The sequence below is a fragment of the Chiloscyllium punctatum genome, chromosome 20, assembly GCF_047496795.1.
Source record: "Chiloscyllium punctatum isolate Juve2018m chromosome 20, sChiPun1.3, whole genome shotgun sequence".
NCBI classification, from domain to species: Eukaryota; Metazoa; Chordata; class Chondrichthyes; order Orectolobiformes; family Hemiscylliidae; genus Chiloscyllium; species Chiloscyllium punctatum.
Genome location: NC_092758.1, coordinates 92,397,509 through 92,514,009, shown reverse-complemented (window position 1 = coordinate 92,514,009; position 116,501 = coordinate 92,397,509). Strand labels below are relative to the sequence as shown.

General features: G+C 42.0%; 1 protein-coding gene across 1 annotated transcript; it reads right to left on the bottom strand.

The window, feature by feature from the left end:
• Positions 1-37,823: 37,823 nt before the first annotated feature.
• Positions 37,824-107,786, bottom strand: LOC140491819 (hepatitis A virus cellular receptor 2 homolog). Its single transcript, XM_072590213.1, has 7 exons — positions 107,714-107,786; positions 103,571-103,918; positions 71,411-71,467; positions 68,567-68,646; positions 58,676-58,784; positions 58,370-58,455; positions 37,824-38,252 (listed from the first exon to the last, which is right to left on the bottom strand). The coding sequence occupies exons 1-7, from the start codon at positions 107,763-107,765 to the stop codon at positions 38,220-38,222; spliced, it is 765 nt and encodes a 254-aa protein (XP_072446314.1). The 5' UTR covers positions 107,766-107,786; the 3' UTR covers positions 37,824-38,219.
• Positions 107,787-116,501: the final 8,715 nt, after the last annotated feature.

The window sequence follows — 116,501 nt, the reverse complement described above, 5'->3', positions numbered from 1 at the left end:
GGATAGCTGCTTGAGAGTGTACAGATTTTCAAAAGGCCAACTTTCACTGAAGAGTACAACAGTAAATTGGGGAGAATTGGTAATGAAACAATTGTTGAACAGAGCGAGTTATCTGTCAGGTAATTCCCAAAGGGGAAGACCAATGTGCAATACCATATCTCCAATTTGAAACCCTTTGAAAAACAAGTGAGTCCCTCAAGCACCTCCCCTGGTTGCATTAGTGGTCTCCAATACACTCGTCATCTGCATGGTTCTGCTCAGGATGCAGGCATCACCAGTGCTCTCCAATTCCACCCAGCTATCCCAGGATAGGACAGATCAACAGTGTGTGCTTAGCCCTTCTTGCCCTACTTTTGTGTATGTAGTTGGGAGTGTGGTGCCCCTTTAAGAGACGTCAGGTGACCTGGAAGCAGTAGCTAGAGGTAATGTATAACAGTGTGTGCTTAGCCCTTCTTGCCCTACTTTTGTGTATGTAGTTGGGAGTGTGGTGCCCCTTTAAGAGAGGTCAGGTGACCTGGAAGCAGTAGCTAGAGGTGCAGACTAAAACGGACCATGGAGTTGAAAGGATGCACAATAAAGTATTCCCTGTTCAAGTTTACTTTTCATCAATCTTGTGTTTTATTTATGATTGTAATGGACCACAAACACACTAACTGGTAACAAAAGTGGGATCTGGCCCATTAACTGTGCAAACACCTTTTTTTATTGTTGAGAAGAAGGGCATCATCTGGACTTTGAAAATGGCATGGGATTGCAGATGTATGTCAAGGAAAGTTGTTGCGAGGGGACTTGGGCAGTAATGATGCCATGGAAGAATGATGTACATCAGAGAGAGGTCCAAGAGCAGCAGTCGTGAGGGGACTCAGGCCACAGTCCATGGCTCAAGAGGGGTGTACTCAGCTGGGAGCTTACCAAAGTCAGTGTGGTGAGTGGTCATGATGAGACTCAGGCTGCACTCGATTCCAGAGAAGAACGATACACTAACACAGTCCAAGAGGGAACAGCCAGCATAGAGAATGTTTACTGAGGGAATTCTGGCTGTGAAAAATTACTAGATTTGAGTGGCAGGAAAAGTTTGGTTTGTGACCTCCACCAAAAGTCATCCAATGGAACCTGGATTTTAAGGGATCATTTAAAATTGCTCGCTCAATGGAGTTGGCTGCCAGTGAAGCAACACAGTTGAGTGACAACATGTGGGTGCATAAAATGGAAAATCAGTGGAGGGTGGTACCAACCATAGGATGCCACCGATGTGGCAAGAGTGTCTACAAGGTGTCAACATGTTGTACTTGGAAGCCCAGTGCCACAGGTGTAAGCTAGTGGGGCCATAGAGCCTCAAATTGCCAAGTACAACTCAAGCAAAAGAAGGGGTATGTAAAGGACCCAATTCACAAGACAAGACATTAGGTCCATGCTGCCAGTCAGGGAGTAACCCTGGAGTCAGCCAGGTCTGTGGGAGAAGCAGATGGCCCAGAGGCAGCAGAGTTTCAGTGAAATATCTTGTCAGTACAGTGTGAAGCTGATTGTTTCTGTATTCTTCCCAAATTAAAAGGTCTCAGCAAAGATGGAAATGAATATGGGTGCAGCAGTGTCTCTGATTCTGGAAACAATATGTTGGAAAAAGTTAAAGGAACTTCCATTGAAGCGTGCCAAGATTATACTACAGACATTCACAGAATAAGTCATGCCACTGAAGGGGTTTTGGTTTCCGTCAGTTTTACCTCCGACTTCTCAGGAATTCAAATTGTTTCTAGCCTCTGGTTCAAGACACTGGACTTATTAATCAGGATGCATGAGAAGGATGTTTGAGAGCCAAGGAATCGCTGTATTTAGTCACATAAAATAAAAGATAAAATACAATAAACCACTATGAGGCCTTACAATACATCGATATTACCTGCTTCTCATTACTAACTAACTTACAAGATAATGCATGGCTTAGAAAGGGTGGACGCTGGGAAGTTGTTTCCATTAGACGGGGAGACTAGGACCTGTGAATCCATCCTTAGAATTAGAGGAGGTCAACTTAGAACGGAAATGAGGAGACATTTCTTCAGCCAGAGAGTGGTGGGCCTGTGTAGCACACGGAGCATAGTGGAGGCTGGGACGCTAAATGTCTTCAAGGCAGAGATTGATAAGTTCTTGATCTCACAAGGAATTAAGGTTTCCAGGGAGAATAAGTGGAGTTGAAATGCCCATCACCCGTGATTAAATGGCAGAGTGGACTCAATGGGCTGAATGGCCTTACTTCCACTCCTATGTCTTATGATCTTATGAACTCTGGTGTCTTGGGATTATGCTCAGTGTGGTTTCAAGGTTCACTGGATGACTGCATTGGCATCACCTCGTGCTCCCGTGAGGAGGTTGAGCAATTCATCAACTTCACCAACACATTCCATCCGACCTTAAATTCACCTGGATCATCTGTGACATCTCCCTCCCCTTCCTGGACCTCTCCATCTCCATCAATGACGACCGACTTGACACCGACATTTCTTACAAACCCACCGACTCCCACAGCTACCTGGATTACACCTCTTCCCACCCTACCTCCTGCAAAAATGCCATCCTGTATTCCCAATTACTCCGCCTCCACCGTATCTGCTCCCAGGAGGACCAGTTCCACCACAGAACACACCAGATGGCCTCCTTCTTTAGAGACCGCAATTTCCCTTCCCACGTGGTTAAAGATGCCCTCCAACACATCTCATCCACATCCCGCACCTCCGCCCTCAGACCCCACCCCTCCAACCATAACAAGGACAGAACGCCCCTGGTGCTCACCTTCCACCCTACCAACCTTCACATAAACCAAATCATCCGCCGACATTTCCGCCACATCCAAACAGAACCCACCACCAGAGATATATTTCCCTCCCCACCCCTTTCCACCTTCCGCAAAGACTGTTCCCTCCGTGACTACCTGGTCAGGTCCACGCCCCCCCAACAAACCACCCTCCCGTCCTGGCACCTTCCCCTGCCACCGCAGGAACTGTAAAACCTGCGCCCACGCCTCCTCCCTCACCTCTATCCAAGGCCCTAAAGGAGCCTTCCACATCCATCAAAGTTTTACCTGCACATCCACCAATATCATTTATTGTATCCGTTGCTCCCGATGCGGTCTCCTCTACATTGGGGAGACTGGACGCCTCTTAGCAGAGCACTTTAGGGAACATCTCCAGGACACCCGCACCAATCAACCACACCGCTTGTGGCCCAACATTTCAACTCCCTCTCCCTCTCTGCTGAGGACATGGAGGTCCCGGGCCTCCTTCACCGCCGCTCCCTCACTACCAGACGCCTGGAGGAAAAACGCCTCATCTTCCACCTCGGAACACTTCAACCCCAGGGCACCAATGTGAACTTCAACAGTTTCCTCATTTCCCCTTTCCCCACCTCACCCCAGTTCCAAACTTCCAGCTCAGCACTGTCCCCATGACTTGTCCTACCTGCCCATTTTCTTTTCCACCTATCCACTCCACCCTCCTCTCTGACCTATCACCTTCATCCCACCCCCATCCACCCACTGTACTCTTTGCTACCTTCCCACCCTCCTCCCTGACCTATCACCTTCATTCCCTCCCCACTCACCTATTGTACTCTATGCTACTTTCTCCCCACCCCTACCCTCCTCTCATTTATCTCTCCACCCTTCAGGCACTCTGCCTCTATTCCTGATGAAGGGCTTTTGCCCGAAACTTCAATTTTACTGCTCCTCAGATGCTGCCTGAACTGCTGTGCTTTTCCAGCACCCTCTAATCCAGAATCGGGGATTTGTACATTACTGTGGCAAGTTTGTGTTTGATCTGACAACTGTGCCAAAACCCCTGCATCAGTTGCTGGGAAAAGGGAAGCCGTGGAAACTGATCCAGGAATAAGGAGGGAGAAGCAAGCCCTGAAAAAGTCGAAGTGTGACTCATTTCAATCTGCAGTTGTCATGTGATGCCTCACTTTATGGGATTGGTACTACACTGTCACACATCTTACCGAATAGAGAGGAAAGACCCATTGTGTTCACATCCAGGTCACTAACAAAGCCAGAGGAGAAATATATCCAACTGGAAAGGGAAGGATTAGGCATTGTGTTTGGTGTTGAGAAGTTCACCCATTTCTTTACAGCAACCATTTTGTGTTGCTGGCAGACCACAGGTTGCTCACCTCCATTTTCCGTATGGGGGTGCTGTCAATGGTGGCAGCACACTGGCAGTGATAGGCACTGACTCTGTCAGCTTACCCATATGAAATCAGATACTGACAGGTGGAGAAACGCAGCAATACAGATGCTCTGTCAAGGTGCTGCTACCAGGGAATAAAGATATTCCCAACTGGAACTATAAGACCATTAAACATAGGAGCAGAAATTGCGCCATTCAGCCTATCGAGTCTACTCCACCATTCAATCATGGCTGATACTTTTCTCAACCCCTTTTTCCTTCCTTTTCCCTGAAATATTTCATCCCCTTAGCCATCAAGAACTTTTCTGTCTCTGTCTTAAATATATTTAATGACCTGGCCTCCACAGCCCTCTGTGGCAATTAATTCCGTAGATTCACCACTGTCTCAGTGAAGAAGTTTCTCAGAATCCCCATTCTAAAGAGTCTTCCCTTTACTCTTGGGCTATGCCCTCAGGTCCTAGTCTCTTCTGCTAATGGAAACATCTTCCCACTCTATTGAGGCCTTTCAGTATTCTATAAGTTTCAAATAGATCCCCCCACCCCATCCTTCCAATATCCATCCCCAAAATCCTCAAACATTTCTCATATATTAAGTCTTTCATTTCTGGGATCATGCTTGTGATCCTCCTTTGAACCTGTTCCAGGGCCAGTCCATCCTCCGGAGATATGAGCCCCAATATTGCTCACAATATTCTAAATGTTGTCTGACCAGAGCCTTATAAAGCATCAGAAGTACATCCCCATTTTTATATTCTAGTCCTCTCAAAATAAATGCCATCATTACATTTGCCTTCCTAACTACTGACTCTACCTATCTTTATATCATCTGCAAAAGTAGCCAGAATGCCTTCGGTTCCTTCATCTAGATCGTTAATGTATAAAGTGAAATGTTGTACTCCCAACGCTGACTTTTGTGGAACACCACTTGTCACCAGCTGCCATTTTGAGAAAGACACTTTTGTACCCACTCTCGGCTTTCTGCCAGACAGCCAACCTTGCCTCTAACACCATAGGCCCTTATCTTAGTCAGATGCCTCCTGTGTGGCAGCTTGTCAAAGGCCTTCTTTAAGTCCAAGTAGATAACATCCATTGGCTGTCTTTGGTCTAACCTGCTCATTACCTCCTCTACGAATTCTAACAGATTTGACAGGCATGACCTCCCCTTGATAGAACCATCAAGTTGCCCTAGTTTACCATACACTTCCAAGTATTCAGAAATCTCATCCTTCACAATGGATTCCAAAATCTTACCAACAACCAAGATCAAGCTAATTGGCCTGTAATTTCCCATTTTTTGGGAAGGGGAGGGATTACATTAGCAATTTTTCTCTGAGACCCTCCCTGATTCTAGTGATTCCTGAAAGATCACCAGCAACACCTCCACTATCTCTTCGGATATTGCCTTTTGAACTCTGGGGTATAGTCCATCTAGTCCAGGTGATTTATCCACATTCAGACCTTTCAGTTTTTCTAGCACTTTTTCCTTGGCGATGGCCACCACACTCACATCAGCCCGCCAACTCACTTGAATTTTTGGAATATTACTTGTGTCTTCCACCATGAAGCCTGACACAAAGTACTTTTTCAGTTCCTCTCCCATTTCTTTGTTCCCCATTACTATCTCTACAGCGTTGTTTTCCAGCGGACCAATGTCCACTTCTGCCTCTCTTTTAGCCTTTATATACCTAAACAAACTCTTGCAATCTTCTTTTATTTTAGTGGCTAGCTTACCCTCATATTTAATCTTCTCCCTCCGTATTTATCTTTTAGTTGATCTTTGTAAGCTTCCCAATCCTCTTGCTTCCCACCTCCTTTCTCTGTTTTATATGCTTTCTCTTTTACTTTTATGTTCTCCGTGACTTCCTTTATCACCCATGGTTGCCTCATCATCCCTTGAGTATGTTTCTCTTGCCTTGGGGTGAGTTTTTGCTATGTCTCCCGAATTATTCCTGAAAACTCCTGCCATTGCTGTCCACTGTCTTTACTGCTAGGTTTGTCTGCCAGTCAATGATGGCCAGCTCCTTCCTGATGTCTCTGTAGTTGCCTTCATTCAGTTGTAATACTGTTACATCCAATTCCAGCTTCTCTCTCTCAAATTGTAGAGTGAATTCTGTCACCTTATGGTCACTGCCTCCTAATGGTTCATTTACCTTAAGTTCCCTGATGAAGTCTGCCTCATTGCACAGTGGTCTCCACCACAAGATGCCCCAAACAGCCATCTTGTAGACATTCTACAAATTCCTTTTCTTGTGATCCACTACCAAATTGATTTTCCCAGTCTACCTCCTGAATCCATTTAACAAAACCACCTTCTGGGATAGTGGGACTGCATGGGATTCAAGGTGACATGGCTTTCCTATAGAAGACATAGGGTAGTGATGAAAGGGTGTTTTTTTTCTGGCGGGAGGTCAGTGATGTTCCACAAGGATCCATTCAGGGACCTCCGCTGTTTGTGATATACAAAAATATCTTGGATGAAAATGTAGGTGGATGGTTTCATAAGTTTGCAGATGATACAAAGATCAGTGGAGTTGTGGATAGTGTAGAAAATTGTCAAAGGATACAACTGGGATACAGATCAGTTGCAAATATGGGCAGATAAATGGCAGACGGGGTTTAATCTGGGCAAGTGTGAGATGCTACACTTTGGGAGATCAAATGTTCAGGAAAAGTATACAGTTAATGGCGGGACCCTGAACAACACTGATGTGCAGAGGGATCTTGGGGTTCAAGTCCATAGCTCCCTGAAAGTGGCCACGTAAGTAGATGGGGTGGTAAAGAAGAGATATGGCATGCTTGCCTTTATTGGTTGGGGAATTGAGTACTAGAGTCAGGATATCATGTTGCAGCTTTATAAAACTTTGGTTAGGTCACATAGTATTGCATTATGGTTGATACATTTCAGGAAGGATGTGGAGGCTTTGGAGAGGGTGCAGAAGAGGTTTACAAGGATGCTGTCTGGATTAGAGGGTATGAGCTATAAAGAAAGGCTAGGAAACTGGTGATTTTCTCTGGAGCAGCAAAGACTGAGGGGAGACTTAATAGAAGTCTATAAAATTATGAGATGCATCGATAGGGTTGACAGTCAGAATCTTCTTCCCAGAGTTGAAATGCTTAATACTAGGGCATGCATTTAAGGTGAGAGGGGAAAAATTCAAAGGAGGTGTGAGGGGCAAGTTTTTTTACACAGAGTGTGGTAGGAGTCTGGAACACGCTGCCAGGGGAAATGGGGGATGGATGCAGATATGACACAGGCATTTAAGAGACTTTTAGATAATCACATGAATTTGCAAGGAATGGAGGAATTTGGATCAAGGGCAGGCAGAAGGGATCAGTATACTTTGGTTTCATGTCTGACACAACATTGTAGGCCGAAGGGCCCATCCCAGTGCTGTGGTGTTCTATGTTCTAAGTATGGGGTTGCCAGAAGACTGGAGAAATGTAAGAGATAGTGTCTTACAACAAAAGGAGAAAAGATGTGTCCAGCAAATACAGACAAGTTAGTTTAACCTCAGTGTTGGAGAAATATGTAGGGACAATACGGTGGAATAAAATGAACAATTCACTGGAGTAGTAGGGAAAGACAGCACAGACTTGGATGTGGCAAAATGGCATTGTTTGTAACTTACTGGAAATTCCAATTAAAAAGATTTAAACTCTAAGATTTATAATGGTCTCTTTCCCCTGTGGAGTTCAATGCAGCTACAACCAACATCAAGGCAAAATTACCTTGAGTTCATGCAACCAGACTTTAAAATTTATTTAAATTCACAGATACATGAAATAGCCAATCACTGAGCAGTAAAAGTACCTGTTGACCACCCAGAATGAGAGTTGGATGGAATTTCAAATTTGAACTTTCTGTGGAGTAGACGGTAGTGCCTAAAGTTGAGGACCTTGGGACTATTTATATATTTTTCCAAAGACAGAAATTAAGCATTTTCTCTGTTGAAGTAGCTTTATGCTACACCTAGCAATCCCGTATTAATACATATATATTCACTTTCATCCATCTTGTGGATAATTCTTGTCAAATCTTATTTCTCAATTATTTCTTCATTGTTTCAACACAAAAAAAACTGGTTTAGTTTTAATTCCACTGGCCATTGCCATCTTAATTGTCTTCAACTCTGTTTCTCTCAAATGCTTTCTTATTCTTCAAGCTGTAACCATTTTTCATTCCATTTCCTGAAGCTGACATTATGCAACAGCATGAACAAATAATGGTACAGCTTTGGTGATTTCCTCTAAGAATTACCATTTCCTTTACAACAGAGCAGAGAAAAAAAATTGACTGATGCACCAACGTTTACTTCAAAACCACAGTCTGCATTTTGATGTATAAGTATACCCAGTTAGCTGAATGAAAATTACTTCTTGAATAGTGGTTTCCAAACAAAGAACAATACAGCATAGGAACAGGCCCTTTAGCCCACTAAGCCTGCACCAACATCTTTTGCCATTCGTACTAAAACTAAAATATCTTCACTTTGCTGAATATAAAACAAAGAACTGCTATGCTAGAGATTTGAAACAATCAAAAACAGAAGTTGCTGGAGAAACTCAGCTGGTTGGAAGCATCTGTCGAGAGAGAGAGAGAGAAAAACAGAGTTAACATTTCCAAAATACTTCAGAAGGCTGGAGAGAAAGCAGCCGTTTCCCCTAGTTGAAAGGTCAATGACAAGGGAGCATACATCTAAGGTGCGAGGCAGGAGGTTTAGAGGAGACTTGAGGAAAAATGTTTTACCCAGAGGATGGTGGGAATCTGGAATCCATTGTCTGGGAGCATAATTGAGGTGGGAAATCTCAGGCTTTATAAAGTGCTTGGAAGAGCACTTGAAGTATCTTTGCATTTAAGGCTATGGGCCTTGAGTGGGACTTGAGTAGATATAACGTAATTTTGGCAGCATATACTCAGTGGGCCAAAGGGCCTCTTCTGTACTGTTTGCTTTTATATTCTCTATTTAAATGGACAAGGTCAGAAGTCACACGACACCAGGTTACAGTCCAACAGGTTAATTTGAAATAACAAGCTTTCAGAGTGCTGCTCCTTCATCAGGTGAAGTGAAGGGAGCCACCTGAAGAAGGAGAAGCACTTCCAGAAGGCTTGTGATTTCAAATAAACATGTTGGACTATAATCTGATGACTTGTGACTTCTGACTTTGTCCAGCCCAGTCTAACACTGGCACCTCCACACTCTGTCTCAATGGAGACACCGATTTTTAAACAGTGACCCTAGTTCTGGGTTCTCTCGTAAGAGGAAACATCCTCTCCATATCTACTATGTCTTGTTAGAACCCCTCATAATTTAATATGTTTCAATCAAACCACTCTCACTCTCTAAACTACCATGATTATTAGCTGTTCAGTCCTTTCTCATAATGTCAACGTACTCTCCCAGGTACTAGTTTGGTCATATTTCTCTGAACTGCCTCCAATGCATTTACATCCTTCCATAAATATGATAACTAATACTTTATACAATGGTACCTAGATTGATGCAAACTGATTCATCCTGTTTTATTTCTTCATTAAGACTTCATAATGATTAATCCAACAGAGTGGTTTGATGCACCATTTCAGAGAGCAGTTGAGAGTCAACTTCATCTTCACTTTCCTGCCTATTTGTCATAATCCCTTGAATTCCTCAAGAACTAAGAATCAGTTCACTTCAATCTTAAATATTTTGTGACTGTGCTGAGGCTTTCAAGAGGTTATTTTCTCCTGGCTATTTTGTAAGGCATAGATGCAGAGCCAGCTACTGAAGACCATGAGAGTAAACAGCTTGTGAGGCCTTGGGAATTTTTAAAATTTGGACTAATGGAAGCAGCCTGGGTGTGGCCAGCTCTCACAGACTAAGCTTTCTACTTTTATGTTGTAGATTTTAGGATTAGATTTAAGCAAAAGCCTTTGGGGTCTCAAAGAGTTGGAAGCTTCAGTAGATGTCTTGTAACTGCTACTTTTTCTGAAGTTTCTCTTGATGTTTTTTCCTCCTGGATTGGAGAAGTGCATGTGAGAATCTGTGTTGAAATTTGTCCTTTTTGTCAAAGGGTGTGTTAATGGGATGTTAATATATTGGAACATTCACAGAGTCATAGAGATTTACAGCATGGATAGTGACCCTTCTTGTCCAGATTGTCCATCCAACCAGATACCTAAATTAATCTAGTCCCATTTGCCAGCATTTGGCCCATATCTCTCTAAACCCTTCTTATTTATATACCCATCTAGATGTCTTTTAAATGTTGTAATTATACCAGCCTCCACTACATCTTCTGGCAGTTCATTCCATCCATGACTACTCTTTGCATGAAAAATTACCCCTTAGGTCTCTTTTAAATCTTTCCCCTCTCATCCTTATACCTATGCCCTCTAGTTTTGGACTTCCCACCCCAGGGAAAAGACTTTGTCTATTTGCCCTATCCATGCCCCTCATGATTTTATAAACCTCAATAAGGTCACCCCTCAGCCTCCAACGCTCCAGGTAAAACAGCCCCAGCCTATTCAGCCTGTCGCTATAGCTCAAACCATCCAACCCTGACAACATCCTTGTAAATCTTTTCTGAACCCTTTCAAGTTTCACAACATCCTTCTGATAGGAAGATCAGAATTTTATGCAGTATTCCAAAAGTGACCCAGTCAACGTCCTGTACATCTGTAACATGACCTCCCAACTCAATGCACTGACCAATAAAGGAAAGCATACCAAACGCCTTCTTCACTATCCTGTCTACCTGGGACTCCATTTTAAAGGAGCTATGAACCTGCACACCAAGGTCTCTTTGTTCAGCAACACATCCCAGGGCCTTGCCATTAAGTGTATAAATCAACGAGGTAAAAACAATGACTGCAGATGCTGGAAACCAGATTCTGGATTAGTAGTGATGGAAGAGCACAGCAGTTCAGGCAGCATCCAAGGAGCTTCGAAATCGACGTTTCGGGCAAAAGCCCTTCATCAGGAATAACGGCAGTGAGCCTGAAGCGTGGAGAGATAAGCTAGAGGAGGGTGGGGGTGGGGAGAAAGTAGCATAGAGTACAATGGGTGAGTGGGGGAGGGGATGAAGGTGATAGGTCAGGGAGGAGAAGGTGGAGTGGATAGGTGGAAAAGGAGATAGGCAGGTAGGACAAGTCCGGACAAGTCATGGGGACAGTTACTGAGCTGAAAGTTTAGAACTAGGGTGAGGTGGGGGAAGGGGAAATGAGGAAACTGTTTAAGTCCACATTGATGCCCTGGGGTTGAAGTGTTCCGAGGCGGAAGATGAGGCGTTCTTCCTCCAGGCGTCTGGTAGTGAGGGAGAGGCGGTGAAGGAGGCCCAGGACCTCCATGTCCTCGGCAGAGTGGGAGGGGGAGTTGAAATGTTGGGCCACGGGGCGGTTTGGTTGATTGGTGCGGGTGTCCCGGAGATGTTCCCTAAAGCGCTCTGCTAGGAGGTGCCCAGTCTCCCCAATGTAGAGGAGACCGCATCGGGAGCAACGGATACAATAAATGATATTGGTGGATGTGCAAGTAAAACTTTGATGAATGTGGAAGGCTCCTTTAGGGCCTTGGATAGAGGTGAGGGAGGAGGTGTGGGTGCAGGTTTTACAATTCCTGCGGTGGCAGGGGAAAGTGCCAGGATTGGAGGGTGGGTTGTTTGGGGGCGTGGACCTGACCAGGTAGTCGCGGAGGGAACGGTCTTTGCGGAAGGCGGAAAGGGGTGGGGTAAGTCCTGCCCTGACTTGCCTTTCCAAAATGCAGCACCTGACATTTATCTAAATTAAACTCTATTTGCCACTCCTTGGCCTAATGGCCCACCTGATCAAGGTCCCTTTTTAGTCTGAGGTAACCTTCTTCACTGTCCACTACACCTGCAATTTTGGTGTCATCTGCAAACTTACGAACCATACCCACTATTGTTGCATCCAAAAAATTTATATAAATGACAGAAAGTACTGGACACAGCACTGATCTTGTGGCACACCACTGTTCACAGGCCTCCAGTCTGCAAACCAACCCTTCCCCATCACTCTTTGTCTTCCAAACCAGTTCTGTATCCAAATGGCTAGTCCTCCTTGTATTCCATGTGATCTAACTTTGCTAACCAGTCTACCATAAGGAACCTTGCAATTATTAATTGTCACCATATCTATCATTCTGTTAAGTTTTCCAATGAAGTTAAGTTATTCTAAATTCCTCTTTCTTTAATTGTATTTTAATGAAAATGTTTAAATAAATTGTTTTGTTTAACCAGTTTGACCAGTTTCATTGCATTGGATACAGACTCTTTACATTTTTTTAAAAAAAGTAGTGTCCAGGCTACCTTCTAAACTATTTTGAGAGGGTCTGGTCTGGTCCATAACAATTTCAGCAATGAAGCATCTACAGTCCTCTAAGTTAGAGAATCCCAAGTATACTCGCCCGCCCTCCCAGACAATTGATCTTAATCAGATGGGCCAACAGGCTGAGGACTTAGATAAATGTGAGATGCTGCATTTTGGGAAAGCAAATATGAGCAGGACTTATACACTTAATGGTAAGGTCCTAGGGAGTGTTGCTGAACAGAGACCTTGGAGTGCGGGTTCATAGCTCCTAGAAAGTGGAGTCACGGGTAGATAGGATAGTGAAGAAGGCTTTTGCTATGCTTTCCTTTATTGGTCTGAGTATTGAGTACAGGAGTTGGGAGGTCATGTTGTGGCTGTACAGGACATTGGTTCGGCTACTTTTGGAATATTGCGTGCAATTCTGGTCTCCCTGCTATGGAAAGAATGTTGTGAAACTTGAAAGGGTTAAGAAAAGAATTCCAAGAATGTTGCCAGAGTTGGAGGATTTGAGCTATGGGGAGAGGCTGAATAGGCTGGGGTTGTTATCCCTGGAGCATCAGAGGCTTATAGAAGTTTATAAAATCATGAGGGACATGGATAAGATAAATTTTCCTTGGGGTGGGGGACGGCATAGTGAGAGGGGAAAGATATAAAAGAGACCGAAGGGGCAACGTTTTCACACAGGATGGTGCGTGTATGGAATGAGCTGCCAGTGGAAGTGATGGAGGCTAGTAAAATTGCAACATTTAAAAGGCATCTGGATGAGTATATGAACAAGAAGGGTTTAGAGGGTTATGGGCCAAGTGCTGGCAAATGGAACTAGATTAGGTTAGGATACCAGGTTGGCATGGACAAGTTGGACCGAAGGCTCTGTTTCTGAGCTGTACATCTTTATGACTGTATGACTCTTATTACATGCCTCCTCCATGCAAACCTATATCTCTCCTCCCATTCCCCAATTCCCTTTACAGCTTCATCGTTACCTATGACCCTCTGACCAACCCCATGGTCACTTATAGCCCATGTTAACATTTATAACTCCATCCACAACTCCAGCTGTTCTCAGCCGTTCATAGCCCCTGAGGCAATGTATGCTCGCTAACCCACACCAATGACCTCTCATAGGTTCATTCCATCCAATATAGTCCTTGTGTAATTTAGAACCAAATAATGCTATGCAATGCCACTCCAACCATTATCATTTGCTTTTAGATATACCTTTCCAACTCACATTACCTGCTATGGGCAAACCTCAGAACCAGGGCAAGAAGAGATAATAAGCAATTGCATAAAATAGCCTTTTTAGAGTCTACGGCAGATTTGTTTCATTGAAAAAAAAACTATCATTCATAAAACTTTACATGCCTTCAACACAATAAAGGTAAAAACAATGACTGCAGATGCTGGAAACCAGATTCTGGATTAGCTACTTGGATGCTGCCTGAACTGCTGTGCTCTTCCAGCACCACCAATCCACAATTCAACAACAAGCATTCAGAACAAATGCACAATCCTTTATAATAATCATTGGAATTCATTCATAATTCAAATCTATAATTGCTTGTAGCTGTCAGTCAGACTGAGAAATGGATATTAGGTGAATGTGAAATCAATCAAGCAGCAGTAATCAAATAATGGAAACCCACAGCCATATGTCAACAGATGGAGAATAGGTCATTCACAATCATTTTTTAACAATTCATGCATTAGTTTCAAAGGTTTAAAGGTAGGATTATAAATGATTTGACATCTTGACAACCCCTTTAATAGGTTGTTATGACAGTTCTGCCACATACTCTCAACTTGATGGGTCCTATTAATGGATACTTCTGTCAGATTTAACAGTTGGTTTGAAAGAGTCAAAAAGGTTGCTGCTGAAAAAGCACAGCAGGTCAGGCAGCATCTGAGGAGCAGGAGAGTCAACATCAACCTGCTGTGCTTTTCCACCATCACCCTTTTCGACTCTGACTTCTCCAGCATCTACAGTCCTCACTTTTTCCTAGTTGGTTTGACAGATCTATTAAAGAGTTCCAATGGGCTTGACCATCATGGCTTGTACATTTTCTATATATATTCATGTTTACTTTTAACAATTCCAAACCACACATTACCTTCCCACATGTTTACCTGGCCTCCACCAAAAGGCACTTTAACTCCACCGAGGTATACCTTAACTCGAACAAAGGTTCACCTGTTATGGAATAGACCAGACCGCTTCAAAATATTTTAAGAAGGTAGCTTTATTCTTATTTTAAAGGTAAATATGAGGTGCTGTGTTCAAGGTGCAACCTGATTGGTCAGGTTAGGCACTTGATGTTAGGCACAACATAATTTATTCAAGCACTATAGTTATAACAAAAAAAAGAAATTCACAACCTGGTCTTATCTGAACACTTTGGGTTTCATATCCAAAAATATAAAATCCCATGTCTGATATTTATTTATTTAGTGATTGTAAATGTCCAGATCAAGTGATCACTTCTTCATTTGCTCTGTTTCAGGCAATTTTTCAGCCAGTTAGTCTGATGGTGTGATACTCCTCAATCAGGTGCAGTATTGTGTGTGTCTTTCCACAAATGTATAATGGGTTTGTCCCCATTTGTGGAGGTTGGCTGTGCAGGGCCCCTGGCTTGTCTTGAATCTGTTTAGCAAGAAACTATACCTGCTGCTATTTGATAGATGATGTTTATAAACATTGTAGTGGAATTGGGGAGAGCGATTAATAGATTTGCAGATGATGCAAAAATTGATCGGGTAGTTAATATTGATGAAGATCTTAGGTTATAGAAAGATGGGTTGTCAGATGGGCAGATCAGTGGCAGATAGAACTTAACCCTGAAACGTATGAGGTGGTGCACACTGAAAGAAATAACAATGAAGTATTAAATTAAGTATGTAATTGCACTGAAGGGGGTGCAAAAGAAATTCACCAGAATGTTGCCTGGGATGGGACATTTTAGCTGTGAAGAGAGGCTGGATAATCACAAGGTTAATTTCTTTAGAGCAGAGAAGGTTGAGGGGGCACTGGATCGAATTGTGCAGGATTATGAGGGGCATAGACAGAATAGATTGCTCCTCTGAATAGAAGGGTCAATGACAAGGGTTCGGATTGTGGCATAATTTGAAGATGAAGAACAGGACCTTTGTGGGGGTGCATTTGAGGAAATTTCCTTTCAACCAGTGGATGGTGGGAAACTGCAATGCGCAGCCTGGGAAATTAGTAAAATCTGGAAACCGCACAACCTTTAAAAGGTTAAGTAGATGAGCAGTTGAAATGTCATAACATTCAATGGTTTGGGCCAAGGGCTGGACAGTGGGATTATTGTCAATAGGCCAATGGGCTGAACAGCCTCTTCTGTGCTGTATGACTCTGTGATCTATGATCCTACAGTTAAGCTTGTGAGCACTTAAATTGAGGTAATTTTTGATTGAAATGAGCAGTTGTCCCTCTGAAAGGCCTTTGCACAAAATCCCAATCCAGCACTGGAGGGAACTGAAAGGATACTTTTCAAATCAAGGTGATATTTCACAGGGAACCAAAGTAGGTTGGCGATCAGAAAGATATTGTTGTCGAATGGGATCTGGTGCAATTAAGGACACAGCAGCATTTTGGATGAAATATAGTTTATAAAAGGTAGAATGTAAATCTGTTGGTAACACATTCTTGAAAGCAAATGGAAATAGTATACATTAATAAGCGCCTAGGACACTACCCTGAGGAACATATAATAGACCAAAGGTTGTAAAATTAGTAATAATTGATTGAATCATAGTTCATTGTGGTCAGAATTATTCTGTTTGATTCATATCTACATTTTTAAAAACGTACACACATCTTTTCTGAACCACTTGAAACCTCAACTGTCACAGTTGCATCAGCCAGAAGCGGTGAACCTGTGGATCTCGACCACAGAAAGTGGGTGAGGCTAAAGAATTTGGAGAATTAATGTGAGGCAAGGCTTGAAAGCTGACTTCAAATATCATTTTGATTGAACAGATTAAAGCTTTTATTAAATGTTGTTAATGCCATACCACATTAACGTCAGAAGAGCCCGTGACTTTCAAGCCTTTCAAATTCAGATAGACACTGATGGTAGTATAAATCAGTCTGCTTTTTTTAGATACGATGGGTCATATTTTCTGAGAACCAGAAATGTCACACAAATTGCCACTTTGCCCTTATGTTTTTTACTGAAAGGAACTCCTGATCAGGGCTCCTTCAGAAGTGTTGACACTTACTTTCTTTCTGACAATGCCCTCGAAGTGTACAACTGTCAGGGGAATGTAAAACACAATCTCTTTCCACAGCAACCCAGTGCTAAATTCTAATACCAAACACCCAAAATCACAATCATTCCCTTGACAGTTGTTGTTAAACAACAAGAGTTGAGAGTGTGGATTCCTGATGAAGGGCTTATGCCAAAACATTGATTCTCCCGCTCCTCGGATGCTGCCTGACCTGCTGTGCTTTTCCAGCACCACATTCTCAACTCTAATCTCCAGCATCTGCAGTCCTCGCTTTCTCTTGTTAAACAACAAGTGCATCATGTAAGTATGGGGTCAGTGTGACAGGAGCTTAGGTGCCCATCTTGGTTGGTTGTTTGGGTGGAGGGGGTTAGTGGAACGGAGGGGGAGTGTAGGGTGCTAGAGGTTTGGGTCGCAGATGGGATAGGGTTTGTAGTTGGTATGGGGTAAGGTGTCAGGAGACAGATCAGAGGCAGATGGAGTCTGGAACAGAGGAAGGAAAGGGTGGCATGTCTGGAGATTGGGAAGGAAGGGTGAGGATCTGGAAAAGGAGAGGCAGATCAGGTCTGGAGTGAAAGGAAGGGTGTGTAATATGTCCAGAATAAGGAGTGGGTGGATGGTGTTATCCAGTCCCTTCTTAAATCAAGTTAGGTAACTCCAAACAGAAAGTTATGAATGAATTTGCCAGGTGCACAATACTGAAGCAGTCAATTTACTACAAACATAAGCTGGTATCAGCAAAAACATTCTCAACTTTCAATAGAAAACAATTTACAGTGGCCTTTAATATGAAACAGTGCTGTCTCTAATTGGAATCTTAAGCTTACAATACTTCCTGAGTCTCATGCAGATTTGCGCAGTCACACTCTCAAGGTCTGTCTCTGTGGGACTACAAAGCTGTTTTCTCTTTTCCTCTCTCTGTCTCTCTTTCTACAGGTGGTCAGCTGGTCTCTGCCTTTTGCCATGACTTCTCCTTGGAAGGTCTCCAGAAGGTCTATGCAGCCATACAGCATGGAAACAGACCCTTTGGCCCAGGTTGTTCATGCTGACCAGGTTTCCTAAACTGAACTAGTCCCATTTTCCTGGGTTTGCCCCATATCACTTGAAACCTTTCCTATCCATGTACCTGTCGAAACATCTTTTAAATGTTGCAATTGTATTTGTTCCAGATGTGCACCATGCTCTGGGTGCAGCGGTTGTCCCTCAGGCCCCTTTTAAATCTTTCTCCTCTCACCTTAAACCTATGACCTCTAGGTTTGGACTGCCCTATACTGAGGAAAGGATCTTGGCTAATCACCTTATCCATGTCTCTCATGATTTTATATACCTCTATAATGTCACCCCCTCAGCCACCGACACCCCAGGGAAAAAGTCCCAGTCTATTCAACCTCTTCTTATAAGAGTCAATAAGTGTGGTATTGGAAAAGCACAGCCAGTCAGGCAGTATCCAAAGAGCAGGAGAGTCAATGTTTCGAGCATAAGCCTTTCAACAGGAATGTGGAGGAGGCCCAAGGGCACTGAGAGATAAATCAGATGGCGGTAGCTGGGAATGCGATAGGTAGACAGAGGTGGGGTTGAAGGTAATAGGTCGGAGAGGATGTTGGAGCTGATAGGTGAGAAGAAAGGACAGTTCAAGAGGGTGGTGCCGAGTTAGAGGGTTGGACCTGGGATAAGGTGGGGGCAGGAGAGGTGAGGGAACTGGTGAACCCCACCCCTCCAATCACAAACAAGGACAGAAGCCCCCTTTTCCTCATTTTCTACCCATACAACATATTATCCTCCACCATTTCCACCACGTACAAACAGACCCCATCATCAGGGATAAATTTCCCTCTCCACCCCATCTGCAGAGACATTCCCTCCACAAGTCCCTTATTAGATTCCTGGCCCCCACCAATCCATCCTCCACTCCTGGCACCTTCTCTTGCCACTGCAAGAGATGCAAAACCTACACCTACACTTGCCTCCTCACCTCCATCCAAGGCCCCAAAGGATCCTTCCACATCTGACAGAGGTTATCCTGCACTTCCACACACGTCATCTACTGTATCCGTTGCTCCTGATGTGATCTTCTCTACATTGGGCAGATGGGACACCATTTTGCAAAACATTTCAGAGAATATCTCTGTGACACATGCACTAAACAAACCCCACCACCCTGTGACTGAACGCTTCAACTCCCCCTCCCATTCCGCCAAGAACATGCAGGTCTGGGCCTCCTGCATCTCCAGATTCTAACCACCCAACCCCTTGGAGGAAGAATGCCTCATCTTTCACCTTGGGACCCTCCAACCACATGGGATCAATGTTCTGGATGTAGGTTTGCTCACTGAGCTGGAAGGTTCATTTCCAAACATTTTGTCACCTTACTCGGTAACATCTTCAGTGGGCCTCAGGTGAAGCACTGTACATGATTCCTGCTTTCTATTTATATGTTTGAGTTTCTTTGGGTTGGTGATATCATTTCCTGTTCATTTTCTCAGGGAGTCATGTTACACCAGCTAACCACAAAATGACATGACTGTCTCTCACTAATATATTAAGAGGAAGGACACCACTTCGACTGGACCAACACATCCATCCTAGGATAAGCCAAACAGAGACATGCACAAGAATTCCTAGAAGCATGGCATTCCAACTGGAACTCTATCAACAAGCACATCGAGGTCGACCCCAGCTATCACCCCTTGAGAAAATGAACAGGAAATGGCATCACCACAGGAAATGACATCATCATGGGAAATGACATCACCAACCCAAACATATAAATAGAAAGCAGGCGTCATGTACATTGCTTCACCTGAGGCCCACTGTAGATGTTACCGAGTAAGGTGATGAAACCTCTGGAAATGAACCTTCCAGCTCAGCAAGCAAACCTACATCCAGAACCTCAACCTGAGCTACAAATCTTCTCAAAACTCACTAACAAGGGATCAATGTTGATATCACCAGTTTCCTCATCCTGCCACCTTATCCCAGATCCAACCCTCCAACCCAGCACCACCCTTTTGAACTGTACTACCTGTCCATCTTCCTTCCCACTATCTGCTCCACCCTCTGCTCCGACATATCACCTTCGCCCCCACCTTCATCTATCTATCACATTCCCAGCTACCTTCTCCTAAGCCCCACCTCCCTCCCATTTATCTCACAGCCCCATTGACCTCCCTCACATTCCCAATTAAGAGCGTATGCTCAAAACGCCAACTCTCCTGCTCCTTTGATGCTGCCTGACCAGCTGTGCTTTTCCAACACCACGCCTTTTGACTCTGATCTCCAGCATCTTCAGTCCTTACTTTCTCCCAGCCTCTTCTTATAACTCAAACCCGTCAGTTCCAGTGTTATCCTTATAAATATTTCCTGCACCCTTTCCAGTTTAATGACATTCTCCCTACAGCCTGGCAAGCAGAATTGTATGCAGTACTTCAAATGTGGCCTCATCAATGTCTTGCATAGCCGCAATATGACCTCCCAATTCCTGTACTTAATGTTCTTATTGATGGAGGCTTGTGTACCAAACACCTTCTTCCCTACCCTGTCTGCCTGCGACGCCAATCTCAAGGAACTATAACCTGCATCCCTAGGTCCCTTTGTTCGCATTTACTTGGAGTGTTCTCTATCAATGTCCCCTTTGTTTCTACAGCATAAGGGAGAGTACCATGATACTCCAGCCACATTCCTTTCTTTATAATGCCAATATTTTCAACCTCAAAAGTTCTCAACCTCAATTTGAGGTTGAACAAATTGAACAAACAAGAAATGATTGAGGTTCCTATCATCAAGCCTAGGGCCTCGCCAAGAGTGTCCTTCTAGCTGTTGATGAACCACACCTTGGTTAACTGCCTCAGTTGGCAGCTGCAAATGTTGACATGTCTTCTTTGCTGGACCAACTGTTTGAGCTGTTCGTTGCTAATCAAGGGCAGGACTTTCCTTTAGTTAGGCAAAAGTGAGGACTGCAGATGCTGGAAATCAGAGTTTAGATCAGAGTGGTACTGGAACCTGATGAAGGGCTTTTGCCCTAAACGTCGATTTTCCTGCTTGTTGGATGCTGCCTGACCTGCTGTGCCTTTCCCTTGGTTAGCCTGACTGAGGCCATTCCTCGGTTGTTCAAATATCCAGTTTCCATAAATACCACACAGGATGTGATTTTGTTGCCTGCTATCATCTATGATTTTTACCTTGGTTGCTCTGCATTTGCATAACTTTCAAGTATGGTCACTAGGTGATAGCCCATCAATAGTCGTGCTGTCTCCTGTCAGTTGTCTCCTTCAGTTCCTCTGAGGCCTGTTTGACTTGTCAGGTCAAGATCCTGAGTTATTATCCAAATGAGCCATGTCAAGGGTATTAACTGTTGACACTCTCATCCCATATGTTCTAGCTAAATCATTAAGGAATTCTCTTCTCTGATGCTTAGTTACTCGTCGTGGTTCACCCTCATATCTTCCTCATCCCATTATCCTCCAGATCAGATGTGAGTAGATTTGTTCTTCGGACCAGTCAAATTCTGCTAATTGGCTCCTGTGGTACTGTGGCCTGCTCCTGGGTGGGGAGGCCTGACAGGATACTAAGACAATCTTGCATTGGGCTGGTACCAGAATCCATCTCCCCGAGCATAGCATGAAAATGGTGGTAGTTATTTTGGCAAAATAGGACGTAATCTGATTTACATGGTACCAGCCCATTTCTGAAACTGTCCTCAGAAACTGGGGTAGAAATACATGAAGGTATGTGCATCCACTTTGACAATTCTTCGGATCATACCGACATATTGAAAGACCATCTCATATACTTGTATACATCTCAGGGCATCATGTAATACAATTGACTTTAGTTTCAAAGATCATCTTATTTGTCCAATAAGCAGAACTTTATAAATAGGCATTGAAATAGAGGTGCCACAGAACAGAGGCCAAGAGATCAATCAAGCAGTGAACAGAAATAGCACAGGAAGCCAAAAAGACTGCATTGTGTATCTTACTTCAGCTGTAAGAGCCATTCACTGTTGCTTTTCACATTGTACAACATTTTTTAATCAACTTTTTTTATCGTGGAAATATGATGAAAGCATGAAAACAAAAGCATCTTGCATTTACAGTAAACTTTGTGTTGTTGGATTCGCTACCAACAAGAATTCTATACTAATTGGAATTTTGACAGACATTTTTTAAAGACCAGTGACATTCAGTGTTCAGAAAACACATTCTTTTTTCAAAAGATAACTAACAGTAAATTGAAATCTGAAGAAGTTACTCACATTGAAATTATTAAATTGCAGTCATAGAGACGTACAGAACGGAAACAGACCTTTTGGTCCAATTTGTCCATGCTGAATAGATATCCCAACCTAATCTAGTCCCACCTGCCATATCCCCACAAACCCTTCCTATTGATATCCCCATCCAAATGCCTCTTAAATGTTGCAATTGTACCAGCCTCCACCACTTCTTCTGGCAGCTCATTCCAAACTCATACCACCTTCTGTGTGAAAAAGTTGCCCTTAGGTCTCTTTTATATCTTTCCCCTCTCAACCTAAACCTATGCCCTCTCATTCTGGACTCCCCCAACCCAGGGAAAAGACTTTGTTTATTTATCCTATCCATGCCCCTCATAATTTTATAACATCTGTAAGGTCACCCCTCAGCCTCCGACACTCCAGGGAAAACAGCCCCAGCCTATTTAACCTTTCCCTACAGCTTGAATCCTCCAACCCTGGCAACATCCTTGTAAATCTTTTCTGAGCTCTTTTAAGTTTTACAACATCCTTCCAATAGGAAGGAGACCAGAATTGCATGCACTATTCCAACAGTTGCCTAACCGATGTCCTGTACAGCCGCAACATGACCTCCAAACTCCTGTACTCAATACTCTGACCAATAAAGGAAAGCATACCAAATGCCTTCTTCACTGTCCTATCTCCACTTTCAAGGAGCTATGAACCTGCATTCCAAGGTGTCTCTGTTCAGCAACACTCCCTAGGACCTTACCATTAAGTGTATAAGTCCTGCTAAGATTTGCTTTCCCAAAATGCAGCACCTCACATTTATCTAAATTGAACTCCATCTGCCACTCCTCAGCCCATTGGCCCATCTGGTCAAGATCCCGTTGTAATCTGAGGTAACCCCCTTCGCTGTCCACTACACCTCTAATTTTGGTGTCATCTGCAAACTTACTAATTATTCCTCTTATTTTCACATCCAAAAGTATTAGATAAGTTCTGCTTATTGTGCCCAAACAAACATATAAGCACTCAGAGCAACTATTAATGAAATTGATAGCTCAATGTTTCTAAAATCCAGTCTGAAGATTATGATGTCAGTTGTATTTCAGTTTAATAAAACATAGAACGTCACAGCGCAGTACAGGCCTTTTGGCCCTCGATGTTGCGCGGACCTGTGAAATTAATCTGATGCCCATCTAACCTACACTGCTCTATTATTATCCATATGTATGTCCAATACCCATTTAAATGCCCTTAAAGTCAGAGAGTCTACTACCGTTGCAGGCGGGTCGTTCCATGCCCTTACTACTCTGAGTGAAGGAACTACCCATGATATCTGTCCTAAATCTATCACCTCTCAATTTAAAGCTATGTCCTCCCATGTTAGCCTTCACCATCCGAGGAAAAAGGCTCTCACTGTCCACTCTAACTGACCCTCTGATTATCTTATATATCTCGATTAAGTCAGCTCTCAACCTTCTTCTCTCCAACAAAAACAGCCTCCGTTCCATCAGCCTTTCCTCATAAGACCTTCACTCCATACCAGGCAACATCCCAGTAAATCTCCTCTGAACCCTTTCCAAAGCTTTCACATCCTTCCTATAATGTGGTGGCCGGAACTGTACGCAATACTCCAAGTGCGGCTTTACCAGTGTCTTGTACAGCTGAAGCATGACCTCGTGGCTCCAAAACTCAATCACCCACCAATAAACTAGGTAATAGTGAAGACTGCAGATGCTGGAAACCAGAGTTTAGATCAGAGTGATGCTGGAAAAGCACAGCAGGTCAGGCAGCATCCGAGGAGCAGAAAAATTGATGTTTCGGCCAAAAGCCCTTCATCAGGAATTGTTCCTGATGAAGAGCTTTTGCCCAAAACGTCAATTTTCCTGCTCCTTGGATGCTGCCTGACCTGCTGTGCTTTTCCAGCATCACTCTGACCTAAACCCCCCACCAGTAAACACCAACCCACTATATGCCTTCTTAACAATCCTATCAACCTGGTGGTAACTTTCAGGGATTTATGCACCTGGAAAACGAGATCTCTCTGTTCATCTACACTACCAAGAATTTTACCAATAGCCCGGTACTCTGCATTCCTGTTGCTTGTTCCGAAGTGAACTACCTCACACTTTTCCACATTAAACTCCATTTGCCACCTCTCAGCCCAGTTCTGCATCTTATCTATGTCCCTCTGTAACCCACAACATTCTTCACCCCTATCCACAACTCTGCCTACCTTTGTGCCATCTGCAAATTTACTAATGGGCTTATGTTTGTCCAAATTAATCTTTTTCCTTTTTACAAAGCTGAAGAAACTGAATGGATTGTTTAAGGTCTGAAAAAGGCACATGTGTTTCAAATGCTCATTGTTATGTACAACTAATCCCTAACAATCTGGTTCAGAGATATCATTGTTTAAGCCCCACATTATACATCTGATATTTTCAAAATAGATTATTGTAACCTTATACAAGCGTGTACATATTGCTCAATACTTGCAAATTGGTTGCATGTGTGATACAATTTACAGGAGAAAGTGAGGACTGCAGACGCTGGGGATCAGAGCTTAAAAATTTGTTGCTGGAAAAGCACAGCAGGTCAGGCAGCATCAAAGGAGCAGGAGAATCAACGTCGCTCTTCCTCCAGACGTTCTGCATCCGCTGTACCCAATGTGGCCTCCTATACATTGGGGAGACAGGCCGCCTACTTGCAGAACGTTTCAGAGAACACCTCTGGGACACCCACACCAACCAACCCAACCGCCCCATGGCTGAACACTTTAACTCCCCCTCCCACTCTGCCAAGGACATGTAGGTCCTTGGCCTCCTCCATCGCCAGACCATGGCAACACGACGCCTAGAGGAAAAGCGCTTCATCTTCCGCCTAGGAACCCTCCAACCACAGGGGATGAATACAGATTTCTCCAGTTTCCTCATTTCCCCTCCCCCCACCTTTTCTCAGTCCCAACCCTCTGACTCAGCACCGCCTTCTTGACCTGCAATCTTCTTCCTGACCTCTCCGCCCCCACCCCCTCTCTGGCCTATCACCCTCACGTTAACCTCCTTCCACCTATCGCATTCCCAACTCCCCCCGCTCCCCCCCCCCCCCCAAGTCCCTCCTCCCTACCTTTGATCTTAGCCTGCTTGGCACACCTTCCTCATTCCTGAAGAGGGGCTCATGCCCGAAACGTCGATTCCCCTTCTCCTTTGATGCTGCCTGACCAGCAGTGATACAACTTACAGGCTATTATACAGGTACATAAAACAAAACAATTAGCTGTTATTTAGGGCAATTGTTCATATATTACTATAATATTTAGAATTCACATCAGACAGAAAATGAAATTCCAATAATTCAATTATAAAGATTTTGCAATTTACCATCTGTCCAGGATCTTTCCTGAAACTAAATACAACACAGAGAATACAGTGCTTAAGGAACAAGTTATTCCATTTAGCTTAATTTCTTTTCTACAATGAGTTTCATACAGAATTCTACGAGGGAAATTTTCACCAAGCCCCTAAGGAACTAATTCCAAATATACAATCTGAGCAGGTTTTTCTTGCAGTCACCAATCATTCAAGCTTACCTTGAGCATCAGGGGCCTCCATTTTACAATGTGAGTGAGGACCAGAGGGCTGCTGGGAAGGTAAGTTAATTGTTTAAAGGCTTACTTCATGTTTAGGCAGAGTGCACACTGAGCAGGAGCAGACATGGGATGGCTGGGTAAGTAAGGTAATATATTTGGGTGGTTGCTTTACCCGAAGCAGTACTCAGGTAGTGTCTCCCACCCATCCTCCTTCTCTAACCAAAAAAAAAGGTTCTCTGCAGCAGCTTGGAAAATTACTAGTTTTTTTTTTCTCTCTCTCTAATAGTCTCTTTGGGAATTAGAATAGTGGGAATGGAAGTTAGAGCAGTTGTAGATAAGGGTCACCAGTCCCTGCTACAGGAAGTACACCCAACTCCTGCTCCTTGGAAGCTGTGCTAAGGAACTGGAGCAGGAGCTGGATGAACTTTGGATCATTATTGAGGAGGAGGGGGTTATTGAGAGGAGTTACAGGAAGGTAGTCACACCTCAAGTACAGGAAGGAAGCAGACGGGTTGCAGTCAGGGGACGGAAAGGGAACTGGCAGACAGTGCGGGCATCCCCTGTGGCCATTCCCCTCAATAACAAGTATCCCCTTTTGGATACTGTTGGGGGAGTGGTGACATACCAGGGGTAAGCCATGGGGTACAGGTCTCTGGCACAGCGTCTGTCTCTGTTGCTCAAAAGTGAAGAGGGAAGAGGAGTAGAGAATTAATCATTGGGGACTCCATAGTTAGGGGGACAGATAGGAGGTTCTGTGGGGACGAGAGAAACTCATGGTTGGTGTGTTGTCTCCCAGGTGCCAGGGTTCATGATGTCTCGAATCGTGTTTTTGGGATCCTTGGAGGGGAGGGAGACCAGCTCCAAGTCGTGGTGCACAGAGGCACCAACAATGTAGGTAGGAGAAGGGATGGAGATTTAAGGCAGAAATTCAGGGGACTAAGATGGAAACTTAATGCCAGAACGAAGAGTTGTTATCTCTAGTTTATGACTATGTTACATGCTAACAAGGCAAGGAATAGGGAAAGAGAGGAGTTGAACACATGGCTGTGGGGATGGTACAGATGGGAGGGTTTTGGATACTTGGATAATTGGGGTTCATTCTGAGGTAGGAGGGACCTCTACAAACTGGATGGTCCAGTTGAACCAGAGGGGTACCAATATCCTGGGGGGGAGGGGGGGGGAATTTGGTAATGCTATTTAGGAGGGGTTTCAACTAATTTAACAGGGAGAGGGGAACCTGAATTGCAGCTCCAGTATACAGGAGGTTGAGAGCAATAAGGTCATAGATAAGGTTTCAAGGTTGCAGGAGTGCACCAGCAGGAAGGTAATTTAAAGTGTGTTTACCTCAACACCAGGAGCATCCGGAATAAGGTGGCTAAACTTTCAGCATGAGTTGGTATCTGGGACTTCGATGTTGTGGCCCTTTCAGAAACATGGATAGGGCAGGGATGGAAATGGCTGTTCTGGGGTTTAGATGTTTCAGTAAGAACAGGGAAGGTGGCAAAAGAGGGGAGGAGTGGCATTGTTAGTCAAGGACAATATTATGGTGGCAGAAAGGACATTTAATGAGGACTTGTCTACTCAAGTAGTGTGAGCTGAGGTTAGATACAGGAAAAGAGAGGTCACCCTGTAGGGATTTTTCTATAGGCCTCCAAAAAGTTCCAGGGACATAGAGGATAGGATAACCAAAATGATTATGGATAGAAATAAAAACAACCGGTAGTTATTATGGGGGAGTTTAACTTTCCAAATATTAACTGGAAGTGCTGTAGTTCAAGTAATTTGGATGGCATTCTTGTAAGCCATCTCTTTTGATTGAATGCAATCTTTCATTTAGCCATTTCTCATTTTACATTATCCTCTTCTCAAGTCCTATCAAGTAATTTGGATGGGTCAGTTTTTGTCCAATGTGTACAGGAGGGTTTCCTGAGACAGTAGTTAGGTAGGCCAACAAGGGGCGAGGCCACATTAGATTTGGTACTGGGTAATGAACCAGGCCAGATGTTAGATTTGGAGATAGGTGAGCACTTTGGTGACTGTGACCACAATTCAGTTTTTGGATACTTTGGATACATGGCAATGGGCAGGGATAAGTATATACTGCAGGACAAGAGTTATAGCTGGGGGAAAGGCAATTATGATGGGATTAGGCAAGATTTAGGATGCATTGGATGGGGAAGGAAACTGCAGGGGATGGACACAATTGAAATGTGGAGCTTGTTCAAGGAACAGCTACTGCATGTTGTTGATAAGTGTGTACCTGTCAGACAGGGAGGAAGTGGTCGAGCGAGGGAACTGTGGTTTACTAAGGAAGTTGAATCTCTTGTCAAGAGGAAGAAGAAGACATATTTTAGGGTGAGATGTGAAGGTCAGTTAGGGCACTTGAGAGCAACAAGATAAGACCTAAAGAGAGAGCTAAGAAGAGCTAGGAGGGGCATCTCCTGTTGGCAGATAGTATCAAAGAAAACCCTAAAGCTTTCTACAGGTATATCAAGAATAAAAGAATGACTAGAGATAGATTAGGATCATAGTGAGAAGTTGTGTATGGAGTCAACGAAGACAGGAGAGGTGCTAAATGAATATTTTTCATCAGTATTCACATAAGAAAAAGGCAATGTTATCAAGGAGAATACAGAGATACAGACTATTAGACTAGATAGGATTGAGGTTGACAAGGAGGAGGTGTTAGCAGTTCTGGAGAGCAGAAAAATAGATAAGTCCCCTGGACTGGATGGAATGTATCCTAGGGAAGCCAGAGAGGAGATTGCAGAGACTTTGGCTTTGATCTTTATATTGTCATTGTCTACAGGAATAATTCCAGAAGACTGGAGGATAGCAAATGTTGTTCCCTTGTTCAAGAAGGGGAGTAGAGACATCCCTGGTAATTATAGACCAGTGACCCTTATCTGATTATGGGTAAAGTGCTGGAAAAGGATATAAGAGAGAGGATTTGTAATCATCTGAAAAGGAATAGGTTGATTAGGGATAGTCAACACAGTTTTGTGGAGGATATGTTGTCCCTCAAAACATTATTGAGTTCTTTTAGAAGGTGACCAAACAGATGGATGAGGGTAAAATGGTCGATGTGGTGTATATAGATTTCAGTAAAGCATTTGTGGTGAATTTGTACTTGCAGAGTTACATTGCACTTTGCTCAAAAACTACATACATTCATGTAGAACTCTGAGCTCAAAAACTGCACAAATTTATGTAAAACTCCGTTATCTCACTTTTTAGATTAGAATCAATCTAAACATCAGGTCATAGACAGAGAACACAGGGGGTTAACACCTTCAACATATTGTCTAGCTATCACCATTGTTAACAGCCAACCTGAGAATGCAACTTTTAAAAAAAGGGTTTTGTGATTTACACATGAAAGAAGTGAAACTATCACTGTATTCTGACAGATGAAAGGCTTAACAGACAATCAATTTTTCAATGTATAATTTCAGTTACATCACAGTGCAAATTTTTGCTATAAATTCTGTGTTACAATCGATCCCTCCACAATCACCTGATGAAGGAGCATCGCTCCGAAAACTAGTGTGCTTCGAATTAAACCTGTTGGACTATAACCTGGTGTTGTGTGATTTTTAACTTTGTACACCCCAGTCCAACACCGGCATCTCCAAATCATATGAGGAAAGGCTGAGGAACTTGAAGCTGTTTTCGTTATAAAGAAGAAGGTTGAGAGGTGACTTAATAGAGACATATAAGATGATCAGAGGGTTAAACAGGGTGGGCAGTGAGAGTCTTTTTCCTCAGATAGTGATGGCTAGCACAAGGGGACATAACTTTAAATTAAGGGTTGATAGATATAGAACAGAGGTCTGAGGTGGTTTTTTTACTCAGAGAGTAGTAAGGTTGTGGAGCACCCTACCTGCTGCAGTAGTGGACTCGCCAACTTTGTGTGCATTTAAATAGTCATTTGATAACTATATGGATGATAATAGAATAGTGTAGGTTAGATGGGCTTCAGATTGGTTTCACAGGTTGGCACAACATCAAGGGCTGAAGGACCTGTACTGCGCTGTAATGTTCTATGTTCTATGTTCTATGTTCTATGTGTATTATAGACCATCCAATAGTCAGAGGGAAATTGAGAAACAAACTTGTAAGGAGATCTCGGCTATCTGTAAGAATAATAGGGTAGTTATGGTAGAGGATTTTAACTTTCCAAACATAGACTGGGACTAGAACACCCCTGGTGCTCACCTTCCACCCTACCAACCTTATTATAAACCAAATCATCTGCCGACATTTCCGCCACCTCCAAACAGACCCCACCCCTTTCCGCCTTCTGCAAAGACCGTTCCCTCCATGACTACCTGGTCAGGTCCACGCCCCCTACAGCCCACCCTCCCATCCTGGCACTTTCCCCTGCCACCGCAAGAACTGTAAAACCTGCGCCCGCACCTCCTCCCTCACCTCTATCCAAGGCCCAAAAGGAGCCTTCCACATCCATCAAAGTTTTACCTGCACATTCACTAATATCATTTATTGTATCCGTTGCTCCCGGCGTGGTCTTCTCTACATTGGGCAGACTGGGCGCCTCCTAGCAGACCGCTTTAGGGAACATCTCCGGGACACCGGCACCAATCAACCACACCGCCCCGTGGCCCAACATTCCAACTCCCCCTCCCACTCTGCCAAGGACGTAGAGGTCCTGGGCCTCCTTCACCGCCACTCCCTCACCACCAGACGCCTGGAGGAAGAACGCCTCATCTTCCGCCTCGGAACACTTCAACCCCAAGGCATCAATGTGGACTTCAACAGTTTCCTCATTTCCCCTTCCCCCACCTCACCCTATTCCAAACTTCCAGCTCAGCACTGTCCTCATGACTTGTCCGGACTTGTCCTACCTGCCTATCTCCTTTTCCACCTATACACTCCACCCTCTCCTCCCTGACCTATCACCTTCATCCCCTCCCCCACTCACCCATTGTACTCTATACTACTTTCTCCCCACCCCCACTCTCCTCTAGCTTATCTCTCCACGCTTCAGGCTCACTGCCTTTATTCCTGATGAAGGGCTTTTGCCCGAAACGTCAATTTCGAAGCTCCTTGGATGCTGTCTGAACTGCTGTGCTCTTCCAGCACCACTAATCCAGAATCTGGTTTCCAGCATTTGCAGTCATTGTTTTTACCTCGGACTGCCATAGTGTTAAAGGTTTAGATGGAGAGGAATTTCTTAAGTTTATACAAGACAATTTTCTGATTCAGTATGTGGATGTACCTACTAGAGAAGGTGCAAAACTTGATCTACTCTTGGGAAATAAGGCAGGGCAGATGACTGAGGTGTCAGTGGGGGAGCACTTTGGGGCCAGCAACACTAATTTTATTCATTTTAAAATAGTGATGGAAAAGGATAGATCAGATCTAAAAGGTGGAATTCTATATTGGAGGAAGGCTAATTTTGATAGTATTAGGCAAAAACTTTCGAAAGCTGATTGGAGACAGATGTTCGCGTATAAAGGAACAGCTGGAAAACAGCTGGAACAGCCTTCAGAAATGAGATGACGAGAGTCCAGAGACAATATATTCCTGTGAGGTTGAAAAGAAAGGCTGGTAGGTGTAGGGAATGCTGGATGACTACTTTCTTTATACTCTTCTAAGGATTCACTCGATCTATCCTGTCTATACCTGAGAAAAGCTTCCTTATTTTTCTTAAGCGGGAAGTCAGGATGACAAAACGGGGACATGAGATAGCTTTGGCAAATAGAATTAAGGAGAATCCAAAGGGTTAGATCTCATGGAAGACAGGGAGAACTAGCCATTTGGATACAGAACTGGCTCAAAGGTAGAAGACAGAGGGTGGTGGTGGAGGCTTGCTTTTCAGACTGGAGACCTGTGACCACAAGGATCGGTGCTGGGCCCTCTACTTTTTGTCATTTATATAAATGATTTAGATGTGAGTATAAGACGTACAGTTAGTAATTTTGCAGATGACACCAAAATTGAAGGTGTAGTGGACAGCGAAGAGGGTTACCTCAGATTACAACAGGATCTGGACCATTTGGGCCAATGGGCTGAGAAGTGGCAGATGGAGTTTAATTCAGATAAATGAGAGGTGCTGCATTTTGGGAAAGCAAATCTTAGCAGGACTTATACACTTAATGGTAAGGTCCTAGGGAGTGTTGCTGAACAAAGAGACCTTGGAGTGCAGGTTCATAGCTCCTTGAAAGTGGAGTCACCGGTAGATAGGATAGTGAAGAAGGCGTTTGGTATGCTTTCCTTTATTGGTCAGAGTATTGAGTACAGGAGTTGGGAGGTCATGTTGCGGCTGTACAGGACATTGGTTAGGCCACTATTGGAATATTGCATGAAATTCTGGTCTCCATCCTATCGGAAAGATGTTATGAAACTTGAAAGGGTTCAGAAAAGATTTATAAGGATGTTGCCAGGGTTGGAGGATCTGAGCTACAGGGAGAGGCTGAACAGGCTGGGGCTGTTTTCCTTGGAGCGTCAGAGGCTGAGGGGTGACCTTATAGAGGTTTTCAAAATTAAGAGGGGCATGGATAGGATAAATAGACAAAGTCTTTTCCCTGGGGTAGGGGAGTCCAGAACTTGAAGGCATAGGTTTAGGGTGAGAGGGGAAAGATATAAAAGAGACCTACAGGGCAACTTTTTCACACAGAGGGTGGTACGTGTATGGAATGAGCTGCCAGAGGATGTGGTGGAGGCTGGTACAATTGCAACATTTAAGAGGCATTTGGATGGGTATATGAATAGGAAGGGTTTGGAGGGATATGGGCCGGGTGCTGGCAGGTGGGACTAGATTGGGTTGGGATATCTGGTCGGCATGGACGGGTTGGACTAAAGGGTCTGTTTCCATGCTGTAAACCTCTATGACTCTATGACTCTATGAACATCAAGGCTGTTTGCCACATGTTAAAAAAGGAACCCATGATGGGGGGATGAGAAGCAAAAACTGTCAGGTGTTTTTTTTCTGAAATAAAAAAGGACATCTTAGTATTGGTGTTTAACAAAAGCACTGGGAAGACAGATATGGTAAAACAAGACAAATCAGAGGAGTTTATTAAAATGGCAAAGGAGACCCCAATGGAGGATAAAAAGCTCCAAAAGTCTAGTCAGGGATTAATTAATAAAACAATAGTAGATCTCATCAAAGAACTTACCTGAGTAGGTAAGGTTTACTCATGTATTCCAGGAGGAGTAGGTGAAGAAGTTACTTTTAGAAGCTTTGGGAGCATGTCAATCTTCATTGGGAAAAATGAGGAGATAGGTAACTTCGAAAGAGTTCAGCATGGACTTGTTGGACCAAGGGATCTGTTTCCATGCTGTATGACTGTATGGAATTCATAGTGAGAAGAGTAGTATTCATTGTGTCAGGTGAGGTTGGAGAATCTAATGAAAAGTGGTGATGTGGTGGTAGGAGTAATAGAAAAGTTCTCGGGTTCAGAAATATAATTTATCCTCTTTAATGATAAAGCTGAATTACAAGTGGAAGTGAAGCCTGTAGTAGTGGTACAGGGAGTATATTCTGGGGTTTTTCTTGACTGTGTAATAACAAAGTCACAAAGCCACAGGTTGAAATAGGAGGAGAAATCAGAAAGTAAAGATAAGGAAGTTGAAGTCCAATCAACAGAAACTATGTTTGATCAAATGGTTAAGAAAAGAAATAAAAACAGGTGTAAGACAAGTTGATATCTTTAGTTCGGAGAAATAAGCTGAATTACATCAGAAAGATGAAAAAGTAAAGTGTTAAAGAGGAAGAATCTCAGTCTATCCCAGAATGTTACTCTTTCAAAACTGAAGTCCTGATGAGAAAATGGAGGCCATCACATATTCAGGCAGATGAAAAATTCAGGCAGATGTTCATCAAGCTGTATAACCAGTGGGTTATAGGACGGAGGTGTTGCAGGTAGCACATGATTTACCAGTAGGAGGTAACTTGGGAGTAAGGAAAACTCAAGCCAAACCACAAAACTGCTTCAAGTGGCTTGGACTGCATAAAGTTGTGGTTGAATCTTTCTGGACATATCACATGTGTCAGGTAATTGGAAAAACTCAGGCAGTGATAAAACTAGAACTGTTAATACCTATTCCAGTATTTGAGGAACTTTTAACAAGAACCTTAATTAATTGCGTAGGAGCCCATTCTACAGCAAAAAAAAAGAGGATTTTTTTTGTTGACCATAATGGATACATCTTCTAGATTTCCAGAGGCTATTCCATTATACAGTGTCAGAATTGTTACAACATGGTGGTGAACCCTTCTGCTAATTAAACCAAATCCCCAAAAAAGCTCACCTCACCTCATAATCTGTTAAAAGTATGAGTGACAAAAAGCTCCCAAATTCCAGTATTTAAAGAAAAAAATAGCAATTTATTCATTAACTCTAAAAGTGAACATTAAACAACAACTAGTTACAACTCTAAGTCTCCTTTCTCTTAAATGCTTGGTATCTGCCTTCAACTCTATAACTTCATACTATTCCAATAACCACCCAAATTAAAATTACATCAACTTAATTTTAAAACCAAACAGCAGCTGTCCTCTCCATTGTCCTCCTCCTTTCGGCTAACAATCTCCCTGGGTCGTCTTCTGTCTTTTACTGTAAAGATGTTTCATATGAAAAAGTGACCTTTGATAGAGAGTGCTTTGAATGGCAGTTACTCTCTCAATGGCAGTTGCTCTCTGTCTAACTTTCTAAATGTCTGCTTTTTTCATACCCCAAACATCGGATCATCTCATTGGTTCAAGGTTGGCAAACAATAAATTTAAACTCAGTTGGGTTTTAGTATCCTGGTGTATGATTTAAATTGATTGGTTGGATTCAAATTGCAGTCAAATCACCTGAGGTATCTAGTTTACAGCCAAATTTTACATGTTTTCAACTTTCCAGTACACTCTAAAGCTACTAGCTAGTCATATGACAGGTGTCTGAAAGCTCTCAGTGCAAAACAGTTTTCACTCTCTCTTTAAGGTACAATACATGCCATTAACTTCATTACACAGCTAAAAGAATTGTAGAAGAGGTATTCAATTTCTTTACTACTTAGGGACTATCTACAGATAGACAATTGGATCAAGGGTCAAATGTAATATCAAAATTATTCTAGGAAGTTATGGATAGCTTAGGAGTAAAACCATTCAAACCCAGTGTGTGCCATGCAGCTTATTGAGAATCAAGATTATCCAAAGGACCAGGATAAAGAAATTCCATTTGTATTTTTTACAATTTTTTCCTTACTCCCAAGTTACCTCCTACTGGTAAATCATGTGCTACCTGCAACACCTCCGTCCTATAACCCACTGGTTATACAGCTTGATGAACATCTAATAAATCAACCAAATACAGTCCATTTGAATTCGTTTTAGGGCATGTGGTGAGAGGACCACTGAAATTAATTAGTCAGAGTTCAGAGACCACATATTTCAACTCTGTTAAATTGTAGGAAAAGATTAAACAGAGCAGGGGAGTTGACTAGACAGCTGCTCGTTGGATGCTGCCTGGATTTCGCTGCTCTTTGGATGCTGCCTGGATTTCGCTGCTCGTTAGATGCTGCCTGAACTGCTGTGCTCTTCCAGCACCACTAATCCAGCATCTAAAAATAGCACAGCACGTGATGAAACAGGAAATAGACAAGAGATTAAAAATTTGTGATTTTGCTAGTAGAGATAAAGTGTTAGTGTTACTACCAGTGGTAGGTGAACACTTAATATTAGGTTTAATGAGCCTAACAAATTGAAAAAAAAATGAGTGAGGTGAATTATTTGGTGAGAACACTAGATAGAAGGAAAACTCATAGAGTGCATCATATGATGATGCTCAAATGGTTTTTTGATATGGAATGAAAATAAAATGAGAATGTGGTACTCGTTACAACTCAGAGTGAAGAACCAAATCCAAATATATTTGAACTTGATATTCCTCAAATTATATTGGACAATGAGTAAATTCTCAAAAAAATTGAATAACTTATTGAGTTACCTCCCAGAGGAAAATCAAAATAATCTGAAAGAGTTATTATAATCACTCTTATGTGTGGACTATTGCAAAATTAATTCAGTTGAAAAATATTCATATCGTATTCCAAGTTTAGAAGATTGTATTGAGAAGGTTGGATAAAAAACTTATATTTCTAAGTTACTCAGAGGACACTGGCAGGTACCTTTAACTGAAAGTGCCAAGGTGATTTTGGCTTTTGTCACAGCCAATGGACATTACCATTGTAAAGTCATGTCATTTGGAATGAAAAATGTGCCAGCCACATTTCAAAGACTAATCAATAAAGTCATTTTGGGATTGCCCTATAGCATACATAAATGAATTTTAATCACACACAGAACAAACATTTGAAGCATCTAGCAGAATAATTTGAATGAATTCAGGGGGGCAGACTTCATGCTCAGCCTAGCTAACAGTGGGTTCACAAAAGCCCAAGATACATTACTAGGCCGTATCATTGGATATGGGCATATGGCCCCATGGGATACAAAAACAAAGTTGGGGAGTTTCCCGTAACATCGGGGACTGAGTGGTTCATTGACTGAGCTGTTGAAGAAGTACAAAAAATCTCAGTGTCAGAGGAGTGCCAGAATGCATTTGACAACCTGAAAACTGTGTTAACCACTGCTCTGGTCTTAGTAGCACTTAACTTTGCAAAGTCAATCAAGGTGGCTATTGATGCAAATGCTGTAGGTGTCAGTGCTTTACTCTTCCAAGATGAGGTGAGGTTGGAAAGACCTATTGTGTAATTGTCCTAAAAGTTGAATATTCATCAAAAGAAATATTCCACCATTGAGAAAGAGATCTTGAGTTTGGTGTTGATGTTACAGCATTTCAACATTTATGTTCCTAGTAATGTAACTGAGGCAATTGTATGTGCTGATCATAATCCCTTAACAATTTTGCAGAAATGTAAGGATAGAAAAAACAGATTTGTTTAGATAAGTTCATTGTTGCTATTCAATTTGAAAATTATACACGTGGCAAGTCAAGAGAACATAATTGCCAACACATTGCCATGACTTTGATGGAAAAAGATGGGGGTGTTTGGTGGGGGAAGAAATGGATTGAGATGGGACTGTAGTGTTGAATGCTAGCATGCTTATATTTGATGTAATGTATATATAATGTAGAGATACTAATAGGGTGAGACGAAAGGTTTTGTAAATGAAGCTATCTTGGTATATTGATGGTTCATTGTATTTTAGAGGGGAGACCTTGTCTTTAAGAAGGATTTGTCTGTCCCAGTTCTCCTGAAGGTAGGTGTTGTAATCCTAGTCCCAAGGTGTCTGCTCCATGGGAAGCAGAGAAAATAGCTTTGGGTTTTTGTTTAAAGTAGACAAAAGAAGCATGTGTGAGTGGAATAAGGCTCCCATAGTCCAGGGTTTTAGTTTATGCTTTCAGTTGTTGAAGCTGCTAGATAATGCTCTCTGTCTGCTGCTGCTGCAAAAGTTTGAGTTCTCTCTCTGCATCTAGATTCATACTGTCAGTGTTCCTTCTTATGGACTGGAGGAGGTAACAAGTGAGGGAAATCTGTTTTGCTGAACTTGCCTTTGCCACTGGTGTTTATAGGATGTGCCTATATTGGAACAGTTCATGGGTAGGAGTTAAATATTTTTTAAGCATTTTGACAGAGTTAAAGTCATGCCAATTTTTTTTGTGTTTGTATTTCAATTGTGGTGTGAGAAGAAACTGTTTTGTTCAACCCCAGTAGTTTGACCAATCAAATCACATCTGGAGCATACACTTGCCTTTAAATAAGATAAAAGTTAGGGTCGAGACTATCTCCTTAATATATTTGGAGGGGGTTTGGCCTGGTCCATAACAATTTGTTTGGTAATTTTTCCCTTTTGTAAATCCATGCTGAGTCTGTCCAATCCCTTTGCTGTTTTCCAAGTGTATTGCTACTAAATCTTTTCAAATGGACTTGAGCATCTTCCCCACCAATCAAATCAACAAACCAGAGGGAGAACTCTTAGGGTTTACTGAGAAAACCAGATGCAAAGAGATGAAATATAAATTCCTAGAAACGCAGTAAAAATCTGAGAAAGGTTCCCCTTTTAGGAACCACAGTCATTACACTACTTTCATAAGGCAGTATTTACAAGTGCCATTGGCTTTCACCATTTAGTATGATGAGAAAAATAATAAATGCTGAAATACAAATTGAGCATTTATCATAAAGTTGTATCCCTTTGAATTCCTGCTTCACTTCATATCAAATTTACAATTTTTTATTAAACCAGTAGATGCTATAATTTCATAACAAAAACAATTTTCTTTGAATAACTAACATGAAACTAAAGATGTGATTTTCAGTTACTGATGCAAATTACAGAATAGTGAATCATGTAAATTAACTAATGATAAGTCACGAGCCGTAGCTGGATGATTCTAGACACAAGTTCAAGTTTAAACACACTGGAAGCTAAATGTGTCATGTTAAAATATTCAAGAGGTACTTTCAAAAAGTAAGCAGTGTGTTATTTATCAGTAGCACTGCATTCTGTTGCTGATTAGGAAATACAGCAACTCGCACATTTCCCAGGCTTGATAATGTTCTTACTCCAAGAATTGTCCTGGGTTGTGGGAAGGTCACAGAACATTGAGGAGAATCCATCATATGCTTTGCTTGGATCGTTGAGGATTATTGTACATGGATTTACACTGGGAAAGGTTTTAACCCTTTGGAGTAAAAGAAGCGCTGCTGTTATGAGAATAATTCATTTTCCTGGGTAATTACCTGTATAACAAAAAAAAGAATATTATTAACAGATGCACTTATACATGATGCTAGGAGGTATCTAAAGAAGAATTTCCTTGATTTTGCTGCAATTCAATCCCGGGTCCCATTTGAACTCCTGTCAGTTTGATAAGATTCTGCTGTCCAGTAACCCTCTGATCAACTCAATGAACAATCTCCTCTCCAAATGACAAAAATCTTCGTAAAGCTTGGAATTCACCATAGATTGTAATGGATCTCTGTAAAATCCTTGGGGGAATATAGTGAGGCATATGTGGCACTGGGTGTGGAAAGAAGGATAACTATTCACATTGACAACCAGTTTAACAGACAAATGGTCAGCTTTGAAATAACTCGACAGAGATTGGTATTCCATCATTAAGTCATTCTTTATCTACATGTGGAGAGTCCTTGACACTGATTCAGCTCCCTCAGAGCCAGCTCTCAGAGTGAACAGGACCCCTGACACTTCTATTTATTTTTATTTTTCTTTTTTTTTCTTTTTTTTTCTTTTCTTTTTATTTTTTCCCGAGCACCCATGGTGTGTGTGTGCAGGTGTGAGACACAGTGAAAGGACACAAAGTGCACAAATCTTTATTCAATTTCCACCAGACACTTCTATTTTTTTATTTTTTTTTTAGAAATGGTCCAATCTCTCCAGCAGGGAAGGAAACACTCAAGTGGCCAGTCACAACTCCAGGGTGTCAGTGGACACCCGCGTGCTCCTTCTCCAAGGACACCCGGGCCACTTCTATTTATATCTGTCAGCCAGGGGTCCCTGATTGGACCATGTTAACAGCCCCAATCAGGGGCTGATCACATTACAATAACCACATCCCTTCGCCCTCTGAGTCCAAGGAAGTGGGCCAGTTCATTTTTTTTTGCAGCTCCTCCTGAGACACTTTAGCACAGAGTAATTTTAATTCAAAGAATGATTCTTTGCTGTTTATGCCAACTCCAGCAGGATACTATCTCCAGCAGATCTTCCCCTCCCCTCCCTTGTCAGCATTCTGCAGGGACTGTTCCCTCTGTGACACTGTCACTCTTCCATAACACTTAACACTTCCCTGCCCCAATATGGCACCTGCCCATGTTATCACAGAAGATGTAACACTTGCTCTTTTATTTCTTCCCTCTTCATTGTCCAAGGCCACTATGATGTGACACCGCAGTTTACTTGTACTTCTATTGAAGTGGTTGACTGTATCTGCTATGTACAATACATTCTCCTCTATATTGGTGGGACCAAGTGCAGCCTGGGTGACTGCTTTAGGGAGCACCTCTGTTTTGTCTGGAAGAGTGACCCTGGCATTCTAGTTGCTTGCCATTTCAATATAGTTATATCTTGTTATTCTGCTAATGTTTCCATCCTAGGCCTTCTGCTGTTTTCAGCAAAGCCCAGTGCAAGCTGAAAAACAAGTTATCATATTTTACACTGAGGCACTTCACACGCTATTTTCTACTATGAACAACTATTAACAGCTATTTTGCATCTGTATAACTCTTCTACTGCCATACATAATTCCTTTGTCATAGAGTCATAGAAATGTACAGCATGCAAACAGACCCTTTGGTCCAACTTGTTCATGCAAAATAGATATCCTAATCTAATCTAGTCTTATTTGCCAGCACTTGGCCTTTATTCCTTCAAACCCTTCCTATTCATATACCCATCCAGATGCCTTTTAAATGTTATAATTGTAACAGCCTCCACCACTTCCTCTGGCAGCTCATTCCATGCACACACCAAACTCTGCATGAAAAAATTACCTCTAGGTCCCTCTTAAATCTTGCCCCCTCACCCTAAACCTATGCCCTTCAGTTCTGGACTCCCCAACCCCGAGGAAAAGACCTTGACTATTCACCCTATCCATGCTCCTCATGATTTTATAAGCCTCTATAAGGTCACCCCTCAGCCTCCAGGGAAAACAGCCCCAGCCTGTTCAGCCTCTCCCTGTAGCTCAAACCCTCCAACTCTGGTAACATGCTTGCAAATCTTTTCTGAACCCTTTCAAGTTTCACTACATTCTTCTTATGGGAAGGAGATCAGAATTGTACACAATATTTGAAAAGTGGCCTAACCAATGTCCTGTACAGCCACAACATGATCTCCCAATTCTTATACTTAATGCTCTGACCAATAAAGGAAAGCATACTTCTACCTGAGACTCCACTTTCAAAGAACTATGAACCTGCACTCCAAGGTCTCTTTGTTCAGCAACACTCCCCAGGACCTTACTATTAAGTGTATACGTCCTGCCCTGATTTGCCTTTCCAAAAGGGAGCATCTTATATTTATTTAAATTAAACTTCATCTGTCATTCCTCAGCCCATTGGCCCATCTGATCAAGATCACATTGTATGCTGAGGTGACCTTCTTCGCTGTCCACCTCCAATTTTGATGTCACCTGCAACCTTACCAAGTATACCTCTTATGCTCACATCCAAATCATTTACATAAATGATGAAAAGCAATGGACCTAGCTCTGATCCTTGTGGCACACTGCTTGTCACAGGCCTCCAGTCTGAAAAGCAATCCTTCACCACCCCCTTCTGTCTTCTACCTTTGAGCCAGTTCTGTATCCAAATTACTAGTTCTCCCTGTATTCCATGAGATCAACCTTGCTTACCAGTCTACCATGAGGAACCTTGTTGAAAGCCTTACTGAAGTCCATATAGATCACGTCCACCATTTTGCCCTCATCAATCCTCTTTGTTACTTGTTCAAGAATCTTAATCAAGTTCGTGAGACATGATTTCCCATGCACAAAGTGAGGCTGACTATCCCTAATCAGTCCTCACCTTTCCAAATGCATGTAAACACTGTCCCTCAGGATTCCCTCCAACAACTTGCCCACTACCGATGTCAGGCTCACCAGCCTATAGTTCCCTGGCTTTTCCTTACCCCCTTTCTCAAATAGTGTCTTTTTCTCTCGGTACCCTTACCATCTAATCCATCTGTCCTGCCTACTCTTTGTTAGCAACATAAAACTTATTATTTTCCAGGCCCCTTCAGTTTCAAAAAAGAGTCCTATTGAAATCAAAATGTTCACTTTGATTATTTCCTCCACACATACTGACAAACTCGCTGACTTTGATTTCATTTATATGCCACATATACTGAGATATGGTGAAACGAATTATTTTGTGTGCTAACGAGACAAATCATATCTTACATAAGTATGTTAGGGTAATAGAAAAGAATGCAGAACACTTTTACAGCTACAGAGAAGGTGCAAAGAAAGATCAATTCTAATGTGTGAGAGATCCTTTATTCGGTCTGATAACAACGAGGAAGAAGCTGTTCTTAAATGCTGGATGTAGGTTTGCTCGCAGAGCTGGACGGTTCATTTCCAGAAGTTTCATCACCCAACTAGGTAACATCTTCAGCAGTGCTTCGCCTGAGGCCCACTGAAGATGTTACCTAGTAGGGAGACGAAACATCTGGAAATGAACCTTCCAGCTCAGCGAGCAAACCTACATCCAGTACCTCAACCTGAGCTACAAATCTTCTCAAGACTCGCTGTTCTTAAATCCATTGGTTTTAAACTTTTCAAACTTTTGTATCTTCTGCCCAATGAAAGAAGGTGAGAGACAGTATGACCCACGAAGTGGGATGTGTCTTTGGTGATGTTGGCTGCTTTCCCGAGGCAGCAAGAAGTGTAGCTGGAGTCAATGGATGGAAGGCTGGTTTTCTTTATATATTGGGCAGCATTAACATCTATAAGGAGCAGAAATTAGGCCATTCAGCCCATCATGTCTAGTCCACCATTCAATCATTGCTGACAAGTTTTTCAATTCCATTATCCAACTTTCTCCCTGTATCCCTGATCCCCTTGACAATCAGGAACCAATCTATCTCAGTCTTAAGTATACTCCATGACCTGACCTGCACCACCTTCTGTGACAAAGAATTCAATATTCACCACTCTCTCACTGAAGACGTTTCTCCTTATCTCCACTCTAAAAGGTCTTCCCTTTACTCTCAGGCTATGCCCTTGGGTCCTAGTCTCTCCTACAAATGGAAACATCTTTCCAATATGTACTCTGTCCAGGCCATTCAGTATTCTGTAAGTTTCAATTAGATTCCCCCTCTTCCTTCTAAACTCCAACGAGTATAGACCCAGAGACCTCACACGTTCCTCATATGTTAAGCCTTTCATTCCTGGGTTCATTCTTGTGAACCTCCTCTGAACATGGTTCAAGTCCAATACATCCTTCCTGAGATATGGAGCCCACCCAAAACAGTTCACAATTCTCCAAATGTCATCTGACCAGAGCCTTATAGAGCCTCAGAAGTATATCCCTGCTTTTATAATCAAGTCATCTCAAAATAACTACCATCACTGCATTTGCCTTCCTAATTGCAGATTCAACCTGCAAGTTTACCTTGAGAGAATCCTAGACTAGAACTCTCAAGTCTCTTTGTACTTCAGGTTTCTGAATTTTACCCCCATTTTGAAAATAATCCATGCCTCTATTCTTCCTACCAAAGTGCATGACCTCAGAATTTCCCACATTATACTCCATCTGCCAATTCTTTGCCCACTCTCCTAACCTGTCCAAATCCTTCTGCAGCCTTCCTGCCTCCTCAATGCTGCCTGTCCCTCTACATATCTTTGTATCATCTACAAACGTAGCCAGAATGCCCTCAGTCCCTTCATCTAGATCATTCATGTATAAAGTGAAAAGTAGTGGTCTGAACATTGAGCCTTTCAGAAAACCAAATGTCACTGGCTGCCATCCTGAGGAGGACCCTTTTATCCCCACTCTCTGCTTCCTGCCAGATAGCTAAGTTTCTATCCATGCTAGTACCTTGCCTCTAACTCCATGGGCCATTATCTTACTCAGTAGTCTCCAGTGCAGCACCTTTTCAAAGGCCTTCTTGAAGTCCAGATAGATTACATCCATTGGGTCTCCTTGGTCTAACCTGTTTGTTATTTCCCAAATAATTAGAGCAGCACAGTGACTCAGTGGTTAGCATTGCTGCCTCACAGCACCAGAGACTCAGGTTCAATTCCAGTCTTGGGTGACTGTCTGTGTGGAGTTTGCACATTCTCCCTGTGCCTGAGTGGGTTTCCTCCCACAATCCAAAGATGTGCAGGTCAGATGAATTGGCCATGCTAAATTTCCCATAGTATTAGGTACATCAGTCAGGGGTAAATGTAGGGGAATGGGTCTGGGTGGGTTACTCTTTGGAGGATCACTGTGGACATGTTGGGTCGAAGGGCTTGTTTCCACACTATAGGGAATCCAATTGCAGCTGAGTTGTCAGGCGTGATGTCCCCTTGATGAAACCATGCTGACTTTGCCCTATTTTACCATGCACTTCCAAATTTTTAGAAATCTTATCCTTAACAATGGATTCCAGAATCTTACCAACAACCGAGGTTAGGTTAATCTGTCTGTAATTTTCTGTCTTTTGCCTTATTCCCTTTTAAAATGATTTTCCAGTCTTTTAGGACCCTCCCTTATTCTAGCAATTCATAAATGATCACCACTTAATGCCTTCTCTATCTTATCAGCTATCTCCCTTAAAACTCTAGGATGTAGTCCATCTGGTCCAGGTGATTTATCCACCTTCAGGCCATTTAGTTTTCCTAGCACCTTCCCTTTGGTGATAGCCACCATACTCCACTCTGCCCCCTCACTCTCTTGAATTGTTGGGATATTACTCATGTCTTCCACCATGAAGACTGATGCGAAGTAATTACTCAGTTCCTCAGCCATTTCCTTGTTCCCCACTACTATCTCTCCAGCATCATTTTTCAGTGACCCAATGTCCACTTTTGGCTCTCTTTTGCTTTTTATGTACCTAAAAAAATTCTTACAGTCTTCCTTTATATTACAGACAAGCTTATCCTCATACTTCATCTTCTCCCTCCTTATTTCTTTTTTTGTTGGCCTTTGTGATCTTCCCAATCCTCTGGTTTCCCATTGCACTTTACCACATTATATGCTTTCTCTTTTGTTTTTATGCTATCCCTGACTTCCCTAGTCAGCCATGCTTGCCTCATCCTCCCTGTACCATGCTTCTTTTTCCTCGGGATGAATCTCTGCTGTGTCGCCTGAATTACTCCCAGAAACTCCTGCCATTGCTGTTCGACTGTCTTTCCTGCTGGGTTCCTCTCTCAGTCAATTCTACCCAACTCCTCCCTCATGCCTCTGTAGTTGCCTTTATGCAGCTGTAATACCATTACCTTTTATTCTATCTTCTCCCTCTCAAATTGCAGAGTAAATTCAATCATGTTATAATCACTGCTTCCTAAAGGTTCTTTCACCTTAAGCTCCCTTATCAAGTCTACCTCATTGAACATCGTTAAGTCCAGTATTACCTGTTCTCTAGTGGGCTCCACCACAAGCTGGTCCAAAAAGCCATCTCATAGACATTCCACCAATTATTTTTCTTGCAAACCACTACCAATCTAATTTTCCCAGTACACCTGCATATTGAAATCCCCCATGATCATTGCAACTTTTCCTTTCCTACACATCTTTTCTATCTCCTGGTGTATCTTGCACCCCAGCTCCAAGCGACTACTTGGAGGTCTGTACATGACTCCAGCTCTGATGTTTTGACCTTTGTGATTCCTCAATTCTGCTGACACAGGTTCTAACTCTACTTTATTTCTTACTATTGAGTTAATTTTCTTTCATCCCCTTTGTCTACCTGCCTATCTTTTCAATCATATTCCCTTACAGCCACGTCTCCATGATGCCCACCAAGTCATACCTGGCAATTTTGATCTACATCACAAGCTCATTTACCTTATTCCTTATATTGTGTGCATTCAGATGTAAGACTTTCAGTCCTGTACTAACCGTCCCTTTTTCTATAATTTTTTCTGATCTTGTGCAGAGCAGGGTCATACTAAGCTGTGTGGCATCCAGACAGGATGCTTTCTATGGTGCATTGAAAAACATGCCAAATTTCCTTAGCCTTCTGAGGAAGTCCAGGCATCGTGATGCTTTCCTGACTTTTGCATTGATGTGGATGGACAATGTCAGATTGTTGGTAATATTTACTCCTCAGAACCTGAAGCTCTCAATCACCACAACCTCAGCACCAATGACACAGTGACTCACTGACCAGCCTCTTCATTTTGTTCTCACTGGGGGAGAGATTGTTGTCTTTATACCATGCTGCTAAGCTCTCTATCTCTTTCCTGTACTCTGATTGTCATTATTTGAGATCTGACCTACTACAGTGGTGATATCAACAAATTTGTAATTGGAGTTAGAGCTGAATTTGGCCATGCAGTCTTGAGTAAATAAAGAGATTAGTAAGGAGTACTTACTGTTTTATTTCAGATCTCCAGTATTTGCAATACTTTGTCATTATAACATTACTCTCCAACTCTGTTTAAATTATTAATGTAAATTATGATTAACTGAGACCTGAGTACTGATCCATGCTGCACTATGATAGCCTGCAAACTTGAAAATGCCCCATTTAAACCTACTCTTTGCTGCCTGTCTGTGAATTAATCTTCTATCCATTACTTCCAATTCCAGGAGCTCTCCTTCTATCTGTTAATCATTTGTGTTGTCCTTTTGGTAAGGCCCTGGGGAGTGCTGTTGAGCAAAGAGACCTAGGAATGCAGGTGCACAGTTCCATGACAATGGAGTCGCAGGTAGGCAGGGTGGTGAAGGAGGCATTTGGTACACTTCACTTCATTGATCAGAGCATCAAATATAGGATTTAGGACATCATGTTGCAGCTGTTCAAGACTGGAGAGTTTGAGGTTTAAGGAGAGGCTAGATAGGCTTTTTTTCCCTGGAGCATCAGAGGCTGAGGGGTGATCTTAGAGCAGTTTATAAAATCATGAGGGACATGGATAGGGTGAATATCCAAGGTCATTTTCCCCAGGGTAGAAGAGTCCAAAACTAGAGGACACAGGTTTAAGAGGAGCAAGAAAGACTTTAAAGGGACCTAAGGATAACTTTCTCACACAGAGGGTAGTGCATGCATGAAATGAGCTGCCAGAGGAAGTGGTGGAGGCTGGTACAATTACAACATTTAAAGGGCATCTAGATGGGTATATGAACAGGAAATGTTTAGAGGGATATGGGCCAAATGTTGGCAAATGGGACTAGATTAATTTAGGATACCTGGTCAACATGGATGAGCTAGACTGATGGATGAGTTTCTATGCTGGATGACTCAATCACTTTTGGATAAGTTTGGCACTGTAGGTATACAATATTTGCTTATTCCCTTTTATTTATCCTACTAAATACTTCCTCAAAAACGATAATAAATTTGTCAAACACAATTTCCCTTGCATATAATAATGTTGACATTGTTTGATCATACTATACATTTCTAAATGTGTTGTTAACATAGAACATAGAACAGTACAGCACAGTACAGGCCATTTGGCCCTTGATGTTGTGTCAGCCTTCTAACCTACCCTATATCAGTCTAACCTACGTGCCCTTCATTGTACTATCTTCCATGTGCCTATCCAAGAGTCACTTAAATGTCCATAATGTATCTGACTCTACTACCACAGCTGGCAGTGCATTCCACACACTCACCACTCTCTGAGTAAAGAACCAACCTTGGACATCTCCCTTAAACCTTCCTCCAATTACATTAAAATTATGCACTCTTGTGATAGACATTTCTGCCATGGAAAAGGGTCTCTGGCTATCCACTCTATCTATGCCTCTCAACATCTGTACACCTCTATCAAGTCACCTCTCATCCTTCTTCACTCCAATGAGAAAAGGCCTAGCTCCCTCAACCTTTCTTCTTAAGACATGCCCTCCAGCCCAGGCAGCATCCTGGTAAATCTGCCCTGCACCTTCTCTAAAGTTTCTACCTCCTTCCTAAAATGAGGCGACCAGAACTGAACGCAATATTCCAATAACCTCGCAGCTCTTAAACTCAATCGCCTGCTAATGAAAGCCAACACACCATACACCTTCTTCACAACCCTAACAATGTGGGTGGCAACTTTGAGGGATGTATGGACATGGACCCCAAGACCCTGCTGTTCCTCTACACAGGAGAAAGTGAGGACTGCAGATGCTGGAGATCAGAGCTGAAAACGTGTTGCTGGAAAAGCGCAGCAGGTCAGGCAGCATCCAAGGAACAGGAGAATTGACATTTCAGGCATGACCCCTTTCCTGAAGAAGGGCTCATGCCCAAAACATCGATTCTCCTGCTCCTTGGATGCTGCCTGACCTGCTGCGCTTTTCCAGCAACACGTTTTCAACTCTGTTCCTCTACACAGCCAAGAATCCTGGCTTTAACCCTGTATTCTGTATTCAAATTTGAGCGTCTAAAGTGAATGACTTCACACTTTTCCAGGTTGAACTCCATCTGCCACTTCTCAGCCCAGTTCTGCATCCTGTCAATGTCCCGTTACAACCTACAACAGCCCTCCACACTATCCACAATTCCACCAACTTTCATGTCATCAGCAAACTTACTAAACCACACTTCCACTTCCTCATCTAAGTTATTTATAAAAACCACAAAGAGCAGAGGTCCCAGAACAGATCCATGTGAAACTCCACTGGTTACCGAGCTCGAGGCTGATTCTTTCCATCTACTACCACCCTCTGTCTTCTATGGGCCAGCCAATTCTGTATCCAGACAGACAGGTTTCCCTGTATCCCATGCCTCCTTACTTTCTCAATGAGCCTACCATGGGGAACCTTATCAAACGCCTTATTAAAAACCATATACACAACATCCACTACTCTACCTTCATCAACGTGTTTTGTCACATTCTCAAAGAATTCAATAAGGTTCGTGAGGCACGATCTTCCTCTCATAAAGCATTGCTGACTATTTCTAATCAAGCTATGGTTTTCCAAGTAATTATAAATTCTGTCTTTCAGAATCCTCTCCAATATTTTGCCCGCCACTGACATAAAGTGATTGGTCTGTAATTCCCAGGATTATCCGTAATCCCTTTCTTGAACAAGGGAATAACACTTGCCACCCACCAATCATCTGACACTACTCCAGTGGACAATTAACACTCCCTTACTATAAATTCTGGCACTTTCGCAATGACTGATGATATCAGGTGACCTAGCTTGAACTTCCCTATTTTTCTCTCTCCCTATTTTCTTGAATGTCAGCATTGTATCTACTAAATTACAATCCACTGGGCCTGTTCTAGAATTTAAGGAATTTTGATAAATCATAGGCAGTGATTCACCACTCCTGCAGTTTATTTGAAGAATCTAGAATGCAGGACATCAGAACCTGAATGTTGTTGGGTTTTAGTCTCATAACATTTCCCCAACACTTTTTTTCTGCTGATACTAGTTACCTGAATTCCCTCACATTTTTTAGCACCAACATTAATCTCTATTCCTGGTATGCAACTTTATCTTTCTACTGTTAAGATAGACACAAAATATTTGATTGATGCCCCTTTCATTTCTTCATTCTCTATCCTTAGCAAGACATTGAGTTGTGTTCAAAGGAGGTAGCATGCCCCTGTTGTGAGTGTGATGTTTTATCAGGTTTATATGCTTTATTATTTGGTCATCATTAGGAGAAATTCAAGTGCCAGTTTTCACACCTCGATGCCAAACATACTCAGCTGGTTTTGTTGGGCATGAACTCTCTGATTCCAAAAGGCAGTGGCCTGGAGAGGAAGACCACAAGAAGTTGTTGTGTGCCGATTTGGCTGAGGATAAAGTATTGACATCTTCAATGGTTTCAGAACAATTCATTGAGACTGAAGAAAGTAAAGCTGTCCAGAGAAAATTAGTGATTTTTTTTTAACAATCAGTAGCTTGCTGTAATCCTGTTGCTAACATTCTGCTTCAATTAAGATGTATGCAAAAACAGGAACTCAAACAGTTAATGTTAAAAGGATATTGCAATGTATGTCTGGAAACAATAAGTAAATGGCAGATAGAGACCAGATATAGTCATCTGTATTAAATATGCAGGTAAAGTATGAACATGGTATGACAGAGTTGACAACAACAGAACTTAAAGCTAAAGCCACAGTCTCTTACTGCTTTGATCAATGTGTTCTGTATGGAAAAAGACATGTATTTTCTTATCCTTGGCTTTAATAATTCAGAAGCTGTTTACAAAATATGAGCCTGAATTAAATACATGCACTTGGTTCTCGGTCACATACTCGCATGCACAAAGGTTGGATCCATTTATAAGGTAACATTACAGGTTGTAGTTACCTTAGACTCTGATTTATGATCCCTAATCTCTAGTGAATCAAGAATGACCTGAGAAAGCTAAGGAGCTGATAAGCACAACACCTGGGGTTTCTTCAATGCCACTAAAGCAATATACAGACCCAACACCCTTGGCCTCAAAACAACGTGGAGCAAGGATGGAACCCTATTGACAGACAGAGAAAACATCAGTCACCAATGGAGAAAACACTTCAAAGAATTCCTAAACCATGATACAATCATTAATGAGAACATGTTTGAGGAAATCACACCAAGTCCCCAAAGAAAATCTTGGACTCCCCCTTACCATGACTGAAGTTGAAGCCACCATCAGACACATGAAGAATAGAAAAGTCACAGGAGTAGACAGAATTTAGCAGAGATTTTCAAACTTGAAGGAGCAGAGCTTATCAGTCATCTCCATTAACTGTTCCGGAAAATCTCGGACACGGAAGAAATTCTTGCTGATCTCCGGAATGTGGTTATTGCCACCGTCTTCAAGAAAGGAAACAAAATGGATTGTGGGAACTACCCAGGAATCTGCCTACTCTCCATTGCTGGAAAGATCACTGCCCTAATCCCCACTGGGCAGTTTCACCCAGTTTCTAAGGAAATACTTCCTGAAAGCCAGTGTGGCTTCTAACCAAACCATGGAACTATTGACATGATTTTCAAAGCTCAGCAACTCCTAGATAGGGCAGGAACAACACCGATCTCTACACGTGGCCTTCATTGACCTGATCAAGGCTTTTGACTCAGTCAATCAGAAAGTGCAATGGAAGACCCTATCTAAAGTTGGGAGTCCAGTGAAATTCATCAACACTCTCTGTCTCCTCCATGACAAGATATCAGTGATGGTCCTCAATGATGGTAATATGACAGAATCCTTTGAAGTCACTACAGGCGTCAAGCAGGGATATGTCATCACCACCACCCTTTTATCAATCTTCATCACCACCTTTATTCATCTTGCCAAGAACAAACTTCTCAGCAGTATGGACATTGCCGACAGGATGGACAGAAAGCTTTTCAATCTAGACCGATTGAAATCCAAGAAGAAAATGTTGGATGAGGGTTAAACCGCATTTCAAAGAAAGAGACATTCTAGGATTCAATCACACAAAGCAAATTTAAAGATGAAAATAAACCTGACTTTAAACAGGGGAAAGTGAGTTCAATTTTTTTTCATAGATAGAGGAGTGGTTGGTTGAACATTTATTCAAAGACCTCAACATTAGGAACACACAGACATGGAAATCAGAAGCTAAAATCTGAATGGAATGGTTCAGAGTTGGCTTTAACAAGAAGAGAGCCTGGTAATGACTAATCAAAAATGCTCAATCCAGAGGGTCAGATCACGAAACCCTATCACAGAGAATTCCATCTTGGGTTATATTCATATCCACTGGTAACATCAAGTTAGATAGTTTTACCAATAATCAGGAGTATTGTTCTTGTCTAAAACCAGACAAATTGTGAACCAGAAATTGTGTCAAATTACAGACTGCACAATCTCATCCAAATGTTAAGAACCATCGTGAAGGTTCAAAACTACAGTACAATCTTTCAACTGGAGACATGGAAATGTAGTATTGCAGTTTTTAAAAAAGTTTAAAAATAAAGAATGGTATTTATTTAGGGTGTAGGTTTGCTCGCTGAGCTGTAGGCTTGATATCCAGACGTTTCATTACCTGGCTAGGTAACATCATCAGTGGTGACCTCCAAGTGAAGCGAAGCTGTTGTCTCCTGCTTTCTATTTATATCTTTCTCTTGAATGGGGTTCCTGGGGTTTGTGGTGATGTCATTTCCTGTTCATTTTCTGAGGGGGTTGATAGATGGCATCTAGATCTATGTGTTTGTTTATGGCATTGTGGTTGGATTGCCAGGCCTCTAGGAATTCTCTGGCATGCCTTTGCATAGCCTGTCCCAGGATAGATGTGTTGTCCCAGTCGAAATGGTGGCTTTTTCCATCCGTGTGTAGGGCTACGAGGGAGAGAGGGTCATGTCTTTTTGTGGCTAGCTGGTGTTCGTGTATCCTGGTGGCTAACTTTCTTCCTGTTTGTCCTACGTAGTATTTGTGGCAGTCCTTGCATGGAATTTTGTAGATGACGTTGGTTTTGTTCATGGGGTGTACTCGGTCTTTTAAGTTTGTTAGTTTTTGTTTGAGAGTGTTGGTGGGCTTGTGTGCTACTAGGATTCCGAGGGGTCTTAGTAGTCTGGCTGTCATTTCTGAAACTTCTTTGATGTATGGTAAGGTGGTTAGGGTTTCTGGCTGTGTTTGGTCTGCTTGTCATGGTTTGTTCTTGAGGAATCTGCACACTGTGTTTTTTGAGTATCCGTTCTTCTTGAATATGTTGTATAGGTGGTTCTCCTCTGTTTTGCATAGTTCGTCTATGCTGTAGTGTGTGGTGGCTCGTTGGAATAGTGTTCTGATACAGCTTTGTTTGTGTGTGTTGGGATGGTTGCTGGTGCAGTTAAGTATTTGGTCAGTGTTTGTTGGTTTTCTGTATACGCAGGTTTGTAGTTCTCCGTTGTCCTTTCTTTCGACTGTGACGTCCAGGAATGCGAGTTTGTTGTCGGTTTCTTCCTCCTTGGTGAACTTTATTCCTGTGAGGGTGTTGTTGATGATGTTAAATGTCTCTTCTATCTTGTTTCGTTTTGTGATGACAAATGTGTCATCTACGTAGCGGACCCAGATTTTTGGTTTGATGGTTGATAGGGCTGTTTGTTCTAGTCTTTGCATTACCGCTTCTGCTATGAATCCTGATAGCGGAGATCCCATGGGTGTGTCGTTGGTTTGTTTGTAGACTATGTTGTTGAAGGTGAAGTGGGTGGTGAGGCACAGGTCCACTAGCTTCATGATGTTTTCGTTGGTAATGTGATTGATGGTGGTTGGGGTGTATGTGATGGTCTCTTCTAAAAGTGTGGTAAGTGTTTCCTTTGCCAGGTCGATGTTGATGGAGGTGAACAGGGCTGTTACGTTGAATGAGATCATTGCTTCGTCTTCCTCTATTTTGGTGTTTTGATGATTTTTAGGAATTCCTGGGTGGAGTGGATGGAGTGCTGTGACTCTTCTACTAGGTATTTCAGTCTTGCGTGTAGTTCTTTGGCCAATCTGTAAGTTGGTGTTGCAGGTAGTGCGACTATAGGTTTGAGGGGGGATCCTGGTTTATGGATTTTTGGTAGTCCGTAGAATCGTGGGGTAATGGTCCCGTCGGGTTTCATTTTCTGGAATTCTGCCTTGTTTAATTGTCCGGAATTGTGTAATTTTGTTTCCTGGTTGTGGGGTCGGATTTAGCACCACCTTTTGGTAGGTGTTGGTGTCTGCGAGTAGAGCATTGGCTTTCTCTATGTAGTCCCTTCTGTTCAGGATGAATGTGAGTTGACCTTTGTCTGCAGGTAATATAACGATGTTTTTGTCTTTTTTGAGGTTTTCTAGGGCTTTCTTTTCTTGTGTGTTCAGTTTGTTTCCTTCCCTCTTTCAGCTCAGAGTAGGTGCAACTGTCTGTCTGATCGTTTGTTGTGTTTCTTCCGTGAGATTGTTGTCTTTCAATGTGGTTTTTAATGCTGCTAGGAAATCCTTCTTGTCAGCGTCTCGGTAATTGAAATTTAATCCTTTTACTAGTACCGCTTTTTCTGTGTCTGATAGGGTCAGGTCTGATCCTAGTAGCACACAAACCCACCAACACTCTCAAACAAAAACTAACAAACTTAAAAGACCCAGTACATCCTTTGGACAAAACCAACATCGTCTACAAAATTCCATGCAAGGTCTGCCACAAACACTACGTAGGACAAACAGGAAGAAAGTTAGCCACCAGGATACACGAACACCAGCTACCCACAAAAAGACATGACCCTCTCTCCCTCGTAGCCCTACACTCGGATGAAAAGAGCCACCATTTCGACTGGGACAACACATCTATCCTGGGACAGGCTAAGCAAAGACATGCCAGAGAATTCCTAGAGGCCTGGCACTCCAACTACAACGCCATAAACAAACACATAGATCTAGATGCCATCTATCAACCCCCTCAGAAAATGAACAGGAAATGACATCACCACAAACCCCAGGAACCCCATCCAGGAGAAAGATATAAATAGAAAGCAGGAGACAACAGCTTCGCTTCACTTGGAGGTCACCACTGATGATGTTACCTAGCCAGGTAATGAAACGTCTGGATATCAAACCTACAGCTCAGCGAACAAACCTACACCCTATCTATCTACACCCCAATTCTTATCTCCTCTGTGCTCTGTGCAGAGTTCTCAGTCTCCGCATGACCAACATCTCCCAAGAATTTGGGAGTGGTACTCCTGGAGTCCTTTATCAAGTTAAGTTTTACTACTGCCCAGTTAAATGCTTGATTGGTATTTAAATTTTACTCCAGAGAGCTGAGACATCTGCTCCTCTGCCAAGTGAGGGAAAAGTTGGTAACCACAAACTTAGTGCTAGCACAAATATGTTCCATTTGAAGAAATGAGAAATAGCAATTTAAAGACCAGGAGTTGCTAGAATGTATGCTGGATTAGTGGTGCTGGAAGAGCACAGCAGTTCAGGCAGCATCCAACGAGCAGCGAAATCAACGTTTCGGGCAAAAGCCCTTCATCAGGAATAAAGGCAGTGAGCCTGAAGCGTGGAGAGATAAGCTAGAGGAGGGTGGGGGTGGGGAGAGAGTAGCATAGAGTACAATGGGTGAGTGGGGGAGGAGATGAAGGTGATAGGTCAAGGAGGAGAGGGTGGAGTGGATAGGTGGAAAAGAAGATAGGCAGGTCGGATAAGTCAAGGAGACAGTAAGTGAGCTGAAATTTTGAAACTAGGATGAGGTGGGGGAAGGGGAAATGAGGAAGCTGTTGAAGTCCACATTGATGCCCTGGGGTTGAAGTGTTCCGAGGCGGAAGATGAGGCGTTCTTCCTCCAGGCGTCTGGTGGTGAGGGAGCGGCAGTGAAGGAGGCCCAGGACCTCCATGTCCACAGCAGAGTGGGAGGGGGAGTTGAAATGTTGGGCCACGGGGCGGTTTGGTTGATTGGTGCGGGTGTCTCGGGGATGTTCCCTAAAGCGCTCTGCTAGGAGGCGCCCAGTCTCCCCAATGTAGAGGAGACCACATCGGGAGCAACGGATACAATAAATGATATTGGTGGATGTGCAGGTGAAACTTTGATGGATGTGGAAGGCTCCTTTAGGGCCTTGGATAGAGGTGAGGGAGGAGGTGTGGGCACAGGTTTTACAGTTCCTGCGGTGGCAGGGGAAAGTGCCAGAATGGGAGGATGGGTCATAGGGGGGTGTGGACCTGACCAGGTAGTCACGGAGGGAACGGTCTTTGCGGAAGGTGGAAAGGGGTGGGGAGGGAAATATATCCCTGGTGGTGGGGTCTTTTTGGATGTGGCGGAAATGTCGGCGGATGATTTGGTTGATGCGAAGGTTTGTAGGGTGGAAGGTGAGCACCAGGGGCGTTCTGTCCTTGTTACGGTTGGAGGGGTGGGGTCTGAGGGCGGAGGTGCGGGATGTGGACGAGATGCGTTGGAGGGCATCTTTAACCACATGGGAAGGGAAATTGCGGTCTCTAAAGAAGGAGGCCATCTGGTGTGTCCTATGGTGGAACTGGTCCTCCTGGGAGCAGATACGGCGGAGGCGGAGAAATTGGGAATACGGGATGGCATTTTTGCAAGAGATAGGGTGGGAAGAGGTGTAATCCAGGTAGCTATGGGAGTCAGTGGGTTTGTAAAAAATGTCAGTGTCAAGTCGGTCGTCACTAATGGAGATGGAGAGGTCCAGGAAGGGGAGCGAGGTGTCAGAGATAGTCCAGGTAAATTTAAGGTCAGGGTGGAATGTGTTGGTGAAGTTGATGAATTGCTCAACCTCCTCGCGGGAGCACGAGGTGGCGCCAATGCAGTCATCAATGTAGCGGAGGAAGAGGTGGGGAGTGGTGCCGGTGTAATTACGGAAGATCAACTGTTCTACATAGCTAGAATGTGCCTTATTACTGGCAACCTGCATGATGGCACCCAGCTGACTGGGTGAAAGGACTTTTAAAAAGGCATTAGAACACTCACCCTGAGAGAAAGGAGCCTCTTCAAGAACCAAGAGGATTTTAGGACTTCATCAACAAGGCTATGTATCTATTGTAATATATAAATGTGTTATGAAGTTTTTGTTTGTGTTGATTGAGTAATAAGGAAAATTTATTTCCTATAGTTTAGTGGATTAGATGCTGACTATATAATGTTTGGTCCATGATGATAAAGTATTAGTTTGTTACATTAAATGCCTTAGAATAATAAATCTTGTTTGGCTACTTCCATTGGTTACTGGAAAATTCATATCACAGAATCCCAAAATTATTCCCCTGTAGAAGAAGAATGTAGGCCCATTGTCTCTGCTTAATATTTAACAGTCTGTACTGGGAATATCACCACCTCCCCAAGAAAGGTGATAAAAGCTACGCCCTCAGCCTCTCAATGGGAAAAGAATGGGCGGTGAGAGGTGTGGATGTACACTGTCAGTGTCCTGGCCAAAGGAAATAGGTTCAGACTTTAGGTGTAGAAACCATGTTCACAAAGAGCCAGCAAACGAGTAGTGTTTGCCGTTTTCTTGTCAAGACTAACTATAAACTTCCAGAAGATCAAACTTTTGGCAATGTTACTGACTTTCTACTTTCTTCATTGTCATGATTTAATCATTCTTTGTGCTCTTCAGCTTCCACAAGGGCACTTACAGCCCCTATGATGGGTTAAAGATTAGATAAGTAACTCATTGAATTGAAAAGAACCCGAGCTAGCTGATGGGAGTAGTGCTAGAATCAGGGGAGGGACCTGAATAAACCTAAACTCTAACATGGAACAATACTACAGTGGCTGGAGTTACTGGCAACATTGGTGCCAAACTTCAACGAATATGGGCGCTTCATTTTGGAACTCTATTCATATATTTAAATGCAATGTTAATATTTATTTCAAGCAGGCCGGAAATGAACAGCAGATAGAGGTGTAATGCTGAGTCTGTAAAAGGCTGTGATCTATATGGACTTCAGTAAGGCGTTCGACAAGGTTCCTCATGGGAGACTGATTAGCAAGGTTAGGTCATGGAATACAGGGAGAACTAGCCATTTGGATACAGAACTGGCTTAAAGGTAGAAGACAGAGGGTGATGGTAGAGAGTTGCTTTTCAGACTGGAGGCCTGTGACCAGTGGAGTGCCACAAGGATCGGTGCTGGGCCCTCTACTTTTTGTCATTTATATAAATGATTTGGATGCGAGCATAAGAGGCACAGTTAGTAAGTTTGCAGATGACAGCAAAATTGGAGGTGTAGTGGACAGTGAAGAAGGTTACCTCAGATTACAACAGAATCTGGACCAGATGGGCCAATGGGCTGAGAAGTGGCAGATGGAGTTTAATTCAGATAAATGTGAGGTGCTGCATTTTGGGAAAGCAAATCTTCGCAGGACTTATACACTTAATGGTAAGGTCCTAGGGAGTGTTGCTAAACAAAAAGACCTTGGAGTGCAGGCTCATGGCTTCTTGAAAGTGGAGTCGCAGGTATATAAGATAGTGAAGGCGGCGTTTGGTATGCTTTCCTTTATTGGTCAGAGTATTGAGTACAGGAGTTGGCTGGTCATGTTGCTGCTGCACGGGACATTGGTTAGGCCACTGTTGGAATATTGCACGCAATTCTGGTCTATTTCCTATCGGAAAGATGTTGTGAAACTTGAAAGGGTTCAGTAAAGATTTACAAGGATGTTGCCAGGGTTGGAGGATCTGAGCTACAGGAAAAGGCTGAACAGGCTGGGGCTGTTTTCCCTGGAGCGTCGGAGGCTGAGGGGTGACCTTATAGAGGTTTACAAAATTATGAGGGGCATGGATAGGATAAGTGGACAAAGTCTTTTCCCTGGGGTGGGGGAGTCCAGAACTAGAGGGCATAGGTTTAGGGTGAGAGGGGAAAGATATAAAAGAGGCCTAAGGGGCAACGTTTTCATGCAGAGGGTGGTATGTTTATGGAATGAGCTGCCCGAGGATGTGGTGGAGGCTGGTACAATTGCAACATAAAAGAGGCATTTGGATGGGCATATGAATAGGAAGGGTTTGGATGGATCTGGACTGGGTGCTGGCAGGTCGGACTAGATTGGGTTGGGATATCTGGTCGGCATGAATGGGTTGGACCGAAGGGTCTGTTTCCATGCTGTACATCTCTATGACTCTATGACTCTATTTCTCTCCATACTTTCAGAAGGCTGTGTTCACTTTACAGTTAATCAGATTCCCTATTCCCCTAACTCCGACTGAGGGTCAACCATCCTCCATTTATGAAACATATGTATGAAAACATTTTTGCTACAAAATTGGAATTATCTGATAACATGTGTCATTATTGCTAAAATATTACTGAATAGCACAGGAATATAAACATAAGTAGTTCAGGTTTCGGTTCTGGTTGAGATTTTATCCGGAGGCTCACTGAAGATGTTACTTAGTATAGTGACAAAACATCTGAAAATGAACCTTCCAGCTCAGTGAGCAAACCTACATCCAGAATATAAACAAAAATTGGTACCAAGCAAATCTAGCCCTGCACTTAGAAAGTATTTATTTACACAAGATGATTTTACTTTTTGTAATAAACTTTACTTAAAAGACCCTTACACCCTGGTCAGTCCCTTGAATGGTAATCCATTACAGAAATTTACACTGCATCCGAAAGGTTAAGAGCATTGTGAATGACCCCATACACCCCTTACTCAAACTCTTCCCTCTCCTGCTGTCTGGCAGAAGATACCAGAGCATTCAGTCTCTCACGGCTAGACTGTACAACAGTTTCTTCACCCCAAGTCATCAGGCTCCTTAACACAGTATAATCAAACTCTTTTCCATTTGAAATTCTTTGCACAACTTAAAATTGCTGCAAGAAAAATGTTTATTAATGATCATTTTCTGATTACACTGTACCTTGTGTGTTTTGCCCTTCTTATGCACTTTATACTGTGTGCTGTCCTGGAGGAACATTGTCTTGTTTTTTACTGTATCAGTTGTATCTGGTAGAGATGACAAATAAAAGCTACTCTAATATGTTTGTGAAGAACAGTGAATGAGTACAGTAACATATCTAACCTGGCGTTATCTAGATGAAATAAATAATTTTTTATTCAGCTCTCAAAACATCGTACAGCATATAAAGAACAAACATTGTCTGCACAGAAAAACATCTGCAACTACTTTGAAGCTTATGGCCAGTTATTAAATGGCATGACTTACATTTCCACTGGCACAGGACCACAGTGATTGCAAAAAAGAAGATCAAAACTGAAATACGAGCAGCCAAAGCAACTGAAGAAATTAGGTTTTCAACTTTCATTCTGGGTACCTATAGCAGGAAAATAGAATCAAAAAATAGGAACATCCTGTGTAATATAAGAATGAATATCAGTTTAAGAACATTAATTTATAGTAATCATTGAACTTACTGAGAAACACATTATCATGAAGAGTTTGATATCAACTATGGCAATTAGATTTGATGGAGCCAATATTAATTATTGCTCATGAGTATCAGGAACTCATGATGTTCTGCTACCCTGTCTTACTTACTACTTCTATACAATAAAAATTCTTTCATCATAATTTCATCCACACCCAAATCCAAATATGATGTGAAATTTGAAGAAACAGACAGCCCACAAATCATGGACCAGGGATCTTTTATTCCACTGGCATCAGTCATTATAAACCTAATGGAAATTAATGTTAACCCATGGAAGACACAATATTTATACCGAATGAAGCCTATGAGTACAAACGGTTGAAGAAATCCTCTAGCTGTCTAATTCTTCTCCCTCCTTCTCTGAAATGAACCTTTGTCTCTTCAAGGAGTTGGTTGGTTTGACCGCTGTAGATGCCTTACTCAATGACCTCCCTCACAGTTCCCTATTAAGTATAAGGTGGATACTGGAGTTAAAAATGACAATGAAGTTTAAAGAGCTAGGATACCAGAGTAATTAATTAATCATTTAAACAAAATACAATGATGATGGCATGTTGGGTGATGGGTTGCTGCTGCTGCTTATGGAAGTTACTGAACATCAAGGTGACCCTGGAAAACATTATTAGTGTTTTCAGCTCAAGACGCTTTGGGTCTTAGCTGAGGAGGTGGAATCTGAGCTGTGGATATCGCTCCTCATCAGAGATGGGGAAAATGACACTTTGTTCCAGAAGTTGGCCACACCACAAAGATTAGGTCATTCAATTCTAAAAGGACAGGCTGGAAGGAAATGATGGTGAAATAGTTTTACTAGTTTGAGACAGAGCAAGTACAATAGCAAGAAACAATATTGGACCAGAAGCAGAATCTATATTAAGAAATAGCAAGGGGAAGATGGCACTGGACCTAATAGTCTATACTATAGGGCAGAGAATAAATTAGGAGATAATGACAGCATGTTTAAAAATACAGTGTATTAATTATGGATGACTGTAATCTTCATGTGGGTTGGGAAAATCAAATTGGCAATGATAGGTAGAGGAGGAATTCATTGAATGTATTCAGATTAGTTTCATAGAACAATATGTTGTGAATCCAACAAGAGACCATTTATTTTGAAACTGATGATGTGTAATGAGACAGGTCTAACAAATGATCAGAGAGTAAAAAATCTCCTGGAAAATAATGACAGAACATGGTGAGATTTAGCATTTGTTTTGGCAACAAAACCCTGGATTAGAAACAACCATACAAATCTTAAGTAATCTTAATATCAAAGGAATGAGGGCAATACTCGACAGTGTGGGACTAGGAAAGGAGTTGCAGTTAAGACAGTTGATGAAAAATGACATAACATGACTTACAACAAAAGACATAGGTCAATGATGAAGGATTCTAGGAAGGAGATAAACCAAACGTGGTTAACCATGGTTAAGGATTAGCGTCAAACTGAAAGAAAAAAAATTCAATCTGGCAAAGAATGAATGACAACCTAGAGGATTGGGAAAGTTTTAAAAATCAACAACAGATAGAACATAGAACATAGAACATAGAACAATACAGCACAGAACAGGCCCTTCGGCCCACGATGTTGTGCCGAACTTCTAACCTAGATTAAGCACCCCATCCATGTACCTATCCAAATGCCGCTTAAAGGTCGCCAATAAGACAGTTGATGACACACTGCACAAACACCACCCCATCCAATCTACTTGATCTAAAGAGCTTCCAATCAATATTTGGGAAGTTGAAGTCGCCCATGACTATGACCCTGTGGCTTCTGCACCTTTCCAAAATCTGTTTCCCAATCTGTTTCTCCACATCTCTGCTGCTATTGGGGGGCCTATAATAAACACCCAACAAGGTGACTGCACCTTTCCTATTTCTGACTTCAGCCCATACTACCTCCAGAGGCAGATCCCCCTCAAACTTCCTTTCTGCAGCCGTTATACCATTTCTAATTAGCAATGCCACCCCTCCTTTTTTACCACCCTCCCTAATCTTACTGAAACATCTGTAACCAGGAACCTCCAACAGCCATTCCTGTCCCTCATCTATCCACGTTTCCGTGATGGCCACAACATCGTACTCCCAGGTACTGATCCACGCCTTAAGTTCACCCACCTTATTTCTGATACTCCTTGCGTTGAAGTATACGCACTTGAGCCCATCTCTGTGTCCGCAAGTAGTCCCTGTCGGTGCTACCTTCTCCACAGCCTCCCTACAGTCTTGGGCATCCTAACACACAGCTAGCTTACTTGCTGGACTACAAGTCCGGATCCCATCCCCCTGCCAAATTTGTTTAAACCCCCCCGAAGAGTGCTAGCAAACCTACCCCCCAGGATATTGGTGCCCTTCTGGTTCAGGTGCAACCCGTCCTGTTTATACAGGTCTCACCTTCCCCAGAATGCAGTCCAATTGTCCAAATATCTGAAGCCCTCCCTCCTACACCATCCTTGCAGCCACGTGTTCAACTGCACTCTCTCCCTATTCTTTGCCTCACTGTCACATGGCACCGGCAACAACCCAGAGATGACGACTCTATCTGTCCTAGCTTTTAGCTTCCAGCCTAACTCCTTGAGCTCTTGAATGACCTCCCCACCCCTCTTCCTACCTATGTCGTTGGTGCCAATGTGTACCACGACTTCTGGCTGCACACCCTCCCCCTTAAGGATTCTGAAGACACGGTCCGAGACGTCTCGGACCCTAGCACCCGGGAGGCAACAAACCATCCGAGAGTCTCACCCATGTCCACAGAACCGCCTGTCCGTCCCTCTAACTAGAGAGTCCCCTATAACTAGCGCTCTCCTCCTCTCCCCCTTTCCCTTCTGAGTCTCAGAGCCACAGACCCCTTCACTGCAGCTTACACCTGCAAGGCTGTCCCCCCCAACAGTTTCCAAAGCTGCATACTTATTTTTTAGGGGAACGACTACAGGGGAACCCTGCACTGCCTGTTTCTTCCCCTTCCCACCTCTAACTGTTACCCAGCTACCTCTGTTCTCCGGCGTAACTATGTCCCTGTAGCTTCTATCGATCACCCTCTCAGCCTCTCGAATAATTCTCAGTTCATCCAGCTCCAGTTCCAGTTCCCTAACTCGTTCGGTGAGGAGCAGGATCTGACTGCATTTCCTGCAGACAAAGTCAGCAGGAGTATCGGTGGTCACCCCTACCTCAAACATCCTGCAGGAGGAACATTCCACCACCTGCGCTGCCATGACTGTACACTTTGTCTCCAAAAACAAGAACACTGATGTTGCAAGTAATATAAAAATGGACAGTAAGGATTTCATAAAATATATAAAAAGGGAGAAAAAGGCCAAAGGCTGTTTGAAAATTAGGCTGGGGTAACAATAATGGGTAACCTGAAAATGGCAGAGGGGTTGAATAAATATTTGGTCTTAGTCCTCAAGATAAAGGATATTAATAGCATTTTACAAATACTGAAAAATGAAGAGCCCCATAATGGAATGAAATAAATACAATAATTATCATGAGTGAAAAAAGCATTTGGGAAATTAAAATGCAGCGAAAGACCAATAATTTCCCTGGACATAGTGAATAAAAACAAGTTTAGCAGATTTCCAGATATATTTATTTATTTCTTATAGACTCAGATTCTTTTCTCAGAACATTCAACAATTCAATAACTGGAGAGAAAGCCAGAGAAAAAGCAAAACAGATGCTTCCAAAACTACTCCTGCCAAAAACCAGTCAGAACCAGTTCCTTCTCCCTTTCTTTTTCTTTTCAATCAACATTCTCTGTGGTTGGCTGGTTACCAGCAGTCCTCACTTGATTGACCAATTCAACATCCAACCAGCTGCCACCCCTGACTGTATCAATCACTCAGTGCCAATTCATCCACAGTGCTCTTAGATCAGTAGTTAAACTACGTTCCAGGCCAATTCTCAGCAATAAATATCTCTCTTTATTCTTTTCTTCTTTAAAACAGGCAGTGTTTCAAAGTTCAACCATTAAGCTCAACTCATAATTCTAAACCAAATACATGAGAAAAATAAAAGGAAACAGCAATAACCTCAACAAGGTCTGCTGAAAAATACAGACATGTTCAAAGATTGGCAAAACTTGGTAGATCGAATATAATGTGGAAAAATGTGAGATTGTGTACTTTGGCAGGAAAATACAAGAGCTAAATATTATTTAAATGGAGAAAAGCTTCAGAAATCAGCAGCACAGAGGAATTTGAGGATTATCAGCATGAATCACAAAAGGTTAGCATACAACTTCAGCAGGTAATAAGGAAGGCAAATGGATTCTTGATCTGTATTTTAAAGGAAATGGAGTGTAAAAACAAGGATGTTTTATCAAAACTATACAAGGAACTAGTTTATTCCCCGGGAGGAATACTGTGACCAGTTTTGCCTTCCTTTCTAAGGAAAGATGCATTGACAGCCCAGAGAGGGTTCATTTTGTTAATCCTGAGCATGGAGGGATTTTCTTAATAAGGACAGATTTAGTTTCTTGGACCTGTATTAATTGGAGTTTGGAAGAATGAAAGGTGATATTATTGAAACAGAAAAGCTTCTTAGGAGTCTTGATAGGAGAGATTCAGAGAAATTGTTACCCCTTGCAGGAGAGTCTTTGATTGGGACATAATCTCCAAATAAAGGGTTGCCCATATAAGACAGAGAAGAAGAGGAATTTTTATCTCAGACAGTGGTGAATCTATGGAATTCTTTTCTGCAGAGGATGTAGAGGGTCATTCAAACCTGTAATTGACACATTTTTAACCAGCAAGAGAACCAAGGGTTATGGGGAATAGGCAGGAAAGTGCGACTGAAGATTATTCAATAGACAATAGACAATAGACAATAGGTGCAGGAGTAGGCCATTCAGCCCTTCTAGCCTACACCACCATTCAATATGATCATGGCTGATCATTCCTAATCAGTATCCTCTTCCTGCCTTATCTCCATAACCCTTGATTCCACTATCCTTGAGAGCTCTATCCAACTCTTTTTTAAATGAATCCAGAGACTGGGGCAGAGCATTCCACACAGCCACCACTCTCTGGGTGAAGAAGTTTCTCCTCATCTCTGTCCTAAATGGTCTACCCCGTATTTTTAAGCTGTGTCCTCTGGTTCGGCACTCACCCATCAGCGGAAACATGTTTCCTGCTGCCAGAGTGTCCAATCCTTTCATAATCTTATATGTCTCAATCAGATCCCCTCTCAGTCTTCTAAACTCAAGGGTATACAAGCCCAGTTGCTTCAGTCTTTCAGTGTAAGAGACAAACTTAGCACAAGCACACATCATGATTAGACCCGGTCTCAGATGCCAGCCGCCCCGTTTTTCCTCTGCCTCTCCTTCTCTCCGCCACGCTCCTCGATCTGCCATGAGCTCATTGAATGGCAGAGGAGAGGCCGAAGGTCTTAGATCTGTGTCGTATTTCTTAGGGGAACTATTCCAGCTGTCCTGCCTAGTGCCCTTCATCACCACTGCTGAGTGTTCCACTACCAAAGATTTGAATGGAACTTTCCCCTGATTTTGTCTTAGTTTCCTGGATCTGGGTTTCTGAAATATGCAATAGATGGTTCCCAACAGCATCCCTGCAGCATCAACATACCAGGGAGAAAGAAGAAGGACTTTTAAAGGTGACAAAGAAAGGGCAGCACAGTGGCTCAGTGGCTAGCACTGCTGCCTCACAGCGCCAGAGACCCAGGCTCAATTCCAGCCTCGGTCAACTGCCTGTCTGGAGTTTGCACATTCTCTCTGTGACTGTGTGGGTTTCTCCAGATGCTCCGGTTTCCTCCCACAGTCCAAAGATGTGCAGGTCGGATGGATTGGCCATGCTAAATTGCCCATAATGTTAGGTGCATTAGTCAGGGGTAAATATAGGGTAGGACTGCGTCTGGGTGGGTTACTCTTCAGAGGGTCAGTGTGGTCTGGTTGGGCCAAAGGTAAAAACAAGGACTGCAGATGCTGGAAACCAGATTCTGGATTAGTGGTGCTGGAAAAGCACAGCAGTTCAGGCAGCATCTGAGGAGCAGTAAAATCAATGTTTCAGACAAAAGCCCTTCATCAGGAATACAGCCTGATGAAGGGCTTTTGCCCGAAATGTCGAATTTACTGCTCCTCAGATGCTGCCTGAACTGCTGTGATTTTCCAGCACCACTAATCCAGAATCTGGTTGGGCCAAAGGGCCTGTTTCCAGACTATAGGGAATCTAAAAAGAAAAGTCCTTAAACTGGGTCAAAGTCTTAAAGAGTAAGAGCTGAGGAAAGAGATGTGTTCATTAATGCAACTTATTTCCATCTAAAAGGGGAATTAGGGCTCTAGCAACTAATTTTATCACCAAGGTTGAGGTGTCATTGAGTAACAGCAATTACAGAGACAAGGCATTGGGACAATGGGTAAACTCCACCACTTGCCTTCAGTTGAGAAGGTGAAGGCAGCAGCATTTCCAGATGCAGTAGGGAATGAGAAAAGTACTTGTGAGATAGGAATGTGACAGCAGCTTCATTATTCTACAGTCTAATGTGTTACCATTACATTGAACATGATAACCAAGAATAAACAGTTTCCCTATTTACGCTTCCTGTTACTGAAATACAGCCTCCAGCTAAATTATCCAGATGGTTTCTCCTGCTTCTTCTTTTTGCTAGCTGCATGCTCTGGCCTGCCCCAGAAAAGAAATTCCTCAATGTCTCACTCATCTGATCCTCCATACAATACTACATTGCATGATGTACATAGCAGCTCCCTTAAATCCACTGCTTATTTCCTAATCCTCCTCAAGCCTTCAGTTTCCACCTCTACTTCCTGCCATTAATAAAGTACACAGCTTCACAACTTCAAATCCTACCTTTGTCACATGACTATCCTGGTCATTTAATTTTGCCTGCCCTCTACCCTGTCAAAAAACTGCTTTTGTTACCACGCCCCTATTTCATTTGCTCAAAACTGACTTTATTTCCTCAGTTTAAATGAAGGATTTTGGACCTGAAATGTTAATTTTGCATTTCTCTAACAAATACAGCTTGATTATTTACCACATGTTTTGTTCATATTTCAGTTCTACAGCATCTACATTTTTGTTTTAACTTTTGCCTTGGTCACCAGGCCAAGCTAAACCACCTTTAAAAAACAAATTATCACATCCTCTCACATTTTGTTACACCCAGACCACTCCAAGGGTATAGTACAGTCCATTACAAAGTTCTCCCTGTGCTACAACCACCATCTCTGAGCAGCTATCCATTTTTCCACTGAGAAGGTAATACAAAGACAGCCTTAGGATAAATAAATAAAAATCAGGGAGGAGCCATCAGCTACAAAACAGCAGCCCAATGAGAGCGATTTGAGTGGAAATTAAAGAACCACAAACATGATTTTGAGATGGATAGCCCAAATTTATGAACCGTACGCAATGCCACATCCTGTAAATCAAAACTCTAAAAAAGGCAAGCAATGATTTAAAATATACCAGATCATAGAAACATAGGAAATAAATGCAGGAACAGGCAATTCAAAATCTTTCCAGCCTACTTGTGATAATGGCTGATCATCCAACTCAGTATCTTGTTCCTGGTTTCTCCTCATACCCTTTGATCTTGTAGTCATAAGAGCTATATATATATAACTCATTCTTAAAGACATTCAATGTTTTGGCCTCAACCATTTTCTGTGGTAGAAATTCCACAGGCATAGTTGTTGTCAAGGCTAGACAGACATAGCCTTGCATGAAATGGATGGAAACCTGATTGTAATTTCTCTTCAGAGATTTAGCTGCAATTTTTGAATGACTGTTAATTTTGGAATGTAATCACAATATTATAGGATTATTACAGATGAATGAAGCTAATTGAACCTCCATTTCTTCATATATTGTAATTTTTTCCCATACTGTATTATCTCAGATTTTATTCTATGTGTTTATCACGCTTTATGTTTATCTTGGTTTCTGTGTCTGCCTATTTGTCTCTTTGTGCGTGAGTGGGGATTCTGATTAAGGCAAATGGGCTTAGATAATAGATATTAAATAGATTGTCTTGTTGTTTATCCATATTTTGCTAATGTACAATTTATTATTGATAATGTAAGTTATAAACTTGATGTCTGATATCTAATATTCATGAAGTCTGGTTGAGAACAATTGAGCAATTTTAAGGGTCATTAAGTGTTTTTATTTTCTGTGTTGTGAATCCAGGGAGGCTAATTTAGTTTGGCCTGTTGTCCTTGTGATGTAATAGTATTGGTACATCCACAGTGATGTTAGCTAGGGATTTCCAGAATTCTGACCCAGTGACGATGAAGAAACATTGATATATTTTAAAATCAGGATTTTGTGTGACTTGATGGGGAATGTCCACACGGTGGAGATCCCATGCATCTACTGCCTTTATCCTTCTAGATGGTAGAGATTGTGGGTTTCAAAGATGCTGTTCAAATTACTACAACATGTTTGGTACACCCTGCAGTAATATTGCATTGCTACTAGTTGAGGGAATGAATGCTTCAGGTACCAGCCAAGTGAAATGCTTTGTTCCAGCTTCTTGAACATTGTCATCAAAGATAATTAATTACACAACTCCGATTTATGACATTGACAAAAGAATCAGAGGCCACATGAGGAAAAATATATTTTCTTCAACAAGTATTAGTCTGGTGCAGTGGTGGATACAGATTCAGTCAAAGCCTTCCAAGGGGAATTGAATAAATTCATTGTATTTATTACAACAATGTATTTATTAAATAACAACATTGTAGACTTATGGAGAAAAAGCAGGAGTGTGCAACTAATTAGATCTCTTGTACACAGACATTAGGAGCGAATTGATCTCATTCTGCATTGCAAAATTCTACTGTTCTCTCTGTTTAAAATTGTAATTCTCAATGATGCTTATTTTGTATAACGGCTGATGATCTTAGGATTTTATGGTAAATATAAAACTTCTTGCAGCACTTTTCTGGTCTATTGCTTTCATGCAGCAAAATATAAAGCACTGCAAAGTCACTACTTAATAAACAAAAATATAAACAGAATTAATGAAATTCAGTAAAATTGGTTTTATAACTAAATCAATAGAATGCAGCAATTCTATTCAATAAAGATGGTAAATTAATTGAATTGCCAGAGTCAATGATATGCTGTATTTATGATTTAATTGAATGCAGTGAATTACAAAGTTATTATTCTAAGGTAGAGCATATTGGTGAATCTGTTTTGAAATATATTTTTCAATTAATGAAATACAGAGAACTAATTAAATATGCCAGCCTAGGTGAATAGAGTCCAGATATCTAATATAGTATGCTGTCCTGAAGTGAACAGAATCTAAATGTCTTCAAGTATTCTTTTACTATTTAGAACTTGACAGCAAATATTGTTATTCCAATGTCTCAGTTCATTCCTTTATCAAACTATCTTCACCTTTTCTAAAACAAATCAATAAACTGCAGTATATTTTACATCATTCTTACCATGTCTTGCAACGTGGTCCCCAAGATGACAGATAGCCACTCACTCCGAAACAGTCCAGCTACCCACTTATCAGGATCATCCCATTACAAACTATTTACTCAAACAATCATTCTCTGCCATCCCATCAACAGTCAGGATGAGAGATCAATCAATAACAAATAAACTCAGAGACAACTGAGATTGTCAATTAGAGCAGGCATATATTGAGAAAAGGGAATTACGCACAGCAGTATATGGAGCTGGAGTTGAATTTTGTTTCATTGCTGAAGTAGATAATGAATTAATGTAAGATGAAATCCTTTTTCCTGAAAAAAAACAAAAATAAATGATCATTTTAAAGAGTCTTATTCAAAGATTCAACAATATGCCACATCCTCAACCACTCATGTGAGAAAATATCCCTGAACCTGGGAAAGCAGGATGGTCAGCAAGGTGTTGTCTCAAAGGAATATGGGAATAGGACTGAAAACAGGAGATGAAATAGGGCATCAATGATGACTTATTAAATATTAGACATGCTTAAGGATGACCTGTTCCTGTTGTTATATCATACATCCCAATGGCTCAGTGAGATTAGACATTCCCTCCTAGGTCCGTGAATAGACAGCAATATTCCTCATCATTCCACAGCCAGAGTGAATTGATCATTCAACTGAGACCATATCGTTAATGTGAGAATCTTTATCAATGTAAGCATACTGGGATGTTCTAGAGGGCCAAAGTTATATGATCTCCATTACAGGATTACAGGCAAGCGAGAAAGGAGCTCAAAAATGATCTGAGGAGAGCCAGGAGGGGGCACAAAAAAGGCTTGGCAGGAAAGATTAGGGAGAATCCAAAGGTATTTTACACGTATGTGAGGAATAAGAGAATGATCAAAAAAAGAGTAGGGCCGATCAGGGATAGCATAGGGAACATGTGTATAGAGTCTGAGGAGGTAGGGAAAGCCCTAAATGAGTTGTTTGCTTCTGTCTTTACTAAAGAAAAGGACCTTGTAGTGAATGAAACCTTTGAGAAGCAGGTGTGCATGCTGGAACAGAGAGAGATTGAGGAAGCTGATGTGCTGAAAATTTTGACAAACATTAAGATTGACAAGTCACCAGATTTGTCCTCTGCTGCTTTGGGAAGTGAGAAAGGTGATTGCTTCGCTGCTTGCGAAGATCTTTGTATCCTTGTTCTCTACCAGAGTCGTACCTAAGGACTGGAGGGAGGCAAATGTAATTCCTCTCTTCAAGAAAGGAAATAGGGAAATCCCCGGCAATTACAGACCAGTCACACGTTTGTCATCTGCAAGGTGTTAGAAAGGATTCTGAAGGATAGGATTTATGACCATCTGGAAGGGCATGGCTTGATTAAATGCAGTCAGCATAGCTTTGTGAGGGGCAGGTCAAGCTTCACAAATCTTATTGAGTTCTTTGAGAATGTTACTAGACAAGTTTATGAGAGTCGAGCGATGGATGTGGTGTATATGGACTTCAGCAAGGCTTCAGGAAGATGAGGTGCTCTTCCTCCAGCTGTTGTATTGCTATGGTCTGGCGATGGAGGAGTCCAATGACCTGCATGTCCTTGGTGGAGGGGAGTTGAAGTGTTGAGCCACGGGGTGGTTGGGTTGGTTGGTCCGGGTGTCCCAGAGGTGTTCTCTGAAATGTTCTGCATGTGGATTCTTTGGAGAGGGTGCAGAGGAGGTTTACCAGGATGCTGTCTTACGAAGAGAAGTTGACTGAGCTTGGACTTTTTCCATTGGAAAAAAGAAGGAAGAGAGGGGACCTAATTGAGGTGTACAAGATAATGAGAGGCATAGATAGAGTTGATAGCCAGAGACGTTTTCCCAGGGCAGAAGTTGTTAACATGAGGGGTCATAGTTTTAAGCTGTTTGGCGGAAAGTATAGTGGGGATGTCAGAGGCAGGTTCTTTACGCAGAGAGTTGTGAGAGCATGGAATGCGTTGCCAGCAGCTGTTGTGGAAGCGAGGTTATTTGGGATATTTAAGAGACTGATGGACATGCATATGGTCACAGAAATTTGAGGGTTCATACATTAGATTTATCTTACATGAGGATCAATAGTCGGCACAACATCGTGGGCTGAAGGGCCTGTTCTGTGCTGTACTGTTCTATGTTCTACTCATCGGTAAGGCCACTAATTCAACTTTTTGTTTTATTTGTTTGAAAATAACTCAGTTGCTTTCTTTCAGAATAATGGTCAATTACCAGTTACCAACTGTATGAGCTAATTTCAGCCTTCACCGCTCTGCCTTTTGAACCTTCAGCCTGTTTGAGGTATTTTGTCACATCAAAATATTTGAGCTGGAATGACCATAGGTGGCCTTTATAATGACTCTTTCTGGAGATTACATCACAAAGATCATAAAAAACTTCCCTTAGAATTAATGCTAAATGTTTGCTTTTCTTTCTCAGTTATGATGATGTTACTCCTTTAACAAGATTAGGTTATCCTTGGTTTCTTTTTCAGATGGGTTGTAAATACATAGATTCCGATGTGTCTGGTTTGGATGGGTTTTAGGGCTAATTTGATTTTAGCTAACAGATACTGCCTCAGACTAAAGGCTTTCGAGTTTTAAAAAACATTTGTACAATGAAAGGGGAGTAACCAGTCCTCCCAGCTCAGCTTTTCTCTGATTTGTTTTTCTTTTTGGTTTTAGCAAACAATCAGTTTTTTTAGGCTTTTGGTCAAATAAACGGCTCGATGCTGATCTTCTGTCTCTCTGACATCTCTCCTGTAAGAACCTGTGTTTGATCTTATCTTGCAGGGATGTTGCCAGTATTTGGAATAGCATCATTAAGTTGCAATAAATTCGATTGGGTTTTTAAATAGCTATGTTATTCTAAATTTAGTTTTCTTTTGCTCATATGTAAATAAATCCTGTTTTGTTTAAAAGTGAATGGTTGCATCACTCCTGGAATATCCACTATACACCTGCTTAAAACAACTCGAACAGTTAGGGTGTGGGCTACTTTCTTGAAATGTTTTGAGAGGGTCTGGTCTGGTCTATAACACAATGGAAATTTTCTAAAAATAAGATCAATTTAATTTTGTTGCAATGACTTACCATGTACAGCAATTTGGCTTACGTCAGCGAATGGATGGTTTTTTACCATAGAAACTCCTGTGATACATTCAAAGAAAATTACTTCAGCAACAGCATGAAACAATGATGGTATACAAATTTACTAAAATAATTCATATTTATCTGAGGCATCATTCCATCACTGTTGCTGGGTCAAAATCCTGGAATTCCCTTCTTAAGGGCATTGTAGGTTAATCCACAACAGGTGGACTGCAGCGGGTCAAGAAGGCAGCTCACCACCACCTTTATAAGGGGCAACTCAGAACAGGCAATAAATGCTAGGCCCAGCCAGTGATACTCACATCCTATGAGTGAATATAAAAAAAACAAATATACCAAATCAACAGAAATGATAAAGGAAATAATACGAGTGAAAGAATAGCCTTAACAATGAAGAAGTAAATCACATTTGCTTCTTCAATCACATGAAGTAGGCATCACTGGCTAAGCCAGTATTTTTTATCCATCCCTGCACGCCCTTGAGAAGGTGGTGGCAATCTGCACTCTTTAACTGCCGCAGTCCATTTGGTGTTGGTCCACCCAGATGCTGTTACAGAATGAGTTCCAGGATTTTGACCCAGTGACAATGAAGGAACAGTGAAATATTTTTATGTTGGGATGGTGAGTCTCTTGGAGTGGAACTTGCAACTCTATTTGTTTCAATATCCCTGCAGGCCTTGTCCTTCGAATTGTAAGAGGCTGTAGGTTTGAAAGGAATTGTCAAAGGAATCTCGGTGAGTTGTTGCAGCACATCTTGTAGATGGTAATCACTTCTGCCACTGAGCATTAGTGATGGATGGAGCGAGTGAATAGTAACAATGTTAGCTGAGGTGCCACTCCTAGTGAACTGCTTTGTCCTGGACAGTGTTCAGCTATGAGTTTTGTTAGTGCTGCCTTGATTCAGGCAAGTGAGGAATTTTCCATCACAGTCCTGGCTTCTGTCTTATAAATGGAGTAGATGGTTCAAGTTTGGAGGAGTCTAGAGAGCAGTTAGGTGCCTCAGAATTACCAGTCTCAGATCTGCTCTTGTAGCCATAGTAATTATACAGCTAGTCCAATCCAGTTTCTCATCAACAGTGATGAAGAAATTCTCAGCAGTCAGACCTTCAGCATTAACAGTCTTTATTGCATGGCCATTGGGAGTACATCTTTCCTCAGATAGAGACAGGCAGAGTCCGAAGTAATACAAAAGGTTACAGATTAAATAGCATTTTAGGCAGGGGCTGACCGTTAGTGACAGAAGTCATGGGGTCAGGTGAAGTCAAAGGTCAGCCCTTGTTATTGCCACAGATATTTCCCCATCAAGCAAGCTTGAATGTTTGCACGTACCAAATTGTTTATACAAAGTTCTGCAGGAATCAGGACAGATAAACGACACAATGCGCCATACACCATTATGAAAGCAGAACTAGTCTAGGGTCCAGAGGGGTGGGGAAGCGAGGATTCTCTGGCAGTTGCAAGGTTATTTTAGCAAAATAGTTACGGAAGCACTTCTTCAAAATGGCATGTCAGCAAACTGTGCTTTAACTTGAGAGACCAGTTATGTGACAAAATGGCTGCTGGCAGAGTGTGTCAAATTTTCTTCCACAAGTAGCAAACCCCAGGATGTTGATGGAAATTTCAATTATAAGCATCAGGAAATGAAAGGTAAGGAGGCAACAGATTTTCTGGATAGATTTAAGATACAGAACATAGCGGGGGTTCCTAGATATAGGTTCCTGGTGGTAACTGTGAAGTGGTATCTTGCCTAAATCGAGTGAGAACTCACGTGTTCTCTAAAGATAACTGTAATGTTAACTCTTGTAACACTGAGACTGGATAATTACTGAATACTTGTATCAGAAGATTCATTTACAAAGCAACTAAATGTATTACGATCCTATCAAAGACACTGGCATAGTCTGAGCTCTCCTTAACAGCAATTACTCAAAATGGAGCTGATAACTTTTACAGAAATATCATACTACATGTTATCACTCTAATGTCATCATTCATCTCTCTGAAAGCTACATGCTTGGCTGGTCATAGATACACGTATTATCACAGTAAGAACAATGATACAGTAGGGTGCCTAAAGGAAACTGTAGTTAGTTTTGTAATGTCTCAGAATGCACAACCAATGAAGTACTTTTAAATTACTGCAATGTAGAAAATGTCGTGAATAGTTCACTCACAATAAACATGTGATAATCTGTGGTGGTGCAATGTTGATTGGGGATAAATGCTGGCTAGTAAATTAAGGTTAACTCTCCTCATAAAAAGTGACATGGGAGTTTTTACGTTGAATTGAGATGGCAGGTAGGGCCACAATTTAACAGATTAGCAAGTGATTATCACATTGTTAGTCATATTCATAACTTTAAAAGTGTGGGCTAAATATGGATATTATTCTGTGGTGCCAAAATAACTGAATAAGAGGCAGAAACATTTCATCTGAAAGCAATTATAAAACAGTACCTCCTCAGTGTGCACTACAATATTGAGACAGTTTGTTATGCTCAAAGATTGGAGATGAACTGAACCACAACATTCTGACTCAAGAAGCAGAATCATAACATGGCTGTCAAGCAAGATCCAAATGCCCTGCAGTCTTTGTTCTACTTGTCCATGACTTGTAATTTAATAAAAAGATTAATACTTCAAATTATTGGTCAGTCATTTATTTTCAGGGCTGAAGCTGGGAAATGGGACTAAACTGTACAGGTTTTTCAAAGAATTTGTCTGAATGTAATTTAGTGAATTGGCTCCTGCTGTGCTCAGATTCAACATGTGGTCCTGTGCTGCAGTTTCTCCAGTTAGCATCCTGTCTGTAGGTATAACTGATGCTACCCCTGCCATGTTCATCTATCCCCATTGCACCAGAATTGGTTACCTGGCTTTAAGGTATCAATTTTTAATACCACTTATATCTAATTTTGTTTCCTAATTTGCTTCATAGCTGATCACCTACATTCAACCTTATGATCTTCAAAACATTTTGTGTTTTTTTCCACCTTTCCTCCTATCTCCTGTTTAACCATGTTACCTCTTTAACGTTTCAAACTTCTAATGAAAGGACATTAATCTGAAATTTTAACTCTATTTCTCTCCACAGATGATGCCAGAACCTAAGTATTTTCAGCAATTTCAATTTGTATTTTGAGACCTGTTTGGGATTTTCTGCTTCTGTGAGATTCCTTTTATTCATTCATAAGATGTGGGCATCGTTAACTGAGCCAGGATTGATTGCTCAGTATTAATTGACCAGGGAGCAGTTAAGAGTCGGTTACAAATCTGGAGTCACATATGGGCCAGGCCAGGTAAGGATGGCATTTTCCTTCCCTAAAGGACATTAGTCAACCATTTGGCTTTTCCTCAGTAATCAACAAGACTCTTATTTCCAAATTTTTATTGGATTCAAACTTCACCATCTGCTATGATGGGATTCAAACTCTGGTACCCAGGGATTACCTGTGGCCTCTGGATTAACAGCCTAGTGTTAATATCACTGGACTATTGCACCCCTTAAAGATTCCCAGCATATGACTGTCTACCATTTATTTCAAGCTTGTTGTTTCAGCTATTGAATTACAGAGTCCACCAGTCAGGGCTGAGGTAATCAACATTCCCTCAGGAGTGTACCACATATTGTAATGATAGAACACACACAGTGAAGAGAAATTAAAGGGAATATTGGAGGAAGTTGTAAACATCCATCACTGAATGTATCATACTGGAGATACATTCATCCTAAAAAGACATTGTTGATCTTCTCTGAGTTCTTGCAAACAAGATGGTGACTAACTGTCATCAGAGAATTTACAAATCTGAAACTGAGGCCTTACATTATATTGAATATATGACAGGTACTCTCAGACTACAGCCTGATCAGACCAACACCGCTAATTAGGGGTTTATAGTTTCTAGGCATCAGGTCAGACACTATCATAAAACAGGAAGCTGGAAAAACACAACAAACCAAGCAGCATCGGGAGGTGGAAAAGTCGACGTTCCGGGCGTAAACCTTCTTTAGGAATGGAGGTGGGAGTGGGGGGAGCTGCTGATAAAAGGTGGAGATAAGCCTGCAGATGAAGAGATGGGAGGGGGGGAGGGTTTTGGGTGGGGAGAGGGGCAGAGTGGTAAGGTAGTAATAGGTGAACATGGGTGGTATGTACGGCCTGGCTGGGCAATGGGAGAGATGAATCCGGTTGGTAGCTGGAAGGAAGGGTCTGTCAGAGGAATGGAAAAGAGTGCGTGGGACTGGAAAAGAAGTCATGGATGGGTGGGAAGATTATTTGAAATTGGAGAACTCAATGTTGAGTCCTCCAGACTGTAGGCTGCCCAAGGGGAAGATAAAATGTTGTTCCTTCAATTTGTGTCTAATACACTAGTGCATTAAAGGTGTGAGGTTAGAGTCTGTATGTACCCCAATCTTGAGTCAGTCTGGTTCTATTTCCAAAGTAAGAATTTATAAAATGTTGTATGGGTTGACTGCCTGCAGGTTGTGTGCTTTTTGGGCAAAAATAGAATGTATCTGCAAATATAATTCTGCAAATGCAAATTCACCCCATAGACTTATATATGTGTGTGTGTGTGTGTGTGTGTGTAGGAGACAGAGTAGTGTGAGCATGTGAGTGTGCGCATGCAAATGTGAGTGCACATGAGAATGTGTGTTTGCTTGGTAGAGTGTGTGCATGAGAGTGACGGAGTACAGGCCTGTGAGAGGGTGTGTGCATGTGTGTGAGTGTGAGGGGTTGTATATGCACGTGTCTGAGAGAGAGTCTGCATAAGTATGTAAGTGTGTGTGTGTGTGTGTGTGTGTGTGTGTGTGTGTGTGTGTGTGTGTGTGTGAGAGAGAGAGAGAGAGAGAGTGAGTGTATAATGTATGGTATAGTAAGCCTGATGTCTGTGGTAGGGAAGCTACTGAGAAGATACTGAGGGATAGGATCTATTCCCATTTGGAAGAAAATGGGGCTACTGAGAAGATACTGAGGGATAGGATCTATTCCCATTTGGAAGAAAATGGGCTTATCAGTGATAGGCAACAGGTTTTGTGTAGGGAAGGTAATTTATTACCAACTTAATCGAATTCTTTGAGAAAGTAACAAAGTTGATTGATGAGGGAAGGGCTGTAGATGTCACATACATGGACTTCAGCAAGGCATTTGATAAGGTTCCACATGGTAGACTGATGGAGAAAGTGAAATCACATGGGGTGGAGGGTGTACTAGCTGGATGGATAGAGAACTGGCTGGGCAGCAGGAGACAGAGAATAGTAGTGGAAGGGAGCTTCTCAAAATGAAGATCTGTGACCAGTGGTGTTCCACAGGGAACCATGTTGACTACTGTTGTTTGTGATATACATAAATGATTTGGAGGAAGGTATAGGTGGTCTGAATAGCGAGTTTGCAGATGACAATAAGATTGGTGGAGTAGCAGGTAATAAAGGGGTATGTGAGAGAATACAGCAGAATATAGATAGATTGAAGAGTTGGGCAGAGAAATGGCAGATGGAGTTCAATCCGGGCAAATGCGAGGTTTTGTAATTTGGAAGATCCAATTCTAGAGCAAACTAAATGGTAAATGGAAAAGCCCTGGGGAAAACTGATGTACAGAGAGATCTGGGTGTTCAGGTCTATTGTTCCCTGAAGGTGGCAACGCAGATCAATAGAGTAGTCAAGGCGGCATACGGCATGCTTTCCTTCATCAGACGGGGTATTGAGTACAAGGGTTGGCAGGTCACGTTACAGATGTATAAGACTTTAGTTCGGCCACATATGGAATACTGCATACAGTTCTGGTCACCATTACCAAAAGGATGTGGATGCTTTAGAGAGGATGCAGAGCAGGTTCACCGGGATGTTGCCTGGTATGGAGGGACCGAACTATGAAGAGAGGTTGAATAGACTAGGATTATTTTCATTAGAAAGATGGAGGTTGAAGGTGGGCCTGATTGAGGTCTACAAAATCATGAGCGGTGTAGACAGGGTGGATAACAAGAAGCTTTTTCCCAGAGTGGGGGACTCAATTACTCAGGGTCGTGTATTCAAGGTGAGAGGAGAAATATTTAAGGGAGATATGCATGGAAAGTTCTTTATGCAGAGGGCAGTGGGTGCCTGGAATGCATTGGCAACAGAGTTGGTAGGGGTGGACACGATAATGCCATCTAAGATGTATCTTCACAGATACATGAATAGGCAGGGAGCAGAGGGATACAGACCCCCTTAGAAAATAGATGACAGGTTTAGATAGAGGATCTGGACTGGCGCAGGGTTGGAGGGTGGAAGGGCCTGTTCCTGTGCTGTAATTGCCTTTGTTCTTTGATCTTGTTCTTTGTTCTTTGTGGTGGGGTCACCTGTAGTGTGACATAGACCCAACGTTCCTGTTGAGGCCATTATCATGGGTACCAAACTTAGCTATCAGCCTCTGCTCGGCCACTCTGCATTGTTGCATATCCTGAAGTCTGTCTTGGAGGATAGTCATCCAAAGATCCAAGGCTGTGTGTCCGTGAGCGCTGAAGTGTTCCTTGACTGGGAGGGAACACCCTTGTCTGGCGATTGTTGTGCAGCGTCCATTTGTCCATTGTCGTAACGTCTGCTTGGTCTTGCCAATGTACCATGCCTCGGGGCATTCTTGCCTGAAGCGTATCAGATAGACAATGTTGGCCGAGTCACATGAATACCTGCCACGTACATGCTGGGTGGTGATCCCACCCCTGCCACGTCTTGCAGTGGTTGTCATGACAGGGTTGTACAGTGTTATGGTCGATGTTGCCCTGAAGGTTGGGCAGTTTGCATATTGTCTGAGCTGAGATGTCACTTTTTTTCATAAAACCTTAAGTTATCTCGAGAATGTGACTTAAAAGAAGTTCTTGGATTTATATATTAATAAACCGACACCTGCAACCCATTCTAAAAGATGAAAGACTTAACGGTAATCTAAGTTTGTTCAATGTATCATTTTAATTGCATAACACTGTGATCTTTTGTTATAAATTCTGTGTCTTACAATCCTGCCCCACTAGAAGGAGCAACGCTCCAAAAGCTAGTGCTTCCAAATAAACCTGTTGGACTATAGCTTGGTGTTGTGTGATTTTTAATTTGTCCACCCCAATCCAACACTGGCATCTCCGCATCATAATAAAGAGGTGTTAGTCCTTTTGTATTTTAAGTCAGTGAATGTTAGTAAAATACTAGGCCTATATGCTCAAAATAAGTTAGAAATTGTGCCCATATTCAATAAAAGAATGAATATTAAACTGATTACTGCAGCTGGGTTGTGAGGTTTATTTACTATTTGTCGGTATGAGTTTCATTCATTCGTGCAATTTCATTGGAAGTAGATTTGTCAGTTAGTTTCTTAAATGGATAATGACCCAGTTGAAAAGTATTTAACAGATATGTACTAATTGGGAATCTATTCAGGTTCAGGAGATAGTTGGTAGTGATTAACATTATAATGTTTCGTGGAGACTTGATGGGGATGGTATTGGTCTGTAAACTGCACTTATTCAGAGGTAAACACTGCTTGTAGCATGGGCTGGTAAGGTGTGAAAATGCAGTAATAGGTTTCAAAGGTTTATTTTAAATTTGGATAGCAAAATACACTACAGAACCACAGTTTTACGAATGAATGAATGAAACCATGTTATTGTAAATAATGGTTTAGGAAAGGGTTATGATTGAATGGACGAGATCTCGGTATTTATGAATATAGCGAGTTGGTGACTGAGTCAAAAAAAGAGAACCCATAACACAATATCTCATAGGCACTTCCACTGTACCACAAGATGTCCTAGATACATTGCATTAAAATAATTTAGAGTCATAAAGATGTACAGCATGAAATCAGACCCTTCGGTCCAGCCCGTCCATGCCGACCAGATATCCCAACCCAATCTAGTCCCACCTGCCAGCACCTGGCCCATATCCCTCCAAACCCTTCCTATTCATATACCCCTCCAAATGCCTCTTAAATGTTGCAATTGTACCAGCCTCCACCAAATCCTCTGGCAGCTCATTCCATACACATTCTACCCTCTGTGAAAAAGTTGCCCCATAGGTCTCTTTTATATCTTTCCCCTCTCACCCTAAACCTATGCCCTCTAGTTCTGGACTCCCCTAACCCAGGGAAAAGACTTTGTCTATTTATCCTATCCATGCCCCTCATAATTTTGTAAACCTCTATAAGGTCACCCCTCAGCTTCCAACGCTCCAGGGAAAACAACCCCAGCCTGTTCAGCCTCTCCCTGTAGCTCAGATCCTCCAACCCTGGCAACATCCTTGTAAATCTTTTCTGAACCCATTCAAGTTTAACAGCATCTTTCCGATAGGAAGGAGACCAGAATTGCACGCAATATTCCAACAGTGGCCTAACAATGTCCTGTACAGCCGCAACATGACCTCCCAACTCCTGTACTCAATACTCTGACCAATAAAGGAAAGCATACCAAACGCCTTCCTCACTATCCTATCTACCTGTGACTCCACTTTCAAGGAGCTATGAACCTGCACTCCAAGGTCTCTTTGTTCAGCAACATCCCTAGGACCTGACCATTAAGTGCATAAGCCCTGCTAAGATTTGCTTTCCCAAAATGCAGCACCTCACATTTATCTGAATTAAACTCCATCTGCCACTTCTCAGCCCATTGGCCCAACTAGTACAGATCCTGTTGTAATCTGAGGTAACCCTCTTTTCTGTCCACTACACCTCCAATTTTGGTGTCATCTGCAAACTTACTAGTTGTACCTCTTATGCTCGCATCCAAATCACTTATATGAATGACAAAAGGTAGAGGGCCCAGCACCGATCCTTGTGGCACTCCACTGGTCACAGGCCTCCAGCCTGAAAAATAACCCTTCACCACCACCCTCTGTCTTCGACCTTTGAGCCAGTTCTGTATCCAAATGGCTAGTTCTCCCTGTATTCCATGAGATGTAACCTTGCTAATCAGTCTCCCATGGGGAACCTTGTCGAACGCCTTACTGAAGTCCATATAGATCACATCTACTGCTCTGCCCTCATCAATTTTCTTTGTTACTTCTTCAAAAAACTCAAGTTTGTGAGACATGATTTCCCACGCACAGTCATGTTGACTATCCCGAATCAGTCCTTGCCTTTCCAAATACATGTACATCCTGTCCCTTAGGATTCCCTCCAACAACTTGCCCACCACTGAGGTCAGGCTCACTGGTCTATAGTTCCCTGGCTTGTCTTTACCACCCTTCGTAAACAGTCACACCACGTTTGCCAACCTCTAGTCTTCCGGCACCTCACCTGTGACTATCGATGATACAAATATCTCAGCAAGAGGCCCAGCAATCACTTCTCTAGCTTCCCACAGAGTTCTAGGGTACACCTGATCAGGTTCTGGGGATTTATCCACTTTTAACCATTTCAAGACATCCAGCACTTCCTCCTCTGTAATCTGGACATTTTGCAAGATGTCCCCATCTATTTCCCTACAGTCTATATCTTCCATATCCTTTTCCACAGAAAATACTGATGCAAAATATTAATTTAGTATCTCCCCCATTTTCTGTGGCTCCACACAAAGGCCGCCTTGCTGATCTTTGAGGGGTCCTATTCTTTCCCTAGTTACCCTTTTGTCCTTAACATATTTGTAAAAACCCTTTGGATTCTCATTAATTCCATTTGCCAAAGCTATCTCATGTCCCCGTTTTGCCCTCCTGATTTCCCTCTTAAGTATACTCCTACTTTCTTTATACTCTTCTAAGGATTCACTCGATCTATCCTGTCTATACCTGACATATGCTTCCTTCTTTTCCTTAACCAAACCCTCAATTTCTTTAGTCAGCCAGCATTCCCTATACCTACCAGCCTTCCCTTTCACCCTGACAGGAGAATACTTTCTCTGGATTCTTGTTATCTCATTTAGGAAGGCTTCCCATTTTCCAGCCGTCCCTTTACCTGTGAACATCTGCCTCCAATCAGCTTTCGAAAGTTCTTGCCTAATACCTTCAAAATTGGCCTTTCTCCAACGTAGAACTCCAACTTTTATACCTGGTCTATCCTTTTCCTTCACTATTTTTATTAATGACTTAGATGAGGGAGTCGAAGGGTGGGTCAGTAAATTTGCAGATGATACAAAGATAGGTGGAATTGTGGACAGTGAGGAGAGCTGTTGTCGGCTGCAGAGGGACTTAGATATGATGCAGAGCTGGGCTGAGGAGTGGCAGATGGAGTTCAACCCTGCCAAGTGTGAGGTTGTCCATTTTGGAAGAACAAATAAGAATGCGGAATACAGGGTTAATGGTAGGGTTCTTGGTCAGGTGGAGGAACAGAGGGATCTTGGGGTCTATGTACATAGATCTTTGAAAGTTGCCACTCAGGTGGATAGAGTTTGTAAGAAAGCCTATGGAGTATTATCGTTCATTAGCAGAGGGATTGAATTCAAGAGTCGTGAAGTGATGTTGCAGCTGTACAGGACTTTGGTTAGGCCACAGTTGGAGTACTGTGTGCAGTTCTGGTCGCCTCACTTTAGGAAAGATGTGGAAGCTTTGGAGAGGGTGCAGAGAAGATTTACCAGGATGTTGCCTGGAATGGAGAGTAGGTCGTACGAGGATAGGTTGAGAGTTCTCGGCCTTTTCTCATTGGAACGGCGAAGGATGAGGGGTGACTTGATAGAGGTTTATAAGATGATCAGAGGAATAGATAGAGTAGACAGTCAGAAACTTTTTCCCGGGTACAACAGAGTGTTACAAGGGGACATAAATTTAAGGTGAAGGGTGGAAGGTATAGGGGAGATGTCAGGGGTGGGTTCTTTACCCAGAGAGTGGTGGGGGCATGGAATGCACTGCCCGTGGGAGTGGTAGAGTCAGAATCATTGGCGACCTTTAAGCGGCATTTGGATAGGTACATGGATGGGTGCTTAATCTAGGATAGAAGTTCGGCACAACATCGTGGGCTGAAGGACCTGTTCTGTGCTGTATTGTTCTATGTTCTTCTATGTTCTATTTTAAAATGAATAGAATTATGGTCGCTGGCCCCAAAATGCTCCCCCACTGACACCTCAGTCACCTGCCCTGCCCTATTTCCCAAGAGTAGGTCAAGTTTTGTACCTTCTCTAGTAGGTACATCCACATACTGAATCAGAAAATTGTCTTGTACAAACTTAAGAAATTCCTCTCCATCTAAACCTTTAACACTATGGCAGTCCCAGTCCATGTTTGGAAAGTTAAAATCCTCTACCATAACTACCCTATTATTCTTACATTCTGGATTAGTGGTGCTAGAAGAGCACAGCAGTCCAGGCAGCATTCAAGTAGCTTCGAAATCGACGTTTCGGGCAAAAGCCCTTCATCAGGAATAAAGGCAGTGAGCCTAAGCGTGGAGAGATAAGAGAGAGGAGGGTGGGGCTGGGAGAAAGTAGCATAGAGTACAATGGGTGAGTGGGGGAGGGGATGAAGGTGATAGGTCAAGGAGGAGAGGGTGGAGTGGATAGGTGGAAAAGAAGATAGGCGGTAGGACAAGTCCGGACAAGTCAAGGGGACAGTTACTGAGCTGGAAGTTTAGAACTAGGGTGAGGTGGGGGAAGGGGAAATGAGGAAACTGTTGAAGTCCACATTGATGCCCTGGGGTTGAAGTGCTCCGAGGTGGAAGATGAGGCGTTCTTCCTCCAGGCGTCTGGTGGTGAGGGAGCGGCAGTGAAGGAGGCCCAGGACCTCTACGTCCTCGGCAGAGTGGGAGGGGGAGTTGAAATGTTGGGCCACGGGGCGGTGTGGTTGATTGGTGCGGGTGTCCCGGAGATGTTCCCTAAAGCGCTCTGCTAGGAGGCGCCCAGTCTCCCCAATGTAGAGGAGACCACATCGGGAGCAACGGATACAATAAATGATATTAGTGGATGTGCAAGTAAAACTTTGATGGATGTGGAAGGCTCCTTTAGGGCCTTGGATAGAGGTGAGGGAGGAGGTGTGGGCATTTCTGCATTTGCTCTACCACTGCGTTAGATATCATATTTGCCAATGAGAGTCCAAGTCCGGTGGTAGGTGTCAGATAATCTTTATTACAATTCACAGCTCAGTTGAGCTCATAGCAGAAGGCTCACACAAAGCTTCAGAATGGCTTAACTTATACACTTTTATTTGATCCTCCCAAAAACTGCAAACAATGGCCAGCACATTCTGTTATTCGATTTCACAATATCCCCCCATACATACTCCAGTAAGTTTGTAAAGTTGCTCCCCACACCCTGATAACAAGATCTAGGCAACAGTCTAGTCAACATGTATTCTTACATCTGCATCAAACTGATTTCCTTCGTTTCGATGGGCATGCAAGTGAGCTTTTTAAACAAACATTGACAAATTTAACCCCTTTTAACCCTTGTTATTGTTATGAAGATGTAAAAGATACTGTACCTTTAAGAGAGTTGAAAAGTTAGCAAGGACTTAGAAAAGCACAGAGAGTCTGGAACAAGGCAACAATGTAACATTTAGTCAAAACAACTAAGAGCTGTGTTGCCAGGATACAAAACACAAATTCGAGTTTGGCCAATCAGTTTAAATTATGCCCCAAGTTACCAAACTCCAATCAAATTTGGAAAAATAATGTTTTAATAACACTAAACCAATGAAATGATCTTTTGAGGTATAAAAATCAGATATTTTGAACAGTTATCCAGAGCGGCAAGCAGCAGCTAGTGCCAACAGCTAGAGAGAGTGCTTGCAGAGAGATCTGCTCTCTTAAAGGTACCTTTATCTATCAAAGACCTGTGAAGCAGAATCCCTAAGAAGAAGAAAAGAAGACAGAGGAAAATCTACAGAGGACACTCGGCAAAGCTGACCAGTTTTGAAACGTGATTATATTTTTTATAAATCACAATCAGGATTGTTTATTGGGCCAGTATTGTAGAGGGGACGGTAAAAGATAGGTTTCGAGAAAGGAGTTGTAAATAGTTGTTAGTTAATTATTCTCTGCTGGACTTTTAAAAAAAAGCTGTTAATTTGTACTTTAACAATTGACTTTTGGGATAGTTCTTTGCCTCTTGAATTTTAATAGATTACAGCACAGGGTGAATCCTTTCTGTGCTGCTGGTTTAACTTAGCAGAGGGGTGTACCCTGTGTCATGACATTATGCTGTAACTTAATCACACAATTCTCAATATACTCCACACACTGATATATTTCTTTCCTTTCTCAGAAAGTGGGCATTTCGGGCAACAACAGCATTGGTTACCAATTCCTTAACGCCCTTTGTGAGCTGCTTTCTTGTGGTCCATGCGGTATACCTACAGTATGGTTAAGTCTGTGACTCTGTCTCAGCACAGGGTTCCTAGATTTTGATCAAGTGACAATGAAGAAATACCAATTTAATGGATGTTTCAGGTGAGTTTCTGGTCATTGGTAAGCCCCAAGATGTAAATAGTGGGAGATTCAGTGATAGCAATGCCATTGAATGCCAAGACATGCGTAATGTTAAAGTTATTTTCCACTTATCAGTCCAAGTCTGAATATTGTCCATGTTTTGCAGCAACTGCACATGAGAATTGGAAGAGGCATAAATGAGGTTGAACATCATGCAATCAGCAGTGTGGACTGCCACTTCTGATCTTACAATGGAAGGAAGGTTATTGATCAGCAACTGAAATGGTTGGGCAGAGGAGACAATGTGTGTCCAATGTCTGCAGTGGTGCTTCATGACTGGGAAGATTGACCTCCAACACACAAAGAACAGAACATAGATATGATTGCAGCAGGGTACTTATAACTAGAATGATTGTAATTACAAACAGTTAGATAGATAGCATCCTCTAGTGCCAAGAACAACAATCCCAAATGAGGTATTGTGTCTCTAGTGCTATGAAAGGGGATTGCTCATCCGGAATAGAGAAACTTGGCAAGTAAGGGGTTAAATCTACTTTCTGAGTTCAATGTTGGCATGAGTAGTATATATATTAAATAAAAAATCACACAACACCAGGTTATAGTCCAACAGTTTTATTTGGAAGCACTAGCTTTCAGAGTGCTGCTCATTCATCAGGTAGGAGGAGATCCTGCTCAATGGATATTGGGAGTTAGACACTAAATTACAAAACAGGACCTCAAGGGTCCTGGACTATTACCCGAATCACATACAAAATGACTATGAAGCAGAGAAGCTAGGAGAAGTAACAATCAGCTAAATGGTTCAACTCAAAAATAAGGATTCCTTCTCATGGGAGATCAATACAAGAACTGGACAAGTAAGAAGTAACTCAATGTGATGTGAACCAAAATGGGCCCTGTGTTCTGTTGAAAGTTAAATAGGGCAGTGGCAAAGACTTAAAACTGGGAAAAGTGAAAGAGAGCAGGAGGATCTTACAAGAAATGCATGCAGACAAAAAGTTAATGAAACAAGGAAGGGTAAAGTGAGAAAGGACATTGATAGCAAGAGAAGCTATTGAATTAAAGAAAAAAAGTATAAATGATGGTTAAATATAGTGAAAGGCAATCCTCTTATATATTACTGAAACTGCCTGAACTGTATGAGGTATGATGAGAATGACAATGAGAAATTCAATTGTGAATTTGAGAAAAAGTCTTTGAGGAATGTGGAACTTGCTGAAGTTTTGCTGCATTTAAGCTGACAAGCATTTGAAGAAGTGAATAGACAGTTCCAATGATAGTGTTAGGTGAGAATTACAGGGAGATCCAAGTGGATCATAGACACTGGCATGGACTGGGGAGTGGCGTGGGTGTTCACTGACATGCTTCTGTGCTGTATATCCTATAGAGTTCTACGTAGTCTCCTATGTGTTGTTAAACAGACACATTTTTAAGTTTCGCTTATATTCATCAGGGCATTTTACAAGAATAACAAACAAAGCTTAGCTGTTGACTGTTAATCATTAGTAATGAGTGCATTGTAATGGCACGCCTCTATGCATCAGAGTATATTTAGCAGCCAATTATCTCTGTCTTCTCATGTAAAAGAATTGTGGTTTTTCCCTTTGAGTTAATATTCTTGAATTTTTTCTGAGGAGTGCAAGGCATGAAGTTTTAACAAATGTACATTTCCTTTCACCAACACTCAGGATCAGCACGACCAAATAACTAGTCATCTACTGTCAGTGGAACACAGCACCAGCAATTCAGCTCCAGAACTATTCAAATAAGCACTTATCGACATCACCATTCATGTGTAACTGTGAGGGATCATTTGGACATATCATCCATCAAATGCAAAAATGGTTAGGGTTGCTTCTCTTTGTTAAATTCATCCAAAATCTTTTAGAAAATGATTTGGATTATTCTATTCCTGCCCATTGAAGAGTTGTATTGCAATACCGTAGCGGATAAAGGGGATTTGAACAGATTTTTATTGAGATGTCAGCATTGCTGGTTCATCACAGCAGTCCATGTGTATATGGAAAACCCACAGTTCTGTTAGGAAGGGAAATCCTGAGTTTTGATCCTATAACAGTGAAGGAACAGTGATATATTTTCACATCAGGATGGTGTGATGATGCTGCTCCTTTAACAACTTTGTGTTGTCCTTGTTTTTTTCTTGGAGGGTTTGTGAACACAGAGACTCCAGGAAGTCTAGGTTTGAAGAGTTTTAGGGCAAATTTGATTATAGCTAACAGATACTGCCTCAGGCAACAGGCTTTCAAGTTTTAAAAAAACACTTGTGCAATGAAAGGGGCGTAGCCAGTTCTCCCAGCTCAGCGTTTCCCTGGTTTGGTTTGGTTTTAGCAGGCAGTCAGTTGTGAAGCTATTGGACTCAAAGAAGCAGATCCACGCTGACCTTCCCCCTCTTTCTGACATCTCTCCTGTAAGAACCTGGGTTGGCTTTTCCTTTTTTGCCAAGGGGTGTTTATGGGGATTATTGTAAGTATTTGGAGCAACATCATTATGTTGGGATAATCTGTTGGGTTTTCGGATGGGTTAAGCTATTCTGCATTCTGTTCTCTTTTGTTTGTGTTTCATTTGGTAATCCTGAAAATACATTTTGTTTTGTTTAAAACTAAGTGGTTTTCCCAGCTGTATCCCTCCTTAAATATCCACGTTACACCTGCTTAAAACAACAAGCAAAGCTAGGGTCCAGGCTACTTTCTTAAATGTTTTGTGGGGGTCTGGCCTGGTCCATAACAGACTGGCTGCTTTTTACAGGACTTGTTCTATAATTCTGATTGGGATTAGGGTTGCTGATCTCGAAGGCTGTGAGTGGTAGGTGTTAGTGTCTTTTGTTCTGGGTGTTGATTTCGGTTGGTTTAAATACAGCTTGGAATAGCAATAGTTCTTTCAGTCACTAAGAGTTTTGTGGGGTAGAAAAAGTGACTTTGGGGTTTTTGCAAAAGTTGATTAAGGCCAAGCTGCTGGAATTAGCAGACAAACTGCAGCTGGAGCTGCCTCCTTCCATGAGGAAAGGAAAGATAATTACAGCAATAGCTCAGCCTTTAAATTTGCTGGAAATGCCATCAGAATCTTTAGAGATGGCTAGAATTCAATTGAAAATGAAGCAGCTTGGGTTAGAGGCAAAAGAGAAGGAAAGGGCAGCAGAAATTAAACAGTTTGAATTACAGTTGAAAGCAGGGGAAAGACAGAGAGAGAGAAGAGAGAGAAGAGAGAGAGGAGAGTGGAAAGGAGACAAAGGAAAGCGAGAAAGAGAGCGAGTTTGAGCTTCAGAATTTGGCACTTAGACAGTAAAATCAGTTTAACAGGATGGAGCTGAAGTCTGAAGGTAAGCTTAGTGAGGAAGAGAGCGAGGATGAGCAAAGGCCAAAGGCCAAAAGCCTGGGGAGAAACTGTTTAAATATATTCAAGCATTGCCTAAATTTGATGTGGAAGGATGTGGAATCCTTTTTCATCTCATTTGAAAAGATGGCTAAACAGGTGCAGTAGCCAGTGACCATTTGGGTTTTGTTGATTCAAACAAACTTGTAGGTACAGCTAGTGAGGTTTTTGCATCATTATCAGAGGGAGGTATCTGGGCATATGAGGAGGTGAAGAAAGCCATTTTAAGTGCATATGAGCTTGTGCCAGAAGCCTACAGACAACGTTTCAGGAATCTAAGGAGGGGACCCTGGTCAAACGCACATTGAGTTTAAAAGGATCAAAGTAATTTTGATAGATGGATAAGAGCATTAAAAATAGAGCAAACCTATGATGCTCTTAGAGAGATGCTTATTTTGGAAAAGTTCAAAAATTCACTTCCTGAGGAAGTGTGAACTCATGTGAAAGAGCAGAGAGTTACAATGGCAAGACTAGCAGCTAAAATGGCTGATGATTATGAGTTGATTCATAAATCAAAGTTTGGCTTCCCCAAAATCAATGTCAATCTGTCAGGTATAGAAAGTGGGGAAAAGAGAAATCTTCACGTGGAAAGGGAATGGTAGATCTCGGTGAAGATCATAAGGATAACGTACCACAGGATAAAAAGGAAACCCTTGAAGGGGCAAGGGAGTGAAAAAAAGCCAGAGTTTTCACTGCAATAAAGTAGGCCACATGAAATCATAGTGTTGGTGCATCAGGAAAAGCACTAGGAAGCCAGGTATAGGAAAAGAGGATAAACCAGTGAATTTTGTTGGAATGGTAATGGAATACACAGTGGAGGCTAGAAAGCTGCACCAGAATGTACAAGCTGGAAGTGCCAGATCTTCTTAAACTATACACATGCTCAGGTAAAGTTTACTTGTATAGGCAGGAACAATACGTAAAAAGGTTTCAATATGAAGAGATACAGGATCCTCTCAATCTGTGATGTTGAAAGATGAAGAGATATGTACCTCTGAAGGACTATTGCCAGAAAATTGGGGAATTCACAGTGTGACAAGAAGCACTCAATTGTGTAGAGTGAGGTTAGAGTGTCCAGTGAAGAGTGGAGAAGTCGTGGTAGGAGTACTGAATAAACTCTCAGCTCCAGGAATACAATTTGTCCTTAGTAATATTTAGCTGGTTGAAAAGCCAGTGGAAAATCAGGCAACTGAATTATTGCAGGTCACATATCCTGGGATTTTTCCTGAATGTGAGAAAGCGAGGTCACAAAGTCACTCGTTGAAACAGGAGAGATCAAAGAGTACACAAAAGAAGGTTGAAGTGGAATTAGCAGAAACCCTGTTTGATAAGAAGGTGGAGACAAATCAGGAGCAGATAGATGACACAGCAGATATCTTTAGCTCAGATAAATTAACTGAATTACAGCCGAAAGATAAAAATTTAAAGCGATAGCTCAGAAGAAGGATCCAAATGTATTCCTGAACACTACTATCTTAAAAATGATGTCTTAATGAGGAAATGGAGACCATCACATATTCAGGCAGATGAGAAATAGGCAGAAGTTCATCAAGTTGTATTGCCAGTGGATTATAGAACAGAGATGTTGTGCATGGCACATGAGCTGCCAGTAGGGAGTTATTTAGGGGTAAGAAAAACATAAGCTAAAATACAAAAACATTTTTACTGGCCTGGACTCCACAAGGGTATAGTTGAATTTTGCAAGACATATCATACATGTCAGATAATTAGAAAACCACAGACAGTAATAAAACCCACACCTTTAATACCTATTCCTGCATTTGAGAAACCTTTCACAAGAGTCTTAATTGATTGCACAAGACCCATACCTAAAACAAAAAGTGGGAATCAGAATTTGTTAACAATAATGGATGTATTGACTAGATTTCCAGAGGCCACTCCATCATGCAATATCATAGCTCAAAGGATTGGAGAGGAATTACTCAAATTTTCCACTTGATATAGACTACCTACAGATTTACAATCAGATCAAGGGTCAAAATTCACATCAACATTATTCAAGGAAGTTATGGAGATGTTAGGAATAAAACATTTCAAATCTACTACATACCATCCAGAGTCACAGGGAACACTAGAAACGTAGCATCAGACATTACAGACCATGTTGAGGGCTTTTAGTCAAGACTATCCAGATGATTGGGATAAGGGAATTCTATACTTCTTGCGATCAGAGATGCACCAAATGAATCGACCAACTTCAGTCCATTTGAATTAGTTTTTTGGTATGAAGAGAGAGGACTGTTAAAATTGATGAAGGAGAAATTGGTAAGCCAGAATTCAGAGACCACATATTTGGACTATGTGTCGAATTTTTGGGAGCAATTAAATACAGAGGGGGAGTTGGCTAGACAACATTTAAAAGTATCACAGCATACAATGAAACTGGAAGCAGACAAGAAATGAAAACTCGCAATTTTGTAATCAGTGATGAAGTATTAGTGTTACTTCCAGTGATAAATTAACTTTTAAAAGCAAGGTTTAGTTGAAAGCAGATTGAGTGAGGTAAACAATTGGATAAGGACTCCAGACAGAAAAAAATCTCATAGTGTGTCATCTTAATCTGCTCAAAAGGTATTTTGACAGGGAAGGAAAGCCAAAGAAGACTGTTGGTTACAATACAAAGTGAAGAACCAAGTTCAGATGATCCTGAATTGGACTTTCCTCAAATTAAATTGGACAATGAGGAAATTAAATTGGACAATGAGGAAGTTGTGAAAAATTGGGACAAGTTATTCAGTTCCCTTCCAGAGGAAAATTGAAATGACCTGAAAGAGTTATTACTATCACATGGGGACATTTGTGGAAATAAGCTGGTATGTACTAACCTAATTATGCATGATGTACATACAGGAGATACCGTTCCGATTAAGCAACATTCTTATAGGCATAACTCTATAACCCAAAAGTTGGCACAGGTTCAAAAGGAGATTGAATACATGCTCCAGGACGACATATTCAAAGTGAGTTACAGTGACTGCAGCTCACCCATAATAATGGTGCCAAAAACAGATGGTACCCAGTGTTTATGTGTGGGATATCACAAAGTTAATGGCGTTATAAAGACAGATGCATATTTGATTCTGTGTCGGGAAGCCTATGTTGAAAAGGTGGCACAAATAACTTATATTTCTAAGTTAGACTTGCTCAGAGGATACTGGCAGGTAGCTTTATCTGAAAGAGAGAAGACAATTTCACCAAATAGACTAAATCAATTTAAAGTCATGCCATTGGTATGAAACATTCATCAGCCACATTTCAGAGACTAACCAATAAGGTCACTTCTGGATTACCCAATCATGTAATTTATATTGATGACCTGGTGATTTTTAGTCACACATGGAAGGAATTATTGCAACATTTTTCAAAATTGTTTAATCGACTTTGGGAGGCAGATTTGGTGATAAACCTGGCTAAAAGTGAATTTCCCATGCCCAAGTCACCTTCCTGGGCCACATTATTGGATACAGAAAAATGGCCCCACAGGATGCAAAAACAAAGGTAATTGGGGAGTTTCCCACACCGTCGACTAAAAGAGTAGTACTACGATTCCTGAGATTGAGTGAATTTTATTGAACATTCACACCAACGTTTCGCAGAGTTGTTGCTCATCTCATTGAATTGTTAAAGAAAGGCAAGAAGTTTCAGTGAACACCAGACTGTCATTTGACAGAAGGCATTAGACAACCTGAGAGCTGTGTTAACCACTGCCCCAGTGTTAGCCACACCTAATTAAGTAAAACCATTCAAAATGGCTATCAGTGCAAATGATGTGGGTGTCGGTGATGTGTGCTCTGACAGGAAGATGATAAGAAGATAGAAAAACCTATCAGGTATTTTTCCAGGAAATTGAAAATTTATCAGCAGAGATATTCAACAGTTGTGAAGGAAGCTTTGGGCTTGGTGTGGGCATTATAACATTTCAGTGTTTATGTTACCAGTTATGGATCTGAGACAATCATATACACTGATCATAACCCATTGAGGTTTGTGGAGAAATTTAAAGACAAAAATTCTAGGCTGTTGAGATGGATCTTGTTGTTACAGCCATTCATTTTGAAAATTATGCATATGGCAAGACAAGAAAATGTGATTGCTGACACATTGTCAAGTGTTGAATGAGAAACTGAGGCATTCGATGGCAGGAGTACAGCAGACTGAAACAGAGTGTAGTCATACATGTTTGCATGATTATTGTCAATGTAAGGCATACGGGTCTTGTAGTGTACCAACAATTTCAGATTAAGAGGTTTTAAAATGAAACCATCTTTGGATATTAAGAGTTCATTTTTTTTAAGGGGGATGGTGTGATGTTGCTGCTCCTTTAACAATGTTGTGTTGTGCTTGTTTTTTATTCATAGAAGGTTCATGACCACAGAGACTCCAGGAAGTCTAGGTTTGAAGTTTTTAGGGCTAATTTGATTATAGCTAATGTATACTGCCTTAGGCTACAGGCTTTCAAGTTTTAAAAAACACTTGTGCAATGAAAGGGGAGTGGCCAGTACTCCCAGCTCAGCTTTTCTCTGGTTTGGTTTGGTTTTAGCAGGCAGTCAGTTGAGAAGCTATTGGATCCAAAGATGATGGTCCATGCTGATCCTCCCTCTCTTTCTGGCATCTCTCCTGTAAGACCTGGGTTAGACTTTACCTTTTTTTGCCAAGGGGGTAATAATGGGCATTGTTGCAAGTATTTGGGACAGCATCATTAAATTAGGATAATCTGTTGGGTTTTTAGATAGGTTAAGTTATTCTGTATTTTACTCTCTATTGTTTGAGTTTCATTCGGTGAATTTGCAGATAAATTTTGTTTTGTTTAAAACTGAGTGGTTGGGCCAGCTGCATCACTCTAGGAATATCCACCTTACACCTGCTTAAAACAATTAGCAATGTAAGGGTCCGGGCTACTTTCTTGAAATGTTTTGAGGGGGGTCTGGCCTGGTCCATTATAATGGTGACTGGACTGGAGACAAAGTTGCAGGTGGTGTTCCCATGTATCTGCTGCTCATCCTTCTAGTGAGAGAGTTTACAAGTTTGAAAGGTGCTGTTGAAGGAGCTTTAGTTGCTGCAGTGCATCTTGTATGTGGTACTAGTCCAACATTACCTCCTTCCTCTAACATTCTACGCCATGGCTGACAAAAGCACATGTCCCATATGCCATCTTAACCATCCTATTCACATGCTCTGCTGACATCAGGGATCTGTGAATAATTACCCCAAGATCCCTCTGTTCCTCTGAGCTATCCAGTCACCTGCCATTCATTAAATACTCCCTCACTTTGTTTCTTCTAAAGAGCGTCACCTTACACTTATCAGGGGCTAAATAGTTTTTCATACTGGTTTGCCCATCTGACCAACCCATTTATACCTTTCTGTAACCTACAAACATCTTCTTCACTATTAACCACCTACCAATCTTGGTGTCATCTGCAAATTTGCTTAACATCCCTTCCACATTTTCATCTATGTCATTTATGTATATACATGTAAAATAATAAGGGTCCCAATACTAAATAAAAATCGGAAAAAAACCCTGATGCTGTAAATCAGAAACAAAACAGAAATTGTTTGAAAACTTAACAGATCTTGCAACATTTGTGGAGATAAATCAGAGTTAACATCTTATGGTGCCTGTCCTGATTATTATGACACACCACTAGACACCAGCCCCCAGTCACTCACACAGCCTTCTACCACTACCCTTTTGTGTCCTACTACTAAGCTAGTTTCTAATGCATCTCATCAAATATCCCTCAAATCCATGTGCTTTAACCTTCTCAGTCAGTCGCCCATGTTTTTTTTTCTAGAATCATAGAATCCCGACACTGTGGCAATAGGCCCGTTAGCCCAACAAGTTCACTGACCCTCTGAAGAGTAACCTACCCAGATCCACTCCATTATCCTATATTTACCTCTGACTAATGCACCTAACCTACACATTCCTGAGCACTGTGGGCAATTTAGCATGGCCAATTCACATAACCTGCACATCATTGGATTGTGGGAGGAAACCGGAGCACCCGGAGGAAACCCACACAGACACGGGGAGAATGTACAAACTCCACGCAGACAGTTGCCTGAGGTGGGAATTGAACTCGGGTCCCTGGCACTGTGAGGCAGCAGTACCGCTCTTGTCAAAAGTTTCACTAAAATCCATATAAACTACATCAAATGAACTCCCTTCATTCACAGACTTGATCGCATTTTCAAAAAATGCTAACAAATTTGTTAGGCATGATGTCCCTCTGACAAAGCTATGCTTACTATTCCTAATTAACCTATGTCTCCAAGAGGAGATAAATTTGCTTCAGAATTTTTTCCAATAGCTTCCTTCCCACTGATGTGAGACCCTTCGGTCTGTAAATTCCTGATTCATTTATGTCACCCTTCTTAAAAAGTGGAAATCCACTTTCCGTCCTCCAGTCTTCTGACATTCCCTTGTGGCCAGAGAGGAATTAAAGATTTGTGTCAAACCACCTGCAATTTCTTGCCTCAACTTCCACAGCAGCCTGGAATGCAATTCATCCAAGCCAGAGGATTTGGCTGTTTTGAAGTCCAATACAGTCTCCAATGCCTCCCCATTTTCTCTATCTAACAGTGCAAGTTCCTCATGGTCCCTTTTCCTGAATTCCATACCTACGTTCTCCTTTTCCAGAGTGAAGACCAAAGAGAAGTATTCATCCAACACCCTTCCAATTTCCTGCAGCTTCACACACAGGTTGTACTCTTCATCCTTAGTGGGCCCTACTCTTTCCCTGGTTAACCTTTTCTAATTAATGTATTTGTAAATTATCCTAGGAGTCTCCCTAATCCTAAATGCTTCAGTGGTTATTACTGCTGCCTTACAGTGCCAAGGATCTGGGTTTGATTCCAGCCATGGGCAACTGTCTATGTAGAATTTGCACATTCTCCCTTTGCCTGCATGGGTTTCCTCCCACAGTCCAAGGATATGCAAGTTAGGTGGATTGGCCAAAGTGTTCAAAGTGGCCAAAGGGTCTGGGTGTGATGCTCTTCAGAGGGCCAGTGTGGACTCAATGGGCCAAATGGTCTGCTTCCACACTGTAGGAATTCTATGACTCACTAATCCTGTTTGCAAGTCCTTTCTCATGTTCCTTTTTGCTCTTCTAATTACTTTCTTAAGTTCCCTTCTGCACTTCCTATATTCCTCTAGAGCCACAGCTGAATTGCTCCCTTTCGACTTGCTAAAAGCCCTATCCTTCCTTTTTATCCAGTCCTGAATTTTCCTAGACCACCAGGGTTTGCTGAACATCGTGTTCCTACATTTCCCTCTGAATGGCACATGTTGGACCTGTACTTTCCCCAGCTCCTTTTTGAAAGCCCCTTTTTGAATTGGAGGTGAGTTACTTGCTGCAGAATTCCCAGTATTTGAACCACTGTTGAACCCATAATATTTAAAAGATGCTCCAGTTCAGTTTCTGATCAAAGGAAGCCCCCACAGTGTTGATGACCTGGGATTCTGCAAAATGATGAATTCATTAAATTTCAAGTGAAACCAGTTTCACTCAAGAGCCAGGAGAAGATGTTAAACATAGCCCTAATCATCAGTCCCATGTCTTTGGAGACCTGAACTCAGTGAGTGAGTAGTCTATCAATCTGGATAGTCAATGGCCAAAGCAGCTGATCGAGCACTTAGATCTTACCAACTAATAGCCTACTCAGCCAATGATTACCGTTGTTCTGAACAATAGCAACTATTCTCCAAGCAGACAATATCGCAGCTAGGATGCAGTGTATCTTTCAGAAATATGCACGTAACATCGACGCTACATGAAAATTTTTTACCCAAGAGTATAAAGGTCCAGGCTCCATCCTAAGATGGGCCATTTGAATCATGAGACACTGATGAAAATATGTTCATGTTTGTAATTTAGTAGCTTGATCTGAGTCTAGACATTTATCTGCTTGTGACTGCAACTTCAGGAGCTGCTATAAATGCTTTTTGAAATTTTCAGTACCAAACTAACCATATCTAGTTCTTACAGAATCACTGAGTCATACAGAACAGAAACAGACCCTTCAGCCAAACTTGTCCATGCTGAACAGGTTTCCTCATCTGAACTAATCCCATTTGCCTGTGTTTGGCCCAGATTCCTTTCCATCCATGTACCTCTTGTTATGTTATTTCCATGTATATTATGATGTGGAGATACTGGTGTTGGACTGCAGTGGACAAGGTCAGAAGTCACACAACACCAGATTAGAATTCAACAGATTTATTTCAAATTACAAGATTTCACTGATGATGGAGCAGTGCTCAGAAAGCTTGTGATTTCAAATAAATCTGTTGGCCTATAACTTCCTGCCCTGTGACTTCTGACCATGTATATTATGCTAAGGGAGCTGACATAACTATTATTGTTTCAGGTGCAAAAACATGTTGGAGGAAAAACCCATATATCGGTGGCAGTTCAGGATGAGCAGTGCTGGCCATTTATAAAGAGAATCCAAGTGTAAATGGCAGACACTTAGAAACCTCATAGAATATCAGCTAGATGGCAACATTGGACTTAAAGCATTCAGAAAACTAGAATCTCCCATTATTATGCAAAGACTTTGGCACGGTGAAAGCGAGAGGCAGAGATTCATTCTTTCTGCTTGAATTATAATTTCTGTCAAATAAAAGCCCTGTCACATTTTTGTTAAAGTAAACCATCAGTCTGCTATTGTAAATCAATAAAACTAAAGAACTGCAGATGGTGGAAATCAGGAACAAAATCAGAAACTGCTGCAGGTCTGGCAGCCTCTATGGAGAGAAGACAGTCCAGTGACCCTCCTTCTGATGATTACACCCAATGACCAGTGTACAAAGACACGAAGGTCTCTTTAAAGATGAATATTTTCCAATTCATCACCATTTAAATAATACTCTGACATTCTATTTTCTTACCAAAGGGGGAGCGATTTGGCCTAGTGGTATTATTGCTGGGCTGTTAATTCAGAAGTCCAGATAATTTTCTGGGGACCGGGTACAAATCCTGCTATGGCAGATGGTGGAATTTAAATTCAACAAAAATCTGGAAGTAAGGGTCTAATGATGATCATGAATCCAATGTCGATTGTTTGGAAAAACCCACCTGGTTCACAGATGCCCTTTAGGAAAAGAAACTGCCATCCTTACCTGGTCTGACCTACACGTGACTCCAGACCCACAGCAATGGGGTTGACTCTTAACTGCCCTCTGGCAAATTCAGGATGGGCAATAAATGATGGCCTAGCCAGTGATGCCCTCATCCCATGAATGAATAAAGAACTAAAGTGGGCATGCTGTAAAAACACAGCAATTTCTGATTTTGTGGTTGCTGTTCTAAATTTGGTTTTGTGTAATGAGAAAGGACTAATTTAATAATCTTCTTGTGATTGATCCTATGGAAGACATGACCATAACATAATCAAATTGTTCGTTGGGATGGCAAATGAAGGAGTCCAATCAAATTTAAACAAAGGAAACTGCAAATGGAGGATGGTGTCAGTTGGCTATGGAAGTTCGCTAAAAGGCATGAGACTAGTTATGCACTGGTCAACATTTGAGGAACGAATGCATACATTGCATTCTGGTGAAAGAACAAAACAGGGGGAATAATGCAGAGAAGGAGAAAACCAAGAAATCCAGCCCAGTTAGACCAACGTCAGTGGCAGGGAAAATACTGGAGTCTAAATTAAATATATGATGATAGATACTTAGAAAATACCATTGGGATTACATAAAGGCAACATGGATTAATGAAAGGCAAATCATGTTTGACAAATCTACTGAGGTTTTTGAGGATAATAGAATAGATGATGGGGAGAATCAGTGAATGTGGTGTATTTGGATTTTCAGAGAGCTCTTGTTAAAGGACATCCATGTGCAAAATTAAAGCACATGGACTAGTGGCAATATCCTGTCATGGATTGAGGATTCGTTGGCAGATAGGAAACAGAGAGGAATAAACAGACCATTTTTAGTATGGATGGCAGTGCCGGGGAGAGTACCACAGGGATCAGTGCTTGGGCCCAGCTAATCCCAATATACATCGATAATTTGGATAAGGAAATCAAATGTCGTGTTTCTAAGTTTATGGATGAATGATGAGGAGGATGCCAAGAGATTTCAGGGTGAATTGTCATCACTGAATTTCCCAACGCCAATACTGTTACGGGTACCATTTGAGGAGAAATTTAAATGGCCAGCATTGTAATCACGATGTCATCAAGAGCAGGTTAGAGGATCAAAATTCAATGACAAGCAGCTCACGTCCTGACTCCCCAAAGTCTGAGCAGCATTTATAAGGCGCAAGTCAGGAGCATGATGGAATACTCTCCACTTGGTTGAGTGCAGCTCCAAAACACTCAAAAAGACTAACTTCTTCCAGAACAAAGCCTCCCACTTGATTGACAGCCCAACTACATCTTGAACACTCGCTCTCTTCACCTCCGAAGCACAGAGAGAACAGTGTGTGCCGTATACAAGCTGCACTGCAGTAATTTGCGAAACTTCTTTCAGCAGCACATTCCAAACCTGGGACTCTCATGTATCTAAAGGACCTGACTACAGATACGTGAGAACACCACCGTCTGAGAATTCCCCTGCAGTCTTATTCCATTCTGACTTGGCACAAAAGTGCCATACCACTGATTCAATATTCTGGAACTCTCCAGCCTAACCGCACTGTGGCTATACCTACATCACAAGGACTGCAAGGATTCTAAGAAGGTGGTTCATCACCATCTTCTCAAGGACAATTAGGGATAGGTAACATATACTGTCCTGAGCAATAGCCCTCACATCACATGGAAAAAAAAGTCACAAGTTAGAGGAAAAGATTGCCAACCCACTGCATCAGGCATGATGTCCCAGCTCCCAAATCACATTAATAATAGAAAATTCATAATAATTAAAAATAGGGAGAAAGGATTGGCAGAGGCCTGACAAGCAAAAACACTTTCCAGTTGGGATTACATTGGGAATTGTGTATCATGGCAGGGTAAGTCACAACACTTTCATTTATAGACTAATGCTGCAGATAACTTCTTTCTAGAGTTATTCATAGATCTGAGCTTAAGCTTATTCAGCTTCAAGTAATCTCTTCAGGGATTTATCTCAAAAAGGCTAGTCTGGGATTATTACTAATTCTTCACTTGAAGATAATCCGGTGTCACTATATTCCTTCTCTCCGAGGAGCTCTGGTCTATTAAGGCATCTTCATCAAAGGGCTCCAGAGGACAGCCTCAAAACTTCTAAGTAAAAGAAAACTCACTTTCTAAATTACTCGCTTCCTTACAGCATAAAATGCCTTTCCCGACCTTATGACCTGGAACTTGTTTATCTTGTAAGGCCCTACCAATGTACTCAAAATGCATTAATTCTAAACTAATCCTCAAAAACAGTTTCAAAAGAAATCACTATGATTATAGAAATGCTGGCTAGTTATTTACCAGCTTCAGATACATAGAAAATATGTTACGAACTTAAAAACTAAAAACACAAACTTACAATAAATGATATCTTAAAAATACCTTAATATCTGAAAAATTTCACAATCTTCATCACCTCACAAAGAAAAGCTTAGCAGATAACTCCTTCAGAGTGAAGAGCAGTAGAAATTTCCAAATTTTATTGGCATAAGATGCCTATAAAATAATGAGTCATCAGGAGAACACATTTCCTGAGAAGAGGCAATCATTCTCAGATTAACACTCTCCATTTTTTATGTTAAGGAGCTTTGCATTTTCTAATTGGAGATTCAACAACAAGGAGAAAGTGAGGACTGCAGATACTGGAGAGTCAGACTTGAAAAGTGTGGCACTGGAAAAAGCACAGCAAGTTAAGCAGCATCTGAGGAGCAGGAGAGTCAACGTTTCAGGCAAATGCCCTTTATCAGGAATGTATAAGATGTGAAGATTCAGATCAGAATTCCTCCAAAAATGCAGCATGTACTTTAAATCTGACCAGTCCCTCATAGAATAGGATAGACGAGGAAAGGTAAACCACATCTCCTTTCTCATTACAGTTAGTTGTTGTCATTTAAATATCCAGCTTCACACTACAGCAGTTTCTGTGAAAGTAGGTAAGTGCGAGGTTAGGTTGCCAGGCAGGTAGGGATCGGATGTCAGGTGGGTAGGTTGTGGCATGTACCAGACCAGGCAAGTTGAATGTCAGGACACAAGGTGGGATACAGGCCAAATAACTGATAGCATTTCAGTTGGATGAGGTTGAGCAGGAGATATCAGGACTGGCATTGCATCCTGAGGGTGGGTCAAGTCTGTCATGGCTGGCTGAGTAAACTCATGAGATGGGGAAAGGTGAGTTTCTTGTCAGGGTTTGGGGTGTGTCAGGGAAATGGGGGAGCTGTGCTTGAGGGTAGTTACCCAGAAGTTAGGTAGGGTTTTTTTAATTGTCTAATTTCCCCAGAATAACTATTAACTGCAGTGAAAATTCTGATTTACATGGATAATTTCTGAAGGTTCCAGACACAGAGAAATTCCCCTTTGGAATTTTTAACTTTCCGGGCAATTCCAACAGAGTCAAGGTTCTGCAGGGCCCTGACATGTAACTTCCACCTACACTGCAGAAGCGATCATCTGCCAATCAAAAATCCTTGTCATTATTGCCTTGGAAAACAATTTCAAAGCTAATTTCGTTCAAGACATATTCAGTGCCTTTGTTTTCTATTCATATTCTAAACTTGCTTGAATACACTTTACCCAAAGCCCAGTATTTTCACATCAGTCATATCCTTGTCCGCAGTTGCCTGGAGAAAGGCACAGAAAGAAGAATGATGTCGGAGTCAAAAACTTAGATGGACCCTTCATATTCTGATGAACGTTTTATCTCAGACTTGAACTTTTGAAATATCATTTAACAGAACCGTGAATGTGATCACCTGAAGCTTCATTATTCTCCCATATTTTATAAAAGATTAGGTTGTGAGAAAAAAACTTGTTCCTTTGCAAGATCCTGCCCCAGTGAACTCCAAAATATTGAACTTCCAATGAGGCTATGCTCACAACAAGCAGACCATAAAATCTGACATTCTCATAAAGGGCTACAGATCGCCATTCATGGGAAGGTCATGATGATGGCAGAAAATGCATTGGATTCACAGTGGTTCAGCTGGGTGGCTGAATCCCTTGGAGGTTAAATGTCTTGTTGCAATCAGACCATCATAGGACAGAGATCTAATGTTCAGCTAATGTCCACTGTCCACTAAAACACAGAGGGCAGCTGTATGGAGGGAGCTCACCAACTGGATTAATACAGTCACCCAGGTCCGTTGTAACTGTTCACAAATAAAAATAAGTGTATAGGTGCTGTGGCCACGGGGAAAGTGAATCTCCTCCTCACTTCCACACAGATTTTAAACATAATTTAGTGCGGTTGGGAACCACTGCATCATTAAAAATATTGTGCTTAGATATTGTACTTTTACACACATTCCCTTATTGTTCCAAAAATGCACAGCCAAGTTCCCTTGAGAGGGAGGGAACAGCTTTACTTGCTTTCATGTCAATGTGCTGTTAGTATGTTTTGCAGTCGATTCAACTGCCATGAAAACTGAAGGTAGTGCCACTCTCTTAAGATCCATTATTCAGCCAGTGTTTCACCACTTTCAGATGATGCAGGCATCATGGATCAATGATGGTATCAGGTCTATTTCAAAAATGACTACAATTCCATCAAACTGACAGTGAAACAGACTGTGGGTTCTGCAGATCTTGCCAATGTTCATCATTAAGATCATCAGTAATCGTCATCTCATGTACTGACCTCAGTTTCGGGTCCCTTTATTCCCATTTTCTTCAAATATCTTTCTGATCTGTCCAAACAGATAAACAATGGACTCCATTTCAATCACTACCTTTGGTGTTGCATTTCACAGTGTTACAACTCTCTCTATAAAACCTATGATAGTGTTAGGGTAGGGTTAGGGTAAGGTCTAGGGTTTGGATTAGGGTTGGAGTTGGAGTTGAGGTAAGGGTTTGGGTCAATATCTGAACTGATATTGAGCTTTTCTTTTCATCGACAGCTGGTCACATCGGAACTACGTGTGGGAGTTTCTACTTGAGAGAAGCCAGCCAATCAGTGAAAGCTTTCAGTGCTATCCAACTAATGTTTCTGTACCACAGCAAAAATCATTGTCATTTGTTTGAACCAAAAAGACTAAACAACAAGAAGTCTGTGACATAGTATTTTAAGCCTCACTTATGTGGTGGGGCCATGAGTGATTGGATTGTACAGAGATCATTGTGCCAACTCAGCATTTACTGTTTTTTCTGTCTGAGTTGCATTGATTCACCTTCAAATCATGTTCTTCTCGATCAAAAACATTGAACATGTTCAGAACCCCATAATGAATACCCAGTCCCATCACTTGGTTTGATTAACTGGAATATCAGCAGAAAATAGGGAATATGAAGTCAAACTATTGGCAGGGAGAACAACTGAATAATTGTAAAGTGGAGGTTAAACCACCAAAACCAGTAAAAGAAGAGAGCAAAGCCTAAGAAGAAGGAAATAAACTGACGCATGTCTTCGATTTAATCAGCCTTATGAGCAGAATTAGACCTGTATACATGCCTTATGGAAAGACAGTGAATCATAGAAGTCCTAAGTGTGGAAACAGGCCCTTCAGCCCAACAAGTCCACACTGACCCTCCAAAGGATAACCCACCCAGACCCATTCCCCCACTCTATTATCCTATCTTTACCCCTGACCAATGCACCTAACCTACACATCCCTGAATGCTATGAGCAATTTAGCATGGCCAATTCACCTAACCTACACATCTTCGGATTGTGGGAGGAGACTGGAGCACCTGGAGGAAACCCATGCAGATACAGGGAGAATGTGCAAACTCCACACAGACAGTTGCCCAAGTTGGGTTCCAGGTGCTGTGAGGCAGCAGTGCTAACCACTGATTGCACTGAGTAGCATGAGAATATTAATGGAATGATTTATTTTATACAGTGAGCTCAGAAACCACCCATCAAAATATTAATGTGAATATAAATATTAGTTATACTTCTAATGCATAAGTTATGTACATGCAATGCATTGTCAGCAACAGTTGATTGCTTCAATATTGCTGACAAACATTTCAATCTCATCCTATTTTCAGCAAGTCATGCAGGAGAAACCTGAGGATTGAGTTCACGTGCTTCTAGCTGTGAGAGAGAACAAGGCACTGAGTAAAATCAATCTCTTGTCCATGTACAGTCACAGGAACAAATACACAAAGTCCTTTGCATAGAATCGTAACAGATTCATTGTCAGCTTACACTAAATCTGCTGCACATTCCTCTGCATTCCATACACTTATTATATCCCATGCTACTGAACAGAGATATCAACAGCTAGAATCTGTATTGATATGACAGAACTATGAGGAATAGATAATATTAAAGTGACTTACTCTCTGAAACCACGAGATTGATGCTCACTTTCTGATCATTAAAAAGACCAAAAATCTGTACACGACAGCAATACCAACCACTGTCTCCTTTCTGTAGATGGTTCACTGTGAGCGATACATCTCCTTCCTCTATTTTACCATCCATCTGGTGTTTTGTGAGTATTGGTGAAATTACAGTTTTCCCATTTGTTCTCAACAATAGACCTGAACAGCCATTTGAAGGGCATTGGCCCCTGCCCCAGCACATTTCAGTCTTACCGTGCTTTTGGACAGAGTATGTGCACGGCAGTGTGACTGACTGTCCCAGGGTTCCTCGCACTTCTAATCCTCTCACACAGGTGGCTGGGCCTGAAATATTTAAACATTATAATCATTCAGTTTTCATTGTACAGTGTATTCACATAATCAACAATCGCACCAGTCACAAACCAGTGGTATGTATCACTGGAACAGTGATATTATAACACAAGAACATTCAACCATTCATCCTGTTCCAGCATTTAATTAGATTGAGACTGATCTGTAGCACAATTCTACTTAACCACCTTTGCTTCTAATGCTTCGATAGTTCCAATGAACAAGAATTAAACAATTTCAATTGAGCTCAGATACAGAAGTTTGGAGAGATACTTCCAGATTTTTACTGTCCTTTCTTATGATGTAGTTCCTGCTGTGCTCATCCCTAAATGGGCTTTTCCTAATTTAAGATTGGGCCCATTTGTCCTGAACTCTGCACTGGAGAGAATAGTTTTTCTATCTTTAGTTTTGAGTTAGAACATAGAACATAGAACATAGAACAATACAGCACAGAACAGGCCCTTCGGCCCACGATGTTGTGCCGAACTTCTATCCTAGATTAAGCACCCATCCATGTACCTATCCAAATGCCGCTTAAAGGTCGCCAATGAATCTGACTCTACCACTCCCTCGGGCAGCGCATTCCATGCCCCCACCACTCTCTGGGTAAAGAACCCACCCCTGACATCTCCCCTATACCTTCCACCCTTCACCTTAAATTTATGTCCCCTTGTAACACTCTGTTGTACCCGGGGAAAAAGTTTCTGACTGTCTATTCTATCTATTCCTCTGATCATCTTATAAACCTCGATCAAGTCACCCCTCATCCTTTGCCATTCCAACGAGAAAAGGCCGAGAACTCTCAACCTATCCTCGTACAACCTACTCTCCATTCCAGGCAACATCCTGGTAAATCTTCTCTGCACCCTCTCCAAAGCTTCCACATCTTTCCTAAAGTGAGGCGACCAGAACTGCACACAGTACTCCAAATGTGGCCTAACCAAAGTCCTGTACAGCTGCAACATCACCTCACGACTCTTGAATTCAATCCCTCTGCTAATGAACGATAATACTCCATAGGCCTTCTTACAAACTCTATCCACCTGAGTGGCAACCTTCAAAGATCTATGTACATAGACCCCAAGATCCCTCTGTTCCTCCACCTGACCAAGAACCCTACCATTAACCCTGTATTCCGCATTCTTATTTGTTCTTCCAAAATGGACAACCTCACACTTGGCAGGGTTGAACTCCATCTGCCACTCCTCAGCCCAGCTCTGCATCATATCTAAGTCCCTCTGCAGCTGACAACAGCCCTCCTCACTGTCCACAACTCCACCTATCTTTGTATCATCTGCAAATTTACTGACCCACCCTTCGACTCCCTCCTCTAAGTCATTAATAAAAATTACAAACAGCAGAGGACCCAGAACTGATCCCTGCGGAACTCCACTTGTAACTGGACTCCATGCTGAATATTTACCATCTACCACCACTCTCTGACTTCGACCGGTTAGCCAGTTTTCTATCCAATTGGCCAAATTTCCCTCTATCCCATGCCTCCTGACTTTCCGCATAAGCCTACCATGGGGAACCTTATCAAATGCCTTACTAAAATCCATGTACACTACATCCACTGCTCTACCCTCATCCACATGCTTGGTCACCTCCTCGAAGAATTCAATAAGACTTGTAAGGCAAGACCTACCCTTCACAAATCCGTGCTGGCTGTCCCTAATCAAGCAGTGTCTTTCCAGATACTCGTAAATCCTATCCCTCAGTACCCTTTCCATTACTTTGCCTACCACAGAAGTAAGACTAACTGGCCTGTAATTCCCGGGGTTATCCCTATTCCCTTTTTTGAACAGGGGCACAACATTCGCTACTCTCCAGTCCCCTGGTACCACCCCAGTTGCCAGTGAAGACGAGAAGATCATTGCCAACGGTACTGCAATTTCCTCTCTTGCTTCCCACATAATCCTAGGATATATCCCGTCAGGCCCGGGGGACTTGTCTATCCTCAAGTTGTTCAAAATGTCCAACACATCTTCCTTCCTAACAGGTATCTCTTCTAGCTTATCAGTCCGTTTCACACTCTCCTCTTCAACAATACGGTCCCTCTCGTTCGTAAATACTGAAGAGAAGTACTTGTTCAAGACCTCTCCTATCTCTTCCGACTCAATACACAGTCTCCCACCACTGTCCTTGATCGGACCTACCCTCGTTCTCGTCATTCTCAGGTTTCTCACATACGCATAGAATGCCTTGGGGTTATCCTTGATCCTATCCGCCAGGGATTTTTCATGCCCTCTCTTAGCTCTCCTAATCCCTTTCTTCAGGTCCCTTCTGGCTATCCTGTATCCCTCCACTGCTCTGTCTGAACCTTGTTTCCTCAACCTTATGTAAGCCTCCTTCTTCCTCTTTACTAGACATTCAACCTCCCTCGTCAACCAAGGCTCCCTCACACGACCATTTCTTTCCTGCCTGATCGGTACATACATATCAAGGACACGTCGTATCTGCTCCTTGAAAAAGTCCCACATTTCCACCACATCCTTCCCTGACAGCCTATGCTCCCAACGTATGCTCCTCAAATCCTGTCTTACAGCATCGTAATTTCCCTTCCCCCAATTGTAAAAACTTCCTTGTTGTGCGCACCTATCTCTCTCCATAAGCAAGGTGAAAGTCACAGAATTGTGGTCGCCATCACCAAAATGTTCACCCACTAACAAGCCCACCACTTGTCCCGGTTCGTTACCGAGTACCAAATCCAATATGGCCTCCCCTCTGGTTGGACAATCTACATACTGCGTTAGAAAAGCTTCCTGGACACACTGCACAAACACCACCCCATCCAATCTACTTGATCTAAAGAGCTTCCAATCAATATTTGGGAAGTTGAAGTCGCCCATGACTACGACCCTGTGGCTTCTGCACCTTTCCAAAATCTGTTTCCCAATCTGTTTCTCCACATCTCTGCTGCTATTGGGGGGCCTATAATAAACACCCAACAAGGTGACTGCACCTTTCCTATTTCTGACTTCAGCCCATACTACCTCCAGAGGCAGATCCCCCTCAAACTTCCTTTCTGCAGCCGTTATACCATTTCTAATTTGCAATGCCACCCCCCCTCCTTTTTTACCACCCTCCCTAATCTTACTGAAACATCTGTAACCAGGAACCTCCAACAGCCATTCCTGTCCCTCATCTATCCATGTTTCCGTGATGGCCACAACATCGTAGTCCCAGGTACCGATCCACGCCTTAAGTTCACCCACCTTATTTCTGATACTCCTTGCATTGAAGTATACGCACTTGAGCCCATCTCTGTGTCCGCAAGTAGTCCCTGTCGGTGCTACCTTCTCCACAGCCTCCCTACAGTCTTGGACATCCTGACACACAGCTAGCTTACTTGCTGGACTACAAGTCCGGATCCCATCCCCCTGCCAAATTAGTTTAAACCCCCCCGAAGAGTGCAAGCAAACCTACCCCCCAGGATATTGGTGCCCTTCTGGTTCAGGTGCAACCCGTTAGGGTTAGGGTTAGGGTTAGGGTTAGGGTTAGGGTTAGGGTTAGGGTTAGGGTTCCTTTATCTATTTAAAAGCCTTCAATAATTCATCCAACATTCTAAACTGAAAGGAATACAAAATGTAGTCTATGCAGCCAAGTCCTTGTTATTTAATCTTGTAACTTCCTCCCCACTTAGAGTCCCTGGTGAAATCGGACTGTATCCCCTCAAAGGGCAGTCAGTCACACACAGAAACACTTTGTCCTGGGTACAAGAATAAATTGTGTTAATATAATAAACAATGTATGAAAATTCAATTTTTTAATTCACAAACTTACCTAAAATAACAAGTAGTGCAGATAAATGAGCCACACAACCAATATTAGACATTGTGCTGGTCACTGCAGACTGGAACTATCTGAGTTACAGCTGCTGCAGATTCGTGAGGTCAGATTTAAACTTTCTGTTTCTAGTTCTGGTTTTCACTAAAGTCGGTGGCGAGAGTTTCCTTTGTATGTACATGTGTTGTGCTTCTTGTAATATACAACCCCTGTAAAATGAAGCAGGTATTTTCATTCAAATATTTTCCACATTATATTTACCACTGATACACAATGGACACAAAATTAATTTTCATCACAAGTTTATTTTGAGAAAAACTTATCTCTGTATGGTGAAGTTTCAGTTTGGGTCTGTTGGAAAATCTCTGAAAGGTCAGTTCTGCTAAATTTGCATCACTGAGCTCAAACATGCAACCACCAACACTCAGAAAATGTGAGCCCCTTTTATTTTCAGAGGCCCACTCATTAATATGTCCATTTCAAAGCTCTGGAAAATGGCATCATGGGATAGCTGCTTGAGAGTGTACAGATTTTCAAAAGGCCAACTTTCACTGAAGAGTACAACAGTAAATTGGGGAGAATTGGTAATGAAACAATTGTTGAACAGAGCGAGTTATCTGTCAGGTAATTCCCAAAGGGCAAGACCAATGTGCAATACCATATCTCCAATTTGAAACCCTTTGAAAAACAAGTGAGTCCCTCAAGCACCTCCCCTGGTTGCATTAGTGGTCTCCAATACACTTGTCATCTGCATGGTTCTGCTCAGGATGCAGGCATCACCAGTGCTCTCCAATTCCACCCAGCTATCCCAGGATAGGACAGATCAACAGTGTGTGCTTAGCCCTTCCTGTCTTTATTTCATTGGGGGAGTCTGGAGACAGGATGTAAAAGAATTCAAATCAATAGTCTTGTGATTGACATTTGATCAAGCTTTCCTGCAAGCAACGTGAATTGTGCTTTTAGAATTCTACATCTATCACATAAGGTCATAATGTTGCAACTTGCCAATGCTCAGCTTGATCCATTCAATCAAGCCACTTTCTGGGACTGCGGCTTAAATTTTTCACATTCTTCTGCAGAGACATAGCATTGCAACTGGGACCAGTATATCTGAAAGAGGCAAATGAACAAATCAACATTGCTCTAACGGTTTGGCAGCTCCAATTCAAAATATTTAAATTCTAAGTTTTATAATGTTCTCCTTCCCCTACTGGTTTACCTGTTTGTACAGTTCAACGCAGCTACAGCCAATGTCAAGGTGAAATGCAGCCAGACTTTTAAAACTTGTGCACAAAGACATGTGAACTAACCAATCACTGAGCAGTAGAAGTGGTTGTTGACCACCCTGAATATGAATAGGATGGAATTCCAAATTTGAACTTTCTGTGGAGGAGGAGCGTGTGCCTAAAGGTGATGACCCTACCTGCAGCCAGCACCATCTTTCTGAGGATATCGTTAAGAAAAAATGTCATCTTTGTGGAAATCCAATGTTATGGAGCAGACCAAATCCGCTTAAATATATCCAGGAGATAGCCTACACCCTAACCTTTATCTTAGTTAAAGGCAAGGGTAAGGTGCTGTATTTCAAATGTAATTTGATTGTTTACACTACTCGGTTTTATGCAAAATACACTTTATTAATATCCCAAACATAAAATACAAACAAAGGAATGAAGGATTGGTATAATTGTAACTCTTCTGGAAAACATAACAGAATAATAGATTGTTTAGCTACTAAACGGCAACTGTTCCGATTTAGTAACATCACATAAGCACACTCTTGGCAAAGGCAAAGTCAGTAAACAATATTTTCTCACAAGCAATTTGGCAGCAGGAAGAGAACTCAAGCTTTTAATTGTAACAGAGAGGGAAAAGGAACAGTTTCCAAATCCAGCTCCAAAATCTCAACAACTGCTGAAAACTAATCTAAAACCCCGGCTCTATGGGAGCCTGACTCCACCCATTCAGGCTGATTCTATTGTTCCAACTTTTTAAAAAACTCTAAGGCCTCACAAGTTGTTTACTTTATCGGCTTGGAACAAATTGCTCTCTTACCTCTGTCTCAACCTCTCTTCATTAAAAGAAGGACAAAATACACCTCCAAAAGCCATCGTTTCATCACACCGACCTTCATTGTGTGCCTTGGTGGACTACAGTAAATGCAGGGCAGGTTGTATTAACTTTTCTTTGCCCTGGTACATCATTTAAAGCTGAAGCAGTAATTTAGTGGCTGCTGATCTGAGTAGCCTGTCCTGGCCTGCCCTATCCTGCCCCGTCCTGTACAGTCACAATATGACCTCCCAACTCCTATACTCAGTACCCTGTTACGAGAATTAGGACAGCTCCAAAATTAAGTTGCGGTTTTGACTCGGTTGGGTTTTTAAATAATTAAATTATTCGAAATTCTGTTTTCTTTTGTTTGTGTTTCAACTGTAGATTAGATTAGATTCCCTACAGTGGGAAAACAGGCCCTTCGTCCCAACAGGTCCACACCAACTCTCTGAAGAGTACCCTCCCAGACCCATTCCCCCTGACTAACACGCTTAACACTATGGGCAAATTAGCATGGCCAGTTCACCTAACCTGCACATCCTTGGATTGTGGGAGGAAACCGGAGCACCCAGAGGAAACCCACGAAGACACGGGGAGAATATACAAACTCCACACAGTCACCCATGATGGGAATCGAACCTGGGTCTCTGGTGCTGTGAGGCAATAGTACGAACCACTGAGACACCATGCCGCCCTGTATTGTTTAAACAAATTCTGTTTACTTAAAGCTGAGTGATTTGACAGCTGCATCAATCCTGGAATATCCACTTTACATCTGCCTTTAAAATAAGAAAAAGTTAAGGTCTAGTCCTCTTTCCTGAAGTATTTTGAGGGGGTCTGGCTTGGTCCATAACACAGCCCTACCCTCCCCTGCCCTCCCTTCTCCTACCCTTTCCTACCCTCCCCTCTTCTGCTCTACCCTGCGCTGCCCCCACCCCCCCCCCCACCCCCTTCCCGTGCTCTCCTCACTCCTGTCCTCCATGTCTGAGTTCATGTGAACAGCTGAATACAGCACAGTGGTCCCTGCTCCAGAACATGTCAGTCACACTATTCTCTCTGACAGAGTGTGACTAACTGTCCCAGGACTCCTCGCATTTCTGATCCCTTGTCAGAGGTGACAGAAGGTCAAAGGCAGAGGCAAAGACTTTAAACTGGGAAAAGTGTGAAAGAGCAGGAGGATCTACAAAAAATGCATGCGGACAAAAAGTTAATGAAATAAGGAAGAGCACAAGGAAGGGTAAAGTGAGAAAGGACATTGATAGCAAGAGAAGCTATTGAATTAAAGAAAAAAAGTTTAAATGATGGTTAAATATAGTGAAAGGCAATCCTCTTATATATTACTGAAACTGCCTGAACTGTATGAGGTATGATGAGAATGGTAATGAGAAATTCAGCTGTGAATTTGAGAAAAAGTGTTTGAAGAATATGGAACTTGCTTCCAAAGGGAGTAGGTGAGGTTTTGCTGTATTTAAGCCACAAGCATTTGAAGAAGTGAATAGACAGTTCCAATGATAGTGTTAGGTGAGAATTACAGGGAGATCCAAGTGGATCATAGACACTGGCATGGACTGGGGAGTGGTGTGGGTGTTCACTGACATGCTTCTGTGCTGTATATCCTATAGAGTTCTACATAGTCTCCTACATGTTGCTGAAGAGACACATTTTTAAGCTTTTCTTACATTCATCAGGACATTTTACAAAAATACAAAACAAAGTTTGGCTGTTGACTGTCAATCGTTAATAATGAGTGCATTGTAATGGCACGCCTCTATACATCAGAGTCTATTTAGCAACCAATTAGCCCTCTCTTCTCATGTAAAAGAATTGCGGTTTTTCCCTTTGAGTTAATATTCTTGAAATTTTTCTGAGGAGTGCAAGACATGAAGTTTTAACAAATGTACATTTCTTTTCACCAACACTCAGGATCAGCACGACCAAATAACTAGTCATCTACTGTCAGTGGAACACAGCACCAGCAATTCAGCTCCAGAACTATTCAAATAAGCACTTATCGACATCACCATTCATGTGTAACTGTGAGGGATCATTTGGACATATCATCCATCAAATGCAAAAATGGTTAGGGTTGCTTCTCTTTGTTAAATTCATCCAAAATCTTTTAGAAAATGATTTGGATTATTCTATTCCTTTCCTTGAAGAGTTGTATTGCAAGAACATAGTGAATGAAGGGGATTTGAACTGATTTTTAAAATTGTTTTTCAATTTTTTTTCATTGCTGACTAATCGCAGCGGTCCATGTGTATAGAGAACACCCACAGTTCTGTAGGAAGGGAATCCCTGAGTTTTGATCCTGTGACACTGAAGGAATGATGATATATTTCGAAGTCAGGATGGTAAGTGATTTGGAGAGGAACTTGCGGGGGTAGTGTTTCCATGTATCTGCTGCTCATCCTTCTAGTGAGAGAGTTTACAAGTTTGATAGGTGCTGTTGAAGGACCTTTAGTTGCTGCAGTGTATCTTGTATGTGGCACACATTGCAGTCACTGGTTTCAGTGATGGGTGCTGTGAATGTCGAAGATGGTGGATGGTGCAGCAATCTAGCACTGTCTTGTCCAGGATGGTGAAGAGTTGCTGTTGGTGCAGAACTCATTCAGAAAAGTGGAAAATATTCCATCATGTTACTGACTACTGCCTTGTAGATATTCATAGACTCATGCAGTGTAGAATAGGCCCTTTGGCCCATCAACATCATCAACATCAACTGAACTTCCTTCATTGACGCACTTGATCACATTTTCAAAAATCTAACAAATTTGTTTGGTATGACCTCCCTCTGACAGAGCTGTGCTGACTATCCTTAATTAGCCCATGCCTCCCAACTCGCTTTAAATTTGCTCCTTCAGAATTTTCTCCAATAGTCTCCCTACCACTGATGAGAGACTCATTGTTACATAATTTCCTGGCAGATCTCTACCACCTTTCTTAAAAAGTGGAACCACATTTCTCATCCTTCTGGCATTCTCTTGTGGCCAGAGAGGAATTAAAAATTTGTGTCAGAGCAACTGAAATTTTCTGCCTTGCCTCACACAGCAGCCCCCATTTCTTGTGTCAAACTGTTCAAGTTACTCACAGTCCCTTTTCCTGTATTCCGTACCTATGTACTCCTTTTCCAGAGTGAAGACCAAAAAGAAGTATTCATTCAACATCCTTCCAATATCCTGCAGCTTCACAAACAGGTTGGACTCTTGGTCCCAAATGGACCCTAATTAACCTCTTCCCTTTAATGCATTTATAGAATATCTTAGGATTCTCCATAATCCTGTTTGCAAGTCCTTTCTCATGTCCCTTTGTGCTCTTCTAATTACTTTCTTAAGTTCCCTTCTGCATTTCCTGAATTCCTCTATAGCCAAGGCTGAATTGCTCCCTTTCGACTTGCTAAAAGCCCTACCCTTCCTTTTTATCCAGTCCTGAATTTTCCTAGACCACCAGGGTTTGCTGAACATCGTGTTCCTACATTTCCCTCTGAATGGCACATGTTGGACCTGTACTTTCCCCAGCTCCTTTTTGAAAGCCCCTTTTTGAATTGGAGGTGAGTTACTTGCTGCAGAATTCCCAGTATTTGAACCACTGTTGAACCCATAATATTTAAAAGATGCTCCAGTTCAGTTTCTGATCAAAGGAAGCCCCCACAGTGTTGATGACCTGGGATTCTGCAAAATGATGAATTCATTAAATTTCAAGTGAAACCAGTTTCACTCAAGAGCCAGGAGAAGATGTTAAACATAGCCCTAATCATCAGTCCCATGTCTTTGGAGACCTGAACTCAGTGAGTGAGTAGTCTATCAATCTGGATAGTCACTAGCAGCTGATTGAGCAATGGTCACCATTGCACTATACACACACACAGATACTCCTACACACACTCACATACACTCTCACAAATGCACAGGCACCCCTATACACACATACACAGACTTAAGACACTCTGCACTCACTACACACACACATACACTTTCTCACACTCACAACCCCCAACCCAGACAGACAAGACCCACATGCACACATATATTTTGTGGGGTGAATTTGTACTTTCAGGGTTACTTTGTACTTTGCTCAAAAACTGCATGAATTCATGTAAAACTCCATTATCTCACTTTTTAGATTAGAATCAATCTAAACATCATGGCATAGACAGAGAACACAGGGGGCTAACACCTTCAACATATTGACTAGCTAACATCAATTGTTACAGCTAACCTGAGAATGCAACTTTTTTTAAAAAAGCTTTTGTGATTTACACATGAAAGAAGTGAAACTATCACTGTATTCTAACAGATGAAAGGTTTAACAGTCAAATTTTCAATGTATAATGTCAGTTACATCACACTGCAAATTTTTGCTATAAATTCTGTGTTAGGATTGAGCCCTCCACTATCACCTGATGAAGGAGGGTCGCTCCGAAAGCTAGTGTGCTTCCAATTAAACCTGTTGGACTAAAACCTGGTGTTGTGTGAATTTTAACTGATGAAAATATGTTCATGTTTGTAATTGAATAGCTTGATCTGAGTCCAGACACTGAATTGCCTGTGTTATGGACTAGGCCAGACCACTGAAAACATTCTTGAGCAGGCAGCCCAGACCATAACTTCGCAATTTGTTTTGGTAATTGTACAATGAAAATTACCCGAAGTTAGTGGGGTTAACTACCAGGGTTTAAAACAGACAAACATCTATTCACAAATTTACTCAATGGGACACAAAGAACAGAATAAAGAACCCCTACAGAACTCAGTCTATCCAAAGTAGACTTAATTATGCTGTTCCAAATATACACAACAGTCCCAATGAGCAAACCCCATTAAAAACCAGTACTAATGGAACACATGCTTCCAGGTTGGAATTAGAAGGGCAGAAACAGTGAGAGCCTGTTCACACAGTCCACTGGTGAACTTCCAACTACTTCTGGACTGAACTGCTCAGCTAGAGAGCTGACCACTCCCCTTTCATTATACAGGTCACTTCTAAAGCATGACCACTTTGGCCTGAAGTCTCATCTGTTTACGTATAAACAAAAAGCATCTCAAAATCCTTCTCATTTCTGTACTAAAACAGTCTGACTGGAGGCCAGCCTGGTTTATGACCCCTCTGAAAAAAAATCAAAGACACAGTCTCCTTGAGAAAAGGAACAGCTCCTAGAAAAAAGGGCCCAGCTTTGGGACACTTACCCCTTTAAAAAAGATGAACCATCAATACCAAAAGATGGTTTCATTTTTAAAACCCTTAAAAAACCCAGTTAGTAGTCTAAACATGCATATAACTATACTAATTATTAACATGCAAACATACACAACTACATGTGAATTCAGACTGTCGCACACCCACCACCGATTGCCTCTGTATCTCATTCAAGTCTCACTAACGCATCGGCATTCACGTTTTCACGACCTGCCGCCTGCACAATTGTCAAATTGAACGGCTGCAACAACAAGGTCCAACAAAACACTCTGGCATTTCCACAAATGTCAATGGGTTGTGATCAGTGTATCTGATTATCTCAGATGCACTGCTGGTAATGTAAACACTGAAATGTTGTAATGCCAACGCCAAGTTTAAAGTCTCTTTCTCCACTGTTGAATATTTCTGTTGATGAGCGTTTAACATCCTGGAAAAATACCCAATGGGTCATCAATATAAACCACACAGTTGGGAAATCCAGCAATGACCTTATTAGTCAGTCACTGAAATGTGGCTGGTATGCTTTTCATACCAAATGCCATGACTTTAAACTGATACACAGAAGAACCTTGATTATCCATATGCCAATTATCCAAAAATCGGATTATCCGAAGGAGATCTCGAGGTCCTGATAGAAACATTACATCAAAGACGTGTTTCCAACAGTGATCGCATCTTTCGTTTACAGTGATTATTTAAGGACCATCTCCAAATGACTGACCTCCCACCTCTCTCTCTCCCCCCACATTTTCCCTGGAGTTCTATACACGGGTATACCCCCCATACTCCAGATAATCTCTCCAACATTGCCCTCTCCAACATCTCTCCAAAAAGTTGCAGTAAAACATTGTGTGTGTGTGTGTAGAGGAGTGAGTGTGTGTGTGTGTCTGTGTCTGTGTGAGTGAAAGAAAGAGAGAGAGAGAGAGAGAGAATGTGTGTGTGAGAGACGGAGAGAGAGAGAGAGAATGTGTGTGTGAGAGACGGAGAGAGAGAGAGAGAGAATGTGTGTGTGTGTGTGTGAGACAGAGAGAGAGAGAATGCGTGTGTGTGAGAGACGGAAAGAGAGAGAGAATGTGTGTGTGTGAGACAGAGAGAGAGAGAATGTGTGTGTGTGAGAGACGGAAAAAGAGAGAGAATGTGTGTGTGTGAGACAGAGAGAGAGAATGTGTGTGTGAGAGACGGAGAGAGAGAGGGGGCAGGGGGCGGTGTTGGACAGGGTTGGGGGCGGGGGAAGGTGTTGGACAGGGTTGGGGCAGGGTGTGGTGTTGGATCGAGTTGGGGGCAGGGGACGGTGTCTGACAGAGTTGGGGGCAGGGGGCAGTGTTGGACGGGTTTGGGGAGGGGTGGGGTTTCGTGTGCTGTGTGCTGCAGCAGTCTCATGAACAGGGAGCAGACTTTAAAAACTCCAAGCCTCAGAGGAAATGCATATGATTGATTAACCGAATAATCAATTATCTGAATGAAATAGTCCCCACCCATGTTGTTAGGATAAGTGATGTTCCACTGTAGTCCATTTCCCGTTATGAAAGCCGAAACC

Excerpts from the sequence above, each read along its gene's own strand:
- LOC140491819 (XM_072590213.1), bottom strand. The coding sequence starts at position 107,765 with ATGTCTAATATTGGTTGTGTGGCTCATTTATCTGCACTACTTGTTATT. Across the intron at positions 58,785-68,566 it reads CTCCAGCTCCATATACTGCT|GTACCCAGAATGAAAGTTGA; the intron begins GTGCGTAATTCC and ends TTCCTGCTATAG. Across the intron at positions 38,253-58,369 it reads AGAAGGGCAAAACACACAAG|GTAATTACCCAGGAAAATGA; the intron begins GTACAGTGTAAT and ends TTTGTTATACAG.